At 61.9% G+C, this 117,327-nt stretch overlaps 12 protein-coding genes across 19 annotated transcripts in view; 6 read left to right on the top strand and 6 right to left on the bottom strand.

The window, feature by feature from the left end:
- The first annotated feature begins 1,833 nt into the window (after nucleotides 1-1,833).
- On the top strand, nucleotides 1,834-18,465 carry FER1L5 (fer-1 like family member 5). The gene is made up of 51 exons (XM_074852224.1): nucleotides 1,834-2,226; nucleotides 2,312-2,403; nucleotides 2,485-2,593; nucleotides 2,673-2,825; nucleotides 2,904-3,032; nucleotides 3,110-3,172; nucleotides 3,253-3,303; nucleotides 3,378-3,408; nucleotides 3,488-3,603; nucleotides 3,704-3,815; nucleotides 3,921-4,015; nucleotides 4,108-4,176; nucleotides 4,291-4,334; nucleotides 4,456-4,541; nucleotides 4,639-4,727; nucleotides 4,812-4,925; nucleotides 5,044-5,221; nucleotides 5,303-5,427; nucleotides 5,520-5,611; nucleotides 6,387-6,573; nucleotides 6,669-6,824; nucleotides 7,656-7,769; nucleotides 7,848-8,011; nucleotides 8,089-8,203; nucleotides 8,289-8,391; nucleotides 8,462-8,625; nucleotides 9,009-9,185; nucleotides 9,822-9,930; nucleotides 10,017-10,094; nucleotides 10,177-10,373; nucleotides 10,428-10,586; nucleotides 10,681-10,779; nucleotides 11,462-11,611; nucleotides 11,701-11,899; nucleotides 12,503-12,528; nucleotides 12,641-12,682; nucleotides 12,753-12,875; nucleotides 13,294-13,425; nucleotides 13,502-13,657; nucleotides 13,743-13,834; nucleotides 14,538-14,708; nucleotides 15,536-15,684; nucleotides 15,768-15,907; nucleotides 16,768-16,856; nucleotides 16,960-17,055; nucleotides 17,161-17,302; nucleotides 17,398-17,497; nucleotides 17,634-17,836; nucleotides 17,935-18,044; nucleotides 18,131-18,278; nucleotides 18,376-18,465. Exons 1-51 carry the CDS (start codon nucleotides 1,834-1,836, stop codon nucleotides 18,463-18,465), a joined length of 6,321 nt encoding a protein of 2,106 aa, XP_074708325.1.
- A 251-nt stretch (nucleotides 18,466-18,716) lies between these two features.
- LMAN2L (lectin, mannose binding 2 like) lies at nucleotides 18,717-27,876 on the bottom strand. Of its 4 annotated transcripts, XM_074852477.1 has the most exons (9): nucleotides 27,735-27,876; nucleotides 27,528-27,646; nucleotides 25,883-26,000; nucleotides 25,223-25,305; nucleotides 23,678-23,710; nucleotides 23,188-23,349; nucleotides 23,001-23,115; nucleotides 21,622-21,741; nucleotides 18,717-20,416 (listed from the first exon to the last, which is right to left on the bottom strand). In XM_074852477.1, the coding sequence occupies exons 1-9, from the start codon at nucleotides 27,862-27,864 to the stop codon at nucleotides 20,274-20,276; spliced, it is 1,023 nt and encodes a 340-aa protein (XP_074708578.1). In that variant the 5' UTR covers nucleotides 27,865-27,876; the 3' UTR covers nucleotides 18,717-20,273. The 4 variants fall into 4 exon arrangements, with proteins under 4 accessions (XP_074708578.1, XP_074708579.1, XP_074708581.1 ...); XM_074852478.1 differs by lacking the exon at nucleotides 23,678-23,710; XM_074852480.1 differs by lacking the exon at nucleotides 27,528-27,646 and having other exon boundaries at nucleotides 27,735-27,817.
- Nucleotides 27,877-28,503: 627 nt separating this feature from the next.
- Nucleotides 28,504-38,121, top strand: LOC141935843 (metal transporter CNNM4-like). 2 transcript variants are annotated; one of them, XM_074852472.1, is made up of 7 exons: nucleotides 28,504-29,944; nucleotides 33,382-33,525; nucleotides 33,613-33,750; nucleotides 34,289-34,458; nucleotides 34,596-34,695; nucleotides 36,120-36,301; nucleotides 36,403-38,121. In XM_074852472.1, the coding sequence occupies exons 1-7, from the start codon at nucleotides 28,504-28,506 to the stop codon at nucleotides 36,595-36,597; spliced, it is 2,370 nt and encodes a 789-aa protein (XP_074708573.1). In that variant the 3' UTR covers nucleotides 36,598-38,121. The 2 variants fall into 2 exon arrangements, with proteins under 2 accessions (XP_074708573.1, XP_074708575.1); XM_074852474.1 differs by lacking the exons at nucleotides 36,120-36,301; nucleotides 36,403-38,121 and adding an exon at nucleotides 35,124-35,242 and having other exon boundaries at nucleotides 28,521-29,944.
- A 123-nt stretch (nucleotides 38,122-38,244) lies between these two features.
- LOC141935848 (metal transporter CNNM3-like) lies at nucleotides 38,245-40,939 on the top strand. Of its 3 annotated transcripts, XM_074852486.1 has the most exons (5): nucleotides 38,245-38,948; nucleotides 39,716-39,857; nucleotides 39,962-40,100; nucleotides 40,283-40,363; nucleotides 40,458-40,939. In XM_074852486.1, the coding sequence occupies exons 1-4, from the start codon at nucleotides 38,886-38,888 to the stop codon at nucleotides 40,317-40,319; spliced, it is 381 nt and encodes a 126-aa protein (XP_074708587.1). In that variant the 5' UTR covers nucleotides 38,245-38,885; the 3' UTR covers nucleotides 40,320-40,363; nucleotides 40,458-40,939. The 3 variants fall into 3 exon arrangements, with proteins under 3 accessions (XP_074708587.1, XP_074708586.1, XP_074708585.1); XM_074852485.1 differs by having other exon boundaries at nucleotides 40,283-40,939; XM_074852484.1 differs by having other exon boundaries at nucleotides 39,962-40,939.
- On the bottom strand, nucleotides 40,868-42,072 carry ANKRD39 (ankyrin repeat domain 39). Its single transcript, XM_074852487.1, has 4 exons — nucleotides 41,854-42,072; nucleotides 41,614-41,717; nucleotides 41,324-41,527; nucleotides 40,868-41,252 (listed from the first exon to the last, which is right to left on the bottom strand). The coding sequence occupies exons 1-4, from the start codon at nucleotides 41,951-41,953 to the stop codon at nucleotides 41,115-41,117; spliced, it is 546 nt and encodes a 181-aa protein (XP_074708588.1). The 5' UTR covers nucleotides 41,954-42,072; the 3' UTR covers nucleotides 40,868-41,114.
- Nucleotides 42,073-42,198: 126 nt separating this feature from the next.
- SEMA4C (semaphorin 4C) lies at nucleotides 42,199-51,623 on the bottom strand. The gene is made up of 15 exons (XM_074852471.1): nucleotides 51,561-51,623; nucleotides 49,551-49,696; nucleotides 47,492-47,640; nucleotides 47,342-47,404; nucleotides 47,134-47,232; nucleotides 46,493-46,589; nucleotides 46,287-46,403; nucleotides 46,034-46,185; nucleotides 45,753-45,928; nucleotides 45,527-45,671; nucleotides 45,213-45,435; nucleotides 44,992-45,107; nucleotides 44,746-44,903; nucleotides 44,588-44,658; nucleotides 42,199-44,473 (listed from the first exon to the last, which is right to left on the bottom strand). The coding sequence occupies exons 2-15, from the start codon at nucleotides 49,660-49,662 to the stop codon at nucleotides 43,647-43,649; spliced, it is 2,505 nt and encodes an 834-aa protein (XP_074708572.1). The 5' UTR covers nucleotides 49,663-49,696; nucleotides 51,561-51,623; the 3' UTR covers nucleotides 42,199-43,646.
- A 3,976-nt stretch (nucleotides 51,624-55,599) lies between these two features.
- SNRNP200 (small nuclear ribonucleoprotein U5 subunit 200) lies at nucleotides 55,600-82,584 on the top strand. Its single transcript, XM_074852470.1, has 45 exons — nucleotides 55,600-55,765; nucleotides 56,346-56,509; nucleotides 56,940-57,111; nucleotides 57,376-57,568; nucleotides 57,824-57,879; nucleotides 58,490-58,588; nucleotides 58,899-59,051; nucleotides 59,952-60,051; nucleotides 60,234-60,370; nucleotides 61,259-61,342; nucleotides 62,065-62,238; nucleotides 64,043-64,180; nucleotides 64,303-64,458; nucleotides 65,501-65,671; nucleotides 65,926-66,119; nucleotides 66,711-66,834; nucleotides 67,213-67,362; nucleotides 67,524-67,634; nucleotides 68,634-68,765; nucleotides 69,144-69,332; nucleotides 69,875-70,072; nucleotides 70,573-70,725; nucleotides 70,852-70,932; nucleotides 71,220-71,303; nucleotides 72,309-72,415; nucleotides 72,618-72,736; nucleotides 72,992-73,146; nucleotides 73,289-73,478; nucleotides 73,680-73,853; nucleotides 74,460-74,620; nucleotides 74,876-75,103; nucleotides 75,717-75,908; nucleotides 75,991-76,169; nucleotides 76,355-76,506; nucleotides 77,390-77,498; nucleotides 77,639-77,747; nucleotides 78,109-78,298; nucleotides 78,436-78,600; nucleotides 78,836-78,957; nucleotides 79,092-79,235; nucleotides 80,014-80,190; nucleotides 80,269-80,429; nucleotides 80,519-80,600; nucleotides 80,697-80,789; nucleotides 82,226-82,584. Exons 1-45 carry the CDS (start codon nucleotides 55,721-55,723, stop codon nucleotides 82,367-82,369), a joined length of 6,411 nt encoding a protein of 2,136 aa, XP_074708571.1. The 5' UTR covers nucleotides 55,600-55,720; the 3' UTR covers nucleotides 82,370-82,584.
- Nucleotides 82,585-82,950: 366 nt separating this feature from the next.
- CIAO1 (cytosolic iron-sulfur assembly component 1) lies at nucleotides 82,951-86,508 on the bottom strand. The gene is made up of 7 exons (XM_074852475.1): nucleotides 86,361-86,508; nucleotides 85,717-85,865; nucleotides 85,514-85,625; nucleotides 85,287-85,375; nucleotides 84,930-85,131; nucleotides 83,535-83,622; nucleotides 82,951-83,445 (listed from the first exon to the last, which is right to left on the bottom strand). The coding sequence occupies exons 1-7, from the start codon at nucleotides 86,497-86,499 to the stop codon at nucleotides 83,205-83,207; spliced, it is 1,020 nt and encodes a 339-aa protein (XP_074708576.1). The 5' UTR covers nucleotides 86,500-86,508; the 3' UTR covers nucleotides 82,951-83,204.
- Nucleotides 86,498-91,317, top strand: TMEM127 (transmembrane protein 127). Of its 2 annotated transcripts, none has more exons than XM_074852481.1 (3): nucleotides 86,498-86,867; nucleotides 88,196-88,360; nucleotides 89,108-91,317. In XM_074852481.1, the coding sequence occupies exons 1-3, from the start codon at nucleotides 86,498-86,500 to the stop codon at nucleotides 89,413-89,415; spliced, it is 843 nt and encodes a 280-aa protein (XP_074708582.1). In that variant the 3' UTR covers nucleotides 89,416-91,317. The 2 variants fall into 2 exon arrangements, with proteins under 2 accessions (XP_074708582.1, XP_074708584.1); XM_074852483.1 differs by lacking the exon at nucleotides 86,498-86,867 and adding an exon at nucleotides 86,950-87,314.
- A 1,140-nt stretch (nucleotides 91,318-92,457) lies between these two features.
- On the top strand, nucleotides 92,458-102,925 carry STARD7 (StAR related lipid transfer domain containing 7). The gene is made up of 8 exons (XM_074852476.1): nucleotides 92,458-92,872; nucleotides 97,220-97,425; nucleotides 97,704-97,753; nucleotides 98,170-98,280; nucleotides 98,374-98,456; nucleotides 98,711-98,810; nucleotides 99,432-99,516; nucleotides 101,741-102,925. The coding sequence occupies exons 1-8, from the start codon at nucleotides 92,460-92,462 to the stop codon at nucleotides 101,926-101,928; spliced, it is 1,236 nt and encodes a 411-aa protein (XP_074708577.1). The 5' UTR covers nucleotides 92,458-92,459; the 3' UTR covers nucleotides 101,929-102,925.
- A 544-nt stretch (nucleotides 102,926-103,469) lies between these two features.
- Nucleotides 103,470-113,459, bottom strand: LOC141935729 (uncharacterized; the record flags this gene model as incomplete). The annotated part of the gene is given in 17 exon segments (XM_074852223.1): nucleotides 103,470-103,860; nucleotides 103,862-104,020; nucleotides 105,109-105,167; nucleotides 105,170-105,251; nucleotides 105,346-105,490; nucleotides 105,574-105,704; nucleotides 105,746-105,843; nucleotides 106,771-106,940; nucleotides 107,018-107,061; nucleotides 107,156-107,245; nucleotides 107,366-107,424; nucleotides 107,666-107,778; nucleotides 108,818-108,898; nucleotides 108,983-109,126; nucleotides 110,091-110,534; nucleotides 110,987-111,143; nucleotides 111,251-113,459. Coding segments are annotated over 17 exon segments (4,281 nt in total), but the record flags the coding sequence as incomplete, so codon positions are not given.
- Nucleotides 113,460-115,782: 2,323 nt separating this feature from the next.
- LOC141935728 (interleukin-1 receptor antagonist protein-like) overlaps nucleotides 115,783-117,327 on the bottom strand; it is a 2,912-nt gene continuing 1,367 nt past the window's right edge. The window contains exons 4-6 of the mRNA XM_074852221.1: nucleotides 117,116-117,268; nucleotides 116,922-117,046; nucleotides 115,783-116,103 (exon numbers count right to left, since the gene is read on the bottom strand). Coding sequence (XP_074708322.1) covers nucleotides 115,783-116,103; nucleotides 116,922-117,046; nucleotides 117,116-117,268 — 599 coding nt within the window. The remainder of the gene's footprint in view (nucleotides 116,104-116,921; nucleotides 117,047-117,115; nucleotides 117,269-117,327) is intronic.

Genomic DNA, 117,327 nt, shown 5'->3' with positions numbered 1-117,327 from the left:
TGCAGTGACACGGGGACATGGGGACACACAGATATGGGGATGCAGTGACATGGGGACACATGGACATGGGGACACACGGATATGGGGATGCAGTGACACAGGGATGCAGTGACATGGGGACATGGGACACATGGACATGGGGACACACGGATGTGGGGATGCAGTGACGTGGGGACACAGGGATGCAGTGACATGGGGACACATGGACATGGGGACACGGGGACACACAGATATGGGGATGTGGTGACGTGGGGACATGGGTGCAGTGACATGGGGACATGGGACACATGGACATGGGGATGCAGTGACACAGGGATGCAGTGACACGGGGACATGGGGACACACAGATATGGGGATGCAGTGACACAGGGATGCAGTGACACGGGGACATGGGGACACACGGATATGGGGATGCGGTGACACAGGGATGCAGTGACATGGGGACACATGGACACAGGGACACACGGATATGGGGATGGGGTGATGTGGGGACATGGGTGCAGTGACATGGGGACATGGGACACATGGACATGGGGATGCAGTGACACAGGGTTGCAGTGACACGGGGACATGGGGACACACAGATATGGGGATGCAGTGGCACAGGGGCACAGGGATGCAGTGACGTGGGGACATACAGACATGGGGACACACGGATATGGGGATGCAGTGACACAGGGATGCAGTGACTTGGGGACATGGGGACACATGCATATGGGGATGCGGTGACACAGGGGCACAGGGATGCAGTGACACGGGGACATGGGGACATACAGACACGGGGCACACGGATAGGAGGATGCAGTGACACAGTGACATGGGGACACATGGACATGGGGACACACGGATATGGGGATGCAGTGACACAGGGATGCAGTGACATGGGGACATGGGGACACATGGACATGGGGATGCAGTGACACAGGGATGCAGTGACTTGGGGACATGGGGACACATGCATATGGGGATGCAGTGACACAGGGGCACAGGGATGCAGTGACACGGGGACATGGGGACACATGGATATGGGGATGCAGTGACATGAGGATGCAGTGACATGAGGACAAAGGAGTGCAGTGAATGGGGGGACATATGGACAATGGGACACATGGATGTGGGGATGCGGTGACGTGGGGACACAGGGATGCAGTGACATGGGGACATATGGACATAGGGACACACGAATATGGGGATGCGGAGATGTGGGGACATGGGGACTCATGGATGCAGGAACATGGGGACACACGGATATGGGGATGTAGTGACATGGGGACACAGGGATGCAGTGACATGGGGACATGGGGACACATGGACATGGGGACACATGGATACGGGGATGTAGTGACATGGGGACACAGGGATGCAGTGACACAGGGACATGGGGACACATGGATATGGGGATGTGATGACACAGGGACACAGGGATGCAGTGACACGGGGACATGGGGACACATGGACATGGGGACGCATGGATATGGGGATGTAGTGACATGGGGACACAGGGATGCAGTGACACAGGGACATGGGGACACATGGATATGGGGATGTGATGACACAGGGACACAGGGATGCAGTGACACAGGGACATGGGGACACATGGGCATGGGGACACAGGGACAGCGTGACCCAGGTGCTCACAGACATGGACACACAGTGACACAGGGACATGAGGTCATAGGTACCTGGGGACATGGTGACACCCACCGAGCAGAGCCAACAGCAGTGTCCCTGCCCCATTGCCCCAACGGTGCCATTCTGGAACGTGTCCCTGCGCCATGGTGACAGCACCTCGGTGACAGATCTCCGTGGCACAGTGGCCTTGCGGACACAGCCATGCTACGGGTGCTGGTGGCCAGCGCCCACATCCCCGGGGCCACCGGCTCCGGGCCCGGCGTGCACGTGTCTGCCCGCTTCAGAGGTACGGCTGGCTGCGGGGGGGGGGGACACCGCGGTGGGACGGGATGGCATCGGTCATCGCCGCGTGACGAGATGGCATCGCCCATCCTGGTGCGCCATGGTGGCATCCTCGTGGGACAGGATGGTGCTGGCCACCTGGGGATGGCATTGGCCATCCCCGCGCATGGGGACGGTGCCAGCCATCCCTTTGCACGCAGATGTCCCCACCCTGACGTGCCACCACCTTCTCCCCTGTCACCCACCCCCTTCTCAGGTGTCCCCAGGAGCACCCGCGTGGTGCCGGAGGAGCGCAGCCCCACTTGGAACGAGGTGAGGTGACCCCAGGGTGGCCCGCAGTGGCACAGGGACACTCGGGTCACCCCACTAACCCCTTGTCACCTCCCTTTTGCCCCAGACGCTGGCATGGCCACTGGGCACGTGTCCCCTGCACCCCACGGCCAGCCTGACCCTGCGACTCCGACACTGGGGCCAGCCAGCGCCCCAGGGGTGAGTAGCACCCATGGGTGGGCACCCTGGGGGGGCTACCCCTGGCACGGCCACCCTCACTGTGTCCCCTTGCCCCTGCAGGGACCTAGGTGCCACCACAGTGTCACTGGAATGGTTGGTGGCCAATCCCAGGCTGCCACTGGCCCTCAGCCAAGTCCCGCTGCTGGACCCTCAGGGACAGCCCACGGGGGTGAGCACCCACCTACACACCCAGCAGCACCCCAGGGTGCCACCAGGCACGGGCTGGGGTGCCACCCATCCTTTTCCAGTGCACTGTCACCCTCCGCTGCTCCTACATCCCCCGTGGCACGGCTGGGGACACCACAGTCCCCCTGCGAGGACGGGTGCCACCACCGGTGGTGTCACCGGGGTCACCCCACCACCCTGACAACCCCTCAGCAGGGAGGAAAGAGGATTTCCAGGTATGGCACCCATGCGTGCAGTGGCACCAGGGGGTGACGTCCCATCTGGCAGCCACCGTGTCACGTCCTGTCCCCTAGGTACGGGTGAGGGTCATCGAGGGCCACCAGCTCCAGGGCAACGACATCAAGCCGGTGGTGACAGTCCTCATCGGCCAACACCGCTTCAGGACCAGGATCCGGGTGGGGAACAACCCCTACTACAATGAGGTGACACCGGGGAGGGGACACGGGGACCTGTCGGTGTCCCCTCACCCCGCCCTCACCCTCTTTTGCCCATTTTCTAGGTGTTTTGCCAAAATTTCCACCTGACGCCCGCCCAGTTGGCTGCAGAGCCCATCCACATCCAGGTTGGGGGGCGGATCGGTGGCATTGGTGGGGACGAGGACAGCGGGGTGGCCGCTGATGCCGTGTCCCCATCCTGTCACAGGTGCTGGACTCACGGGCCACTCGCGCCAAAGCCACCATCGGCGTCTTCCAGGTGAGGGCGGTGGCTCGGGGACGCGGCGTCACGCTGCGATTCGGCCACTCTCACCCCCTTTGTCATCCCCACAGCTGGACGTCGGCACCGTCTGCCGTGCGCCGGGTAGGCCAGAGGGTTGGGGTGACACCGTGGTGACACTGGGGTGACATCGGGGTGACACCGGCGTCTCCCACCCTGCCAGGACGCAGCTTGAGCTGGAAGTGGCTGAGCCTGCAGCACCCCCGTGGCCCCGACGCCGGCTCCCGGGGGTACCTCCGCGTCAGCCTGGCTGTCCTCCGCGCCGGCGAGCCGGTGCAGGTGAGTCCCCCCTCATCCTCCCCAACACCCCCCCAAAAAAAAAAAAATCCCCTTGGAACGGGGGGGGGGGGTGTCCCCATTTTTTCACACCCCCCCAAAGGAGCGGGAGGAGCCGCCGGCAAACGAGGACGTGGAGGCCAACCTGCTGCAGCCGCCGCCGTGTGCCGCCACGCTCCAGCTCCGCGTCTACTGCGCCGAGGACCTGCCGCAGGGTGGGCAGCGGGGAGGGGTTTTGGGGGGGTTATGGGGTGTGAATTTGGGGGACACACACCCCCCCCCCCTCCCCATTTACCCACCTCTCCCTGTCCCCGGCGCAGCAGAGCCGGCTCGGCAATGCTTCCCCTCGGTGTTACCGGGTGGCAAGAGGGGCTTCGTGGCGGCGGCGGTGAGGGTCAGCTTTGCCGGCAGGACGGTGGGTGCTGGGGGGGGGGGGGGCGGGGGGAAGGTGTGGGGTGGGGGGGGCCCCGATCTTGGGTGGGGGGCTCACAGCTCTGCCCACTGCAGCTCTGCACCCGGGTGATGCCCCCCGACGCCAACCCGGCATGGAACGAGGTCTTCTTCTTCCCCCTGAGGGTGAGGTGCCCCCCCCTCCAGCCCCAGCACACCCCCCAAAGGAGGGGTACCCCCAAAAAGGGGGGGTACCCCCATTCCAACACCCCCCCCGCTCCGTTTTTTTTCTCTCCACAGCTGCCCCCCATCTGTGATGAGATCCAGCTGGCCATCCTCAGTGGGTAAGTGGGTGACATCCCCCAGGTTTTGGGGGCCTCCCCCGGTTTTGGGGGCCCCCCCGGGGTTTTGGGGACCCCCTATTTTGGGGGGACCCCCCCCATCCCTTTCACTGCCCACCCATAGGTCCCGCAGCAGCAAGGTCCTGGGCACGGCCACCCTCCACCTCTCCCAAATCTCCTCCGCCGGTGCTGAGCTTGAGGGTGAGTGGGGTCCACCCATGGGTGGGGGGTCTCCAGCACCCAGACCCCCCCCCTTCTCCCAGTGAGCCCCTCCGTTCCCCCACTGAACCCCCTCTTTTTCTCCCAGAGGGGACCCCCGGCTTCTTACCCTGCTTCGGACCCAGCTTCCTCCCCTTCTACAGTCCCCGGCCGTATCCTGCCAGGACACCCAGCACCGTGAGTGGTGGCAGGGTGGGGACAGCACCCAGTTTTGGGGGGGGGGGACACACAGCCAGCCACTCCCCCCACCTTATTTTACAGGACACTGGGGTGGCTTATCGGGGCCGGGTGCTGCTGGAGCTCAGCACCCACATGGGGACCCCGGATGGGCGCCAGCAAGACACCATCGCCCCCGAGGACGTCACCCGGGTGCAGGTGGGGGGACACAGGGAGATGGTGTGATGCCACCCCCTGGGGTCTTTTTTTGTTTGGTTTTTTTTAAGTGCCATTTTGGGGGTATTTTAGCCTTTTTTTTTTTTTTTTTTTGCCACAGTGCCACTTGCCCCGCCGCCGCTTCGGCCTGTGCGGGGTTTTTTATTCGGCCACCATGGTGCCAGCTGGCCCCGAGCTCCTGCGCTTCGAGCTCAGTGTCGGCAATTACGGGGACACAGGCGATGTCACCTGCAAACCAGCCGCCTCTGTCACCCCACACGGTTGTCCCCTCTTCGATGGTGAGCAGGATGCTGGGGAGGGGGGGGACACGCACAGAGAAAGGGGTGTCCCATGGGGTGCTGAGTGCCCTCCGGATCCAGGCAACCGCTATCACTACCTGCCGTGGTACGGTGACAAGCCGGTGGCCGCTGTCACCTCGTCCTGGGAGGACGCCAGTCACCGTTGGGACGCCCTAAACCTCCTGCGTGCCATGTGCCAGCGGTTGGTGAGCACCCATGGGTGACGGCGGGGTGGGGTGGGATGTGACACCCCCTTCTCTGGGTTGGGATGGTTTGGGGATGGGGGTTTTTTTTGCAGGAGAGGAACGTGGAGGAGCTGCGGGGCGCCCGTGGGGACACTGGAGGGGACATCGGCAGGAGGCTGCTGCGCCAGCTGGCACAGGACTGCAGGTGAGCGGGTGGTCCCCGGGGTGGGGGGGTCGTGGGTGTCGCAAAGCGGTGGGTGGTGGGATGCTGGGGGGCACCCCTGGGCCTGCCGAGTAGTGTTTGGGGGGGGGAATGGGGTATTTGGGGGGGAAATGGGGTATTTGGGGGGGAAATGGGGCATTTGGGGGGAAAAGGAGGAATTTTAGAGGCCAGTGGGATATTTGGGGTGAAAATGGGACAATTGAAGGGAAAATGGGGTATTTGGCACGGTGGAATGAGGCATCTGGGGGAAATGGGGGCAATGGGGGGGGAAACAGGGTAATTGGGGGGAAAATGGGGTTTTGGGGGGGAAATGGGGTATTTGGGGGGAAAGGGAGGAATTTTAGAGGCCAGTGGGATATTTGGGGTGAAAATGGGACAATTGAAGGGAACATGGGGTATTTGGTGCGGTGGAATGAGGCATCTGGGGGAAATGGGGGCAATGGGGGGGGAAACAGGGTAATTGGGGGGAAAATGGGGTTTTGGGGGGAAATGGGGTATTTGGGGGTGAAAATGGGAAAATTGGGGGGAAAAGAGGAATTTTAGAGGACATTGGGATATTTGGGGGGAAATGGGACAATTGGGGGCAAAATGGGGCATTTGTTGGGGCAACAGGACTTTGGGGGGGGAAATATTTTGTGGGGGAAAGTATTTTGGGGGGGAAATGGGGCATTTAGGGGGGAACAAAGCATTTTGGGAGGAAAAGAGGGCGACCTGGGGGGGGGGCGGAACTGGGGCATTTTGGGGGGGCTGTTTGCAGGCGGACGCTGCCGCAGCTGGAGGCGCAGCCCACCCCCACCCCGCTGGACGCCCACCTCCGGGCCGCCCGACTTCACCTCCTGCGGCGTGTGGCGGCGGCGGCGGCGACGCCACCGAAAGCCGGTTGGGACACGTTGCTGCCGGTGGCCGAGGGCTGGCTGGGACGTGTGGCCGCCCTGGCTGTCGAGGTGGGGGCCGGGGCTGGGAGGGGGGAGTGTGGGGGCATTGCTGTGATGAGTTGTGGCCGGTCTCAGCCCGCCGCTCTGGCTCTCTGTCCCCGCAGCCACAGGCCGGGGTCCCCGACGTGCTGCTGTGGCTGCTGCGGGGCGAGCGGCGGGTGGCCTGTGCCCGTGTCCCCGCGGCCGACATCATGTTCTCCCGGAGCGGCCCCGGCGCCTGCGGCAGGTTCTGCGGCCGGATCCAGACCCTCTTCCTGGTGGTAGGCACCCCGTGTCCCCTCCATGTCCCCTCAGTGTCCCCTCCACCTCCTCTGTGTCCCATCCATGAATCCTTCACATCCCCCCATGTCCCCTCCACATCCCCTGCGTCCCCTCCATGTCCCCTCAGCGTCCCAGCTGTAACTCCTCCATGTCCCCTTTGTGTCCCCTCCACATCCCCTCCATGTCCCCTCCCTGTCCCCTCCATGTTCCCCCATGTCCCCTCTATATCTCCTCCATGTCTGCTCTGTGTCCCCTCCACATCCCCTCCATGTCTCCTTTGTGTCCCCCATGTCCCCTCTCTGTCTCTTCCATGTCCCCTCTGTGTCCCCTCCATGTCTCCTCCATGTCCCCTCCTCGTCCCCTCCATGTCCCCTCCACATCCCCTCCATGTTCCCCCATGTCCCTTCTATATCCCCCCACATCCCCCCTATGTCCCCTTTGTATCCCCCCTGTCCCCTTCATGTCCCATGTCCCCTCCCTGTCCCCTTCCCATCCCCTCCATGTCCCCTCTGTGTCTCCTTTGTGTCCCCCATGTCCCCTCTATATCCCCCCACATCCCCCCTGTGTCCCCTTTGTGTCCCCCACGTCCCCTCCATATCCCGTGTCCCCTCCCTGTCCCCTCCCCATCCCCTCCTTGTCCCCTCTGTCCCCTCCATGTACCCCATGACCCCTCTATATCCCCCCCCATCTCCCCTATGTCCCCTTTGTGTCCCCCATGTCCCCTCTATATCCCCTGTGTCCCCTCTGTGTCCCCTCCATGACCCTCCTGGACCTTCTGCATGTCCGCCCCACGTCCCCCCCAATGTCCCCCGCCACTCTGCTGGGCGCAGGGCTCTGGGGACACCCGTGCCCAGCTGCGGCTCCGGCTGTGGCTGGGGCGCGTGACTGACAGCGGGGACCTGCCACGGCACCTCGAGGGCACCCTGCGCGTCTACGCCGAGATGGTGAGCCCTGGGGGCGAGGGGGGGGGCCACCCCAGGGTGCCCCCACAGCCCCCCTCAACATCTGTGTGTGTGTCCCAGTACGAAAACCAGACCAAGCTGTTGGGCAAGTGGGGTCCCCGGGGGCTCCTGGGGTGCCCCGGTTTCTCCGACAGCGCTGGCAAAGCGGGGCTCCCCCGCCACAGGATTCGGCCCCCCAAGGGCTGGCGCTGGGATGGACCCTGGACCGTGGAGCCCCAGCGGCGGTGAGGCCCGTGGGATGGGTGCTGACACCCTGGGGACCTCGGGGAGGGTGATGCCACCATGGTCCCTTTGTCCCCAGGCTGCTGCTGGACACGGAGACCAACATAGGCGAGGTGCTGGAGGACGTCTACGAGAACGAGAGCCGGCGGCTCAGCGGCGACTGGGGACCCGCCACCGTGGCCAGCACCGATGCTGTGAGCGTGGGGGGCACCGGGGGGGGGCGGGGGGTGTGTGTGTGACATGAGCGCGTCAGGGCTCAGCTCACGCCTGGTTTTGCAGAGCGGGGCAGCGGTGCCACCCAAGGAGGAGGTGGCGTGTCCCCAAGGGTGGCACGTCACCGACGGCTGGCGGGTGGATGTGACGGGGGCCGTGGATGAGGCTGGTGAGTGGGGGTCCCCACTGAGCACCCCCAGGTGGGTGCTGGCAGTGGTGAGGACACCTGGGTGCCGCAGGTTGGGAGTACGGGGTGAGCATGGCCCCCGGTAGCCCCCCGCCGGCGTGGCATGCCACCGAGAAGACATATCACACGCACCGGCGCCGGCGCTGGCTGCGCACCCGCCGCAGGGACCCTGGCGCCCAGGGACGGGAGCAGGATGTGGCCGCCTTCCTCCAGCTGGTCAGGGTGGTGGGGACGGGGATGGGGGGGCGGGGAGGGGGGTGGCAGGGTGGGGGTGGCGGGGTTTGGGGTGGCAGAATGGGGTGGCAGGGATGGGGTGACATGGGTGGGGTGGCAGGGTTGGGGTGGCAGGGTTGGGCTGGCAGGGATGGTGGCAGGGATGGGGTGACAAGATGAGGGTGACAAGATGGGGATGGCAGGGATGGGGTGGCAGGAGAGGGTGGCTGCGACAGCGGTGGCAGGGATGGGGGTGGCAGGAATGGGGGTGGCAGGGACAGGGGTGGCAGGGACAGGCCTCGGCCCACCAGTGCCCTGCTGTGAGCAGCCCTGTCCGTGCCCTTGTACCATGCCGCGCTGTCCCCTGTGTCCCCGTGTCCCCACAGCACAGCCCCGAGGCAGCGGCGGGGGCCGAGGCCTGGGAGTACGGGTCCCTCTGGGGGTCCCGCTTCCACCTCCAGCCCCGGACAGGTGACATGTGCCGGCGACGCTGCTGGCACCGGCGCATGGTGCCCACGCAGCCCCCACCCGTGGCACCCTTCTTCCTCCTGGAGGGCTCCGTGGTAGGAAAGGGGGGGCTGGGGGGGGCACGGGGGGGGGGGGTCCCGGGGTAAAGGGGGCTGGAGGGAGGGCTGGGGGGATGGAGCGCTGCTGGGGCAGTAGGACATGGGACAGCAGGACGCAGGGCTGGGGGACAGGGGGACAAAGGGAGCGAGGGCAGAGGAGGGCAACGAGGTGGGGAAGGGCCTGGAGAATAAATCCTGTGAGGAGCGACTGAAGGAGCTGGGGCTGTTCAGTGTGAGGAGGAGAAGGGGAGGGGAGACCTCATCACTCTCTGCAGCTCCCTGAAAGGACGTTGTGGAGAGGTTGGTGCTGGTCTCTGCTCCCAGGGAATTAGTGACAGAACGAGAGGGAACGGCTTTAAACTGCAACAGGGGAGGGTCAGACTGGACAGGAGGGAAAAATGTTTCCCCGACAGAGTGGTCAGAGAGTGGAATAGGCTGCCCAGGGAGGGGGTGGAGTCCCCACCCCTGGGGGTGTTTAAGGGCCGTTTGGATGAGCTGTGGGGGGATGTGGGGTAGGGGAGAACTTTGTAGAGTCGGGCTGAGGGTTGGACTCGATGATCCCGAGGGGCTTTTCCAACCTGAGTGATTCTGGGATTCTGTGACCCCCCCACCCCACGTCCCGTCCCGCCGCAGAGCACGGAGGACCCGGCCGAGAAGGACGAGGCGTCTGTGACAGAGCGGTGGGGCTCATCCCAGACCCCCCTCCAGCAGCCTGTGCCCCTCATCCTCTGCACCTTCCAACGTGAGCCCCGGGGGACACGGGGAGGGGGACCGGGACAGGTCGGGGCGTGGACCAGGCCCCCCCACCAGCCCCTGCCTCTCCTGCAGGACCCAACTTCTTCCAGCTCCGCTGTTACATCTTCCAGGCGCTGGAGCTGACACCCCGCAGCACCAAGGCCACTGCAGGTGGGACCCCCCCCGGCCCCCAGCACACCCCTCCCCACCCCGGTGGGCACCCCAGGGTGCTGAGGGTGTCACTGTCCCCCAGACCCCGTCGCCCACGTCTCCTTCGTGCACGTCAGCCAGAGCACCCGGGTGCTACCCGGCACCCTGGACCCTCTCTGGGACCAGACGTTGCTTTTTCACCGGGTGCTGCTGTACGGGGACCCCCGGGGTGTCCGGGATGAGCCCCCCGCCGTGGTGGTGGAGATCTTCGACCAGGATGGAGGGGTACGGCACCCATGGGTGAGGGGCACCCCTGGGTGGGGGGAGCACCCATGCCCAAGCGATGCCTTGCAGGGTGCTGGAGCTTTCCTGGGGAGGAGCGTGTGCACCCCAGATGTTTGGCTGGATGTGGGGCACCGGCAGCCCCCCCGGCTTCGGCGTTACCCGCTGGGGGGGCCAGGGGAGGCAGCTGGGGAGCTGCTGGCTGCCTTTGAGCTGCTGCACGATGCTGAGGTGAGGGGCTTGGGGGGGGGGGGGGGGGGAGTGTGGCATGGGGAGCACCCAGGTGATGGGGTCCCATCATCATTGTGTGTGTCCCCCCTGGCAGGATGGGTCCCTGGTGAAGGTCAGCACCCCGCCGTGGAGGCAGGGGGTCTTCAGTGTCCCCCTGGGAATCCGGCCACTCCTGCGGCTGGTGGCACTGGAGGTGACACCCGGGGGACCCTGGGTGGGGACAGGGGTGGGGAGAGGGAGGGGAACAGGCTGGGGACAGGGACAGGGATGAAGAAGGGAGTGGGATGGTGACAAGGACAGGAATGGGAACAGGGATGAAGACAGGAGGGACAAGGTCTGGGATGGGAACAGGCTGGGGACAGGGACAGGGATGGGATGGGGACAAAGATGGGGACAGGGATGAAGATGGGATGGGGACAGGGTTGGGGACAGAATGGGGACAGGGACAGTAATGGGATGGGGACAGGGATGAAGATGGGATGGGGACAGGGTTGGGGACAGGATGGGGACAGGGACAGTAATGGGATGGGGACAGGGATGAAGATGGGATGGGGACAGGATGGGGACAGGGATGGGGACAGGGATGAAGGTGGGATGGGGATGAGGTCCGAGATGGAGACTGGGAGGGGACCAGGCTGGGGACAGGGACAGGGATGAAGAAGGGGATGGAGACAGGACAGGGACAAGGACAGGGATGAAGACGAGGACAGGCCCAGAGGGACAAAGACAAGATGAGGACAGGGTGGGGATGGAGATGGGGACAGGGTCAAGGATGGGGACAGTCACCTTCAGCGTCCCACCAGGTGACTCGAGGTGACCCCTGGACACCCAGGGGACCCCAGGGGGGGTGACAGCTGCTGGGTGCCCCCCTCCAGGTGCTGGCGTGGGGGCTGCGGGGGCTGCGCGGCGGCGTGCGGGCGCCCAGGCTGGAGGTGCAGTGTGGGGGCCAGACCCTGCGGACCCCCACCATCCCCGACCTCGCCACCAACCCCAATTTCCCCATCAACGCCTTCCTGCTGCTGCTGGTGAGGATGGGGGGTGGTTGGGAGGGGGAGAACCCCACCCCTGGGTGCTGCTGCTGGCACCCCGGGGTGACGGCGTGGCTCGGCCCCAGCACTTGCCGGCGGAGGAGGAGTACATGCCCCCCATCCGGCTGCGGGTGCTGGACACGCGGGATTTCGGGTACCGGCCCGAGGTGGGGCAGGCCTGCGTGCGGGGGCTGGGGCAGTACTGCTGCCAGCCCCACGGCCAGGGGCAGCCCCATGGCCCCAGACCCCCCCTGCCTGGCTCCAGTACAGCCCCGGCCAGTCCAGGTACCCCCTGCCCCATCCCTGGGATCCCCTGCCCCATCCCTGCCTTCATCCCACCCCCATCCCTGGCACCCCCTGCCTGTCCCTTCCCATCCCTGCCTCATCCCTGGCACCCCCTGCCCCATCCCCGCCCATCCTTGGCACTCTCTGCCCCATCTCTGCCTGTCCCTTCGCATCCCTGCCCCATCCCTGGCACCCCCTGCCCCATCCCTGCCTGTCCATGCCCCATCCTTGCCCATCCCTGGCATACCCTGCCCCATCTCTGGCACCGCCTGCCCCATCCCTGCCCATCCCTGCCCATCCTTGGCACCCCCTGCCCCATCCCTGCCCAATCCTGCCCATCCCTGCCACCCCCTGCCCCATCCCTGCCTGTCCCTGCCCCATCCCTGGCACCCCCTGCCCATCCCTGCCCATCCTTGGCACACCCTGCCCCATCCCTACCTGTCACTGCCCCATCCCTGCCTCATCCCTGCCCCATCCCTGCCTGTCCCTGCCCATCCCTGCTGCATCCCTGGCACTCCCTGCCCCATCCCTACCCATCCCTGCCCATCCCTGCCCCACACTGCCCACCTCCGGGATGGTTTATTTGCCCCTCTCCCCCCGCAGCCACTCCCTGGGGCAGGATAGCTCAGGTGAGTCCCCCAGGCCCTCCGCTCCCGGCACCCTCGGCCCTGCCGGACACCGGGGTTCCCGGCCCCGTGCCTCCGTTTCCCCGAGTCACTACTCCCCTTTTTCTCCCTGCAGATACTGCCCAGGATCACCGTCGAGAAGGGGGCTACGGGCAAGGTAGGCACAGGAACGGGGCCACCGGGGCCACCTGTGCCACCCATCCCCACCTCACCCTGCTCACCACTAGGCTGCCGAGAAGGAGGAGGAGGAGGATGAAGATGAGGGTGACGATGACTGGTGGAGCAAATTCTACACGGCCATGGGGGACAAGGCCAAGAGCCGTCGGGGGACCAACAGGGACAGGCTGAAGGTGAGGAGAACCTGGGACCTGGAGCAGGGGACAGGGGACAAGGATGGGGATAGGGACAGGAACAGGGATGGAGATGGGATGGGGACAAGAATGAAGCAGGGGATTGGGACAGGGGTGGTTGGGGACAAGGATACAGATGGGGATAGGGTTGAGGTCAGGGATGGGGACAGGGACAGTGATGGAGTTGAGGTGGAGACTGGGACAGGACAGGGATGGAAGTGGGATGGGGACAAGGTCAGGGATGGAGATTGGGAGGGGAACAGGCTGGGGACAGGGACAGGGATGAAGAAGGGGATGGCATGGGGACAAGGATGAAGAAAGGGACAGGGATGGGATGGGGAGAAGGACCAAGATGGAGATGGGGACAGGAAGAGGGATGGGAATGGGGACAAGGGTGAAGACAGGAACCGCTCCCCAGATCTACAGCTGTGAGCTGGAGGCGGTGCCCGAGTTCGAGGGGCTGCAGGATTTCTGCCAGACCTTCCCTCTCTACCAGCCAGGGGGTCACCCCGCGGCAGGGGAGGACCCTGTGCCAGTGGGCGAGTTCAAGGTGGGTGAGAGCCCCCATGGGACCCCCGAGCTGGGGCAGAGGCACCTCGGGGTGCACGGCCGGGCGGCTCTCGCAGGGGCTTTTCTGTATCTACCCCCTGCCCGAGGACCCCCGGGTGCCCCCGCCACCGCGCCACTTCCAGGAGCTGCCCCCCAGCCAACCCCAAAAGTGCCTGGTGCGGGTTTACGTCGTCCGGGCCTTCGACCTGCCCCCCCGTGACAGGAACGGGCTGGTAAGGCCACCCATGGGTGCTGGGCAGGGCTCCCCTGTCCTCTCCCCACCCTGTGCCACCCTGACAGTCCCCTCCCCGCTGCCAGTGTGACCCCTACATCCGCGTCTCGCTGGGGACAAAGACGCTGGGCCAGCGGGACCAGTATGTGCCCAACACCCTGGAGCCTGTTTTTGGCAGGTATGGCCAGGGCAGGGGCCCTGGTGGCACTGTCACCCTTGGGTGGCACCAGGCTGGGGGGGCCTGGCACTGAGAGGAGGTGCCCAGGGGGGCTGGTGGGGCCCCATTCCCCATGTCAGCATGTCCCTGTGCCAACCTGTCCCTGTGCCACCAGGTCCCCACTGCACTGGGTCACCACACCACTGAATCCTCATGCCACCAGGTCCCCATTCCCCACGCTGGCAAGTCCCCGTGCCACCACATCCCCATGATTTCAGGTCCCAGTGCCCCACGCCAGAAGGTTCCTGAGCCTCCAGGTCCCCAATTCCTCTGCCAGCACGTCCCCATGCCAGCAGGTCCCCATTCCCTGTGCTGAGGGTCCCTACGCCACCCTTCCCCACAACAGCAGGTCCCTGTGCCACCAGATGCCCCATTCCCAACATCTGCAGGTCCCCATGCCACCAGGTCCCCATTCCCTGTGCCACCAGGTCCCCATGCTGGAGGGTCCCCGTGCCACCATGTCCCCATTCCCATGCTGGAGGGTCCCCATGCCACCAGATGCCCTGTTTCCCCATGCCAGTGGGTCCCCGTGCCACCAGGTCCTCGTGCCACCAAATCCCCACACCAACAGGTCCCCATGCCCATGGGTCCCCACTCCCCGTGCCAGCGGGTGCCAGCCCCCACGCCGGTGTGTCCCCGGGGCTGATGTCACCCCCGCTGTCAGGCTGTTCGAGATGACGGCCACCATCCCACTGGAGAAGGACCTGCAGGTCTCACTGCTGGACTACGACCTGCTGCCACCCGACCAGGACATCGGCACCACCACCATCGACCTGGAGAACCGCCTGCTCTCCCGCTTCCGCGCCCACTGCGGGCTGCCTGCCCTCTACCGCACGTGGGTGCCCCTGGGGGGGGTGCACCAGGGGGGTGGGGGCAGTGGGTGCACGGGCCTGAGGCCAGGAGTGGGCATGGGGATGGGCACAGGGGGATGGGGACAGGATGGGGACAGGAGTGGGCATGGGGATGGCCACAGCGGGGTGGAGACAAGGTGGTGGGGAGGGAGAGAGCACAGGGGTGGGCACAGGGGGGACGGGGACAGGGGGATGGGGAGGGAGAGGGCACAGGGGTGGGCACAGGGGGGACGGGGACAGGGGGATGGGGAGGGAGAGGGCACAGGGGTGGGCACAGGGGGACAGGGACAGGGGGATGGGGAGGGAGAGGGCACAGGGGTGGACATAGAGGGATGGGGCTAGGAGTGGGCACAAGCGGATGGGGATGGGCATAAGGGGATGGGGAGGGGGAGGGCACAGGGAGATGGGGATGGGGTGGGCACGAGGGCGGGCACAGGGTGATTGGGGTGAGGTGGGGACATGGGAGGGGCACAAGGAGATGGTGAGGGAGCGGCTGGGGACAGGGACGGGCACAGGGAGATGGGGTGGGCACAGAGATGGGGACAGGGTGGGCACGGGCAGATTAGGATGGGGTAGGCACAGAGGGACAGGTGGGGACATGGGGGTGGGGACAGCGACAAGGTGGGCACAGGATGGGGACAGGGTGGCACAGCGGGATGGAGACAGGGTGGGCACAAGAAGCCGAGGATGGGGTGGGCACAGCGAGGTGGCTACAGGTTGGGCACAGCAAAGGGCACAGGGAGATGGTGGCGATGGGGACACCCAGGAGGGGGGACGCCGCAGCCCCCCAGCCCACCCACCGGCCCCGCAGCACCGGCCCCGGGTGCTGGAGGGACCAGCTCTCCCCTAGCCGGGCCCTGGAGCACTTTGCCCACACGCGGGGGCTGCCAGCACCCGAGTTCAGCGCCGAGGACACCGCCGTCACCTTCGGGGACCAAGTCTTCTTCCTCAGCCACTTCGGTGGGTGGGGGTCTGGGTGGGGGCGCAGGGGTGGGGGGGGGTGTCAGATCCTGTCCCGCAGGTGTGACTGTTCGGCCTTGCAGAGCGCAGCCCCCCCACCCACCAGCACGCCGGGGCACCCCGCGAGCGCTTGGCCCTGCACGTGCTCCACGCCTGTCACCTCGTCCCCGAGCACCTCGAGACCCGCACCCTGTATAACAGCACCCAGCCTGGGCTGGAGCAGGTGGGGACGGGGCACCCTGGGGTGAGGGCGGGCGATGAGGACAGGGAGAGGGTGATGGAAACCCTGGGGTGACGGGGACATGGCCAGGGATGGACCCCAGGGTGCTGGGGACCCCAGGATATAGGGGATGCCAGGGGGATGTTGGGGACCTTAGGGTGACAGGGACCCCAGAAGTGGGTGATGGGGACCCCAGGGCAGGGAGGGATGCTGGGGGTGGGGGTGATGGAGACTCCACAGGGACCCTGGGGTGACGGGGACAGTGGGGTAACAGGGACATGGCCAGGGAGGGACCCTGAGGTGATGGGGACCGTGGAGCATGAAGGGGTGTTAGGGCTTGGGGACCCTGGGGTGACAGGGACATGGCCAGGGATGGACCCCAGGCTGATAGGGACCCCGGGATATAGGGGATGCCAGGGGGATGATGGGGACCTTGGGGTGACAGGGACTCCAGAGCAGGGGGGGATGCTGGGGGGGTGATGGGGTGGGGGGATGCCAAGGGGGCGATGGGGACCTCAGTGACGGGGACCCCAGGGCAAGAGAGGGATGCTGGGGTGACAAGGACAGATGCCGGGGGGGGGAGGGGGGGACACAGGGACCCCAGGGGTCTGATGGAGACTCAACAGGGACCCTGGGGTGATGGGGACAGCAGGGTGACGAGGTCACAGCCAGGGAGGGACCCTGGGGTGACGGGGACCGTGGGGCATGAAGGGATTCTAGGGCTTGGGGACCTCGCGGTAACAGGGACCCCAGGGCGAGGGGGGATGCTGGGGGCAGGGGGGCGTGATGGGGACACCCTGGGACAGGGGACAGCGGCGCGGGGACCGAGGGGTGCCGGTTCCAGCTCCCCCCTCCCCGCGCAGGGCAAGGTGCAGATGTGGGTGGACATTTTCCCCGCCAGCCTCGGGCCCCCCGGGCCCCCCGTCGACATCAGCCCCCGCAAGCCCCAGAGGTGAGCACCCAGCCAGGCCCCTGGGGGGTGGTGGGTCGGACGGGGACATCCCTGAGGGGAGAAGGTGACACATCCTTGTCCCCGTGTCCCCCCTGTCCTTGAGGTACGAGCTGCGCTGCGTGGTCTGGAACACGCAGGACGTGGACCTGGGGGACACCAACATGCTGGGGCAGCAGATGAGTGACATCTATGTCACCGGGTGAGCCAAAGCCACCCCTGTGTGTCCCCCCCCACCTCCCCAGGAGGTGACAGCGGGGCTGGGGACCAGGGTGACAGTGTCCCCTCCCCGCGGGTGGCACGGCAGGTGGCTGGACGGGCTGGAGGAGCAGAAGCAGAGGACGGACGTGCATTACCGCTCGCTGCAGGGGGACGGGGCCTTCAACTGGCGTTTCGTCTTCTCCTTCGAGTACCTGGCGGCCGAGCAGCTCTGCGTCCTGCCCCGGAAGGTGAGGGGGGACCCCGGGGCGGGGGGGGGGTGCTGGGGGGGACACACCCAGGGGATGAGCGTGACACCCCCCTTTCCCCCTCCCTGCCCTGGCAGGAGCATTTCTGGAGCCTGGATGAGACGGTGCTGAAGGTGCCCCCCAAGCTCATCCTCCAAGTGTGGGACAACGACAAGTTTTCGGCTGATGATTTTTTGGGTGAGACCCCCCTTTCTCTGCCCCACGTCCCCCAGGACGGTGGGGGACACTCACAGGTGACAGGGAGCACCTAACCATGATGGGGAGCACCCCCAGGTGATGGGGAGCTCCTCCCCACTTCGGCTTTTCCCCGCAGGTGTCCTGGAGCTGGAGCTCACCAAGCTGCCACAGCCAGCCCAGCAGCCCCAGGCCTGCACCCCAACGCCACAGCGGCCCCCCCAAAGCCCCTGGCCCTGGCGGGGGACGCGGGTCCCCTCCCGGTTCTCCCTTTTCCGGCAGAGACGGGCGAGGGGGTGGTGGCCCTGCACGGTGCAGGAGGGCGGCAAGCGGTGCCTCTCGGTAGGTCAGGGACACACACACACACCCCCACCAGGATAGTGGGGGGCAGCGATGATGGGAGGGGGTACACAGATTATGGACACCCCCGCCCACTCCAGGGCAAGCTGGAGCTGAGCCTGGAGGTGCTGACGGCGAAGGAGGCAGAAGAGCGGCCGGTGGGGAAAGGCCGGGAGGATCCCAACATGTACCCGACGCTCCCAGCACCCGTGTGAGTCCCCAGGAGAGAGCAGGGGATGGGAATGGGGTGCGGGGGACACACAGGGGTGTCTCTGAGCTGGGTGTCACCCCCCCCAGGCGCCCGGAGTGGTCGTTCCTGTGGGTGCAGGCGCCGCTGCGCAGCCTGCGCTACAGCCTCTGCCACCAACACCGCGGGCGGCTCAGCCTGGCGCTGGCGCTGCTGCTGCTCCTCGGCCTCCTCCTCACCTTCATCTACGCCACCCCGGTGAGCACGGGGGGGCACGGCTGCCCCCCAACTGCCCCCCTCCCTGCCTGACAAGCCCCCCGTCACTCCCCAAGCTCCCCTTGCTCCCTCCTTGCAGGGTTATTTGGCCATGAAGATGGTTAACCCCCTCCCGACCTTCCACCTCAGCGGTGCGGAGCAGCCCAAAGCCAGCGCGAGCAAGCCCTGAGGGTGTCACCCCTGGGGATGTCACCCATCTGCGTCACCTCTAATAAAGTCACATCCAGGAACAGTCAAAGCATCATCATGCGCTCCGTGGGTTTGGGGGGATGGAACACTGATAAAAGAGCTACTGCATTTTGGGGAGCCCCAGGGCACTGTGACACGGCCCCCCGACATGCTACAGCACTCGAGGGCATCGGTTTGGGGGGGGGAATGTTGCATCCAGGGGACACAGCGGTGACAAGGAGCATGGCCGTGTGACACACACACACCAATGTTTATTCTAAGACACAAGTTACAGCTCCAGGGAGAGGCACACATGATTCAGTCCTGGTTATCAGGCAAAAAAAAAAAGAAAAAAAAAAAGCAAAACACCAGAAAAACTCACGCCACAAGCACCGTTGGGCACTTGGGAAAAAGCTCCCACCTACCCCGGTGACAGCATCCTGCGGAAAAATCACCGGCTGTGCACGGCCCCCCCCCCATCCCCAGCTACCACCAGGACCCCCACGGGGACCCGGCCGGGGTGTGAGTGTCCTGGAAAGCTGGGGGACAAGGACACAGCCCCCCAGGACAGCAGGGAGGAGGGTGCTGGCAAAGATGGGGCTGGCGGGGCGGCAAATGTGCCATTTGATGTCCCCAGAGCCACTAGGACTCCCCTGGGACAAACTGACCTAAAAAAATCTCCCTCTCCCGGGTCCCTCTGGGGACTTTCTGCGCCACCGTGAGCGATCGCCGGGGTCCCCAGGGGTGAAGGCGGCTGTGACCGGCGAGAGAAACGCAGAGAAATCATTGACCCGAGCAGTCACTGAGGTAGGAATAAACCACGACTCCCTGAAAGGCGGCGAGAGCTCTGGCTCTGAGAGGTGGGGGAATCGCCCCCCCCTCACCCCACCCCAAGGCTCGGCTCCTTCTCGGGGCGGAGGGGGGGGGACCCCGGGCTGCAGCGAGCGCCGAGGGAAAAGCTGCCAGAAGCCACGACACGACACGCAAAGAGCAGCGGCGCAGGCATGCTGGGCAACGGCACGAGGGAGCGGGGACAGCCCCGAGAGGCAGCAGCAAATGGTTATTAAAAAGGGGGGGGGGAACCCAGCGTTACACCCCAAAGCGAGGAGGGGGTGAGCCCGGCAGCCAGGCAGGTTCCCAGTTCGCCACTGGGAAAAAAACCATCAGCATTTCCTGCTCCAAAACACCAAAACTGGGCGATTAACAGGGCGAGAGAGGGGCTGCACGGCAGCAGGGGAAGTCGAAGTACCAAGCAAAGCAGGTTGCTCTCCGGAGATGGTTGGACTGGAGGATCTTCAAGGTCTTTTCCAACCGAGATAATTCTGTGAAAACAGCCTAAGGCAGGCGATGGAGCGGGATGAAGAGCTTGGAAAATCCCTCCTGGAAATGAAATCGCTGGAGACAAGGGGTCTGCGAGGGTTCCGGCGCTGCTGCTGGGCAGGAAAGCGGCCGCTCGTTAGCACCCCGCCGGGATTTCACGGTGACTTCGGGGCTCCCCGTGTCCTCCTGCGTCGATCTCGCAGCAAAGCTCCGTCGGCAGAAACGACAGGTCCGGCCCCGCGGCGCTTGACTCCCAGTTTGTTGCGCCGCCACGCTGGGGACCCCCCCGGCTCCCAACTGGGAATGGTGGGGGGAGGTTCTGGAGGCTGGTTAAGGAACAGCAGCTCGTCCCCACTAAGGGTTTTGGGGGGACATGAGGGTCCCCGCCACGAGGGTCGGTCCATCACGCTCTGGCCAGTCTGGGACGGGTGGGAGTCGGGATGTGGCTAGCAAGGCCTAGCAACGGGCCATCCCGGGGGGGTTCCTAAGTCAATAGAAGTGTTTCCTGCTCTGCTCCTGCCACTTGTTGTAGACAATGATTCCGATAACGATGGCGAAAACGATGGCAACGAGGGAGAAGAAGACGATTAAGAAGAGAGCCAGGCCGCTCATGGGCTCCAGTGGTGCCTCCACTGCGTGATTGAGGAAGAAAAACAGCCCTTTGAGCCCCCAACGCCCCAAAAAACAGCTGAGATTTTAACCATCCTGCAACAACGCGCCAGTGACCCCACGCACACCCCGCCAGGCTCACACCACCCCAGGGTTTGGCTGCCCAAAGCTTTTGGGCCCAGCACACAGAATCCCAGAATCATCCGGGTTGGAAAAGCCCTTGAAGCTCCTCCAGCCCAACCATGAACCTCACCCTGACCGTTCCCAACTCCACCAGGTCCCTCAGCGCTGGCTCAACCCGACTCTTCAACCCCTCCAGGGATGGGGACTCCCCCCCTGCCCTGGGCAGCCCATTCCAACGCCCAACAGCCCCTTCTGCAAAGAAATCCTTCCTAAGAGCCAGTCTGACCCTGCCCTGGCGCAGCTTGAGGCCATTCCCTCTTGGCCTGGTGCTGGTTCCTTGGCTCAAGAGACTCCTCCCCCCTCTCTGCACCCTCCTTTCAGGGAGTTGCAGAGGGCCAGGAGGTCTCCCCTCAGCCTCCTCTTCTCCAGACTAAACCCCCCCAGTTCCCTCAGCCGCTCCCCATCAGACCTGTGCTCCAGACCCTGCACCAGCTCCGTTGCCCTTCTCTGGACACGCTCGAGTCATTCAATGGCCTTTTTGGAGTGAGGGGCCCAAAACTGAACCCACTCATCGAGGGGCGGCCTCACCAGTGCCGAGCACAGGGGTCAGATCCCTTCCCTGTCCCTGCTGGCCACGCTAGTGCTGATACAAGCCAGGACACCACTGGTCTTCTTGGCCACCTGGGCACAATCGCAAGGGCCATGAGACCTCAGGGCACCCAAGGGGCTCATGGATGCATCTGCGATGGGATTTCCAGAGGGGAGATGTGCCCATCGAGGTTCAAACCCCCCGTGAGCTTCCAGTGGACCAGCACACCCCATTTTGGGCACTATATAAGTGGACACGCTTAGCCCAGTGGGTCGGGGTCCTCCAAGGAGGCAGCACTTCCCTGAGGGGGAGTACCCTTGGCCGCTACACCTACATCAAACGGAGACGGGCTGTGACACTGGCTGTGTCACACCACGAGCGAGAACAACCTTCAGTGGGAGGAACAGGGCACAGACCTCCCGATTCCAGCTGGAGCTCAGCTGGTTTGCTGGTAAGATAATGGGGTTTCTGCTCCACGAGCCCAAAAGTTCCCGCAAAATCCTGGCTCCTACTCACTTCCCGGCAGCTTCAGGTTGTCCACGACCGGTAGATAAACCTCTCTGTCCCGCTTCTCCTCCTCTGGTGTCCGCTCCACTGTCAGCTGGTAAAGCTTCAGCGAAATGATGTCGTGGTTGTCTGGAAGCAGAGCAGAAACGTGGCCTGAGGTGTCACTGATAAATACAGCTCTGGCCAGGGATTTGAGTGCCACAGGCAGCACCGCGGGATGTTATCACTTGGGGAAAAAGGTGCTGGTTCTCCCCTCCCAAGGGGGGGGGGGGAAAAAAAAAAAAAAACAAAAAAACAAACAACACCCTCACCTCTGCAGGGCAGTGTCTGCGCCTGGCTGAGAGCTGCGCCTCGGCACAGGGCCCTCGGCCAACAGGAACCTTTAAGCTACTTAAACTGAAAAACAACAACTCAGACTGGGAGATCATCTGACCCGAAACTGCTGGGCCACCCGAAGGGAATGTGTTAGCATCGGCCTCACGTGGCCCTACTTCCTTTGCTCGTGGTGGCGGAGCTGTTAGCGGGACAAGGCGAGCGTGGAGCCTGCCAGCTCCCCGGGCTGAGATCTGAGAGAGAAAAGGAACTTTTGTTGGAGCTGACAATGGGCCCAGACACCAGCCATCAATGCTCTTTTGTAGAGGAATAACTCTAATCGGGCTTAAAACCTGTCAAAAGAGGCACAGCGAGGTAATATCAGGACCAGCACCAGGAGAGAAGTATTACACTGAGGAAGGCGGAGAGGTTTAGCTCTTTGTAAAACCTGATTTACATCAGCCCACATCGCAGCACCATTTCCAGGCGCGCCCGGCTGGTCCCTCCCTCAGTAATGGGTGGGCGATAGCTCTCAGGCTACGAAATCCAAAGCAAAATACACCCAGGCGTGTCCCAGAGAGCAGGAACAAGCACGGTGGCTCGGCTGTGACACCTGGGGCATTGACAGCAAAGGCAGTTCTTGCCAGCGCTGCCCTCGGGGCTAACGCAGGCACCTTGGGTTGCAGCAGGAGAGTACATGGGTTTTTTTTTTTTTCAGTGCTCCTTCTGTTTTTACTCCTCCCAAGCCGCATGTTTTGGAGACAGACCCTCCGGCTCAGCGGGTTCAGCCACTTTGCCGTTGCGAGAGGCTGGCTGAGGTCGGGCCGTGGCCCTGCCAGGAGCTCAGGGAAAGTGCTGCCTAAACAAAGCACTCCGGGCTTTGGGCTCCTCAGGAGTCGCTGCAAGCTAAAAACCAAGGCTCCTGCTCACAGTTCGAGGGCGTTCAAAGCATAGAAAGGTCCTTACGTGCTTCTGTAAGCCCCACCAGGGATCAAGCTGCACCTCCAGACACTCAAAGCTGCGCAGGAGCTGTCGGAGCCACTTTGGAAACAAAGCTGGGGACCTCGGGGCAGTACCTGACAGGTCTCCGGTGACAGAAGAAGTCCCAAAGTAGTAGCCACGGGGCAAGCGCACGCCGGGTACGTCGATGCAGTCTCTCCACTCGTGTTTCCCATCGATATCGATCAACACCTGAGAAAGAAGCAGCTCGTTAGCCCCCGCCACGGCCCCGCCGCCCGCTCCGCCCCGGCAGGGAGCACTCACCGTCAGCCGCCTCTTCACGTAGCGGATCACCAGGAAGGTGTCGTGGTTGAGGTTGCGCACCATGGCCGTGCAGCCCCCCAGCTCCGTCGGCCGCCCGTCACGGTCGTGGTCGTAGGTGAGCGAGCCGTTGTTCACCATGGCCGAGATGTAGGGGAAGACGCGCTGCGAGGGGGACAAGGCTGGAGGTGAGTTTCTTCTGCTCTCGATTCACCGCCCACGGCTTGGCTCTACCACCTCCAGGACCCCAAACTCCTTCACCCCCCCCAAGAATCTGCCTCAACAAGACAACAGCATGATGCCACGCCATCCCCCGGCCTTCCTCGGGCTCAGCCTCAGCTCCCAGACATCCGGGATGGAGGACAGCCGGTTTCCATGCAATCTCTCCTGGTTCACACAGGGATTTCGAGAGCTTGGAGGAGGAAATTCCTCAACTGTGAGTCAAGGTGAAACCCAACAGCTTGAGAACGGGTAGGTCAGCAAGAGCCAGTACCTGATTTCCTGGGCTGTACCTCCTCTTCTGAGCCTGCCAGTCCAGGGTTATCGCAAAGCAAGAAAGAGCACAGAAGCAAGATGGTCACAGACCAGAGTTTAGTATTAACCTGCAACCTGGAAACTTCCTCTCTAGAGAGCTCAGTGCATTATCAGCTTAGCAGAGGGGTTTAGGTGTCAGGTGACCAACGCCAGGACACGTGGCAAGGGAATGGTGGGTGAAAGCCACCTCAAGTGTTGCCACCTACGACATTTCTCCTCCTCCCTGCCACGCAGCAGCACAAAATCCAGCGCCCCAACGGGGGACACAACAGCCACGACAGCTCGCCAGGGACCCACAAACCAACCTGCCCCTCTTCCCTCAAGAATAAGACACTTTTTGTCCTTTAAAGGTGAGAGAAAGCAGCCGTGAACCCTCACGCCATTACAGCAACTGGCTGATCAGTATTTCTCCATCTCTCCCCTCAGTGCTTGACCAGAAGAGGGCAGCCCCCTCCAGTTGCGCCAGGAAGCCAGACACCCACATTCCACTAATTATTTCTTTTAAATAAGACCCGTTGTGCATCCATTTACCCCACAAAAGCAGGGCTGCCACCCCACAAATCAACAGGATCCATCCAACACCACGTTCACCCCCGATAATGTGGCACCAGGCGGCTTGGAAAGGCTTTTAGGAGCACAAAGTCCAGCCCTGCGCCAGAGCCGGCTGCTTCGGATGTTTGAACAAAACTGGTAGTTACCCAACGTTTGCTCGGCAGCTCCAAGGTCAGGGCACATCCCAACTGCACCCTTTTGTCTCTCTCCCCGGGATAAAGGGGGTCCTGTGGGGTGGCGGCGCTAGCGCCAAGCTCTTGGGGTAAAATAGCGCCTATTTTTCAGGGGAAACTGGAATTAAGAAAGAGTCCAGCTTTGTTTTTGGAGTGATGAAAGCAATTCCAGCATCAGGGTGGGAAAAGCCCGGTTTTAACTGCACTCCCTTCTCCACAGGAACAGACATCAATAAACCCCCAAACAAACAACAGATGCATCAGGAACACAAAGATCTTTAGACAAGGATCTTTCAACGAGGCAGAGAGCAGCCACACCGCATCCCTGAGAGCAGGGAAAGCTGACTCGCCGCCACGGAACAGCCCCGTCGTGTGGGCAGGCCTGGGCTGGCAGCTCAGGTCCCGCTCTACTCGAGCTCTACAAAGACCATGCTCTTAGTACAGCTTCACCTCAACTACTACTTGCTGGCAGCCTCCAGAAAGCACAGGAGCTCGCAACGCAGAGGTGGTGTCGTCGGCTGGTTTTCTCCTGCCCCAAAAAGTTTTTCTCTGGGTAAAGCTGACCACAAAGCCACCCTGCAGCTCTTCGCATCTCTGAAGTTAGTGCTGCACTAGGAAGAAAAACCAACTACGCAGAGCACGGCGGGGAAAGGCAGCGGAGAGGAAACAGAGTGATACCCGGTCTCTGGTTTAAGAGCTCAAAAAAAAAAAAAAAAGATTGCACCACGCCGATGAAGAGCCATAACCTTGGTGCTGCCTGTTTATCCCTCCTAGCTCACCTCCTGCTGCTTCTCCTCGTTTGGGTAGGTGTCCACGAACACTCCCAGGCCCAGGAAGTTATCCTTGCTTCCAAAGACGGGTCCTAGAAGGAAGGAGAGACTGTGAATAAGGGTGGCAAGGCCAGGCAGGTGTCGCAAAGGGTTTGTTAGCCATCCCTTCACATTTTCTCTGTATCAGCTAACGAGGCAGCTTTGAGCAGTTAATTGAGTATGAAGACAGGGCAGTCAGAGGGCCAGATTAAATCCCCCACCCTTTGCTGGTCAAGGATGGAGCTTCCTCCGCAGTCTGTTTTATTGAGGAGCTGAATGCCAGCGCGGGAGGCCCCACACATCCCGTTACACCACCCATCTCAACATCCGGGCAAAAAAATCCCAAAGAAACTTACCCCTGAGCCAACTCCAGCCTCCCAGGGCCCCATAAACCCCCAACCCAGGGTGCCGAGGCTCAGAGGCAGCCTCACACACGGCCATTACTCCCTCTTCGCCCGCCAGGGCAAAAGAAAAACAGCCCTAAGGCCCCAAAACCCTGCAATTCCCCACTGTGATTTCCTCAACCAAGCCTACGGGCCAACACGTGTCCTCAAGAAGGTGGCACGTGGCCCCCGACACCTTCCCCTCAAGGCACGGCCTCCACCCCGGCAGCTACCGCCGGCGCTTTACCTGGCTGCATGCGATCTTTGGTGTACCAGATGGCAAAGCCGTCTCCATTCAGGTTCTTCTTGCCTTGGCCGTGGATTTTAAAATGCACCTGCATCTCCCAGTCTCGGAGGTAACACGGCTGCAAGAAAAGGAGCAAGGATGTGAAATTCGGGTGTCCCTCATGCCAGCACCCACCACTTCCCTGCTCACGAGGGCGAGGGGCCGGCGGGGACCGACCACTGCAGCCCATCACAACAGCCGGCAGCTCCACACGCCGCTGCTCCCCCATTTCCCTTGCCAACAGACCGTGCTGTCCTATATTTTGGATGTGAGCGAAAATAATTAATCTCAAGGGACATCATTAAGCTGAGGGAATTGTTCGTTACCCAAGGCTATAAAAAAGCCAAGGAAACTATTCTGATCTCACACTATTCTGAGGTAACAGCAACTCCAGCAAAATCAGTAACTCGCACCCGGGAAAAGGAGAACAGAAAAAGCCCGAGGAGCAGCTCCCTAATTGCTGACGAGCCAATTATTTCTTGAGCTACCAACAACTGCCCTGCGCTAACGGGTACACAACACAACGAGCTTGTAACAGATTCGCTCACGCAATGTTGTGAAGCCGGCTGGTTTCGTGGGAGCTGTAAACCCAAGCAAAAAAAAAAGCAACAAACACCTCCCTCGATATTTTATAAAAATCAAAGTTGAGCATAACAGATCGCTTCTGGTCTCGTAGGGCATTTTTCCAAACTACTGTGGAGCAAGCTGGATCCTGGAGCACAAAAATCCCAGTGATTTCAACCCAAAATTGAGATTCAAGGGGAATTATCAAGATATTAAAGGCAGCCTTGCTGTCTGCCACGCAAAAGGCTTGTGGGGGCAGTGAAACACCTCAACAGCACTAACACACCACGTCGAGCTGCCACTCTACGGGCCCCACTCTGAGACATGGGCATGGCAAAGGGGGCAGCGGGCACACTCCAGCCATGGCTGCCCCAAGAGAGTCCCCAAGCTGGACAGCACAGACACCCCAAATTCACATGGGGGAGGGGCTCAGCCCTTGCAGGAATCACCACAACAAAGGCTGGAAGCTGAAGCGTGGCTGGTACCCCCAGCCCCAACCCCCCCAGCCCTCCCCTGCTCCACTCAACACCCCCAGCCAGCTTCCCATGGCCCCCCACCCCAATTCCCCCCACCATCCCCAGTCCAAACACCGTTTGCATCCATAACCCCCCACCCTGTAAACCCCTCACACCTGTCCCTCCCCACTCCCTCATTTGGCCCAGACCTGCCCAGTCACCCTAACACCACCCACCCTGCCAAGATTCACTTCCCAGCTCAAACCCCTTTCCCCAGGATCCCAGCGGCCCCCGCCAAGTCCTAACCATACACCCACCCCCCCAACCCCTTTACTCGGGACCCCCCACCACCCCGGCTCAGTCTCCAACCCCCCCCCCTCCCTTGCCCCCAGCTCCCCCATACTCACCCCAAGCCCCCAAATCCCACTCCCCCTTCCTTAGCTTGGCTTGAGCTCGCTCCTCCAGCCCCCCCCCCACTATCCCACCCGCACGGGTAGCGCCCCACGGCCCCGCCCCGCTCCCCCAACCCATCCCAGTGCTCCCCCCCCGGTCCAGGCCCCCTCCCACCCCGGTCCCCCCGGGCTCACCACTCGGTTCCAGACGGCTCCCTGCTTGCTCTGCACGTCGGGGGTGAGGCGAATGTACTGGGTCATGACCATGGCGTTGCCCAGCAGGTCCCACAGCCCCGAGCTGGCCGAGCCCACACCTGCGGCCCACACGCACCGTCGGTACCCGGTACCGGTCACCGGACACCATCCGCCACCGCCCCCCTCCGCCGCCGCCGCCTCACTCACCCTGGTACGGTTTGGAGAGCGAGTGCTCCCGCTTGAGGTGCTCCTCCGTCTGCTCGGCCCGCGGCCCGCCCAGCCCCAGCGCCACCGCCAGCAGCGCCAGCCCTGCCCGCCACCTGCCCGCCGCCGCCATCTTCCCTCCGCCGCCCGCGCCGCGCCCCGCCTCGCCCGCCCATTGGCTGTCACGCACTGCCACGCTGCACGCTGGTTGGCTAGAGAGCCTGTCTGTCAACCGAGAGGCGGGCGGTGCGCGGGATGTGATGGGTAATGTAGTTCCGGACGCCTTAAAGAGTCCGCGGCGGCCCTCCGGCTCCCCCAGCCTGAGCCCTGCCCCGTCAGGTCCTAATGCCCCCGCACAGTCCTTGTGTCCCCTCCCCAGGTCCTAGTGCCCCCGTCCAGGTCCTAGTGTCCCCCTGCTGTTTCTGCCACCCCCGCCAAGGTCCTAGCGCCCCGTCACCCACCACTCATCCACCTTCCCTCGGGGACATCCCCCATCTAACCGACACCGCCACCCAGGTGACACCCCCGTTCCGCCCCCACCCCTCTCCGTCCCCACCCCCGCTTCCTCGCCGCCACCGCCACGTCCCCTTCAGGTAACGCCGCGCTCTCACCCCCGCACCCCTTGAGGACCCCATCCTTTGAGAACCGCTCTGCCATCGCCCCTTTAAGGCGCCAGCGGAGGGGGGGGCGTGGCGCGGCGCGTGACGCGCGGGGCGGGGGCGTGGCGCGGCGTCTGACGCGGCCGGGAGCGCGGCGGCCGCGAGACACCAACATGGCGCCGGGCGGCGGGCGGCGGCGCAGCGGCGGCGGTGACGGGGGGGGCGGCCCCGGCGGGGCCCGGGGGGGCGGCGGCGGCGGGTCCCCGTCGTCTCCTCCGTTGCTGCCGCCGCTGCTGCTGCTGCTGGCGCTGCCCGGCGGGGCGGTACCGTCGGGGGACAGCGTGATCCTGGGGATGCGGCTGGAGGAGAGCACGAAGCCGGCGGCGGGGGCTCCGGCCCGCGGGCCCATCCGTGTCACGGAGGGCAGCGAGCTGCTGCTCCGCCTCTACGGGCTGGGGCTGGGCCCTCGCACTGGCGAACGGGTGGCCTTCGCCGAGCTGCGACCCGCCGCCAACGCTTCGGTTCCCAACGGCACCTGCCCCGAGCGCTCCCAGGACCTGCTGGTGCAGCCCGGCCCGGCCGAGGCCCGCGACACCTCGGCCCTGCTGCGGGTCCACGTCCAGCCCCTGCGCAAGGACGAGCAGGCCAAGACCTACGTCCTCTGCACCCAGCGCCGCCCCGGCCAGCCCTGGTTGCCCCATCAAGGCCCCGACGGCCGGATCGTGGTGTTGGAGGAGAAGAAGTCGCTGTTGCCCCTCTGGCTGCAGGTGATCCTCATCGCCGGGCTGCTGGTGCTGTCGGGGATGTTCAGCGGGCTCAACCTGGGCCTCATGGCGCTGGATCCCATGGAGCTGCGCATCGTGCAGAACTGCGGCACCGACAAGGAGAAGCGTTACGCCCGGAAGATCGAACCCATCCGCCGTAAAGGGAACTATTTGCTCTGTTCCCTGCTGTTGGGTAACGTGCTGGTTAACACCACCCTCACCATCCTCCTCGATGACCTCATCGGCTCCGGCATCGGCGCCGTCGTCGCCTCCACCATCGGCATCGTCATCTTCGGGGAGATCGTGCCCCAGGCGCTCTGCTCCCGCCACGGCCTGGCCGTGGGCGCCAACACCATCGTGGTCACCAAATTCTTCATGCTGGTGACGTTCCCCCTCTCCTACCCCATCAGCAAGCTCCTCGACTGCATCCTGGGCCAGGAGATCGGCACCGTCTACAACCGGGAGAAGCTGGTGGAGATGTTGAAGGTGACGGAACCCTACAACGACCTGGTGAGGGAAGAGCTCAACATGATCCAGGGAGCCCTGGAGCTGCGCACCAAGACGGTGGAGGACGTGATGACTCCGCTGCAGAACTGCTTCATGATGAACAGCGACGCCATCCTGGACTTCAACACCATGTCGGAGATCATGGCGAGCGGCTACACCCGCATCCCAGTCTACGAGGACGAGCGTTCCAACATCATGGATATCCTCCACGTCAAGGACCTGGCTTTTGTCGACCCTGACGACTGCACCCCCCTCAAAACCATCACCAAATTCTACAACCACCCCGTCCACGTCGTCTTTCACGACACCAAGCTGGATGCCATGCTGGAGGAGTTCAAAAAGGGTGAGGAGCTCAGGGGGGTGCCGCTTCTCCGGGGTGCTACTTCCTTCTCCTCGGAGGAGGCCGGTGGTTGCCGGAAGCAAAACTCCAGGGAGTTTTCCCCTCTGGGGCTGGAGCTGCCCACGCCGGGGCTGCCTGAGGTCCCCGCCGTTTGGGTGGTCGCGATCCGGGGGACATGCCGCCGTGGTGTTGGGGACGGGCAGCGCGGCACCAAACCGGGGGCAGCTGCTCGGTGCCCGCAACCACCCAGGCTTCCGGGGTGTAACGGCGCTGTGTGGGGAGGGAGAGCCTCTGCGTTAGCGGCGGAGCAGCCCGTGCTCGGCGCCAGCCTCCAGAAACACTTTGGGAGTGTTTACTTGCTCCTTGTTTTTAATTATCGGCCCCGGAGGCCTTTGAATAGCTGCTGGAAAATTGCTCGTCTCCCTGATTTGGGCTTGGCTTCTTCCTCTGGGCCTTTCCCCGCTGCGGGGAACGGTGAGCGTTGCTCGGTGCCGGCCCCGCTCTGCTTCCCGCTCACGGCATCGGGGCACCTAAAAGAAAGAGCGGCCGGAGGGCTGGGAGGAGGAGCAGGACCCGGGCTCGCCGGAGGCTGAGCCCTTCCGGGAGCAGGAAAGGCCGCGTGAGCTCTGAGGCAGGATTTGACCTGCCCGGGGTCCCCACTCAGGGCTTTGCCAAAGCAGGCAGGGGACCCTCCTGCGCTCCCCAGCGCAGGGGACCAGCTGCCTGCGTCCGGGCGGGATGAAATAAAGAGCAGCTGTGCTGGGTGATGCCAGGCCAACCCTCAGCCATGCGTGACCCCGCTCTCTCCTCTGGCTCCCGTTACACTCGCCCGGGGATGGTTTGGGCTCATCGCGAGAGCTGGGCGGTTTGTTTGTCGGGACATTTTGGGGAGGGGGGGTCATGCTGAGATTTAGGGGATCTAATAATTCTTCCTGCAGCAAGAGCTTGGCTTGAGCTTGGGCGAGGGTTTGGGAGCTGGTAGGTCTGAACCTGGCTGACTTTTGAGGGTGAGTAGGAGACAGCAGCTCTGCTCCGGCCTCTCTTTGCGACCGTGCTTCCCTGGCACCCAAAAATATCAGCACGGGAGCAACGCCCCTCAGTCATGGCTCGGCGTCGCTTGTGGTTGTGGTAATGACGACGGGATCTCATTGTCTTGGAGCTGCCCTGATTAGCGAAAAACCTTCTTGGCAAGTGCTTTTCCTTCAGTTCATCTCGTGCTGGTTTGAGAACGGCCGTAGGAACGCGCAGCCGTCCCGCTCCACCCCGTTTCCCAAACCCAGCAGTATAGAAGCAGAACCCTGTTGCTGCCGGATCTGGAGTTATCCCGGCTGCTGGCACCGGCTTTCCCTCTGATGAATCCTTATTAAAGGATTTAAAGCACACTCATTCCGGTTACAAAGCTGCCCGTGTCCTGTATTGTTATTTTTTCATCGCTGCCTCTCTGGGTCATGAGCAGGTAATTTGTGGGGCCGCTGCCGGGGCTGGTTTTGAGGCCCCTCTCTGAACCCAACTCCCCTGAAGGCAGCACCACAGAGAGTCTCTGCCCTCATCCCACTGATGGGGACCCGGGTCAGAAGCAGGAGATGCACCCAGCAGAAGGGTAAAGAGGGAAAAATCAACTGGCCACACTTCCAATCGTCCTAATCGTGACACTTGGCCGCCGGACCTCTTCCCCCCGGTGCCACAGAGGTGTCCCAGACACTGGTGACAGCTCCCGCAGCGACGTCCAGCGCTTGGCTCGGCGCCTCTTCCCGATCTTTTCCTTCTCTGGGGAAGGAACAACCAACCCTGTGGGGAGCTTGGGGTGTTGCTCTCCCCCCTCGTGCAGGAACCATCGCAGCAAAGGGGGTCCCCGGGTGGCGCGCGGGGCCCGTCGCGCCGCGCTGGCGATGCTGCAGCAGCCGGCCCCGTGCCCTTTGCTCCGGCGGTTTGGGCTCCCCGTGGCGTGTTTGCTTTGCCACCGGCCGCTCCCCGCCGAGCTCAGCCTTGGCAGCTCGTCCAGGAGAGGAGCCGCTGCCTGACTCATCGGGGCTGGCCCCATAGCCCTGATCCTTTCACCTCTCCCCACCTGGCACACGGTGAGCGGAGGAGCCACCGTGCCTCACCGAGGGGGTGAGACAGGTGGGTGAGAAGTTTTCACTGCTCAAGCGACAATTTTAGGGTCTTTTCGCCCCTCTATGCGTCGCCTTTTTGCAGTGGGGTTGCCTGAACTGCATGAGCTTAGCCGAAGAAGGAGAAAAAGGGGAGCTGCGTGGTGCCCATCCCTAAAATTAGCTTTTCCCTGAGCGACAAGGGGCCTGCAGCCGCCAGCTCTAAAATTAAATAGCAGATAGTGTTGGGGAGGGTAGATTGGTGCTGGAGCCGGAGCAGGATGGTGAGCAGGGCACCTTGCTGCTGGCCTGGGCAGGAGCGTGGTGCTCGAGGAGGTAGAAGTGATTTTATTTCAGGCTCTGCTGAGGTCAGGGAGGGAACGTCGCCTTCCTCCGTGCCTCGGTTTCCCCAGGCTAAGGATACCGGTCCTGCAGGTGCATTGGCCTGGCCTGGGCGCACTGCGGTTTTCCCCGCGGCCGCTCAGCCCTCCCCAGAGCGGATGTTCCTCGTCGAGGGGTTTTTTTTCCCAACGGCTCTGCGTGATTTTGGGTCAAAGCAGGAGAAACGTCAGTTTGCGGAGAAGCTCAGCGAGCGGCCGGCAGTGGGGGCAGGAGCTTCGACGCGAGCCGGCGGTTTGGATTTAGCTAGAATAAGGCAAACTGCGTCCTGCCTGTGTGGGGTAAGGCTGGCAGAGCGAGGGGAATTGTTAATTCAGGGCTGGAGAGGTCTTCCTGCCAGCAAGGACCTGCCTGCTCGTGGCCAGGGCCGGCCGGGCAGCGGCTGCCTGCCCTTGGCTCTCTTCCCCCGGATGTTTTGGCTCTGGGATCGGAGCGGCCGCTGCAGCACCAGGTGTCCGGAGCGTTTCCTCTGGGATGGGACAGCCCTGGGTCAGCTTGGCAGAGCCACCGAGGAAATTCAGAGAGGTTGGGACTCAGAAAAACCTGACTCGTGGTGGTGGCGGCGGCGTTGCCACCGTGCCAGGGTGCCCTCAGCCCGCGGGCACTCACCCAGCACCGTGCCACGCTCCGGTGACATGGGACAGGCTCCTCCAGGGACACATCCCGTCTCCTGTGAACCCCTTGGTCAAGTCCACACCCCACGGCAGCACCGAGGTGCCTGGAGCCTCGCAGGCGCCGCTGTCCTGGGCTTAATTACTGTCATTACACCTGGAATTAATGCCCAGCCCAGGGGCTCGTTTAGATTTTAACTGGTTTATTGTTTCCTGTCCAGGAGGGTGGTGGGGAGGGAAGAGCTGGTCCCGGTGACATCCCTGGGTGCTGGCACCCAGCGGTGAGGCTGGGGGTGCCCCGGGGCAGTCTCCCTTCCAATGTCTGTGTGTCTGTCCGCAGGGAAATCCCACCTGGCCATCGTGCAGAAGGTGAATAACGAGGGCGAGGGAGATCCCTTCTATGAGGTGCTGGGGCTGGTGACGCTGGAGGACGTCATCGAGGAGATCATCAAGTCGGAGATCCTGGACGAGTCGGATACGTGCAGTAGGTTTTGGGCTCGGCCCTTTCCCCCCCCCACCTCGCCATGTGCCGGGGTCCCGCCTGCCCCCCCTGACACCCCGCTCCCCACAGCCGACAATGGCAGGAAGAAGCGGGTGGGCAACCAGAAGAACAAGAGGGACTTCTCGGCCTTCAAAGACCCCGTCAACGAGCTGAAGGTGAAGGTCTCCCCGCAGCTGCTGCTGGCAGCTCACCGCTTCCTCTCCACGGGTGAGTTTTTTGGGGGGGATGGAGAAGCCCCCCACTGCTCCAGGCACCCCTGGGCTCAGTCTGGCTGTGGAACACCGGCACCGATGGTTTCCCGGCATCGAGCTGGTTGGGCTCGGGGCGCTGTCGTGTCCCTGGCAGCCACGTGGGCTCCATCCCCGCACCGAGAAAAAGTTGCTCCAACCATCTCGTTCAGAAATTACGGAGGGGAGAGTCTTGTCCCACTCTCCTCCCCTCTGTGCCCCCCAAAACGAGAAGGGACAGGGCTCAGGGGTGCTAGCCCCACCTCTGATGCTCGGCAAGTCCCTGTCCCTCCAGGATGGTCCTGTTCCCCAACTGGCATGTGTGTCCCCAAGGCTGGGGCTGGCCTTGCTGGGGACCTGGAGCTGGTGTTGGGGCCAAACCTGTGGGTTTCTGCCCCAGGGAGGTGTCGATGGGGCCCAGCCCGATCCAGGCACCACCCTAAGGGACAGGGGGGACGCACCTTCATCTGGAGAGACAAGGACCACGGCTCTGACCCCCCCTTCGCCTCTCACTTTAGAGGTGACACTCTTCACCCCCAACTTAATCTCGGAGAAGATCCTGCTGCGGCTCCTCAAATACTCCAACGTCATCCAGGAGCTGAAGTTTGACGAGGAGAACAAGAAATCCCCGCACCACTTCCTCTACTGCAAGAACAAGGCAGCCGACTACTTCATCCTCATCCTGCAGGTACCCAGGCGTGAGGGGACGTTGCCTGCCACACGTAGGTCCCCTGGGTGAACTGTCACACCCCAGGAGGGCTGCGATGGGGACGGTCTCATCCAGCCCAGCGCTGCGGGATGTGGCTCACGGACTCTCTCTTTCAGGGCAAGGTGGAGGTGGAGGCCGGCAAGGAATGCATGAAGTTTGAAATGGGAGCTTTCTCCTATTACGGGGTGATGGCCCTCAGCCCTCCTCCGGTATCCGGTAAGCACCCCCCATCGCCTGGGTGCCAGCGTGGGCAGAGCTCTCCCACCCTGTTTTAGAGCTGCCGGTGGGAATAGGAGATGCTGGAGGCTCCGAGCCTCTGCTGGTGCCCCCCAAGCCATCCTGGGGGGCTGCGTGGCTGGCACTTGGCCCCAGGGAGACACCTGAGCGTGTCTGGCAGCGGGTGCAGGGTCTGTGCCCGAGCTGGAGGCTGAAAACCCGCTGCCCTGATTCCGGGCTGCCCACCCGTCGCCGCCAGGCTCCACAAGCGGCCAGGCCCCAACCCTCACGGTTCAGCTTGGTGTCGCAGGGTCCCCAGCGCCCCACGAGGGGCCGAGATACCCTCAGCCACCCCCTCCTTTGCCCCAGAGGCTTCTCTTGACCTTGTCCTCTGCATGTGTGTTGTGTTGTCCGTCTCTCTGCCCTAGCCCTCCCAGCCCAGCCCCGACGCCCATCCACAAAGCGAGGGTCATTATTTGCCAGGTTGACAGGTAAACGGTGCGGCTGCATGGCGTGCCAAACCCCGCTGTGACCGCATTAACCCGCCATAGTGGGCGTCCCCACCCCATTAATGCAGCAACCGGGTATTTTGTCCCCCCTACCGGGCTGGCCACTCACCGTTTTGTCTGGCTCTGTGTGCCAGGAGGCCGTTCTGGTTGCCACACCGTGCCGTTGGCTTTCTAGCCACGCATCCAGAGGAGGACAGGCGGCTCCTTGGCCCGGCGTGGGGCTGGAGCGGGGCACGCCGCTGCCCGGTGTCACCCAGCCGCACTCGCGGTGGCATTGGGGTCCTGCACGCCCCGTAACCCCCCTGATTTCTCCCAGCTGCCTTCGCCGTGGCTACGGCAGAGGAGCAGGGGAATGGCACCGGGTGTGGTGGCTGTCCCCGGAGGTGCCACTGTCCCTGCTGCTGCATGTGGTTCCTGTGTCACCCCAGCTTCCCGAGCACATCACCAGGCCCTCCTTGTCCCTGTAACCCCCACCTCATCCCTAACCCCACGCAGGGTGACCGATCCAGCGGTTCGGGGAGTCACTGGCGTCCTTGGGCTGGGACTGTCCCCTGGGCAGCACCTGGCCTGGAGCAGGGGTCCAGCGTGGCTCCAGACTCCCTGGCCGTGATCGGTGGCCGTTGGGCAGGCGACAGGCAGGGATCAAATCCGGCGCCCGCGCGACAGAGCTGGGGGACGGCAGCGCTCGGCCTGGGCGCTGCACTCAGGGGGACGCGCGTCCCGTCGCTCCCTGTCACCACTGGGCTCCGTGTCCCCGGAGCCTGTGGGATGGGGACAGGGCTGGCGTCACCAGGGGCTCAGCACCCCATAACCAGCAGGCAGAGAGTTGCCAGGCCTCATCCTGCCGTGGCGTAAAACCCTCCCCGGGGTAGAGGGTCGGCGGCACAACTAACCCCGTCCCTCCCATCCCTGCAGAGGTCCGCTCCCCGTCCCACGTCAGCAGCCTGAACCGCTCAGCCTCCCTCAGCTACCACGAACGCTCCGACTCCGTCTCCTCCCCCACCAGCGGCAGCAACAACCAGCTCAACGCCGGCACCGGCGCCCAGTACGTGGCCGACTTCAGCGTCCGCGCTCTCACCGACCTCCAGTTTGTCAAGGTGAGGCGGGTGCTCACCGGGACGGGGACAGGGACGCCGCTGGCAGGGTCCAGCACCGCTCCTCACCCCCCCCACTCCCTTATTTTTTTTCCCCGGCGCAGATCACGCGGCAGGAATACCAGAACGGCCTGATGGCCTCCCGCATGGACAGTTGTCCCCAATCCCCTGACAGCAACGCCCCCAAACCGGAGAAACCGGAACCTTCCACCACTGCCGACGAGACCACCAGTCTCCTGAACGAGAGGAACTGCCTGAGCCGCCGGAGCAACCACAGCCCCCTGGAAAACTCCATCTGACCCCGGCCCCGCCGGCACGCGCCGGGAGGGACCTCGCGTGCCCGTTTTAGGGACCCTTTCCCAGGTAGGAAACGCTCGGCGTCTCCTCGGTGAGGCCGTGCCCGGGTGCCACGCTCGGTCGCCGGAGAAGCCCGGTTGAGCTGGAGGAAGCAGCGGCAGCAGCGCAGTGGGAAACGGAGCTGGGATTTGCTGCTGCTTTCCAGACTGGCTTCTTTTTTTTAATTAATTTAAACGGATGGCGGTGGAGACGGCGCAACTCTCCTCCGGCCGCCCCGCCGACGGCGCTCGTTCAGCTCAGGGAGCTTCAGGTCTCGTACGCCGCTTTGGGATGGGGGGGGGGGGGAGGGCTCCACCGTGGCCCCCCCAGATGTGCATCCCGGCCCCTCTCCGGTGTTTTCGGGGCGTGATGGTGGACGGGGACGCCTGGGGGGCAGCGTGACGGCGGCGTCTCGTCCTTCTCCCGGAGCGATGCCGTGACCCTTCTCCGTGCCCGTTCCCCTTTCCCGCTGGCCCGGGGCGCCGGGGGCGATGTGACGGTGGACTGCTCGGCGGCAGGCCTGAGGCCGGGGGGATGGGCTCAGCATCTCCGGAGACCCTCCGCCATCCCGGGAGACCCTTCCCCAGCCCCTCCGCCACCCACCGGTGTCACGAGTGTGTTGAGGACGGCAGGGACAGCCCCCACCACTCCCAACCCCCGCCCCCCACCCCCCCGGCACTTTCGGTGCCTTCCCCCCCTGCCATGGGGCGTCTCAGGGTATCCGTGCCAGGGGGACGGGGATCAGCGCGGGGGGACGGGGCGGGGGGGCAGGATCCGGCTTTTCGGGGTGGCACAAAGCTAGTGACCAAAGTTGTACAGGCAGGAGGGGGCCAGCGCCGTCTCTCCCCCCCCCCCCCCCCCCCTTTTCCTAGCACCACAGGGGGACCCCCAAATCCCCCAGTGACCTCCTCAGGGCAGGACGTGGGACCCCCGGTAAGCACCAGCTGGACCCCCCCTCCCGGTCCCCGGAGCTTCGTGCCCGGTGGGGAGGGGGGGGGAGGGAGACACACACACACACAAACAACCCCCCCACCACCCCCAAAAAAAGCACAAGTTCCCTGGGTGAACTCTGTAAGTTATTGGGAGAAGGTTAATTATTTTTGTTAATCATGTCTTGACGATCAGGTCCTAGGTCCTTCCGCGGGGAGATACTAGAAATAATAATAATGATAATAATAATTATTAATAATAATAAACCAAGACAAAAAAGGCCCTTTTTTTTATTAAATCTTCCTCTATGCAAACATATCCCCCCCCCCTACCCCCACCCCCTCCGGGAATTTGTATTTATTTTTCGCATCAGGTTTGATTTGTATATTTGGGGGAGGCCAGGCCCGGGGGGTGGGGGGGGCCGGGCCTCCCCTTCCCGCTTGTGATCCCCCCCCTCCCGCCGCCCCCTCCCGGTTGTGAAACCGACCGTGGAATTCTATTTGATGGGGTTTTGGGGCGTTTTTTTGCCAATTAGGTAATAAATATCTATATCTGTACGTCGGTCTCCTCCGTGCTTCGCGGCGGGGTGGGGGGAGATGCGGAGGGCGCGTCCCGGTTAACCGGGGGGGGCTCCCGGGGCCGCCGCCGCCGTGGGACGCGGGCCCTTTAAATTCCTCTCCGGGGTTGTTTACAGCGTGGCGGTGAAGCACCGCCCCCAGAGCGGGTAGCGGTCGGCGATTGGCTGCAGTGCGTGAGGTGGGACGGCCGGCGATTGGCCGCGAGGAGGAACGGCGGCGGGGCGGGGCGCGCGGCGGTCGGCGATTGGCTGTGGGGAGGGGGCGGTCGCGGAGAGGCGGGGCGATAGGGGGAAAGGCGACCGCTGATTGGCTCTCCGGAGGGTAGTGGGCGGGGCGATGCTGTGGGGGAGGCCCGAGGCGCTCCCCGGGGGCGTCACCACGGGCCTCGGCACCGAGCCAGGGCGGGAGTCGGGGGTCGGCGGCCGTGGTCCCGCAGGCCAGGCCGGCCGAGGAGGCGCTGCGGCCGCTGGAGAAGGGGTCGCAGCTGGAGGCCGGCGCTGTGCCCAACTTGGCCACTATGGCCGCCATCGTGGGCAGTGGCTGGGCCCAGATGCGAACGCCCTGACCTGGTAGAGGTGCTCCACATCGGTGGGTGCCCTCACCCGCTTCTGCCAGTGTCCTGTCTGCGGCGTCCTCAATGACACCGCGCTTGACGCTGTCCTCGAGAAGCTCAGGAGAGCTGAGCGCTCCCGGGGCCGCCAGCTCCTCTGCTCCCACCTGAGGGGAGGTCCCAGCTGGCCGCCATGCATAAGGCGAACGAGGGCGAAGGAGAATCCTTCTTCTGGAGGAAGCATCAAGATCGTCAGGTTGAAGATCTTGGATGAGTCAGATGAGAAGAGATGCCGGCCAACCCTTAGCGTGTCAGAGAGGGACCTGGGGGAGTTGGTTGCCAGCCGGCTGAACAGGAGCCAGCAGTGTGCCCAGGTGGCCAAGAAGGCCAATAGCATCCTGGCTTGTATCAGCACTAGCGTGGCCAGCAGGGACAGGGAAGGGATCTGACCCCTGTGCTCGGCGCTGGGGAGGCCGCCCCTCGGTGAGTGGGTTCAGTTTTGGGCCCCTCACTCCAAAAAGGCCCTTGAATGACTCGAGCGTGTCCAGAGAAGGGCAACGGAGCTGGTGCAGGGTCTGGAGCACAGGTCTGATGGGGGGCGGCTGAGGGAACTGGGGGGGTTTAGTCTGGAGAAGAGGAGGCTGAGGGGAGACCTCCTGGCCCTCTACAACTCCCTGAAAGGAGGGTGCAGAGAGGGGGGAGGAGTCTCTTGAGCCAAGGAACCAGCGCCAGGCCAAGAGGGAATGGCCTCAAGCTGCGCCAGGGCAGGGTCAGACTGGCTCTTAGGAAGGATTTCTTTGCAGAAGGGGCTGTTGGGCGTTGGAATGGGCTGCCCAGGGCAGGGGGGGAGTCCCCATCCCTGGAGGGGTTGAAGAGTCGGGTTGAGCCAGCGCTGAGGGATCTGGTGGAGTTGGGAACGGTCAGGGGGAGGTTCATGGTGGGGCTGGAGGAGCTTCAAGGGCTTTTCCAACCCAGATGATTCTGGGATTCTTTGTGCTCCTGCCCCTTTGTCTCCCACCACAGGTGGGATTCGGATGTGCTGGCAGCCGGCCCCTGCCACAGCACTTCAGGGAGGATTTCTCCTTGTTGAGGAGAGCTGATGGCATTGCCATGGCAAAGCTCTCCCCGCAGCAACTGCTGACCGCACAGCGCTTCCTGGTGCAAGGTGAGTGCGGGCAGAAGTGGGCTGCCTTCACCCTGCCTGCTGCACTGCTCGGAGGGTCCCTGGGTTTGGTGATAGGGGGCTGACACTGCCTGTTCTCCCCACAGAGCTGGAGTTCTTCAGCCCAGCCTACGTCTCTGCTGGCATCATTCAGGAGCTGAAGTTTGACAAGAACAACCCTGTCCCCCGGGGCAGTACCTGTACCACTGCCACCATCCCCTCTGCCACTTCATCCTCATGCTGCAGGTACGGCACCACCAGCGCGGGGACAGCACCACGTACCATCAGGTGTGCAGGGGGTCCTGCCACCATGTCTCCACCTGTAACATGTTGAGGGGTGGCTCTGCTGGTGCCACAGGCCCTCCCCTACCACTCAGACTACAGGCAGCGCTCCCTTCTGCCTGCCCCAAGCTGCCCGCTCTCCGCAGGGCTGCGTGGAGACGGAGATCAGGGACTGAAATTTGAAAGTGGAGCCTTCACCTACTACGGCGTCTTGCTCTGACACCACAGTGAGCGCAGCCGCCAGCGCCGGTCTCGCCCGCGGGGCAGCACCAGACCCACCCGGCTGGTTTTTGGGGTGCAAAGGGAGATGCTCTTTGGCAGGTCCTGGCTCTCCGACACCATCCCTGGTGTCTGCCCAGTGCCTCAGCTACCGGGATCGGCAACTGGGCTGTGCTGGCCGCACGAGCTGCTCCTCGTCCTGCCCCATCCCTCGGGGTCCTGCGGGGACCCTGCCTCTGCCTCGCCCGGCTTTTTGGGAGCGCCATGCCCCGTGCCGAGCTGCCCACAGGTCTCCCGCCCATCCCCGGCACCGCTGCTGGACTGTGGTCGTTGCCGCGTGGCTCTGACCCGCTCTCCGCCCGGGTGCCGTGGCCTCCGGGACCCCGAATGTGGCAAGCTCAGCAGCTGCCATTTCCTCCGCCACAGGCAACGCCAAACCACCCCACGGGGAAGCGCAGAGCCAGGGCAGCCTCCTTGGGAGCCCTGCCGTGTTTCCTGCTGCAACAAAACACTGTTTTCCACATTTTTAGTGGGTTTTTTTGAGGAAATAAAAGCCACTGGAGGGGTGGCAACTGAAAAATGGTGCTGTGGCCACCGCACTGCTGCCAGGCGCCTGCTGAGGGGTGACCCCCAGCACCCAGTGCAGGGGACAGAGAGGCAGAGTTGGCATTGGGGGCCGGGGACTTTGTTTGTCCATCGGTGACGGGCTCCAGTGGCACCATCTGTCCCTCGGCGCGGTGGCCCAGCTGTGTTTCCCCCTCAGGTGTCCAGCAGGTCCCGCACCGCCGGGTCGGCCACATCGTGCGGCCGCCGGCCCTTGGCGTCGCGGATGCCGGCCAGCGCCGGGCTGTGCCGCAGCAGCAGGGTGCAGAGCTCCCGGTGCCCTCGCTCAGCCGCCTGCAGACGACACACACAACCCGTCACCGCCGGCACGGGCGGCGCCGGGCCACCGTGGCCCCGCCACCCACCTTGTGCAGGCTGGTGCGGCCGTCCTCGTCGGCGGTGGCCGGATCGGCGCCGTGGGCCAACAGTAGCCGGGCGATGGCGAGGTGGCCGCAGTAGCTGGCGCGGTGCAGGGGGGTGGCACCCCCAGGCGTGCGGGCGTCGCAGCGGGCGCCCCGCTGCAGCAGCAGCCGGCAGACCCCCAGGTGGCCGTTGCGGCTGGCGTAGTGCTGGGGGGGGGGCGGGCAGGGGGGTGGGCAGGGGGCTGGTGACCCCCAAGCGCACCCCCGCACCCCCCCACTCTGTCTCCCCGTACCAGCGCCGTGTACCCCGCCAGGTCGGGCCGGCTGGGCTCCCCCCGCCGCTCCAGCAGCTGCAGCACCCGCGGCTCGTCCCCGTCCCGCGCCGCCGACCAGATCCCTGCGGGAACGGGGCGGGGACGCGTCAGGCAGGAGCGAGCCCCCCGCCCTGCCCGTACCCAGCCCCTGCCCGCGGCGTCCCCCTTGTCCCCGGCACCCGAACCCCCAACCCCCGGCCCCGGTTCCCCCGGCCCGACCCCGCTCGAAGTCCATCTCGGGGAGGCTCTGGTGCACGCTGGGCACCGCTACCCGCGACGGGCAGCAGGGACCGGGCGGCGAACGGCGGCCCGCCGCCATGGCCCCGGCCGGGAAGGGCCGAGCGGGCGCCGAGGGGAGCCGGGAAGGGCCGGAAAGAGCCGGAAAGAGCCGAGCGAGAGCCGAGGGGATCCGGGAAGGGCCGGAAAGAGCCGGAAAGAGCCGAGCGAGAGCCGAGGGAATCCGGGAAGGGCCGAGCGGGAGCCGAGGGAATCCGGGAAGGGCCGAAAGGGGCCGGGAAGGCCCGAGGGAAGCCGGGAATTGCCGAGCGGGGCCGACGGGAGCCGAGCGGAGCCGAAGGGCTCCCCAGCCCGAGCGTTAGGGCGCATGCGCGCTCCGCCCGCCAGCAGGGCCCCGGCGGCGCCGCCAGGGGGCGCCCCCACCTCTCAGTGCTGAGCGCTGTCTGGGCTGTGCCCCCCTCCCTCCCCGTCCAGTTATGGGGGGGTTCGGGGCTCACGGCCGCACCCCACCGCCTTGGGGGGGCCCAGGGGCTCACCCCCCTGCTATGGGGTGCCTAGAGATCACCCACACTTACGGGAGGCCGCCTTCCCCCCACCTCTAGCTGTGGGGTCCCCAAGCTTCAGCACCCCCAACAGCTCTGGGGGGGCCCAGGGCTCACAGCCCCCACTCAGGGGCTCAGGGTCCCCCCCCCGTTCTGCTTCCCACGGCCCGGGCAGCCCCTGGCCCTGCTCCCAGGTCCCCCCCCACCGGGACCCCGGGTGCTGCTTCCGCCAGGCTTCCCGGCAGGGCCCCCCCCAACCCGCCCCACGCTGACCCCCGGCATCCGGGGGGGGGGCACGGGCATGGGGCCAGGCCTCAGCAGTCTCAGGCCCCGGGGGGGGCGGCCGGGCCCCCCCTGCCCTGGGAACGGCGCCGCGATGCCCTTTTATAGCCCCAAGCGCGGCCTTTTTCCATGAGCTCAGCGGCGGGGGGGCCCCAGCACCCTCCCCACACCCCCCCAGCCAGCATCGGACACGGCCCCCGCAGGCTTCGCTTTGAATATATAAATTTTTTTTTTTTTACTCCTTTTTATTATTAATATAAAAATACTCACGTATTTACAGCAAATAAATATATTTCAGTAACAAATAAATTACACTGGGGGGGGGGGTATACAAAAGGGGCCCGGGTGGGCGGCGTGCAGGGGGGGTGGCAGGCAGGTGGGGGGTATTTACAACCAGGGCCGAGGGGGTACGAAGCCCTGGGGGGGGGGCATTAGAAAAGTTCTCAGGAAGAAAAACCCGATCGGTTCTTAAATCGTCCCAAAAAAACATCCTGTGGCCACTGCCTGGGGCAGGACGCGGTGCCTGGAGCGGGGTGTGGGGGGGGAACTCGGTGGTGCCCGGGGTGAGGGGGGGGGGGGCTCAGTGGTCCCCAAGGCCGGTGGCAAGTCCCCGAGGTCGGTCCCTTGCCCGGGACATGGTACCGAAGGCGGACGCGGTGCCCAAGAGCAGCTGCGGTGCCCAAGACGGGCGCCGGTGTCCCCAAACGTGTGACGTGGTGCCGGAGTGCCGGCCGCTGGGGTGGCAGTCCCGTCCCCAAGATGGGTGCCGGTGCAGCAGTCCCCAAAATGGGTGCCGGCACCCACGCTGCAGCCCCCCCCAAAGTCGGGCTGTGCCGGTGCCGGGGTGATGGTCCCCGCGGCGGGTGCCGGCACCGGGGTCCCCGCGGCGGGTGCCGGGGCCCTGAGGTAGGTTCGGCTGCTCGGCGGCGGGGAAGCCGCCCCGGCGGCGGCTCAAACTGACGACTCCTCGGGGTTGGAGTCAGGCAGGGGCTGACGCTGCTGCAGTTTACGCCGCAACTCCTCGGCTAAATCGGCGCAGGGCGGCCGCTCTTCGGCACCCAGCGCCAGGCGGATGTAGCCGTTGGAGGAAGAACCGCGCAGGGGACCCAGGTGGATGCGGGTGGGCGAGTGAAGGGGTTGGCCGGGAATGGCGTTGGGCGGCGAAGCGGCGCCGGGGGGGCCGCCGTTACGGCAAGTGGCGTGACCCGGCACGATTTTAAGCGAGCCGTCCGAGTAGTAGTAGCTAGCCGGGTCCCAGAGCTTCTCATCCGAGTCGGAGGCGGCGCTGGGCACGAAACGGGGACTGGGGGGCTCCTTGGGCAGCTCGATGGGGTACACCAGGGTGCTCTCGATGGCTTTGGCGCCTTTGCCGAGCTCTTCCCGCAACCGCCGCCAAAGCGAGAGCACCACCAGCACCAGCACCAGGCACAGGGCGCCCAGGCACACGGCCACCACCCACACCAGCCCCAGGCTCTCCAGCGGCGCCCGCGTTTCCAGCGGCACCCCGGCGCCGGCCAACACCGCCACGCGATACACCTCCCCGCCCAAACGGGCGCCCTGTTCCTCCGAAAAGCAACGGTACGTGCCGCTGTGCTGCGCCCCGGCACCCGGCACCACCAGAGCTCTCAGGCGAGCGTCGCGCAGCACCAGCGCCTGCTCGGCCGCCAGCGCCCGCCCCTCGAAGGTCCACAGCGCCTGCGCCAGGTTGGAACCCAAACGGCACGTCAGCACCAGGTCGGTGCCCGCCACCACCGTCACGTTTTTAGGGGTGATGGGCCCTGCGGGAGAGTCAGGATGAGCCTCTGCTGAGTCAGGAGGGAGGGAGAAATTGGGGTGGTTGGGGGGTGATATGCCCCCTTCTCCCAGCTCGCACTGTTTGGGGGGGGTCTCACCTTGCTTGGCCACCTGCGGCAGGGTGCAGGCGCGGGTGTCGGAGCTCAGCACGTCCTGGACCAGCTGGGACCTGCGGGAGGAGGTGGCGGAGGTGAGGGGGGAGCCCCCTGTGCCGCAGCGGGGTGTCCCCCCCCCTTTCCCTGGGGAACCCCCTTACCCGTTGAGGCCGTCGGTGCGGACGCAGAGGCTGGCGTTGTGGCTCCAGGCGCAGTAGGGATCCCGGGCGAGGACACAGTCTGTGCACGACTGGTAGCGGCCGCAGTCAGCCAGGGGCAACTGGGCCACTTGGAAACGGGAGCCGGCAAAGAGCAGCTTCTGTGAGAGAACAGGCAAGGTGACACCGGGAGGTGCCACCACGAGGTGACACCCCGGGTGCCAGCCCCTTCCCCAGGGCACCGCTCACCTTCCGCCCGGCCAGGACCAGGCTCTCCACGGGCTGCGCCGGCTCAAAAACCTGCAGCTCCTCGACCAGATGGACACGAGCACCCAGGTTCAGTGCCTTGTGCACCCAGCCGTCACCTGCGGGTCACGGCGGGTGGTGAGGGACGTCCCCACGTCAGGAACCGCCCCCCCCCCCCCCCGCCGCAGTCCCCTCCCCGGCGTCCCCACAACCCCGGCGGGTACCTGTGCCGATGAAAAGCACCTCGTAGACGGCGCCATCCAGCCCAGGCACTCGATCTACCACCAGCTGGGTGAAGTTGGCGTCTTTTTTGAGGAGAAGCGGGCGCCCGCGGTGAGGCAGGATGGGCTCGTCCATCAGCGGGTGCTTCTTGGCGAAGTTGAGGGTGTTGTCGGGCAGCTCGAGGGAGCTGGCGAAGCCGTTCTGACGGTGCCAGTCGGTGATGCACTGGGGACGGAGGGCACCGTCACCCGCACGGCCGGATCCCGCACCCTTTTCTTGTCTCCTACCCCCGCAATCCGCGGTGCCGGTAACTCACCGCGCCGGGACGGGGGCTCGGCACCTCATCCGAGTACCGGCCCCACTTCTGCGCCTGCTCCCGGTATTCCTTGTAGGGTCCCTCAAACGCTTTCTTCACCTCCAGGATGTGGTAGCGGCAAATCGCCGAGACATCCACGTCCCCCCTGCAAGGGACAGGGTGGGTTTTTAGGGGGAGTCACCGCTCACGGGGGAACCCCAGGGCTACCGCATCCCCGCGCCCTCACCAGCGGGCCTGGAAGACGCCGAAAAAAGTGGTGTCCTGCCAATCGGCCCCCGGCAGGGTGAAGACAGCCTGGAGGCGGTTGAAATGGAGCTGCTGCTCAGGCGCCGAACACACCAAACGAGCCTTCAGGAAGGTCGTCCACTTCTTCTGCAGCGTCCGGGCACCGCCGACGTCCCCCTGGGCAACCAGTCGGCATCAAGACAGGGGCCACCACTGCGCTCACCGGTGGAGCAAAGCCACGCCGAGATGGTGTCCCCAGGATGGGTTGTCCCCTCCCCGTACCTTGCAGACCCGTGCCACGCGGGCCACCACTTGCTCCGCGTAGCAGTCGTACTCCACCGCCCGCTCGCTGAAGAAGAAGTAAACCTTGTCGTCATCCCCGGTGCTGCTGGCCGCGCTCTCCTGCACGTAAGCCGAAGCCACGAAGTGGGGCTCTGTGGAGGAGGAGGTGGGGGAGCGGAAAGAGGAGGGTAACGCCGTGCCAGGGAGAGGGGGGCACCCCCACTGTCTCCCCCAGCGTCCCCCCCGACCCTACCGTTCAGCCAGGAGGTGAGATACTCCGTCTTCATGGAGTAGTGGGGGCCCAGGTTGCGGAGGATGACGGGCTCCGTGCCCAGGAAGTTGTTGAAGGTGGCCGAGTACAGCTCCCCGTCTGTGAGGCCAGGGTTTAGGGAGGGAGACGGGGGGGGGCACGGTGGGCCCCCCTCCCGACCCCAGCGGGTGCCCAGTGGTGCCACCTACCCACGATGAGGCCGGTGTGTCCCTTGGTGGGGTCGTACGGACACTTCCCCTTGCCGTCCTCAAAAGCCACTTGGTCCAGGGTGAAGCCAGACAGTTCCTGCAGGGCACAGGAGTGGGTGGGGGTCCCAATCCCCTCCCAATTCATGTCCCCCCCCGCACCCAGACTGGCCCCGGGCACAGGGACACCCTCCCAGATGACCCTCCTAGGGACAGGGACACCCCCCCAGATGACCCTTCTGGGACAGGGACACCCCCCCAGATGACCCATTATGGGGACAGCGACACCCCTAAATGATGCTTCCAGGGACAGGGACACCCTTGGACAATCCTCCTGGGCACAGGGACACTCCCCAGTGATGCCCCCCCAGGCACAATGGCACCCCTGGATGACCCTTCTGTGGACAGGGACAGCCCCCCATAATGATCCCACAGGACACAGGAACACCCCAACAATGCTCCAAGAGGACAGGGGACACCCTCACGGGAACAAGGCCACCTCTGCACGTCCCTCCTGCGCACAGGGACACCCCTGAACATCCCTTAGGGACAGGGACACCCCTAGATGATACTCCTGAGGCTGGGGGGAGGCTCTTCCCCAGGGGCAGGGGGGAACCTCGCAGGTTTTGGGGGGCTGCACTCACGATGTAGGTGCACTTGGGCTGGAAGGCATAGGTGCCGCAGGCGTAGAGGTGAGAGCTGTTGTAGCTCTGCAGGAAGCGCACGTAGTTGAAGCAGTCGGTCTTGGGGGGGCGGAAAACAGCCGGTTAAGGGGGTGACAGCAGCAGGGGGGGGCACCCCGGGGTGCCCTGTAACCCCCCCCGCCACCTCCACAGCACCCGTGCCCCCCACCTGGTTGTTCTTGCCCTTCTGGATGCACTCAGCTTTCTTATCCACAGGGGCTTCCCAGGAGATCTGGGAACAAAAAAAAAGGGGTTGGGGGTTGAAAATAACACACACCTCTAAAATCCTCCCCCCTCCGGGGGTCCCCCAGGGCCTCACCGCCGCCTTGAGCTCCACGGTGCCGGTGGCCAGGGCGAAAACGGCCTCGCGGGCGCCCACGTAGAGCAGCGCCTCGGCCTCGTCCAGCGTCAGCGTCAGGTAGTGCGAGACCCCCCCCTGCGAGAAGCGCTTGGCCGCGTCCTTCAGCTCTGGGGAGGTGGCGGTAGCGGGGTGGGGAGGGAACATGGGGACATCAGGACGAGGTCACTGCTGTCCCTGCAGCTGTCCTCTCACCCGGTGGGCACCGCTGGCACCCCCAGGGCACGCGAAGCCCCCCTTGGCCCGCCCCCCCCCACCCACCACCACCGCTGCCGGAAGCCCCCCGGCCCCGGCGCCGCACAAAGGGCTCTTTGTCACCCGAGCAGGCGCTGGCGGCGCCGGGCGAACACAGCGGCCTTTGGCGAGACCCCGCGCCCCCCCCCCGCCCACCCCCAGGCCCCGCAGAAAGGCCCCATTGACGGGGAGGTGCCAGGGCCCCCCGGCAGGGACAGGGACACAGGGCTGGCACGGCATGGGGACAGCACGGGGACGGCACGGGGACACGGGGCGCTGGCACGGCAAAGGGATGGGAGTCTCGGGTGTGGGGACAGCACAGGGACCAGGGACATGGCACAGGGACGGTGGCACAGCAAAGGGACAGGGGATGTGGCATGGGGACAATGCAGGGACAAGGGACGTGGCATGGGAACGCTGGCACAGCACAGGGATAGAGGATGTGGCATGGGGACAATACAGGGACAAGGGACACGGCATGGGAACACTGGCACAGCACAGGCACAGAGGATGTGGCATGGGGACAATACAGGGACAGGGGACATGGCACGGGGATGCTGGCACAGCACAGGATCAGGGGATGTGGCATGGGGACAATACAGGGATAGAGAACATGGCACAGGGACACTGGCACAGCACAGGGACAGGGGATGTGGCATGGGGACGCTGGCACGGCACAGGGACAGGGGTCTTGGGTGTGGGCATGGCACAGGGACGGGACATGGCACGGGGACAATACAGGGACAGGGGACATGGCACAGGGATGCTGGCACAGCACAGGGACAGGGGATGTGGCATGGGGATAATACAGAGACAGGAGATGTGGCATGGGGACGTTGGCACGGTGCAGGGATAGAGGACACGGGGCACCACCATCACACAGGGACAGGAGAATGGTGCAAGGGATGGGGCCACAGGGCATGGCAAAGGGACAGGGGCACCGGTGCTGGCATGGCACAGGGATAGGGACACAGCCCATGGCACAGATGGGGACACACGGTGCTGGCACAGGATGGGGACAGGGACACAGAGGGTGCTGGCACAGCAGAAGGATGGCATCTCGGGGTGCTGGCATGGCAGAACGCTGGGGACAGGGGACACGGCAGAGGGCTGGGGACAGGGGGCGATGGCAGGGCACAGGGACAAGGGACACGGCAGAGGGCTGGGGACAGGGGGCGATGGCAGGGCACAGGGACAGGGGACACGGCAGAGGGCTGGAGACAGGGGGCGATGGCAGGGCACGGGGACAGGGGACACGGCAGAGGGCTGGGGACAGGGGGCGATGGCAGGGCACAGGGACAAGGGACACGGCAGAGGGCTGGGGACAGGGGGCGATGGCAGGGCACAGGGACAGGGGACACGGCAGAGGGCTGGAGACAGGGGGCGATGGCAGGGCACGGGGACAGGGGACACGGCAGAGGGCTGGGGACAGGGGGCGATGGCAGGGCACAGGGACAAGGGACACGGCAGAGGGCTGGGGACAGGGGACACGGCAGAGGACTGGGGACAGGGGGTGATGGCAGGGCACGGGGACACAGGGCAGCGTCCCTGCGTGTCCCCTCTCTGCTCTCACAGCCCCCCAGTTTTGAGGCCACCACCCTGGGGGGGTCCCCGCAATGCTGACAAGCTTGGGCGGGGGGGGGGGGGGGGGGACAGAAGCTGCCCGAGGTGGGGACAACCACAGCCCCAGGGTGTCACCCCGCTGTCGGCGAGGGCTGTGCCTCAGTTTCCCCAACCTGCTCCCCTCTCCCTAGGGACCCCCGGGGGGGGGACACACGGTACTCACCCGCGTAGGGGACAGTTTTTCGGGGCACGGCGCTCCACGAGGACCCCGGGGTGGTGGCGGCGGTGGCGAGGGCCAGCAGCGAGGCGAGGGCCAGCAGCCGGTGGGGGGCCATGACGCTGGGGACTAGGGGGGGGGACACACAAGGCCTGGGGGGGGACACACACACACAGACACACCCGGCCCCCCGTTAGGGTTACGGGGCATCGACACCGGCGGTGTCACGCGGGCGGCGTGGGGACAAGGCGGGCATTGAGGGCTGCGCGTCACGAGGCCGGGGGCACCCCACGCAGCGGGGGGGAAGGGGGGGATGTGGAGGGGGGGGGGGGGGGGGACGACACAGACACACACATGCGGGTCCCCAACTTGTTGCCCACCACGGTCCCTCCTCCGGCCGTGACGAGTCACAGGGTGGGGGGGTCCCCAGAGGAGGAAACGGGCCTTTCCGCTTCCCACCCCACCCGGGCGGCCCCACCTCGCCCACGTCCTGCCCCGGGACCCCCCGGTATCCTGGGGGTGTCCCCCGCTGTCCATGTGTGTCCCCCCCCTCGCCCAGTCCCCAAGGCTGGGCAGGATGCGGCCGGGCGAGCGGGCGGCCGGGAATTGTTCTGCCCTGCCCGGCGGGAAGCAGGAAGCCGGGGGGGTCCGGGGGGGGCCCCCGCGCCAGCTGGGGAAGGATTTCCGGGAGGGTGGGGGGGCCGGGAATGGGCCCCCCGCGGGCGTGGGAATGGGGGACGCCCCGGCCAGGCCGCCTGTGGCGAGGGTGGGGGGTGCTGCCGGTGCCACGGTCATGGCCAGGGTGCCATGGGCACGGCTGGGGGGGCCACGGGCAAAACTGGGGGGCTACGGGCAAAGCTGGGGGGCTACGGGCACAGCCGGAGTGCCATGGTCATGGTCAGGGTGCCATGGGCACAGCCAGGGTGCCATGGTCATCGTCAGGGTGCCATGGGCAAAGCTAGGGTGCCACGGGCATGGTTGGGGTGCCACAGGCAAAGCTGGGGGGCTACAGGCACAACCAGGGTGCCACGGTCATCATCAGGGTGCCATGGGCAAGGCCAGGGTGCCATGGTCATGGTCAGGGTGCCATGGGCACAGCCAGGGTGCTACAGGCACAACCAGGGTGCCAGTGTCATCGTCAGGGTGCCACAGGCAAATCTGGGGTGCCACGGGCATGGCCCCGGGGGACAAAAGCATGAACAGGGTGTCACAGGCCACGGCCAGATTGTCATGGTCATGGCGAGGGTGCCACGGGCATGATTGGGGGGGTGCCACGGGCACAATTGGGGTGCCACGGGCACGGCCAGAATGTCACGGGCACGGCTGGGGTGCCGTGGGCATGGTTGGGGGGTCCCATGGGCACAGCCGGGGTGCCACGGGCACAGTTGGGGTCCCCCGGGCACGGCCGCGGTGTCACGGGCAGGACAGGGTCCCCCGGGTCCCCAGTTCTGGAGCTGGACGCCCGGGGGTCCCACGGGGGCGAGCGGGGTGCCACGGCCCCGCGGCGGTGCCATCCCGGGTGGGGTCGCCACGACGGTGCCGTGGCGGGAGGGGCGGGGTGTCCCCACGGGGGTGCCATCCCCGGTGAGGGGGGGGGGCCCACGGCGACGCGCAGCCCCGCGGGACGAACCCACCCGGCATCCGCGGGTGGGGGCGCCCGGCGCGCCCCGCTGCCCCCCGCGTGGGGGCCGGCACCGGCGGCAACGGCTGCCGGTACCGACGCGGCGGGGGCTGCGGGGGGAGCGGTGCACCGACGGATCGCCGCGGGGGGAGGGGGGGGGCTCCCCCTTACCGGAGGGGGGGTCCGGCCCCCACGGCAGCGCGGGGGCGGGAGGGGGGGGGGCGATGCCGCCGGGGGTGCCGGTCCCGATCCCCGGTACCGGGAGGAACAAAGCGCCTCCCCCTCCTCCCCCCCCCCCGCCCCCGCGGCTCCGCCACAACAATACCGGGGCGGGGCGGGGCGGGGGGGGGCCGGGCCGGGCCCGGCGGGGGCGGGAGGGGGGGGCCCGCACTCACCTCGGGGCGCGGCGGCGGCGGCGCGGGGCGGGCGGCCCGGCCGGGGCGGCGGGAGGCGGCGGCGGCGGCGGGTCGGGGCGGCGGTGGGTGCGCGCCGCGCGGCTCCGCTCGGCCCCGCCCCGCCCTGACGTCACGGCCGCCCCGCGGGGAGGGGGCTCGGCTCGGCTTAACTGGACCCGGCTCGACCCGGCTCGGCCCAACCGGGCTCGGCTCAGGCCGGTTCAGCTCAGTTTAACCAGGTTTGGCTCGGCCCCGTTCGGCTCGACCAGGCTTGGCTCAATCTGGTTTGGCTCAGCCCAGCCCAGCTCAACCCAGTTCAACTCAGCCCAGTCTGGCTCAGTCCAGCTTGACTAAATCTGGTTTGGCTCAGCCCAATTCAGCTCAGCCCAGTTCAGTTCAGCCTAGCTTGGCTCAACCTGGTTTAGCTCAGTTCAACTCAACCCAGTTCAGCTCCGCCCAGTTCAGCTCAGCTCAGCTTGGTTTAATTCAGTTCAGCTCAGCCCAGCCTGGCTCAACCTGGTTCAGCTCAGTGTGGTTTCACTCAATCTGGTTTGGTTTGGCTCGGTCCAGCTCAGCCCAGTGCAGCCCAATTCAGCTCAGCCTAGCTTGCTTTAACCCAGTTCAGTCCAGCCCAGTTTGGCTCAACCTGGTTTGGCTCAATCTGGTTTGGTTCAGCCCAGTTCAGCTCATCCCAGTCCAGCTCAGCCTAGCTTGTTTTAACCCAGTTCAGTCCAGCCCAGCTTGGCTCAACCTGCTTTGGCTCAGCCCAGCTTGACGCAATCTGGTTTGGTTCAGTCCAGTTCAGCTCAGCCCATCTCAACCCAGTTTGGCTCAGCCCAGCTTGGCTCAACCACGCTTGGCTCAGCCCATTTCAGCTCAGCTCAGCCCAGTTTGACCCAGTCCAATTCAGCACAGCTTGACCAGTCTCAGCTGGCCCAACGCCATTCAACCCAGCCCAGCCTGGCTCAGCTCAGCCTGGGCTCAGCCTAGCAGAGGTAGAAACCCCAACACCCTTTTGGGGTGCCCGTGGCCACCAACACTGGCCACCCCAACACACCCGCGGGCGCAGGAGGGTGTTTATTGGGTAGGGGGGTGCCCAGGCACCCATTTCCCGGAGCGGGGAGCGCCCCCCTCCTGGCCAGCGTCTGCCGGCTCCTCCGGGCCCCCCGCGAGCACCAGCCATTATGGGGTGTCCGGCTGCGCCAGCGCCTGCGGGGAGAGTGGGGGTGTCAGGGCACCCGCACCCCATCCCTGAGCCCGCGGTGGGTGCCGGAGCTCTCGGTTGCACCCACCTCCGCGTGTGCCCCGGGGGGTGACACGGTGCCCCCGCGGCTCCCTCAGCAGCCGGGCCGTTGGCGTGAAGGTTTCGGTGCTGGCGAAGCTCCCTGGGGAGGGGGGAGAGAGCGTGAGGGAGGGTCCGGCGTGTGCCCACACGCCCACCCCCACCTCTGCGCCCGTCCCCGCCATCCCCCGGTGCCACCCGGACCCCCGCGGTGAGGGGCGGCAGAGCCGGCAGCCGGACCCTGCCCGCTTTGTGCCTGCGCAACCAGCTGGAATAAAGGAATTAGAGGCAGACGCGTCCCGGCCCGCCCGGCCCTGGCACGGTGCCACGGGGCTGTGACAGCTCCCACCGGGGCTCTCCGTCACCGACCCGCGGGGCGCACGTGGCACGGGACACTTGGCAGGTCATCGCTGCCAGCTCGGCCTGGTCCGGCGCCCGGTTGAGGGAGAGGAGGGTGACGGGCACCAGACGGGCACTGCCGGCGTGGTGACACGGCTGGGTGACCACGCGCGGTGCCAGCAACTGGAGGGGAAAGGCGGGGTGTCATCGAGGAACCCCCAAAACCTGCCGTGGGGACGTCCCCACCGGGGCAGGGACAGGCTGGCACGGCCCCAGCGGGCGCCCCTCCAGGAGCTGGCATCAAACGCCGCCCGCCCAATTAGCAGGGCAGAGATAACGAAGGCGCAGCGTCCCCGGTGTGGGCAGCGGACTCCCACCTTGCAGATGTCACCGAGCTGCGTCACCAGGGCCAGCATGCTGGTGGCATCATGGAGCGGGGGGGGCAGGATGGCTCCCTGGAAGGAGCAGAAGGGGTTGGCGCGGGGGGCTCAGGGTGGGCAGCACCCTCCTGCCCGCCGTGCTGGGGTGACTGGGGTGGGGAGGGGACACCCTGCTGTGACAGTGGCTTCCCTGGAAGAGCCAGCGCGGGGCGGGCGGGGGGGGGGCGCAGAGGTAGAGCAGGCCGAGCCCCCCCGTTTGCAGACAAAATCTGCCTGACAGGCAGGCAAATCGCTGGGGGAGGGACAGGGGGGGTGAGCGGGGCTCTGCCCGTGTCCCCCTTCTCCATCACCCCAAAATATCCCGCCCACCCCTCCAACGTGGTGTCCAGGGTGGGCGCAGGGCGGGGATGAACCGAGCCAGGAAGGTGGTGTTGGGTGGGGAGGGGGCACCGCGCGCACCCCCTTAGCCCCCTGCCCGGTCCCGGTGCTCCTCGGCAGCCGGGGGGGCTGCGTGCAGGGACCCCCAGGGACTGGCATCGCCCACGTGGGCCGGCAGCGCCCGGCTCTGGGGGTAGGGGAGGGCAGGGCGAGGGCACCCCAGGTCGCCTGGCACAGCCCCACGCCCACTCCCATGCCCGGGGGGTGCCCTGGACTAGTAAATCCCAGCTGTTGGCAAGCAGATCCAGCCGTGGGCACGCACCCCGGGCAGCAGAGCAAGGGAAGGGTGACACCGGAGCTGGTACCACAACACCCGGCAGGTGCCGGGATGTCTCCAGGGCACCCCCGAGACCTGGGCACCCACCCTCGGGCAGGGACTTCCCTGCTGGTGGTCCACAGGGCTCGGGGGGCTCGTCCCCCGCCAGCAGGTGGTCCGCAGGGCTCGGGGGGCTCGTCCCCCGCCAGCAGCACGTCCTTCAGCAGGACCAGGTCATCGTCCTCGCTGTCTGGGGGGGACACCCGCCCCCTCGCCCTGCCTGCTGGGTGCTCCCCAATGCTCCTGCCTGCTGCCGTACCGTCCTGGCTGGGCTGTGCTGCCCACGCTTGGTGTCACCTCCCCCCCCAGGGACCCCACAGCCACCTCCGGCAGCACCGAGACATGCCCGGAAGTGGCCAGTTGCCACCTGGCATGGTGGCGAGTCCCGGCTGGCCACATCCCCCCTGTTGGCATGGGGCTGAGCGGGGCCAGGAGGCTGCCGCCCTCTGCTCAACCATTTCCTGGTGTCAGGGGACTCCTCGGGGTGCCGGGGAGCTGTGGGGACAGCGCAGGGGTCACAGGAAGGGCTGTGGGGACAACATGGGGGTGACCACGGCCCCCCTTGGGGCGTGGGGACTGTGGGGACAACATGGGGGTGACCACGGCCCCCCTTGGGGCGTGGGGACTGTGGGGACAATGTGGGGGTGACCAGGACCCCCCCTGGGGCACCGGCAGGTTCAACAGGAGGGTGACAGCTCCCCTCACACCCGTCCCCAGGGCAGGGTGGCCCCCCCGGGGTGCTTGAGGGTGCGGAGCTGCTGGTGGTGCTGGCGGCCATCGTGGGAGAGCCCCGAGCGGGAGCGCGGGCAGAGGGGAGGGGCAGCACCAGCCCGGGGCGGGGGGGGGGCCACGGCAGGGCCCGCACCGGGCCCCTCAGGGGAGACCCCAAAATGGCGTCCAAGGCCTCGCAGTGGGGACAGGGGCGGGGCTGTGAGAAAAGGGCGGGGCTTACGCTGGGGAGAGCCAATAGGAGGCGGGCGTGCCGCGAGGTGACCCCGCCTCCCCGCCGCGCCCCGGCGCTTTCAAAGCCTCAACCGTCAACTGTCCGCCTCGACCAATCGGAGCGCGCAAGGGGGGCGGAGCTTGGAGGCTGAGCCAATCACGACCCACCCTTTGGACTGCCAGCCAATCAGAATGGGATCCCGGCGGAGCGTCACCGCCCCCTCACCGGGCGCAGCGATGCATGCTGGGAGGTGTAGTCCGAGGGGGGGCCGCGGGGCATGCTGGGAGGGGCACTCCGGGCCGCCTAGCGAGGACGGACACCACCACCCCCCCCCCCGGAAGCGCTTCCGGGTCACGCGCGCGCGGCGGGGACGGGACCCGCTTCCGGTTGTCCCGGAAGTTCCGTTCCGCGGCCTGATCCGGTGCGCGGCGGCGGCGGCGCGGCCTTCAGCGCGGCGGGGCCATGGCGGACGTGACCGCGCGGAGCCTGCAGTACGAGTACAAGGCGGTGAGTGCGGCCTCGCAGGCCCCTGCGCCGCCCTCGCCTCGCCGGGCCTGTACCGGGCCCTCCCCGGTGCCGTTAACCCAGGGGGTGCCTTAAACACACCCCCAGCCCCGCGGCGGCCCCGGTTCTCCTCGCGAAAGCCGCCTGCCGGAGGAGAGCTCCGCGTAGCGGCCCTTTACCGGGCCCGGGGAGGTGTTTGTGAGGACTGAAACCCTCTTTTGAGTTTTATTCGCGGACTTTTCCCCGTTAAAGCGGGACGTTCCAGGCACCGAGAGCTAACGGAGCACCGGGGCGAGGAGTGTGCCGGTTCTCCCGGCTGAAACAAGCCCCGAGGTGGTGCCGAGTGGCTCAGGCCCAGCTTAAAGTCTAAACCCGCGCTTGGTGGGGTGGGTTAAAATAACACCGCGGTTAATTAAAATGCAAATTATTTGTCCCTCGACCCACATGGAGAGCGATATATTAAAGGAAATCGTGCGGGTGTGGTGGTTCGCAGACTTGTGGGTCCTGGCTGGGGCTGCCCCACGGCGAGGGCTGCGGGGGCTCCTCCCCAGCCCCCATCACCCCTTGATCTTGCTTCTCCCAGAACTCCAACCTCGTCCTCCAAGCCGATCGCTCGCTGATCGACCGGACCCGGCGGGATGAGCCGACGGGGGAAGTCCTGTCCTTGGTGGGCAAACTGGAGGGGACCCGCATGGGGGACAAGGCCCAGAGAACCAAACCCCAGATGCAGGAGGAGAGACGAGCCAAGTGAGTGGGAGCTCAGAGCCGGGGGGGTGCAGAGCCCTGACTGAGAACTCTACTTGCGTGAAAAATACGCTGGGCAATTAATTTCTCATTCCTGTCTTTGCCTAACGCGGCCTTGGTTTGTTTTAGTGCTGCGAACGGGGTCGAATTCAGCGGTGCTGGGAATATTTTGTAGTGGAAAATGTTTTGGTGGCGTGAGCACGGGGCTGCAGACTAAAAACTGCCAACTTGGAGGATGCACAGCTGTTATTTTCTTAATTTGGGAGTTGCTTGCCCCATGTCAAGAAACTAAAATTGAAGTGAAAAATCAAAAAATATCTATTTTTCCTCTTTGATTTTTCAAATAAAAGAGACGAGCCGTAGGTGAAGGAGCAGAGCAGGGCTCTGCCGTGGGGCTGACCCAGGCGCTCTCCTCCCTGCCCCCTTTTTCCAGGAGAAGGAAGCGTGACGAGGACAGGCACGACATCAACAAGATGAAGGGTTACACCCTGCTCTCCGAGGGCATCGACGAGATGGTGGGCATCATCTACAAACCCAAAACCAAGGAGACCCGCGAGACCTACGAGGTGTTGCTGAGCTTCATTCAGGCGGCTCTTGGGGACCAGGTGAGGATGGGGACGCCTCAGGACGGGTTGTCCCTGCTCTGGCAGAGGATTCAAAGCCTCTAAGATCTGGCCCTTGGCTGTTTTAGTCGTTCCCTTTAATCCTGTGGGATGGCTTCGCTCTGTCAGTGCTGGTTTTTGGTGGTGCCTTTGTAGCAGGGGTGGCGTTTTGGTGCCTGTGTGAGGGTGCAGAAATAGGAGGGACCAACCCCGTACCCTTCACATAGCAAATTTTTTCACCTTTCTGACACATTATTCCTTTCGCAGCCGCGTGACATCCTCTGTGGAGCTGCCGACGAGGTCCTGGCGGTGCTGAAGAACGAGAAACTGCGCGATAAGGAGAGGAGGAAGGAGATCGATCTGCTGCTGGGACAGACCGATGATACCCGCTACCATGTGCTGGTGAACCTGGGGAAGAAGATCACAGATTACGGTGGAGACAAGGAAATCCAGAACATGGGTATGGGAGGGTGTTGTCGTGGGCTGTGGCTTCAGGGACTGGCAGAAAGTTGGGTTAGTGGTGCCAAACCCAGCCTTACTCCGGGGTGTGTTTGCATACAGAGAAGCCAGAAAAATGTTTGGACAGTTTTCAAGCTCCCAAACCACGTTCTTTACATCTTTTGGCTGCGCAGAGGTGTGGGCGGGCGTGTGGATCTGTGAACCTTGCATGTGGTGCCCAGATTTTCCCAGGAATTAACTCCGCTCTCTCTTGTAGATGACAATATTGATGAGACGTACGGGGTGAACGTGCAGTTCGAGTCTGATGAGGAGGTATGAGCTGAGAGGCTGCAGCGTGGCAGCGGAGTCCCTGCCCTGTCCCCTCGCTGCTCCACAGGGACCGTGTTTGTCGCATTTTACTTGGCCACGTTGGGAAATGGGCATTGGCTGGGGCTGGGGTGTCTCTGCCAGGAAGGAGAAGCTGGATTATTTTAGATGCCGTTTCCTGGCTTGGGGAGGATTTGTTGATTATCCTGCTAATCCAAGGCTTATCATGAGTCAGTACGATGGAAAACAGATGGTGATATTTAGATCTCGTGGTGAGACTTGACAGATTGGGAGGAAGAGAGAAATTCAAATGCGCTGGTTGGAAGTGTTTCATCGAAACACTCCCTGGAATTGTTTTTTTGGAAGAGGCTGAGAGGACGATAAGAGAGACAAATACAAGATTGTTGGGGGAGTTGCTGGCAAAACCTCTCTGTAGAGAGTAGAAATAATCTTATCACATGGCCCTTTACCTGGACGACAGCATTATGTTCCTGTTAAAAGCACAAGGCGGGCTGTTTCCCCTCAGGAATGAGCTGCCAGATTATTCATTTCTGTCGAGGAAAAGCTTCTCTTTGATGTTTGCAAAAGCCGCTTACTGGAACTTTCCTTCCCGCAGGAAGGCGATGAGGACATTTATGGCGAAGTGCGTGACGAGGCGTCTGATGATGACATGGAGGGAGATGAAGCCGTTGTCCGTTGCACCCTCTCGGCCAACGTGAGTCACCGAGGAACATGTGAAATGTGATTTTTGGGGTGCTCTGGAGGAGGGTCGGGGATCCTGTTGGTCTGCAGATGGAGTTAAGGTCGTTTGTGGGTGGAGAGGAGCCTTAAAGCTGTTGTCTGAGAGAGACCAAAATGAATGTTAATGAAATTAACAGCTCTGGCAGCTGCACAGTTGCATCTGCTGGTTCTCCGCTCCTCTGCCAGGGTAGAGAGAGGCCCCAGACCTTCCCTCCACACCACAAAGGTCGCGTGCCTGCTATCCTCTCGCAGGAAGATAACGTTTTTGGTGGGGTTTTCTTAAGCTTGTGGCATCGGGGGAGCTGATGAGTTCAAAGAAGAAGGATCTGCATCCTCGAGACATCGACGCCTTCTGGCTCCAGCGGCAGCTGAGCCGCTTCTATGATGATGCCATTGTTTCCCAGAAGAAGGCGGATGAAGTGCTGGAGATCTTGAAGGTTGGTGACCACCTGATCTGCAGGATTGTGGTGCTCTCAGAATACCTCTCTGTCTGGAAGGCAGGAATATTCTTAAACTGCAACAGGGGAGGTTCAGACTGGACAGGAGGAAAAAATGTTTCCCCGACAGAGTGGTCAGAGAGTGGAGTAGGCTGCCCAGGGAGGGGGTGGAGTCCCCACCCCTGGGGGTGTTTAAGGGCCGTTTGGATGAGCTGTGGGGGGATGTGGGGTAGGGGAGAACTTTGTAGAGTTGGGCTGAGGGTTGGACTCGATGATCCCGAGGGTCTTCTCCAACCTGAGTGATTCTGGGATTCTGTGAATTTGCCCCAACAACTCATTACCTGTGTCAGAGTAAATGCCGCTGGGGATGTGCTGCATTTGCCAGCAATCTAGATAAGCACTGGACTAGGTTGGGGTTTAGACTAGATATTAAGAAGTATTTCTTCACAGAACAGGTAGTCAGGCGTTGGAATGGGCTGCTCAGGGAGGTGGTGGAGTCCCCATCCCTGGAGATGTTCAAGAGGTGGGTTGACATAGCACTGAGGGATCTGGTGGAGTTGGGAACTGTCAGTGCTGGGTTAATGGTTGGACTGGATGATCTTCAAGGTCCTTTCCAACCGAGATGATTCTGTGAAGATGATTGGGTTTTTGTCAGCGTTTACTGGGAGATCATTGTAAGTTGGATCTGTTTCCCTGCTAATTTTGGTGCTGATGCTCGTGTGCGCTGGGCGTCGTGACTCAGTGTGGCAGAAGGGGAGTCGGAGAGGTTTAGGATTGGGCACTTAGTCCTGTGTATAGCTGCTCTTAAGCTCCACTTGAGCTCAGTTCTGTGCGAAGCAGGGATTCTTGTTCTGTGGGGCACAGAGGTAACCGGTTGTTCCTCGTTTCTTCTCCTCCCAGACTGCAAGCGACGACCGGGAATGTGAGAACCAGCTTGTTCTGCTCCTGGGCTTTAACACCTTTGACTTCATTAAAGTCCTGCGGCAGCACCGCATGATGAGTGAGTGGCGTTCACTTTAACTGTCCCACCTTGTTTCCCTGCTGTTCTGACGTGATTCTAGCATGACCCGAGGCTTTTTAGCAGCCATCGGTGTTGCTTTGTGAAGCTTGGGCCCTTGTTATTTGCTCCCTTTTGGTTCAACCCTTAACCCCACCTGCCATCCCTTAATTTTCTTTCGTCAGTCCTGTACTGCACTTTGCTGGCCAGTGCACAAAGTGAAGCTGAAAAAGAAAGAATAATGGGGAAGATGGAAGCGGATCCTGAGCTGTCGAAGTTCTTGTATCAGCTGCACGAGACAGAGAAGGAGGATCTCATCCGGGTAAGGCTAGAGGGAACCTCGGGCAGGATGAGGGAGGAATCGTGGGATCCTTGCCGCTGTCTGCGGTCATCGTTGGGCTGTGTTTTGTTTGCTGTTCGTGAGAGAGGAGCCTGCTGACTCAGCTGGGATCTTGAAACCATAGGAAACGTTGCTTAGGTGATGGTTAAGACTCAGCTGAGAGGGCGATATATTTACCACTTCTTAGTTTTGAGTCACTCAGATGTCTGCTTTTTCAGGGAAATGTCAATATCTGCAGGTTTCACGTTTTTAGGCTGGTGTTAACTGTCTTGTGCTGGCACTGTTTCACCTCTGGGCCTCCTCGATGTGCGACTCACCGCAATAAAACACCCTGATCACCTCTGATCAGCTCCTAATTACCTGGGGTTGGCATGTGACACTCAGCAGGTTTATTGGCATGCAGCATCAGTTCTGCTTGGCCTTTGGATGATAGCAGTTCCATGACTGATTTGGGGGTTATTTTGAGGGGGATTAATCCCATATTCCTGCTTTGTTGGAAAAAAAAACCCTGGTTATGTTGATGTGAGGGGTCACTTTGGTGTCTCTGTGTTTGAGGAGCGCTGCTGGCACGCAGCAGGCTGGGCTTTTGCTGGGGCACTGCAGGGTTGTGTGTTTTCACTCCCCGTTGTCTTCCAGGAGAGCAGATGAAAGGAAAGTTTACGTCCTGGTCTTGGGGACGCTGGTTCCTACTGCCAAAAATCATTGGCTCTGGTTACCTGAATGCTTATAATTGGAAGAAATGGTGGCACATGGCGCTCTGGTTGCGCGGGCTCGCAGGGTGCGCAGCCGTGCGTGACAGGAGAGTCTGGCAGTTCAGGGAGGAGGCTCAGCAGCTCTTCACCGGGGCTGAATTCTCATCTCTTCACACAGGAGGAACGCTCTCGCCGGGAGCGTGTTCGCCAATCCCGGATGGACACTGACTTGGAGACCATGGATCTGGACCAAGGAGGAGAGGTAAAACTCTTTGAAGTCATCTGTTCCTTGCCCTTCTGACAACCGTCCTCAGTAGGCACTTAGTTGGGCCCCTCACTCCAAAAAGGCCATTGAATGACTCGAGCGTGTCCAGAGAAGGGCAACGGAGCTGGTGCAGGGTCTGGAGCACAGGTCTGATGGGGAGCGGCTGAGGGAACTGGGGGGGTTTAGTCTGGAGAAGAGGAGGCTGAGGGGAGACCTCATGGCCCTCTCCAACTCCCTGAAAGGAGGGTGCAGAGAGGGGGGAGGAGTCTCTTGAGCCAAGGAACCAGCGGCAGGCCAAGAGGGAATGGCCTCAAGCTGCGCCAGGGCAGGGTCAGACTGGCTCTTAGGAAGGATTTCTTTGCAGAAGGGGCTGTTGGGCATTGGAATGGGCTGCCCAGGGCAGGGGGAGAGTCCCCATCCCTGGAGGGGTTGAAGAGTCGGGTTGACCCAGCGCTGAGGGATCTGGTGGAGTTGGGAACGGTCAGGGTGAGGTTCATGGTTGGACTGGAGGAGCTTCAAGGGCTTTTCCAACCCAGATGATTCTGGGATTCTGTGAAAAAGACTGAAGTGGCATGGGCGGGAAGATACAAGAATAAGCCCCTGATGTGCTACAGAGGCACTTGCCAGTTGGATGTGTTGCTTTTCCTTCAGTGCCAGGGTGAAAATGGCAGGAGAGGGTTGTTCTCTAATCCTCGCCCCTTTCCCGTTGCTGTTTCCAGGCACTGGCTCCCCGGCAGGTGCTGGACTTGGAGGATCTGGTGTTTGCCCAAGGTAGTCACTTCATGGCCAACAAGCGATGCCAGCTCCCCGACGGCTCCTTCCGCAGACAGCGCAAGGGCTACGAGGAGGTGCATGTGCCTGCCCTGAAGCCAAAGCCTTTTGGCTCCGAAGAGGTGGGTGACCTGCTTTGTTCTCCCTTATTTAGCACTGGGTGTGTTGAGTGACTGATGTCATCTGTCTGGACGTCTGTAAGGCCTTTGTCACGGTCCCCCACAACGTCCTTCTCTCTGATTTAGAGAGAGATGGATTTGATGGATGGATTGTTCGGTGGATCCGGAGGGTGGTGGTCAACAGCTTGATGTCTGGATGGAGATCAGTGAGGAGTGGTGTCCCTCAGGGGTCCAAACTGGGACCAGTACTGTTTAATATCTTCACCAGTGACATAGACAGTGGGGTCGAGGCACCCTCAGCAAGTTTGGAGATGACACCCAGCTGTGTGGTGCAGCCGACATGCCTGAGGGATGGGATCCATCCAGAGGGACCTGGATAAGCTCGATAAGGGCCCGTGTGAACCTCATGAGGTTCAACAAGGCCAAGTGCAAGGTCCTGCACATGGGTCAGGGCAGCCCCCAGTATCGATACAGGCTTGGGGGTGAAAGGATTGGGAGCAACCCTGTGGAGAAGGGCTTGGGGGTACTGGTGGATGAAAAGCTGGGCATGAGCCAGCAACGTGCGCTCACAGCCCACAAAGCCACCCGTGTGCTGGGCTGCACCCAGAGCAGTGTGGACAGCAGGGCGAGGGGGGGATTCTCCCCCTCTGCTCCGCTCTCGTCAGACCCCCCTGCAGTGCTGGGTCCAGCTCTGGGAGCACCAACACCAGAAGGACACGGACCTGCTCGAGTGGGGCCAGAGGAGGCCATGGAGATGCTCGGGGGGCTGGAGCACCCCCCTGTGAGGACAGGCTGAGAGAGTTGGGGGGTTCAGCTGGAGGAGAGAAGGCTCAGGGGAGACCTTAGAGCGGCCTCCCAGGGCTTAAAGGGGCTACAGGAAAGGGGGGAGGGACTCTTGATCAGGGGGGTAGGGATAGGACGAGGGGTAACGGGTTTAAACTGACAGAGGGGAGATTTAGATGAGATCTAAGGAAGAAATTCTTCCCTGTGAGGGTGGTGAAGCCCTGGCACAGGTTGCCCAGAGAAGCTGTGGCTGCCCCCTCCCTGGAAGGGTTCAAGGCCAGGTTGGACGGGGCTTTGGGCAACCTGATGTAGTTGAAGACATCCCTGCTTATGGCAGGGGGGTTGGACTAGGTGACCTTTAAGTGTCCCTTCCAACTCAAACCGTTCTATGACTCGATGAGTTGTTGCTAATATCGTGACAGATACTTCCTGGGACTCAGCAGGCTTTGATGTGGCTGTGACGCCCTCTCAGATATCTTGAAGAACTGCTATTTTAAGCTAAGAGATTTCACATGTCTGAAGAGAGTTCCTGATTTCTAGTTTCTCACTTCTGGAGTGTGTATCCTGTGCTGGTGCTTTCTGTCTCGGGGCTCCCGTGCCCTGTTTAGCTGCTTCGCTGAGCCCTTGGCTCTGCTTTTGCTCCCTCCTTGCTGCGATGCGCAGTGTGGGCTGGAGATCTGGCTGATTCATGGCATGCCTTGTGATAAATTCCATCTTTTGATCAGTGCTGGCAGCGGAAATGTGGTCTGATCTGTCCCATCATGAGAACATGGTGGGGATTTGCTTTTCTGATGGCGTAGCCAGCTATAACTTGTACTTGCTGCAGTGCCTGAGCCAGCTAACGAGCCTCGTTTGATCTCTTCCTAACCTGCTCCATGATCCGTGGGTGCAGGGCCTCTCTCCTGGCCATCTGGAGACAATGTGACCCTGCTACTCCCCAGGGTGTCTCTGAGGTCTCACATATGCCCTGCAGCCTGCAAGGTGCTCCAACAAACTCATTGAGCTTGATATTTTCCCTTTCCAGCAATTGGTTTCTGTGGAAAAGTTGCCCAAATACGCCCAGGCTGGATTTGAGGGGTTTAAAACACTGAATCGTATTCAGAGCAAACTCTACCGCGCTGCACTGGAGTCGGATGAGAACTTGCTGCTGTGTGCGCCCACGGTAAGGATCCTGCTGTTTGGGTGCTCTGTGGTGGGGAATCCAGAAAGGCTGGTCACTGTGGGCAAACCTTCACTCTGGAGAGGACACAAGTTTGATGGGACTGGTTCTTCTTGCCTTTCTAGGGTGCTGGGAAGACGAACGTGGCCCTCATGTGTATGTTACGAGAAATAGGGAAACACATTAATATCGATGGAACCATCAATGTGGACGATTTCAAGATTATCTACATCGCCCCCATGAGGTCCTTGGTGCAGGAGATGGTGGGCAGCTTCGGGAAGGTGAGGAGAGGTTTGGTCCTGCCCCTGCTTGAACTGTAGGTTGGGGAAGATGAGCTTTATCACACCGAATCCCAGAATCATTCAGGTTGGAGAAGCCCCTCGGGATCATCGAGTCCAACCCTCAGCCCGACTCTACAAAGTTCTCCCCTACCCCACATCCCCCCACAGCTCATCCAAACGGCCCTTAAACACACCCAGGGATGGGGACTCCACCCCCTCCCTGGGCAGCCTATTCCACTCTCTGACCACTCTGTCGGGGAAACATTTTTCCCTCCTGTCCAGTCTGAACCTCCCCTGTTGCAGTTTAAAGCCGTTCCCTCTCGTTCTGTCACTAATTCCCTGGGAGCAGAGACCAGCACCAACCTCTCCACAACGTCCTTTCAGGGAGCTGTAGAGAGTGATGAGGTCTCCCCTCCCCTTCTCCTCCTCACACTGAACAGTCCCAGCTCCTTCAGTCGCTCCTCACAGGATTTATTCTCCAGGCCCTTCCCCACCTCGTTGCCCTCCTCTGCCCTCGCTCCAGCCCCTCGAGATCTCTCTGGGATTGAGGTGCCCAAAACTGGACACAACCCTCCAGGTGTGGCCTCACCAGTGCAGAGCACAGGGGGACTGTCACCTCCCTGCTTCTGCTGGTCACACTAGTGCTGATACAAGCCAGGATGCCGTCGGCTTTCTTGGCCACCCGGGCACACTGCTGGCTCATGGTCAGCTGCTTGTCAATGAGAACCCCCAGATCCTTCTCTTCCAGAAGGAATTGTGGTGGCTTCCTTATGTTTATAGAAGGATATAAGCTGTGACAGAAGCTTGTCACAAGAGGATGAGTTTGGGTTGTGCCTTTAATCTCTGCTCACGTAGCTGCCATTCACCGGGCTCCGGTACGGGCTTTGGATGTCAGTGTGGGCTGTGAAACCCACGTGTTTCTCCCAGTTCTATACTGGGATGAGCATGAAGCTGTCTGTGAGCGTTTCGGGGCTGCGCTGCTCCGACGCTGCCCCGGGGAACGTGCATTTACCCAGCGTAACCCCCTGTGGGCTTCCTCCAGCGTCTGGCGACTTACGGCATCAACGTGGCTGAGCTGACGGGGGATCACCAGCTCTGCAAGGAGGAAATCAGCGCTACCCAGATCATCGTCTGCACCCCGGAGAAGTGGGACATCATCACCCGCAAGGGAGGAGAACGCACCTACACCCAGCTGGTGCGGCTGGTCATCCTGGTGAGCAGCGCCGGTGCCTGGCACGGAGGAGGGGGACGATGACGGGCGCTGGGTCTGTCGGCGTCGCGGTTTCTGAATGTGCGTTAACGCTTGAAGACGTCCCTGGTGCTTGGTTGTGGAGAGACTCGGGCTTTGAGCTGTGGGATGAGTGCGCTTCAGGCCCCGCAAGCGGGTCTGCTAAGAAACTAAACCAAAAAATGGGTCAATATCGCCGGTTTGGAGCGGGGATAACTGTTCCTGTTCCCTCTCTTTAGGATGAGATACACCTACTGCATGATGACCGAGGACCCGTCCTGGAGTCTCTGGTAGCCAGAGCCATCCGCAACATCGAGATGACTCAGGAGGACGTGAGGCTCGTTGGCTTGAGTGCCACCCTCCCCAACTACGAGGACGTGGCTACATTCCTGAGAGTGGACCCGGCCAAAGGCTTGTTCTATTTTGATAACAGGTACCCTGGGAAGCCGGGAGAGATCTTTACGATCGGCTGGTGGGTGGCTGTTGGGAGCTGGGAAAGACCTGTCTCCTGTGGAGGCAGTTGAGTGTGTATCTGTCAGATGGTGCCAGGGTCTCACCGGGCCTTCAGCCTACTCTCAACATGCATTTATTTGCTCTTAGATGTGCCGGTAAATGCACGTTCAGGACTAGAGCAGCTAAATACAGCCTCAAAACGTGTGCCAAGGTTTCTGCGTTGTCATACTTGCGAGAAGATGCTTTAGAGAAGGCAGATAAACTCTGCTGTACCTGTGTGCTGCGTAAGGTCTTTGAAGGAAGCCTGAAATAGGATTATGGTGGTTCCTGAAACACCGGTTTTGCTCCCTGAGTGCGTGCGTAGCAAATGGATTCTAGGAAATAGGAATACATGTAACTGTTTAATCTCACCAGGCAGAACTGCAGCCCTCAAAACTCTGAGTAAATGGAGGCACAAAGGAATTGTATTGAACTCGGTAGCACGGAATACAGGATGCCTTTGGACAGAACCTTTGTAGCAGGGTTTCTCCATTCTTCTGCTCTTTTATGGACTTATTTTTTTTCCTTACAGCTTCCGACCGGTGCCCCTAGAGCAGACCTATGTGGGCATTACCGAGAAGAAAGCGATCAAACGCTTCCAGATAATGAATGAGATCGTTTATGAGAAGATTATGGAGCATGCTGGAAAGAACCAGGTTTGATACTTTATTGTTCCTGGCCCACTGAATCCTGGCTCTTGTCTGTTCCTGGTGAGACTCTTTCGAGTTGCTGTCACTGCAGTGGAGAAGAGGGAGGTTTGGCTGGTTGGTGGCAGCTGAGGGAGGAAGGAACAGAGGTTTCCTCTCTGTGCCAGCTGTCTGATGAACGTACGACCGCTCCTTTTAGGATGAGGGCGTTTTTGTGATGCTGCCCTATTAAATCAGGAGCTGTGTGCGTGGTTCGCAGGGCGTCTGGACTAATTCTAGATCAATTCCCACCCTGAACACCAGGAGTGGGTTGGCTCAAGCATCTTTTCCAGCTGCAGCTGCAAGCGATTCCTCTCTCAGCGATGGTACCGTCTGCTTGTTTAACAGGTGCTGGTGTTCGTTCACTCCAGGAAGGAGACCGGGAAGACTGCCCGGGCCATCAGGGACATGTGCCTGGAGAAAGATACCCTGGGCCTCTTCCTGCGGGAGGGCTCGGCCTCCACCGAGGTGCTGAGGACTGAAGCTGAGCAGTGCAAGGTAACTGCCCAACCAGGGCTGTTCTGACCCAGTGATAGCAGGAGGGCAGCTACAAAGATGCTGCCAGTTTGGTGCAGTTTCACAGCCTTTCCGCTAGGATATGTTTATTTTCTCCCTGGTGTTAACTCGAAAAGCTAAAGCTGGTTGTGTTTCTGCTGCAGAACCTGGAGCTGAAGGACCTCCTTCCTTACGGCTTCGCCATTCACCACGCCGGGATGACGCGAGTGGACCGGACACTGGTGGAGGATCTGTTTGCTGACAAGCACATTCAGGTGAGCCCCCCTTCCCAGGAGGAGCTGCACGTTTGTTCGGGGTAGGCACCTCACAAGAAACGCTTGAGCCAGGTTTTCCAACAGCCCTGTGGGCAAAATCAAGAGGATCAGGCGTCGCCAGCTGCCATGCCGCTGCGCTGAAGCTGGTGCCTGGTGAAGGCAGTCTTGATTTTTATGTAAAGATTAGAAACTAAAATTGGCCGGGAGCGGAGAGGGCAAGAACTTCTCCCCTAGGCCTAGCTGAGTGTTTAAAGCTAGAGGTCTGTCCCAGAGCAGGCTGCCACTTTGGCCAAAGCTCATCCAAGCAATTTCGTGGCTGTGTTATAAATGGAAGGCAGAGGATTTTCATGCAGTGAGCTGGGAAATTTGGGCAAAGATCTTGCTGTTCATCTGCTGAGCTGTCGAGACAGAATCCCAGAATCACCTGGGTTGGAAAAGCCCTTGAAGCTCCTCCAGTCCCACCATGAACCTCACCCTGACCGTTCCCAACTCCACCAGATCCCTCAGCGCTGGCTCAACCCGACTCTTCAACCCCTCCAGGGATGGGGACTCCCCCCCTGCCCTGGGCAGCCCATTCCAACGCCCAACAGCCCCTTCTGCAAAGAAATCCTTCCTAAGAGCCAGTCTGACTCTGCCCTGGCGCAGCTTGAGGCCATTCCCTCTTGGCCTGCCGCTGGGTCCTTGGCTCAAGAGACTCCTCCCCCCTCTCTGCACCCTCCTTTCAGGGAGTTGCAGAGGGCCAGGAGGTCTCCCCTCAGCCTCCTCTTCTCCAGATTAAACCCCCCCAGTTCCCTCAGCCGCTCCCCATCAGACCTGTGCTCCAGACCCTGCACCAGCTCCGTTGCCCTTCTCTGGACACGCTCGAATAATCAACAGTCACAGTTCTCGGGCTTTGTCCCTTTTGTGCGTGTCTTTAATGTCAAGACCAGCATTTTAGATCCTTCTTTTCCCTAGGAAGAGGCTTCTACCTGGCTTTGATCGCTGGTTTTTCTCCTGCAGGTGTTGGTCTCCACAGCCACGCTGGCCTGGGGTGTGAACCTCCCTGCTCACACCGTCATCATCAAGGGGACGCAGGTGTACAGCCCTGAGAAGGGACGCTGGACCGAGCTGGGTGCCCTGGACATCCTACAGGTGAAGTTCTGCTAACAAAGATGCTGCCGAGACCTGGGGCAGGATTTTTCCTTTCCCGCTGAGGCCCATTTGAGGTCTGCTTTCATATTTTCTTAGTGCAGTTGCTCCCTGTTGTCTACTGTCAAACTGTCTCAGCGTTCTGGGAACAGCCCTGCGGTGAGGGCAGAGGAGAAGCGGATCAGTAGGAAAAGAGGACAAATGATTCCTCTCCTAATATCTTGCCCAGACACATCTGAGATATTTCTACTTCTAGCTGGCAGGAGACACCTAACAGCAGACTGAGCAATCTGGCAGTAAAGCCCCAGGACACGGCAGCGAGGAGAAATTGCCAAGCTAAAAGCTTTTAGGTTTTGCTGATCTCACCTTCTTATTTCTTAGATGCTGGGGCGTGCCGGGAGGCCTCAGTACGATACCAAAGGAGAGGGGATCCTCATCACATCCCACGGCGAGCTGCAGTATTACCTGTCCCTGCTCAACCAGCAGCTCCCCATTGAAAGTCAGATGGTGTCGAAGCTCCCGGACATGCTGAATGCGGAGACGGTGCTCGGCAACGTCCAGAACGCAAAGGTGAGGGCGAATCTTTGCTTTCCCCATGTGTGTGTGTGCCCTTTGTTTCCCCCAGAGAGCTGGTGGGAATTGCAGGGGCCAAGGGATGATCAGGGTTGGGGAAAAATGCTGTCATTGTATGGGAGCAAAGGAACTTTGGTGCTTGGGGAGCAGATTTTTAAAAGCTCTGGAAGCGCAGCCACAAGAACTACCAGCCTGTAATGCTGGCTGATGTGTCAGGCAAGTGGGTAGATGCTTCTGTAATTCAGAGCAGAGCAAGTTCTCCACACGGAGGAGGACACTGGGGAAAAGCCTGCACACAGCGAGTGGGGTTTTTTTGGTTTTTAATTCCTTAATATTTTTCTGATACCAGAGGAGAGTTGTGTATGGCACTGCTGGCCTTCCAGGCTCTGGTTTAATGTTGATGCAGCAGGGTTCAGCTGGGCTCAGCCTGCTGCGTCCTACGCTAGTGCTGGGAGCACGGGGCTCCGAGGCAGAGCCTCGCCCTCGCTCGCTGTGAGGTGTGTTCGCTGGCTCTTACACCACGTTGGTGTTTCCTCAAGGATGCAGTGAATTGGCTGGGCTACACCTACCTGTACATCCGAATGCTGCGCTCCCCCACTCTCTACGGGATATCCCACGATGATCTGAAGGGGGATCCGCTGCTGGACCAGCGCCGCCTGGATCTGGTTCACACCGCAGCCCTCATGTTGGACAAGAACAACCTGGTGAAGTACGACAAGAAAACGGGGAACTTCCAGGTGAGACAGGACCTGGGAAAGGCTCCGTGACGGAGCAGAGCTGGGCGGGAGCATCCTCTGGCTGAGAGAAAGGATGCAAGAGGCACCTTATTGATTAAATACGGATCCCAGGACACGCTGCTGCGTTGTTCAGACCTGCTGTTGTGCACGTCTGCGATTCCAGGGAGCTGGTTGCCAGCATGGAGAGTGCTGGTGTAAAACCTGACCCTCAGTCTGTCACTGTTGTGGGTTTGCTGCTGCCTCCTAAGCAAATGCATGTTCGCGTTGCATTTTCGTTGCTTTGGAGGCAGCGAGATGAGAAAGGGGAGGCTGTGGTGTATGGAATTGCATGCCAGGTAAAGCAGCTTTCCGGGGTGACTTGTAGCCTGAGGGTTTGTGCTTAGTTTGTCTGGAGATGTCCCCGCTGCTGCAGCCTAGTTCCTGTTCAGCATCTCCTGTCTGTGCCGTGAACAGTCAGGGGTTGTTCTGCTGCTTCATGCTGGCTCTTGTCCTTGTGGCAGGTGACAGAGCTGGGCCGCATCGCCAGCCACTACTACATCACCAACGAGACGATGCAAACTTACAATCAGCTCCTCAAACCCACCCTGAGTGAAATCGAGTTGTTTCGGGTTTTCTCGCTCTCCTCGGAGTTCAGGAACATCACCGTGAGGGAGGTACGGAGCTAGACACCCGTCCCGAGGGAGACAGCCCCGAGGCATCAGTTGTGATGCTGTGGGGGAAGATGCAGAGCCTGCCCTGTGAGGGACTGTTCTCATCCCTCCTGCCTTGCTTTTCTGCAGGAGGAGAAGCTCGAGCTTCAGAAGTTGCTGGAGCGAGTTCCCATCCCGGTGAAGGAGAGCATAGAGGAGCCCAGTGCCAAGGTGAGCCCTGCCTGCGCCTTGAAGGGGACTCCTCTGCCCGTCTTGAGGAGAGCAGCGATCCTTGGGGGAAAATGCCACTTGGCGGGGGGCGGGCATTTCTATTCTCTTCCCTCTGTGGGACATCCTGGACAGGGTCAGAGATGCTCAAAGAGCTGCAGGTGTTGCTTGTCTCTGAGCGTGGGAAGTCAGTCCCCGTTGATCGCTTCTGTCCTGCCCCGCGTCAGAGCCCACAGGGATCGGGCGCTGGTGTGGAGGGTGCTGAGAGCCTCTTTGTTCTGCTTCCCCAGATCAATGTGCTCCTCCAGGCCTTCATCTCCCAGCTGAAGCTGGAAGGATTTGCTCTCATGGCAGACATGGTCTACGTTACCCAGGTGAGTGAGGAAACGTGGCTGGGGCCTCTGTTTCCACTTCGGTGTGTCCAGTCCAGCCACGTCTCAGTCTCACACAACTACTTACACCTTGGAAATTTAGTTTGTGGTTATAAATTACTTTGAAAATAACTAGAGCTGAGTGTGGTGAGAAGGTCTAACCCCTGTGAGGATGGGAATGAGATCTTCATCGGAGTCTCCTGTTAGTAATCAGAATAATTCAGCGCTAGAGGACCACAGTGTAGCTTCTACCACGAAGGCCAAGTTCCCAGGGCTGGGAATTAAGTAGTTGCTCCACCTGTAGGTGTTTAGGATGAGGGACCTTTAAGTAGAATTCACTACTAAAAGAAATTTAGTTTGTGGTTATAAATGGCTTTAAAAATAACCAGAGCTGTGTGTGGTGAGAAGGTTTAACCGCTGTGAGGATGGGAATGAGATCTTCATTGGAATCCCCTGTTTGTAATCAAAATAATCCAGCACTAGAGGACTACAGTGCAGCTGTGGTCTTCTACCACGAAGGCCAAGTTCCCAGGGCTGGGAATCAAGTAGTTGCTCCACCCATAGGTGTTTGGGGTGAAGGACTTTTAAATATAATTCAGTACTTAAAGGGAGCTTATAAGAAGGATGGGGAAAGACATTTTACCAGGATCTGTAGTGACAGGACAAGGGGTAATGGTTTTAAAATGAAAGAGGGTAGATTTAGGTTGGATATAATGAAGAATTTTTTTATGATGAGTGTGGTGAGGCACAGGTTGCCCAGAGAAGCTGTGGCTGCCCCCTCCCTGGAAGGGTTCAAGGCCAAGCTGGACGGGGCTTTGGGCAACCTGGGCTAGTGGAAGGTGTCCCTGCCCATGGCAGGGGGGTGGGACTGGATGATCTTTAAAAGGTCCCTTCCAACCCAAACCAGTCTGTTACCACGTGGCTGGGCCGGAAAATGGGTAGAAAGGAAGGAAATGTTAAATGTGATGATGGCAGCCAAGCTCTGAGAGCTGCTCTCTGCTCCCCCAGTCTGCTGGGCGGCTGATGCGAGCCATCTTCGAGATCGTCCTGAACCGTGGCTGGGCCCAGCTCACCGACAAGACCCTTAACCTCTGCAAGATGATTGACAAACGGATGTAAGTGAGATCTCGGAGGTATTTTCTGATTGCGGGCTGGGTGAGGCTCTTCAGCGTAGCAGGAGAGTGCTTGTGCCCGTCGGGGTGTAAAGGAGCTGCTGTGTGTTTCTGGCCAAGGGCTGGTGTTTGGCAGCGTGGGGAAGGTCCTTGAAGGCTTCGTCTCTTGTTTTTTTGCTTGTCTCACCCCGTGGTGTCCTCGCAGGTGGCAGTCCATGTGCCCTTTGCGCCAGTTCAAGAAACTGCCTGAAGAAGTGGTGAAGAAAATCGAGAAGAAGAATTTCCCCTTTGAACGGCTCTATGACTTGAACCACAACGAAATAGGTACGGAGACGGGCAGATGCGGCAGGGAGGGGTGTCTGCCTGTTTTCCTCTGCCGTGTTTTAACCCAGAAATAAGGGAGCTTGTTCCTCTCTGACTGAAGGAGCAGAGCTGGTGAGGGTCATGGTACAGCCTGAGGAACGCAGAGGCTTTTCCCTGGCACCTTCCAGCTGCTTGGATAATAAATACTGTTCAGTTTGGGATCTGTTGGTCACCTTGTGGTCCCTCTGTCCTCACAGCAGCACCTTTCTGTTGCAGGGGAACTGATCCGAATGCCCAAGATGGGGAAGACAATCCACAAATACGTTCATCTGTTTCCAAAACTCGAGCTTTCGGTCCACTTGCAGCCTATTACCCGCTCCACCCTGAAAGTAGAGCTCACCATTGCCCCCGACTTCCAGTGGGATGAAAAGGTGAGCTGTGCAGCTAAAGATCACCAGGCTAAATACCCTGCTAGGGCAGAATTGCAGGGGGAGGGCTGGTGTTCAGCTCCTGGAGATCTGGAAGGGGGAAATCTGGACTCTTGATACAAAGGTAACAGCTGCCCTTGCTCAGGTACACGGTTCATCCGAAGCTTTCTGGATCCTGGTGGAAGATGTGGACAGCGAAGTGATCCTGCACCACGAGTACTTCCTGCTGAAAGCCAAGTACGCGCAGGACGAGCACCTCGTCACCTTCTTCGTGCCCGTGTTTGAGCCGCTGCCCCCGCAGTACTTCATCCGGGTGGTCTCCGACCGCTGGCTCTGTAAGTCTCTGGTTATACAGCAGCGGTTCCCTGGGGTCTGAGGGGGTAGTTCAGCCCCTCTCCTAGTGCTGTGCTGGGGGGGAAAAGACTTCTGACATCCAAGTGACAGCAGGGCTGGGGATCCCCTTGGCAGAGGGAGCTCAGAGATGAAACTGTTGGAGTGTTTTCGGAGATGAAGATGTTTTTTCATGTGTCTGACAGCCTGTGAGACCCAGCTGCCCGTTTCCTTCCGCCACCTGATCCTCCCTGAGAAGTACCCTCCTCCGACCGAGCTGCTGGATCTGCAGCCGCTGCCCGTGTCGGCTCTGCGGAACAGCGCCTTCGAGAGCCTCTACCAGGACAAGTTCCCTTTCTTCAACCCTATCCAGACCCAGGGTGTGTTTTGCCTCTGCTCCCCTCCTCCAAAATCCACCTCTCGGCGAGCCCTGGCCCTTTTGGTATTCACAGTCCTCTAGCCTTGATTTTGTGGGGAATTCACGTAACGCGAGGAACTTTTTGTAGCAAATTTATATCCCCTCTACCTCCTGGAGCCTTAGGGGTTTGATGGCTTGAAATCTTTCTCTGTGGGCCAGAGTATCTTTGATATATTCCTCAAGGCCTGGGGTGTCTGACAGCAGCAGGTTTGCTCCTGGAAGCCGTGGCTGCGCTCACACCGCGGCTCAGCTTCACGGAGCCCGCTGGCCCCAAACTTCCCCGTCCGTGCTGCTTGTGGGGATGGACCTGCGAGCAAACCAAAGCTGCCCTGTCCGTGTTTCTCCGCCTGGGCTTAGCCAGAGTTGGGAATTCACACTTAGGAGCTGTTACAACAGACTAGAGCCTGTTTTGCTCAGTGGATCCTGGGCTAAAACAGCCTTTTCTGTAGCCCCTCCTTGTGTGGGCTGGGTCCGGGCGGTGTTTTCCCTGCCTGTTTCTAGAACTTTGATAGAAATCCATGGAGATTTTGCTAAACTGCTCTCTTCCGTGTTGTCTGTCTGTCCCCAGTGTTTAACACTGTTTATAACAGTGACGACAATGTGTTTGTGGGTGCCCCCACGGGAAGCGGAAAGACCATTTGTGCTGAATTTGCCATCCTGAGGATGTTGCTGCAGAACTCGGAGGGTCGCTGCGTGTACATCACTCCCATGGAGGCCCTGGCAGAGCAGGTAAGCCCGGCATCCTGCGGAGAACTGGAGCCTCAGATTTTCTTCCTCATCCCCTGTTTCACTTTCCTCATCCCTTCTTTACTATCACATCCCTCAGGATGACTCCAGAATCTTTTAATTGTGGTCTCTGCGATGGAGCAAAGAGTCACCACCCCGCTGCTGACCTGTCGGTGTGCGCACGTGTGTGTCTCCAGAGATTTGGTAGGATTTGGTCTAATTTGAAGTTAACATCAGCAACCCTTATATTTTTGGCAGGTCTTCTTGGACTGGTACGAAAAGTTCCAGGAGCGTCTCAATAAGAAGGTCGTTTTGCTGACGGGGGAGACCAGCACCGACCTGAAGTTACTGGGCAAAGGCAACATCATCATCAGCACCCCCGAGAAATGGGACATCCTCTCGCGACGCTGGAAGCAGCGCAAGAATGTCCAGAACGTCAACCTGTTCATCGTGGATGAAGTGCATCTCATTGGGGGCGAAAATGGGGTGCGTCTGGGAGGGGAGGAGGGTGCTACTCATCCGAGGGACGCTCATCATCGTGTTGGTCCTGGTAGCAGAGCTGCTGTGGGGTGGATGGTTGCTCGTTTGTAATATCTGGTTTGAGGTCAGCTTTTCCTGAGAGGGGGGATGAGTCTCTTGAGCCAAGGAACCAGCGCCAGGCCAAGAGGGAATGGCCTCAAGCTGCGCCAGGGCAGGGTCAGACTGGCTCTTAGGAAGGATTTCTTTGCAGAAGGGGCTGTTGGGCGTTGGAATGGGCTGCCCAGGGCAGGGGGGGAGTCCCCATCCCTGGAGGGGTTGAAGAGTCGGGTTGACCCAGCGCTGAGGGATCTGGTGGAGTTGGGAACGGTCAGGGGGAGGTTCATGGTTGGACTGGAGGAGCCTCAAGGGCTTTTCCAACCCAGATGATTCTAGGATTCTGTTTCCCCAGGCTGCAGGATGGGCTGGGATAAAAGGGCTGTATCTGTTGGGAAGCTCAGGAGTGGCATCCCCCGTGGGTTGGGAGTGTTTGGCCTGAAGTAGCCAGAGCTCAGCCAGGAGACGTGGCCGCAGTGCGCAGAGCTCGGCCTTCCTGCTCCAACCCCTCCTCTCCTTCCCACAGCCGGTGCTGGAGGTCATCTGCTCCCGCATGCGCTACATCTCCTCCCAAATCGAGCGCCCCATCCGCATCGTGGCCCTGAGCTCATCCCTGTCCAATGCCAAGGACGTGGCTCACTGGCTGGGCTGCAGTGCCACCTCCACCTTCAACTTCCACCCCAACGTCCGCCCCGTGCCGCTGGAGCTGCACATCCAGGTAGGGTTTAGGACTCCTCATCTCCTTCCCCTTCTGCCCACTTTCCAGATGGGCGTCACTGCCTGCTCCTCTTCCTCTGCAGGGCTTCAACATCAGCCACACGCAGACTCGCCTGCTCTCCATGGCCAAGCCCGTCTACCACGCCATCATGAAGCACTCACCCAAAAAGCCGGTCATCGTCTTTGTCCCGTCCCGCAAGCAGACGCGACTCACGGCCATCAACATCCTCACCACGTGCGCTTCGGATGTCCAGAGGCAAAGGTAACGGTGCCGTGGCCTCTGTCCTTCCTCTGACCGAGGCAGGAGCAGCTTTTTGGGCTGTTCTGCTGGGCTGAGGGACAACTAGTGATGGGAAATGGTCTTGTTAAACGTCACTAATCTGCTGTGACATCAGGGACAGGCTTGCTGGGCCTGGCAGCGGTGTCTTTACTCCCCCTCTCCGGCAGGTTCCTGCACTGCGCAGAGAAGGATCTGGTACCGTACCTGGACAAGCTGAACGACAACACTCTCAAGGAGACGCTGGTGAACGGGGTGGGCTACCTGCACGAGGGGCTGACCGCCATGGAACGGCGTGTGGTGGAGCAGCTTTTCAGCTCTGGTGAGCAGGGTGGGATGGGGACACACTGCTTCTACCCATAAACCCTTTGGTTTAAACACTTGGCAATGCCCACGGTCTTCAGAGATAAAAACACGCCCAAGCCTCGTGTAACTTCTCTGCCCCCCGGGTCCAAAACCGCCGCGTCCTTAAACTTCACCCTTTCCTCCTGGCTTGGATTAGAAATAGTGTGACCAGCAGAAGCAGGGAGGTGACAGTCCCCCTGTGCTCTGCACTGGTGAGGCCACACCTGGAGTGTTGTGTCCAGTTTTGGGCACCTCAATCCCAGAGAGATCTCGAGGGGCTGGAGCGAGGGCAGAGGAGGGCAACGAGGTGGGGAAGGGCCTGGAGAATAAATCCTGTGAGGAGCAACTGAAGGAGCTGGGACTGTTCAGTGTGAGGAGGAGAAGGGGAGGGGAGACCTCATCACTCTCTGCAGCTCCCTGAAAGGACGTTGTGGAGAGGTTGGTGCTGGTCTCTGCTCCCAGGGAATTAGTGACAGAACAAGAGGGAACGGCTTTAAACTGCAACAGGGGAGGGTCAGACTGGACAGGAGGGAAAAATGTTTCCCCGCCAGAGTGGTCAGAGAGTGGAATAGGCTGCCCAGGGAGGGGGTGGAGTCCCCACCCCTGGGGGTGTTTAAGGGCCGTTTGGATGAGCTGTGGGGGGATGTGGGGTAGGGGAGAACTTTGTAAGTTGGGCTGAGGGTTGAACTCGATGATCCCGAGGGGCTTCTCCAACCTGAATGATTCTGTCATTCCTGAGCCTCCCTGTACGCTGAGACACGTCTCCCTGAGCGCAGAACCCCCCGGATCTTTCTCCCCATGATTTCTGCCCCCCAGCGAGGTGCTCTGCCCGCTGACTGCTCTCCCCATGCACCTTTCAGGTGCCGTTCAGGTGATGGTCGCCTCCCGCAGCCTCTGCTGGGGTATGAACATCGCCGCTCACCTGGTGATCATCATGGACACGCAGTATTACAACGGCAAGATCCACGCGTGAGTGTGCTGCGCTGAGCGTGAGGGAGATGCCTTCATCCCAAAGGGCTTCACCCCTCTCCACAGGCAGAGGTTGGGAATTGCGGGAGAGCAGCGGTACCTTCCCGTGGAGCTTCGTTAACTCTCTTTCCGTCTCCCAGGTACGTGGATTACCCCATCTACGACGTGCTGCAGATGGTGGGCCACGCTAATCGCCCGCTGCAGGACGACGAGGGCCGTTGTGTCATCATGTGCCAGGGATCCAAGAAGGTGGGTGAGGAGCAGGGTACCATTTCTGGTCTGCGAACATCTTGTCTCCTGCTTGGGGCCTGGATTTCTCCTCCCAGCTTTGGGCAGGCTGATGTCTAACCCTCACTTGGAGCCCTGCTGCCAGGGAGGTGCTCCAGGCTGCCCAGGGAGGGGGTGGAGTCCCCACCCCTGGGGGTGTTTAAGGGCCGTTTGGATGAGCTGTGGGGGGATGTGGGGTAGGGGAGAACTTTGTAGAGTCGGGCTGAGGGTTGGACTCGATGATCCCGAGGGGCTTTTCCAGCCTGAGTGATTCTGTGAGTCTGATTCTGTGATTTTGGAGGTGCTGAGGTTTATTTACCCCTTCCTTCCTCTCCTGCTGTAGGACTTCTTCAAGAAATTCCTCTACGAGCCTCTGCCGGTGGAGTCACACTTGGACCACTGCATGCACGATCACTTCAACGCTGAGATTGTCACCAAGACCATCGAGAACAAGCAGGATGCGGTGGACTACCTCACTTGGACGTTCCTGTATCGCAGGATGACGCAGAATCCAAACTACTACAACCTGCAAGGTGAGTAGAGGGGTCTGTGCTGGTGGATACGGGCTTGGAGGATATGGGGGACCCTCTCCCTGTGGGCTCTGCGTTCACAAGAGCAGCTTTGCTCTGTCCTGGGGAGTTTCTGAGCCGCGATGCTGCCGTACCCGCAGGTGTGTCCCACAGGCATCTCTCAGATCACCTCTCCGAGCTGGTGGAACAGACCCTCAGTGACCTGGAGCAGTCCAAGTGCATCAGCATCGAGGACGAGATGGACGTGGCTCCTCTGAACCTGGGGATGATTGCTGCCTACTACTACATCAACTACACCACCATCGGTGAGGGCTCTGAGGGACGGGGGCCGCACACGAGCGCTCCTGCTCTCTGTCCCCGCTCTGTGTCGCTCCCTGTGCCGCGGGCGATGGGGAGAAGGTGCCGTGTGTGTGGTTGGATGCGTAAAACTCCGTCCTTTAGCCCAAGGCTGCGTGTTGTCTGCCTGAAGGCACCTCCTGCGCCGGGGGGTTTCACGCTGTCTGCTCTTCCCTGACCCCTCTACCTCTCTGGCTTCCACAGAGCTCTTCAGCATGTCCCTCAATGCCAAGACCAAGGTGCGAGGGCTGATTGAAATCATCTCCAACGCTGCTGAGTACGAGAACATCCCCATCAGGCACCACGAGGACAATCTCCTGCGGCAGGTGAGCAGCAGCACGTCAGATCTGGGGCCAGAGGGGCCAGATGTGGATTCCTGCAGGGTCAGGGGAAGGAAGCTGCCCACATTTTCAGCTCTGTAGGGCTAAAGCACTGATGGGTTTATCATTTCTCTCCATAGCTGGCCCAAAAAGTTCCCCACAAGCTGACCAACCCCAAATTCAACGATCCCCACGTCAAGACCAACCTCCTGCTGCAGGCTCACTTGTCACGCATGCAGCTGAGCGCCGAGCTGCAGTCGGACACCGAGGAAATCCTCAGCAAGGTACTGACTGGAGAGCTGCCAGCCAGAGAGGGACTGGGGGGGTTTGGTGAACAGCTGGCTGAACAGGAGCCAGCGGTGTGCCCAGGTGGCCAAGAAGGCCAATGGCATCCTGGCTTGTATCAGCACCAGCGTGGCCAGCAGGGACAGGGAAGGGATCTGACCCCTGTGCTCGGCACTGGTGAGGCCGCCCCTCGATGAGTGGGTTCAGTTTTGGGCCCCTCACTCCAAAAAGGCCATTGAATGACTCGAGCGTGTCCAGAGAAGGGCAACGGAGCTGGTGCAGGGTCTGGAGCACAGGTCTGATGGGGAGCGGCTGAGGGAACTGGGGGGGTTTAGTCTGGAGAAGAGGAGGCTGAGGGGAGAGCTCATGGCCCTCTGCAACTCCCTGAAAGGAGGGTGCAGAGAGGGGGGATGAGTCTCTTGAGCCAAGGAACCAGCACCAGGCCAAGAGGGAATGGCCTCAAGCTGCGCCAGGGCAGGGTCAGACTGGCTCTTAGGAAGGATTTCTTTGCAGAAGGGGCTGTTGGGTGTTGGAATGGGCTGCCCAGGGCAGGGGGGGAGTCCCCATCCCTGGTGGGGTTGAAGAGTCGGGTTGACCCAGCGCTGAGGGATCTGGTGGGGTTGGGAACGGTCAGGGTGAGGTTCATGGTTGGACTGGAGGAGCTTCAAGGCTTTTCCAACCCAGATGATTCTGGGATTCTGTGTGATGGGTGGGAACCTGCCTGTGTCTCTGCCTCTGTCACTGCCTTCTGACCTGTCCCTGTCCCCTCATGTCCAGGCGATCCGGCTGATCCAGGCCTGTGTGGACGTGCTGTCCAGCAACGGCTGGCTCAGCCCCGCGCTGGCCGCCATGGAGCTGGCGCAGATGGTGACCCAGGCCATGTGGTCCAAGGATTCCTACCTCAAGCAGCTGCCTCACTTCACCTCTGAGCACATCAAGCGCTGCACGGACAAGGTAAAGCTTGGGGGGGAAGGACCCTCACCCACCGAGGAGCCCTGGGGAAACGTGGGGCTGAAAACATCTTCCTTGCAGGGGGTGGAGAGCGTCTTCGACATCATGGAGATGGAGGACGAGGACCGAAACGCTCTGCTGCAGCTCTCGGACGCCCAGATCGCCGACGTCGCTCGCTTCTGTAACCGGTACCCCAACATCGAGCTCTCCTACGAGGTGGTGGAGAAGGAGAGTATCCGCAGGTGAGGCAGGGAGGGGCAGTGCGGTCCCCTTGAGGGGGAGGACACGCACACACACGCCCTGACCCTCGGTCTCGGTTCTCTGGGCGCAGTGGGGGACCCGTGGTGGTGCTGGTGCAGCTGGAGCGTGAGGAGGAGGTCACCGGGCCTGTCATCGCTCCCCTTTTCCCACAGGTAGGTGCTAAACCTCTGTTAAACCAGAAATTTGGGGTTGGGGGGGGGATTGTCCCCCTGCAGCCCCCAACCTGTTAACTCTTACCTCCCCGGCAGAAACGCGAGGAGGGTTGGTGGGTGGTGATCGGCGACTCCAAATCCAACAGCCTCATCTCCATCAAGCGCCTGACGCTGCAGCAGAAAGCCAAGGTGAGGGGGACTGGGCAAGGGGGGTGGCCAGCACCCAAACGGCCACGTTTGGGGTGTGCTGGGCGGGTGCCTGGTTTGCTGATTAAGGATATTAATTAAACTCGGACACCGGGGTGACAAGAGGAGGTGTGTTTTACTGGGGATAACGGAATAATGTAACAGTCATACAGAAAAGACGCAGTAAGGAAAGGTGGAATCACGCACTTAAATAGGGAAATACAGGGGCTGCATCAAATCACCACTGGGAGAGAGGGAATTAAGGCAGATCCATCCCCGCTCGCACCCGTTCCCACCATCCAGCCCCGCAGGCGCTGGGCAGCCCCGGGTGCAGCGAGGGTTTGTTGAGCCTGTCCCGGCGAGTGGGAAATCCTACGCGGGGCGTCCACCCGTAGCTGAGGCACCCAAAGGCGCTGTGAGCGGGTCCGGCCTTAGGGACCAAAAATCAGCCACCCAGAATAACCAGCACTTTTGTTTTGAGTGGAAACGTCTGGTTTCAGTCTCACATTAGATTCCCCCAGAGCCTGGCCAGGGCTCAAGGAGGACGCCAGGGGAGTTTCCCTGTTTATCCAATTTTGACCATGTTCTTTTCGGAACAAGGCCACACGTCTGGTCCCAAGGCTGGACGACTGGTTCCATGGCCTTGTTAACTTGCTCCTACACAAGGAAGGAAGAAGATATATTCAGGATGGACATGCTTTATGATGTCTAAGCTACATCTTTCATTAATGAGCGTACATTCAAAGGGCAACGGAGCTGGTGCAGGGTCTGGAGCACAGGTCTGATGGGGAGCGGCTGAGGGACCTGGGGGGGTTTAGTCTGGAGAAGAGGAGGCTGAGGGGAGACCTCCTGGCCCTCTGCAACTCCCTGAAAGGAGGGTGCAGAGAGGGGGGATGAGTCTCTTGAGCCTAGGAACCAGCGCAGAGGGAATGGCCTCAAGCTGCGCCAGGGCAGGGTCAGACTGGCTCTTAGGAAGGATTTCTTTGCAGAAGGGGCTGTTGGGCGTTGGAATGGGCTGCCCAGGGCAGGGGGGGAGTCCCCATCCCTGGAGGGGTTGAAGAGTCGGGTTGACCCAGCGCTGAGGGATCTGGTGGAGTTGGGAACGGTCAGGGTGAGGTTCATGGTTGGACTGGAGGAGCTTCAAGGGCTTTTCCAACCCGGATGATTCTGGGATACGTACTTCATTAATGATTACATACTGAGTTAGCAGCTTCGGCTCGGGGCCTGTTGTTCAGGCTTCAACACTTCAGCACTTTTTCCATCAGCGTAGGTGGTTTGTTATAACCCAGCACAACACCTGCTAGCACGATGGTTATCACTTATAAAATATACAGGATTCATCTAGAGGTCAGCTCTGGCTTGGGCCTGTTGCCCAATCCTTAGCCCTTCAGTGCTCGGTCCCTGCCGTCACCCCAACGCCGACTCTTCTCTCCGCGTAGGTGAAACTGGATTTCGTGGCCCCGGCTACGGGGACTCACAACTACACGTTGTATTTCATGAGCGACGCCTACATGGGCTGCGACCAGGAGTACAAGTTCAGCGTCGACGTGAAGGAGGCGGAAAGCGACAGCGACTCCGACTAACGCGGGGCCGCGACGGTCCCGGCGAGGATCCCCCCGTAGTTCAGCCACCGAACCCCAGCCGCGGTAGCGCTTGTGTCACCTCCCGTTGTGTGGCTTCTGTGTATTTTCCTGTTGGTTTTTTTTTTTTTAAGGCGTTGATGCTTTGTACAGTGTTTTTGTAACAGGAGCTGCGTGCAGACGCGTGACTGCAGCAGCTGAATAAATATCGAGACCCATCTCTGCACTCTTGGGTCTGGGGCGGGGACCGCCTGCGCTTTGACCCCCAGTTGTCCCCCAGCTCACTGAGTAGCTCTGTGCCTTCCCTGTGGGGCTTAAAAAAGTTCATTAGCGGAACTAATTAAGGCAGGGTTGGCTTGGTAGCGGTTTTGAGGAGCGCTGTGCTGGCCCCAACCTGCAGGAGTTGGACCTAAACGCTTCCCCTCGGGCTGCGCTTCAACGAGAGGCACAAAATCAGCTCCCCGGGGGGGTCTTTCCTGCTGTGACACCTCATCCAGCTCCCAGGGGAGCACCTACCCCCCGTTTTGCTCACCCTGAGGTGGCCAGGTCCATCCGTGACGGCACCGGAAGGAAAAGCTGGAGCCTTTGGCCAGGACAGCACAGATTTATTGAGCGTGGGGCAGAAGGAGCGGGGAGCAAGGCCTGGCAGGATCCTGGCAAAGGCGCCGCCGCGCTCCCGCAGGCATCCCCGGGGAGGTTGGTGGGTCGCCCACGCTCCTGGGCACGTGAAAGCCCCAACCCGTGAGGCAGAGGAGGTCGGGATCCCTCTTCCCGGCTGCGCTCTCCGTGCCGGCGGCAGCGCCGAAGCGTCCGGGAGACGGAACAGGATTTAAATCTCTCAGCAAACTTCAGGGCGCTGATATTTCCAGAAGGCGATCTCGCCGTCGTCGCTGCAGGAAGCCAGCAAGCCCGGCTCCTTCGGGTTCCAGGCCACGCAGTTGACGTCCTGCGAGTGCGCCCGGGGGACGTGGGCGGCGAGGCTGAAGGTGGGCTGCTGCGGGTCGGAGGATGCGCTCTCCTCGAAAACGCGGATGGCGTCGTCGCCGCAGGCCGTGGCCAGCGCCCCGGTGAGGTGGCACCTGGGAGCGGGGAGCGGGTCACCCCACGCTGCCGCCGGGAGGAAACGGAGCCCTGGGGCGAGGGGTAGAATCCGCCTCTGTCTACTCACCACGCCACGTCGTAGATGGTCCTGCTGTGGTAGCCAGAGAGGTTGCAGACGCACTTCCAGGTGGGGTCTGTGCCGCTGCAGGCCACGCCTGGAAGGCAAGAGAATATACCCGTGTAAGAGTCAGTCAGAAGCTCAGCGTTGTCTCCACACTGTCACCAGGGACGTGGACAGGAAGGTACCCGACAGCGGGGCCTGTTTGGAACAGTCACCAATCACAAGAGGGGAACGAGGTGAAAAGGCTCCTGAATGCAGAACTGTGTGGTACAAAGAGTGCAGTGCTATTGTTCAATATAACCCTCACCTTAACCCCTAACCCCTCACCTTAATCCCTACCTGCTAACCTTAACCCCCAACCCTCACCCTAACCCCTAACCACTAACCTTAACCCCCAACCCTCACCCTAACCCCTAACCCCCCACCCTCACCCCTAACCCCTCACCTTAATCCCTAACCACTAACCTTAACCCATAACCCCTCACCCCTCACCTTAACCCCTAACCACTAACCTTAATCCCTACCTGCTAACCTTAACCCCCAACCCTCACCCTAACCCCTAACCTTAGCCCCTCACCCCTCACCCTAACTCCTAACCACTAATCTTAACCCCTAACCCTCACACCTCACCCTAACCCCTAACCTTAACCCCTCACCCTCACCCTCACCCCTAACTCCTGTTAACCTTAACCCCTAACCCCTCACCCTAACCACTAACCTTAACCCCTAACCCCTCACCCTCACCCTCCCCCCTAACTCTCACCCTAGCCACTGTCAAAAAAGATGGATCGTAACTGTTGCCGTAACATCGATGAAAAAATCATGAACTTTAGACGAACTTGGCTTTCTTACAATCCCAACACACCCCTCCCGGTTGAGGGCTCCCGCCTCTACCCCCGACCACGCCTCCGCCCCACCCCGCCCCGTGGCCTGGCTCGAGAAGGGCAGAGATCCCTGAGGCAGAGGAGGAGCAAGGTGTGTCACTAAGCATCAAAAATGACTTCTGGGCATGAAAATTCGAAGCTTCCCCACCAAGGATTACAACAACGATCGATGTCGGAGCATTAGCTGGACCTGGGACCGTTGGGACGTCTTGAGATCAGCGGTGGCAGCTATAACCTCTCCTCCTCTTCTCTCTAAACTTTACTTTTCCCCTTTTTTTCACCCATCTCTATCACGTGCCGCTTCACGGGCAACACAATGAAGTTTCACTGTTTGATTGATGTTCCCCTTTGGTGTTGGTCGCCTTATTTTGCACTTTTGAGATCGTAGTAAATGAACCATCGTGAGTCCCCCGAGCGGCCCGTGACGCCTCGGCTCCTCGCCCGCCCTTTTCCCCCGCCATCTCTTTCCCCCAGCAGGTCCCGAGCGGCTCGGAGCCCCGTGGGCTGGCAGCCTCACCTTCCTCGTTGCCCGGTTTGTACCGGCGCCAGATGCGCACCGTCTTGTCGTCGCTGCAGGAAGCCAAGCGCTCGCCGCTGCGGTCGAAGGCCACGCTCCACACCGTCGACTCGTGGCCCTCCAGCGTGGCGCAGCACACCCAGTCGTCCTCCTCTTCGTGGTACAGCTTCACCGTGTCGTCGTAGCTGGCCGAGGCCAACAGCTGAGCAACGAAACGGCAACGAAACTGCCCTTCACCACAGTCTGAGGGCGGTGGAGCTGGCGCAGGAGCAGGTCGTGGCTCTTCAGGCCCGTTCCCGGGGTAAGGTCTGGGGTGGAAATTGGGGTGTCCCCTGCTCCGCCAGGCCCAGCTCTTACCTCCTGGTTGGGGTGCCAAACCACGTGCTTGACGTCCTGCGTGTGGGAATTGAGGACGCTGACACACTCGTACTCCTCCTCCTCATCCACTGCCGAGAGAAAACCGTGAGAAGGGGGGAGGCCGGGGCTGGGCCGGGGGCAGCTTTGGCTCCATCGTCCCCCTGCTTCTCTCTGTTCCAGCCCTGGGGAGTGGGCTGCTCCCCCCTGCCCCCCAGCTCCCCCCTCACCTTCCCAGACCCAGACGCTCTTGTCTCGGCTGCAGGTGGCGAGCAGGGTGCCGGAGGGAGCCCAGGCCACCGACTTCACCTCGTTCTCGTGCCCCTCCAGCGTGGTGACGCACTGGGGAGGGAGAGGAGAGGGGAGGAGCGGGGTGGGGGGTGGCGTGGGGGGGGCTGGGGGGTGGCAGGGGGGTGTGGGGGTTGTGTCTCACCTCGAAGCCATCCTCTTGCTTCTTCCAGATGCAGGTGGTGGCGTCGAAGCTGGCGGAGGCCAGGTAGGAGCCGCAGGGGGACCAGGCCACTCTGCGCACTGTGCGCTGGTGCCCCTCGCCCAGCACCGCCCGGCAGGACCAGCCCGGCCCTGGGGACAGGGGGATGGCGGCCACCCCCAGGGACAGGCCCCGCCCACACCGACCCTGGGGACACGCCCCTCCATCTAACCCCGCCCCCTCCTCTAGCCCTGCCCACCTTCCCCATAGCCCCGCCCCAATGCACCTCTAGCACTGCCCCCTTCCCATAGCCCCGCCCTCAATGCCACTATAGCCCCACCCCCTCCCCATGGCCCTGCCCTCAATGTACCTCTAGCCCCGCCCACTCCCCATAGTGCCGCCCCAATGCCCACCTAACCCCGCCCCTTCCTATAGCCCCGCCCTCAATGCCCCTATAGCCCTGCCTGCTCACAATAGCCCCGCCCTCTCCCATAGCCCCACACCCAATGCCCCCATAGCCCCGCCCAATCCCCCATAGCCCCGCCCAATCCCCCATAGCCCCGCCCTCAATACCCCTCTAGCCCCGCCTGCTCCCCACAGCCCCTCCCCAATGCCCCTCTAGCCCCGCCCCCTCCCCCGCCGCCCACCTTCCCGTCCCCAGAGGCGGACCAGCCGGTCCCCGCCGCAGGACGCCAGGAGGCCTCCGCCGGGGCTCCAGGCCAGGAACCAGCACCGGGAATCGGGATGCGCCGGTACGCGGCACACCAGCTCCAACGCCTCCTTCATGGCGGCGGCGCGCCGTGACGTCAGCGCGCCGGAAGCGGAAGTGGCACCGACCGGAAGCGGGGCGGTGGCGGAGGGGGGCTCCGAGGCGGCGCCGCTGTCGGTGGGCCCGGAGCGCGGCGGCATGTACACCCCGGGCGGGCCGGGGCTGCCCGGCGGGCGGCGGCGGCGGGGGGGAGCGGCGGGGAGCGGCCTGCCCAAGCAGCCGGAGCGCAGCCTGGCCTCGGCGCTGCCCGGGGCTCTCTCCATCACGGCGCTCTGCACGGCGCTGGCCGAGCCCGCCTGGCTCCGCATCCACGGCGGCACCTGCGCCCGCCAGGAGCTGGGCGTCGCCGATGTCCTCGGCTACGTCGACCCTGAGCTGCTGCGAGGTGAGGCCAGGCCGGGCCGGGGTGGGGGGGTGGGTGGCCCGGCCCCGCGTCACCCCCGTCACCCCCCCCCCCCCCTCCGGTGCGCGGGGGGACGGGCGAGGCCCCGCCACAACGCCCTCCCGCTCCCTCAAACCCTCCAACCTCAGAGCTGAGCCTCAGCCACCCCCCCTGCGCCTCTTCACAACGGTTTTTCATAAAGCTTTCTGCTTTTCACCAAAATGAGGTGGTTTACCCCCGTTTTAGCGCTGAGACTATTCAGACGTGGACACCTGCAGCCCCGCCGCACACACTCAGCTCCAAACATCAGCAATAAATGTGTGTGTTCGCGGTTACCGGCAGCGAAACGGGCCTCCCCGCGTGCCTGAGCAGCTCCGCTGCGATTCAATCCCTCAGGAAGGAGAGGAGCCCCAAAAAACCTGCTTTCCAACTTATTTTTTGAGCTACCAGGCGGCTGCGTCCCTCCAGCGGGACTCGTGCGTCGTTGGGGTGGATTTTTAGGAGTTAAAACGAGAAGTTGACGCGGATCGAGCTTTCAAACGCATAATTCTGATGGCAAAACGCGGTGGGCGGCTGTGTTACACCTTTGTTTTCCTGCCTCCCTCCTGTCAGCTGCGTTTTGTCGTGTGTGTGTCTGTGTGTGTCCCTGGCACGGATGGAGTTAGAGCTGCTCTCTGCGACCCGTTTCCAGCCGTGCCTCAAGCCGGCGGGTTAATTAGCGCTTTTTAACGCCTGGCTTTGCTTTACTAAAATCTTTCCCAGCGGGGAGGCGATCGCAGCCCCTTGCCCTCCTTCCTTTCCCCGCCGCCTCGCTGGAGGGTCCTGGTGGAAGCTGAGGGGGTGACTTTGAACTTCCAGATACCCCCAGCGCCGGCTGCGGACGTGGTGATGGACGGGCAGCGCTTTAATTTGGGGTTACATCCTCTTGTTCACGGGTGGAACGCAGCGTTAATCAAAAGGCTTTTTAGTAACGCCCCCAGCTTCGCTTTAAATAAGGAAGCCGTGCAGCTTGCTTTGTTATTTCAGCCACTCTGGTGTCTCAGTGTTTCTTTAGCTTTAATTGCCATGGCGATAACAGTTTATAAAGTGAAATACATGACCAGGCCGACCGCTGCTGTACGAAGGAGGTTCGTTTTCTAGAAGCTAATTAAAAGCACCTCGCTGTGCTCCCGTTTCTGTCGAGAGCCGCGTTGTTAAACCTCAAAGGAAAACGCTGGGCGGGATCGGAGCAGGGGGTGTCGTGATACCGGTTGCTCTGTCTGGTGAGCGATTTGGGTGGAAAAGAGGAGTTTTCTGGTGCTCAGCGCCTGCCTCTTTTCCTCCCCTCGCAGATTACTGCATGAACCCACAGACGGTGCTGCTGCTCCGGGTCATCGCTGCCTTCTGCTTCCTGGGAATCATCTGCAGCCTCTCGGCTTTTCTCCTCGATGTCTTCGGACCCAAGCACCCGGCGTTAAAGATCACCCGCCGCTACGCTTTCGCTCACATCCTCACAGGTAAATCCCTTCCGGCGCTGGAGTTTCTTATTTTTTCATCTCCAACCTTCAAGGGGGCAGAAAAAAAAACCCCAAAACCCTGAAGGCTTTTTTTCAGCCTTTAGTTCGGAGCTGCGGCGCCCATCCTACCCGCAGAGCTTCCCCTTTGTGGTGTTTTGGGTCTGAAGGGGGACAGAAGCCTCACAAAGCTAAAACTGGAGTTAAATCTTGGGGGGAAGAGGTTGAGGGTGAACGTTAAGTGTCTACTCATGGGTTTGGAACAGGCCGAGGATAAACATTGTCTACTAATGGGTCTTATTTTTCAAAGAGGTCCCGTAGTGCCTTTCTGAGGAAGAAGGCTGTTTTTCCTGGCTCGTGAGGTCGAAGGAGCTTTAATATCCCTCATTCCTGGCAGAATTACACCCGTCAGACCTTGAGCAGCTCAGGGCAAGCCCTTGCTGTCAGCCTGCCCCAAACACTAAGCGCCAATTTTGTCCCTGCCGCTCCTTCAGGTCGCAAAAAAAATCCCTTCCGAGCCTTTCAGCTTTGGTTTGTGCTGCTGGTGGCCTCACTCAGCCAGGTTTATTCTGAGCCTGCGATCCTCCACCGTGTTTTCCCCTCTCTTGGGCTGGATTTCAGGCATCTGCAGGCTCTCACGCTCTGCCTGCTTCAACCTGCTCAGCGTCCCTTTACCAGCTCAGCCGTGAAACAAATCGCCGATTTATTTTTTCTCTGGCCGCTCAGCGTCTCTCCCGCTCTCTCTCTCAGTCCTGCAGTGTGCCACCGTCATCGGATTCTGCTACTGGGCCTCAGAGCTGATCCTCGCCCAACAACAGCAGCACAAAAAATACCACGGCTCCCAAGTTTACGTCACCTTCGCCGTCAGCTTCTACCTGGTAGCGGGCGCCGGGGGAGCCTCCATCCTCGCCACCGCCGCCAACCTGCTGCGTCACTACCCCACCGAGGAAGAGGAGCAAGCCCTGGAGCTCCTGTCCGAGATGGAGGAGAACGAACCTTACCCGGCCGAGTACGAAGTGATCAACCAATTCCAGCCGCCGCCGGCGTACACCCCCTGATGCGATTATCGCTTTCTCCCCCCCCCCCCCCCCGAACTTCACTTTCTCAGCACCTCCTTCGCTCTTCTGATCTCTCCCACGCAGAGGAACGGACTTTTCGGGTCAGATGATTGGCCTTTTCTTCCCATCCCTTATTTTATTAACTTTACAGCGTGATTTTTAACCCCGTGCCAGCTCGGCTGGCCGAAATAATGACGGCGTCATCCCCCGGGCGGCTTCTCCCTGGCACGAGGGGCGCTGGGATTCACTCTCCCCCCGCCCCACCCTGTCAGAGATCTCATCCCCACCCTGCGCTGGGAAAACGGGGGGGGGAAATGGCACCGGATTCCCGGCCCGGCACACGGTGAACTCGTGTCCCTCCTCTGTTGAGGCGTTACGTACACCTGGAGAAAGGTGTGACGCACGCGTGTGTGTATATATTTATATATATATATATATATATAGGGAAATCACCCGCCCTGGCGTGCTGGTGGGAGAGGAACAGCCCTTTAGAGCGGCTGTACAGCAGGAGGAAGGTAGAGCAACCCCCCCCCACCGCTCTACCAGCTCCTCTTTTCTGACTGGCGCTGACCACACGAGCATTTTGCACTTTATTTAGGCTCGGGAGAGGACAGGGACAATTTCAGAGCCAGCTGCCGGGGACTGTCACGCTGTAAAACCCCGTTTGCGAGCGGGTGGCACAGCGTGGGCTGATTTTAAAGAAGCTTTTCTGCCGACGGTGGTGGTTTTGGGGGAGCTCTGTCCCCCCCAACACAAGCTCCGGCTCCTGTTGGCACCTCACCAAGCAAATCTTGGGGGTTTTTTAGCCAAGATAAAACCAGACTTTGGTACAGCGACAGCTCCCGGGAAGCAGGTTGAGCCTGCGCTGGAAAACCAGCGTCTCTGCCTGTAGCTTTTATGCAAGTTCCTGACCTCTGCGCCAATCTGCCTCTCCTGCTTTTTGCCCCCAACTTTTAATCTTGGTGTTTTTCTGTCCTGCTCTTAGTTTATTACCCTGTTTCCCTCCGCAAGCCCTGAGAGACATCAGACCTCGAGGAGCAAATGCTTCCCCAGACAGTGCCGGAGAGCCCGTCCGACACGTCCAGACCAGCAGCCAAACCCGGCAGGGACAGAGCCGGGTTTTTTGGGCTGTTTAAAGCAAATAGGAGAAAAAAAAAACAAAACAAACCCACAGGGATGCATCGACCCCAGAGCACCGCAGCACTGAAAAGCTCAAGTCTGGCTCCGTGGAGGGTGCGGTGGTTTAGGGAAGGAGTTTTAGGACAGGAATACCGCTCCTTGTAGGTTCTCAACCATCCCTCGAACGCTTTTATTACCTGTTTTCTTGCTGCCAGCTGTCTTGCCCAGCTCATCCCTTTTTTCCCCTGTCCTGCACCCGCAGCAGCACTGGCTATGCAAGAGCTTCGGCCGCTCGCCGGGGCTCAGGCTGTGGCACAAAATGGGAAAACTCGGCCCGGGCAGAGCACTGCCTGCACCCGGCAGGACTCGAAGGAGGAAAATCAGCCCCTTAAAACCCTCGAGGGTTTTGCCGGAAGAGCGTGGAGAGTGGAGAGAAAGCAGCAGGGTGGTGGGCAGGGGGTTTAGCAGCCCCCGGGTGGCTCCTCTTCCTCCTTCATCCCACCTCCGGGCCAAAGAAAACATCCCGGCGTCCGGCCGGGGCTGGAAACCAGTTTGGGTTTTCCCCACCGGTGACTTATATGCAAGAGAGGGGCTCGAGTGTAAATAGTCTGTGCATAAACACACTGTATTTCTGTAAAAAAAGCCACCCCGAAAGAGACAAATGATGTCATTTCCCTCCCCTCCGCTGATCCGCGTAGCTCGGTGGAATCCAGGGGCGCGGGTGCCGCGGGGTTTGGGGCTCCCCCCTGCCCTTCTCTAGAGGAAATAAAGGGGGTGCAAAGAGCCGTGTGTGGGAGCTCACGCTTTGTTCTGGAAAAGGGGGGGGGCGCTGCGGCCCGATAAACAGCGCTGTGTTGTACCTGCTGTGCTCTGCCCTGCACCCCAATAAACCCCCTGCCTTGTCCCCCGCTGCCCTGCACCCCAATAACCATCCTGACCTGCACCTCCCTGCCCTGCACCCCAATAACCAGCTCTGCACCCCAATAACCACCACTGCCTGCACCCACTGCTCCCCAATAACCAGCCCACTGCCCTGCACCCCAATAAACATCCCTGCCTACACCCCAATATTCACCCCTGCCTCACACCTACAGCCCTGCACCCCAATAAACCCCCCTGCCTTGTCCCCCAGTGTCCTGCACCCCAATAACCATCTCTCCCTTCACCCACAGCCCCCCAATAACCACCCCACTGCACTGCCCCCCAATAACTGGACTTGCCTACACCCCCTGCCCCCCAGTAACCACCCCTTGCCCCACACTTACACCCCTGCCCCCCAGGAACCACCCAGCCTGCACCCCCCTGCCCTGCACCCCACTGGCCCCTGATAACCACTTCTCCCTGCACCCACAGCCCCCCAATAACCACCCCACCCTGCTTCTCCCCAATAACTGGACTTGCCGGTGCCCGCTGCCCCCCAGGAACCCCCCTGCCTGCACCCCACTGCCCTGCACCCCACTGCCCCCCGATAACCACCCCTGTGTGCACTCACAGCCCCCCAATAACCACCCCACCCCGCTTCTCCCCAATAACTGGACTTGCCTGCGCCCGCTGCCCCCCAGGAACCCCCCTGCCTGCACCCCACTGCCCTGCACCCCACTGCCCCCGATAACCACCCCTGTGTGCCCCCGCTGCCCCCCAGGAACCACCCTCCCCGCCCCTCCCCTGCCCCGCACGCCGCTGCTGGGGGCGTGTCCCCGCGCTAAGCCCCGCCCCTCCCGCCCCAGGCCCCGCCCCCCGAGCCCTCCGCGCCCCGCGCGCCCTTGCCCTCCCTCCCCCTGGCGTCCGCCGGCGCGCAGGGGCGGGCTCTCCCCGCCACCGCCCAATGAACGCGCGACGTGGCGAGGCGGCGGCCAATGGCGGCGCGGCGCGGCGTGATGACGCACGGAGCGCGACGCGGGGCGGCCCGCTGAGGGAGCGGCGGCATGTTGCAGCCGCGGCGGCCGCTCGTCGGCCTCGTCGCCCGCTGCGCCCGCGCCGCCCGCCTGGGCCCCCGCCCGCCCGGGCCCGCCGAGGCCCCCCCCGCTGCCGGCGGCCAGGCGGGGGGCGGCACGGCGCGGCGGGGCCTGCTGGGCCTGTTGGCGCGGCAGTGCAGCTGCGTGACGGGGCAGCGGGCGCGGCGGGCCCGGCGGGCCTGGTACCGCGGCGGCGGGAGCGGCGGGGACGGGACGGCCGAGCGGGCGAGGCGCGGCGGCGGCGGCGGCGGGTGGTGGTGGTGGTGGTGGCGGGGGCTGCACCGAGGCCGCCCCGCCTTCGCCGCTACCGGCCGCCTCATGGCGACCCTGGCCGGTGTCTTCGTCTGGGATGGGCAACGCATCGAGGAGGAGGAGCTGCAGCGGTGGGTGTCCGCCGCGGGGCCCCCCGGGACCGCCACACCCCCCCGGGACCGCCACACCCCCCCCGCCCCCATCCTCAGGGGTCCGGGGACGCCCCAAATCCTTGAGGTCCGGGGTTCGCGGCGCATGGGGGGCCTCCAGATCCCCCAAACCCCTTGGTCCCACCCTGTTCCTTAGGGCCTGGGGTGCCCCCCCCTTGCTAGATGCACTAGGGCTCGGGGTGCCCCCGCCCCCCAAGTCCCTCATCACTAGGAGTGCAACCTCAAGTTTTGAAAGCTTGAGAGTCCCCAAATCCTTGAGGGTGTCCCCTAGATTTTCTTGGGTGGGGGGGGTGCCCTCACAAACCTTTCCGGGCCCAGGAATGACACCCACTGTAGGTTCTGCCACAAATTTGCCCCAGGGGGTTGCACCCCTCGAGTCCTCCCCCCACAGGGTGCCCCCTAAATCTACTGGGGTGCTCCCCAAAATCTTTCCCTGGCTCCTGTTCTGGGAGGGTGACCCCCAGCCCTTTTTATCTGGGGTGCTGGGGGGGGGGTGCACCCTTTGTTCCTTAAATCCTGTCACTGCTTGGTGCTGCCCCCCCCCCCCCCCAACCACCTCCTTGTCCCCTGCGGGTGCACCCTCCTCCCCCAAATCCTGCCTCAACAGGGTGCCTCCCCCAAACCCTCCCCGCAGTGGCTTTGGGGTGGCTGCCTACACCCACACCCCCAGGGGTGCTGCAGAAATGGGTGCCCCCCCCTCCACTCTAGTACTGGGTGCCCCCATCGTGCAGCTGCGCCGAGCATTTACACCTGGGGGAAAGCGCTCGCGTGGCAGGGGGGGACCCGGTGCCTTCTGATCCGATGATAGAAGGACCCTCCGACCTTTTCGGTTGCTTTTTCAGTGGCCGTGGAAGCGTGCGGCTTCGTTTAGGCGTAATTATCCAGCGTAGCCTGTGATAAAGTGGGGGTGAGTCAGGAGAGGTTAATTAAAACTTAATGAGAAGCTCGAGGTGCGATGGGGCATCGCCAGGTTTCCCATCTCTTAAATTCTGCGTCCGGGTGCCTCGTCCAGACCGTCCTGTGGGAGTTAAATACCCCGTATTTGCTTAAGTAGCTTACCTAAGGCTTAATTAAATCTTGGAGCTAATGAGAAACAACCCTCACGCCCTGATTTATGACACCTTCAAACATTTTAGAGAGATCCCCAGCCTTTACGCGTGGCCAGCGCTGAAAAAAGACCAAATCCCGGTTTTATTCCCCAACAGAAAGCGCCACCGCTCTGTGTCGCGTGGCCTGTCGGGTCCCAGCGCCGGGGGTAAACCCTGCCTGATGTTTTCCAGCAAGCTCAGCAGGGCTCGGCTTAGGCCTGGGATTAAAAGCAGCATCAGTCTTTTCTTGTTCAAGGTTACTCTTTGCAGGCTTGAGCCTCCTCACCTTAATTTAAGGACTCCTCAGCCTAGTCCTCTTCCTTCACTTTACCAGGCCAGAGCGAGTTCACTGTTAATATTCCTCTTTATTATTTACTTTCTCCTTATTCCTTTAATCATTTACTCTCCCTCGTGGCTCTCTAGGCTTCAGTCTAGTTGTGCGAACGATAAAATCCTCAGCAAAGTCTTTGCTCATTGTTATAACGAGTTGGAGTCGTGGCAGGTGTCGGCAGGAGAGCTTTGCTCTCCTCCACGACCGATGTATTTTTTACAAGACAGGTGGGAATACGCCACACACGGGCTCAGAACGACAGTGGAAATAAATAGGATAAAACTGCACGGTGAAACTTCTGGTTTAGCTCTCCCCTCCCGGTTAGCTCGCTGGTGGCTTTGTGTCAGCCAGGGAGCTGTGTCTCCTCCCGGGGTTTAAAATAGCTCTGTGCTTCGGTATCGTCTTTCTCCTCCCCTCCCAGCTCTCCTGCCCCTGTCTCATATAACTTCGGGGGCAGATTTTTGTTTTTTTTCTTGGTAAAACCCATAATCCCACCGTCTGGTTCGTAGCTGTCAGGAGAGTACAATGGCACAGGAGAGCTGTGCCCGTGGCCGGTGTCACCTCCAGCCTGCCCCCCGTCCCTTGCGGTGACACCCCGCCCGGTGCTGGTGCACAAACACCGACGCAGCCCCCCCCGGTGAAGCACGGCCGGGGCTGGACGCCGGCCAGGGAAGCGGCTCAGACGGCTTTTGGCGTCCGGCCGTCCTTTAGCCGCCGGCTAACGAAGGCGCCTCGTCCTCCGTGGCGCCGGTGGGAGCGAGCTGTGCCGGGCGATGGAAGCGCTGCTGAGGTGAGAGCTGTGCTGCCGGGCTGGGAACCGCCTCCTCCGGCAGTTTGCTTCGTTTGGAAATGAAAACGAGCGGGTTTAGGGTGCGGGGCTGGGCTTGCGCTGCGAAGCCCCTTCGCTGTTCAGGTGCTGGTGACGATGGTTTGGTTTTCAGGCGTTGCAGGGCTGTACCCCTTCCTCAGGGAGAGGGAATGGTGGATTCTGTTTCTTACGCTGCGAGACGGGCGCTTGTTTGCAGAGGGCCAGCAGCAGCCTTGTGCCTCGACGCGGATAAATCCTGCGGCTGTTACTTTTCTAGCTCATCTCCGATGAGGATGGAGGTGGCGAAGCAGGAGCAGGGCGGCTTTGCTCCCTGCCCTGATTTGATCACATCCCATCCCGCTGCACGGAGTGATCCAGCTCGGAAAGGTCTCCTGGTCCCAATTCCCCAGCTCGCCGCCGCTCCCGCAGGCTCCGTGTCCTCTCCCACCCCATCTCGTTTGCTAACCCAGCCCGGTCAGGTTTTGCCAAGCCAGTGAGGAGTCAGCTCACGGAGGGACGCAGCGAAGGCCGTGATAAATAAACCAGCGGTGGGAAGCAGGGGATGGAGGGAGCGGGGCTCTCCCTGCCCCGTGAAGGTAGTGGTAGGGCAGTGTGGGGGTGCAGAGGAGCCTTCAGGGGGGCTCACGCCGGAGCTGTGCCCTCCAAACCTGGCAGAAGGTGGGTTTGTGGATCAAATTCATCCCGTGAAGCTTTCGGAGGAGTCCAGGGGAGGCTGGGAGCTTGGTTATTTCCAGGGACTGTGAACATTAATTCAGCCAGACCAGTGAGACCTGCCTTGCAGGTTGCAAATTGGTGCTTTAGTTCTGGCTGATGCTAATTACTTTAATATAATTAATGTCTTCAGGCACCACCGGGAGGGTTGAAAGCACTGAGTGATCCTCCTTCCTTGAGGCTGAGGACTCCAGGTGTAGAGAAACCAGCCGTTCCTCTCTGTTTTATTTTGGGGGGGCTGGAGCCGCAGCTCGGAGGGATTTATCCTGGCGGTGGGAGGTTTTCCCAGCCTCTTCTCTTCCCTCAGTATTTTTGAGACTTGAGATCTTCATCCAGTTTCTGTAGGTGAAGAGCGCTGAAACTTCAGGGGTTGATGGTCCATGGAGCCACGTTTGTGAGAAGCTCCCCCCTCTTGTAGGAGAAGCTGCTGTTCCCCTTCCTGCCCTGCAGCCTCTGGCTGCCGTCGGCGATTCGCTTCTTGTCGTTTTTCAGACCGAGACGGGCTCTCACGAGCCAACCCACCCCCTGAAACAACGGGGAGACCCCTCTCCTTCCCTCTGCACCTCCTCTTGCACCCCAAATCTCAATCCTGTGAACAACTTCCTACCTTGGTGCCTTCAATCCAAAAATCCTCCTTTTCCTAAACCCACCTTACTTTCTGTTTCATCCCACACAGCTCCTACTCGATTCAGCCAGAAAAACAAACTTTGGTTTGCGAGCATCTGACTGTGACCGCCGTGGGGTTTTTTTTTTTTTTCTTCCTGGAAAGGCTGATATTTGCCGAGGATGGAGGGTGGTTTATCTGCTCGATCTCGCTGGGGCAGGGGAGAAACACTTCCCATCCCTACGAGGAACAAGCCCCTGCACGCTTCCCCTAAAAAACAGCCAGCACAACGCCACTGCTGCTATCCCGCGGGGTTTGTTTTTTTTTTTCCCTTCCTCTCCTTGAAGAGCGAGCCCTGCAGCTGCGGGTGACATTTTGTGGTGTTGCAAGGGCTGCCTGGCTTAGGGACTCCCCAGCAGCTTCGTTCAACCCCAGGCTAGATTTCCACCCTGCTAGAGGATGTGGGAAGCCCCCCCTGAACACAACGTGGTGTGATTTTTTTCAGTGCTGTGTAATATATATCAGCACAAGACCTTTAGGATGAAAGAAAAAAGGCTGCAGGGGTGGTTTTTCCGAAGCAGGAGGGGAGAGCCCAGGCTGCTTTTCCCACACCAAAAACCCCCTGGATGAAGCTTGGACCATGCTGGGAAGGTTTCTGCTGGTCTTGGAGGGCTCAGTCTGTAGCAGAAAGGCTCCAGCGAGGCTTTGGTTACTAACCAGCGTTTTGGTTTTCACCTTCCCCCAGGTCTGCGCAGGAGATGAAGCACATGGAGAACATTTCCAGCCTCTTACAGGGCAGCAGCCCGGGCGAGTATCAGCGGCTGGATCCCAAATTGGAGCGAGAGGCGGTCGCTGCTCCCGGGGAGCAGCCCTGGGAGATGATCATGGACAAGAAGCACTTTAAGCTCTGGCGGCGGCCGATCGAGGGCACCCACTTATACCAGTACCGAGGTAACGGTGCTCCCAGTACCCGGTTTCCCTGCGCTGAGTCCCCCGGGGGGGGTGTGTGCTTCTTGCTTCCCGCCTGGGCTGTATTTATAGGAAACCGAAAAAAAAAAAAAAGGGAATTTTCATCCTTTCCATCCCTCTCTGCAGATTCTGTCCCCCCTTTAGCCCTTCAGAGGGGTCCCTGCCACCTGCCCTAAAAAAAAATGCCTTTTCCTTTTAATCCTGCTGCACTGAGATCGACTCACTTGTGCCCGGGACTAAAAACTTTCTCTTTACCGCAGTGTTTGGGTCGTACACAGATGTGACTCCCAGGCAGTTCTTCAACGTCCAGGTGAGCGCCTGTGAAATCTGGGCTGTGTGGCGTGTTAGAACAGATATTCCCTTCTCTTTATGCCATTTACGTGAGCTGGAGCCAATCCCAGTATAGACCAGAAGCAGGGCGAGTTATCCCATGCCCCGATGGGGTTTTGCTGCTCGTCCCTGCTGGAAATGAAGGATCAGCACGTGTGGGCTGCGATGGGCCGTGGGAGCTCAGCGGGTTTCTGTCCTCGCTCGCTCTCTGCCTGCCCTGCCAGCTCCTGCGCTTCCTCTTTTGGTGACTTTCAAAGAGTGTTTAATAAATTCCTGGTGGGTAAAACGCCTGACCGTGACGCAGCTTGTTTCCACAGGATGAGGAAAAGGGCCGGTTACCTTCCTTTAACGATGCTGTTGGACTTTGTTGTGACTCAGCCTCTCTTTTCTCGCCAGCTGGACACTGAATATAGGAAGAAGTGGGACTCGCTGGTCATCAAATTAGACGTAATCGAGAGAGACCTGGCCACTGGATCAGAAGTGATTCACTGGGTCACTCATTTCCCGGTGAGTGGCTGCTCCTTTCCTGCTCCGCTCACCCTCCTTACCCCGGGCAAGCGGCCAGCAGTGGGGCTGACGCCTCTTCTTTCTCTTCCCCAGTACCCCATGTACTCGCGAGACTACGTGTACGTTCGGCGGTACAGCGTGGACAAAGAGAACAACCTGATGGTGCTGGTCTCACGGTGGGTATTGCCAGGCCAACCTCCTGATGGCTTTGTAAAACAAAGTTGAGAGCTGGGTATAAATTTCATGAGCTTTGTTGTTTTTTGGGTTTTTTTTTTAAACCACGTTGAAAACTCAGGGATCTGTCTTGAAAATCCTTCTCTGGGGTGAAAACTTTGTTCTCTTAGTACCCACCTCCAAAATATCAGCCGATGCTCAGTGTAGCCACACCTGGAGCTCATCATCTGCTGCTCCCCCCTCTTCTTCCCTCCAGGGCAGTGGAGCATCCGAGCGTCCCCGAAGACCCTGAGTACGTTCGGGTCAGAACCTATGAATCTCAAATGGTCATCCGTCCCCACAAAACCTTTGACGAGGTACGTTTTGGGGGTGGGCTGGGAAACAGAGCGGAAAGCCTGTCACAAGACAGCTCCCTCCTGCTCACACCACTGCTCCGAGGGGAACTGTCCCTTCTCTGGCCCTTATCTGTAGCACTAAGCTGCCGTCAGTAGTCCCGAATTGGAAAAAGAGGGATGAATTATTTTCCCAGAAGTGAGGGAAGCCCATCCATGCACAGCTCTGGAAAGATTTGAAGCCTCTATCCCAGTAGCTTGAGACTTTCTGCAGCAGCGTGGTGCTCCTGGAGAGCCAAACACGCCGCTTCAGAGCACCAGGCTCCTTTTAAAAAGCCTTGAGCTTTGCAAATCTCATTCCTAGCAATTAATTCTCTCAGAAAAAGCATCGCTGGGTCTTTGTAGGGTAACCAGAGCCTGAAGAGAGTGTGCTGGGAGAACCAGGGGAATGACACCTTCCACCTTCTCCAAAAAAAAACCTCCCCGTGGGCTTTCACTGGGTCTCTATGGGTCTGGGTCACCCCCTTAACGCTTCGATCGATGCCCCGGTAGCGCTTGAGCGGCCCTAAAGGGATTTTAAGTGAGGGTGCAAAACCCAGCAGAGTTTCTCTGCCAGCTCAGGCTCACTCCTTTCTCCTTTCCCAGAACGGTTTCGACTATTTGCTGACCTACAGCGACAACCCGCAGACCGTGTTCCCCCGTTACTGCGTCAGCTGGATGGTCTCGAGCGGTGAGTGAGCTTTGGTGGGGAGAATTCACCCCTTGGCGAGAAATTCCTCTGGCTCCTCGCTCAGGAGCGGGCCCGTGTGCTTCTGCCTTCCCCTTCCTGCACCTGCGTGGGGCAGAAAATAGACAGAGAATGTCAAAACAGAGATCTGGAGGATTTGGGGGTATTTTGGGTGCCTTGGGCTGCTCTTCCTTTCTCACGGGGAGGGAGTCCTGCCTGGATTCGTGGCCGCAAGGAGGAAAGGGGTCCATGTGCAGGGATGCTGCTTCTCTCCAGTCCACCCCAGGCAGAAGGAAAAAACAGTAGGATCCCTTTTTTTTTTTTTAATCTAAATAAAATGAACTGATTTTTCCTTACTTTAGAGCAGCGTTGGCTCTGAAGTATTTCTGCAGTCGAGTTCTTCCCCTTTACAGCAAACAGCTTAGAGGTACAGTGCCTGTGCCGAGCCTCCCACAAAGGAGCTTGGCTTTACGTGGCGGGGGGGGGAAAACCAGCATTTAAAGGATCTGGCCGAGCCAACGGCTGTCCCGTAAATAAACCTGGAAGAGCCCGAGGCGCGCGTGGCCGTGCAATATCCGCTGGTTCAACGCTCCCCTCCGAGCAGGGGAAAGATGGAGAGCATTGCTGCTTTCTTGGGGGAGGAGGAGAAAAAGGGGCTGTCACCACTTTTAACTCTCACTTTATTCATCGGGCAGCGGAATAAAACCAGAAGTCTTGCCTGCGGTGAATTTTTTTTCCTCCTTTTGCCGTCACGTGGCTCGTGGTAGAGACTGATGTGAGAAAGCGTTGAACTATGTTCATTCAACACACTCGAGCACCAGGCCAACCTTTTTTTTTTCTTGCACCTTCCTGCTTTGCCAACCACTGAAACCTCTTTTCTTCCGGAGTGCGCTCTAATGCATCTGAAAAGGCAGCTAAAGCTCGGGGGGGGGGCTGGTGTCACCCACACACCCCCGTGCCTGCCTGGTGCAGGGGCCTCCTCTGTGCACTTAATGCTTGTTTTTTAGAATAAAAATGATGAGTGGTGGGGAAAACAGCATCTCCAGGTGCAACCGCATGGAGCTGGTGCAGCCGCAATCATTTTAAACGTTAATTAATGTGTCACAGACTCGCTCCCAGGTCACTCATAACGCAGCCAGGAGGTGGTGAGGTTCCCCAGGGCTCGCAGGAGGGGCTGCCTGGCTCCAAGGCCCTCACACCCGTCTTCCAGGATCTTAGTGAATCAAATAAGAGCAGATTTATTGTTTTAATTAAAAAAGCCCACTGTAAAGTACCCTAACGGCGAGGGTATAACTGAGCAGGGGGATGGGAAGTGGTGGAAACCCCTTAATGCCAGCGAGGCTGCGGGATCCCACTTGAATCCCACAGAGCTGTCTGGAAGAGAAGGATCTGGGGGTTCTCATTGACAAGCAGCTGACCATGAGCCAGCAGTGTGCCCAGGTGGCCAAGAAAGCCCACGGCCTCCTGGCTTGTATCAGCACTAGTGTGACCAGCAGAAGCAGGGAGGTGACAGTCCCCCTGTGCTCTGCACTGGTGAGGCCACACCTGGAGTGTTGTGTCCAGTTTTGGGCACCTCAATCCCAGAGAGATCTCGAGGGGCTGGAGCGAGGGCAGAGGAGGGCAACGAGGTGGGGAAGGGCCTGGAGAATAAATCCTGTGAGGAGCGACTGAAGGAGCTGGGGCTGTTCAGTGTGAGGAGGAGAAGGGGAGGGGAGACCTCATCACTCTCTACAGCTCCCTGAAAGGACGTTGTGGAGAGGTTGGTGCTGGTCTCTGCTCCCAGGGAATTAGTGACAGAACGAGAGGGAACGGCTTTAAACTGCAACAGGGGAGGGTCAGACTGGACAGGAGGGAAAAATGTTTCCCCGCCAGAGTGGTCAGAGAGTGGAATAGGCTGCCCAGGGAGGGGGTGGAGTCCCCACCCCTGGGTGTGTTTAAGGGTCGTTTGGATGAGCTGTGGGGGATGTGGGGTAGGGGAGAACTTTGTAGAGTCGGGCTGAGGGTTGGACTCGATGATCCCGAGGGGCTTTTCCAGCCTGAAGGATTCTGTGAATAAAGTGGCAGAGCTGCGTTATTAGGAGGGGAAGGAAAAATTAGGAGGGGAAAAGAAGAATGGGGGGAGAAGGGACTGGAGCTGGAGAAGGGGGTGAGACAGGAGGGTCTTCTCTCCGTGGATGCCCGTCCCTCTCCCACTTCGCTCACCGTCTCTCACCTCTCCCCCCACCAGGTATGCCGGATTTCCTGGAGAAGCTGCACACAGCAGCCCTGAAAGCCAAAAAGATGGAGATCGAAGTGCGGGACTATATGTCTGCCAAACCCCTCGAGAGCGGCGGCAGCGAGGGGAAGGCGACTATGGCAGCCGCCGAGCACAAGAGCGATGGGACCCGCAGCCCTGCCCAGCTGGAATACGCCTGAGGAGCTGAACCTCCGCTCCTCCGGGGGCTCTGCAGAGGGACCTGGGCCGCTGCCGCCGGAGCTTAGGTCAGTTTTTTCCCTCCCCGTCTCGTCTCCAAAGCTCCGCTCCCTCTCGAGGACGGGGATCCTGTCCCCCGCGCCGTGTGTGTTCGTGGCCAGGCCGATGAAATTTCATGTCGTGTAATCATTTTTCTGTACTGGTAAATATTTCCCCTCCCCAACAGGAAAAAAATACCCTAAAAAAAACCATTTTATGGCGGCATGGACAGCCTCTCCCCACCTTGCCCCCCCCCCCAGCCTCCCGCCGCTCCTTTTCTCATCCATTTTCGGACTCTGCACCCCAAATATTTTTGGGGTCTTGCTTTTGTACCGCGGCGGCTGGATGAGGATGCTCCACGGCGTGTTTTTTTCCCCCCCAAAAAGACCCTTCAACCTCCTCAGCTCACGAGGCGCGGGGCGGGGGTGGTTGGCATTACTGGTGTGGGCGGTCTGAACTGGGGAAACTGGGGAAAAATGTTATTTTGGGGTGATTTTTCGCTGTTTGTTGTAGGGGAGGGTAGAGCTTGTGGGATGGAGGGGGGGCACCTTTCTGCCGGTGCTAACCCAGCTCACCGTGACCCCCCCCCCGCCGCCGCTGTTTGCTGATCCTGCCAGGTTGTGGCACAATGGGGGGGGGTCAGCGTTGGCCCCCGGGATTGGGGGAAGCTGTAGGAGCAGCAAAATATTAATAAATCTGTCCCAGCCACAGCCGTGGTGGGGGGGTGCCCGTGTGCCCCCCGGGATCCTAATTAGCTTCCCCCATTAACGAACCCCTCTGGGGGTCTCACAGACGGGTCCCTCCCCATCGCCAGGTTGGGGGTTTGTCCCCTCCAGCAGCGTTAACTGGGGGTCGTGTCCCCCCCCCCATTAATCCCCACCTTAGAATAAAATTATCGTAAATATTAAAATATAAATATTAATTCCCATCTTACAATAAATTTATCATAAATGCGTCACACCCTGATCTCACAGCCCCTATTAACAGCATTAATTAGCCCTTTAATGAGGAGGAACTTCAGGAGAGGGACCCACCTGCCCCAGCTCAAGAATTTTTGGGGGGTTTTCCCCCAGTTTTGGGTTTCTTGGTGCTGTGGCTCCGGGTCAGCACGTGCAGCTGCTCCTTTGGCTGCTGCCGGGGGGGCAGGGGGGAGGGAAGGGCCCCCCTGTGGTGTGGGGACTTTTGGGGGGGGCAGGGGGGGAACCTTGTCCCCATATGGGGTGTTTTGGGGTTCAAGTCAGCCCCAAGGGGGGGGGTTATGGCCCCAAAATGTCCCCACTGAGGTTTTGGGGACACGGGTGGGGTGGGGGTCGGTGGCCGCTGCGATGGAGGGGAGTCTGGATGCACTTGGGGGGGGGGGGGCTGAGGGCTGGATCCATCCCGGCCCCCCCAGGACCCCTCCCCAGCCTTCCCCCCACCACCGCTGTGTGTCCCTCCACCCCCCCATAGTGCCTGACCCCCCCCCACCCCGGGTGTTTTTGGGGACACGGAGGGGGGGCAGCGGTGGGACACACACCTTTATTGCACAATGGAGAGCAGCAGGCAGCAGGCGCGGGGAGGGGGCGCAGCGGCGACGCTTGGGGGGGGCTGAGGGGGGGGGCTGCGACCCCCCCCATCCCCCATATCCCTTTTTGGGGGGGGTGGGGCATCTCCCTGAGTTTCCCCAGCCTTAATCCCAAGCCCTGTGTCCCCCCCCAGGTTGGCTCAATACTGGCGGTGCCCGAAGGAACCTCGTACCGGGGTAGGGGGGGGTGCCCCCCCCCCCAATCCCCCTGTCCCCCCCCCCCCCTCCATGTCCATCACAGCAGGTTCTTGTTGCGTTTGGGGACGATCTTCCTCACCGTCCGGCGCTCGGAGATGTTCCTCTTGACGCGGACGGTGGGGGGTGATGGGGGGCTCAGGGGCCAGCGAGGGGCTGGAGTGGGCTTTGGTCAAGGTGGGGGGATCTGGGGGGGCCACCACTGGCCCCGCTTGGGCTTCCCACCCCTCCAGGTCCTCGCCACCGGCGTTGATCCACGTCTCCAGCACCTGCACGTAGGTCTCATAGCGGCGTCTCTGCCGTGGGAAGATGGGGATGGGGGTGAGCCACCACCATGGGGATATCCCAGTGTCCCCCATGTCCCATAATGGCATCTCTTCCATGGGGAAGACAAGGATGGAGATGGGCCACCACCATGGGGATGTCCCAGTATCCCATAACAGCATCTCTCCCATCAGGAAGATAAGGATGGAGATGAACCACAACCACGGGGACATTCCAGTATCCCCCGTGTCCCCTGTGGTGCATAATGGCATCTCTGCCATGGGGAAGATAGGGATGGAGATGAGCCACCACCATGGGGATGTCCCAGTGTCCCCCATGCCCCATAATGGCGTCTCTTCCATGGGGAAGACAAGGATGGAGATGGGCCACCACCATGGAGACATCCCAGTGTCCCCCTGTGCCCCATAATGGCGTCTCTTCCATGGGGAAGACAAGGATGGAGATGAGCCACCACCACGGGGATGTCCCAGTGTCCCCCATGCCCCATAGTGGCATCTCTGCCATGGGGAAGATAAGGATGGGGGTGAGCCACCACCATGGGAATGTCCCAGTGTCCCATAACAGTGTCTCTTCCATGGGAAGACAAGGATGGGGGTGAGCCACCACATGGGGACATCCCTGGTGTCCTTTATGTCCCCAGTGTCCCATAACAGTGTCTCTGCCATGGGGAAGGTAAGGATGGAGATGAGCCACCACCATGGGGACATCCCAGTGTCCTCTGTGCCCCATAGAGGCATCTCTGCCATGGGGCAGATAAGGATGGGGGTGAGCTACCACCAAGGGCACATCTCAGTGTCCCCCATGTCCCATAGTGGTGTCTCTGCCATGGGGACGACAAGGATGGAGATGAGCCACCACCATGAGGACATCCCTGGTGTCCCCTGCATCCCATAGTGGCATCTCTGCCATGGGAAGACAAGGATGGGGGTGAGCCACCACCATGGGGACATCCCTGGTGTCCTTTATGTCCCCAGGTGTCCCATAACAGCGTCTCTGCCATGGGGAAGGTAAGGATGGAGATGAGCCACCCCCATGGGGGACATCCCCATGTTCCTGCTGTCCCATTAATTAAATTAACGAGGAATTAAGCAGACCCCACCTCGTAGAGGAGATACTCCTTCTTCAGGCGGTACTCGTCCAGGTCGCGGGCTCGTCCCGCTTCTCGGGGAGGTTGCGTTGGTGCTCAAAGAGCTCGTCGGCCACCCGCTCCATCCACGCCTCGTGGGAGCGGTGCTGCTCCTCCTGCCCATGGGGCGAAGGGTGTGGGGGGGTGATTGGACACCCATGGGTGGCACCCACCCCCCCTCCAACCTGATCCCGGCAGCGGGGGGCTCACCGGGGGGCTGCGGCTGGGGGCGGCGGGGAGGATGGGGCGGACGAAGCGGCGTTGGGAACCGACGGCGGCGGGGAAAGGGGGCGAGGAGAAGAGGGCGGCCACCAAGTTGATGCGGGAGATCCAGGAGAACATCTCCTCCGGCGTCCTGCCGGGAGCGAGGAGGTCATGGGTGACATCATCACCCGTGGGGACATCTCTGTGTGTCCCCCACTCCCTGCGGTCACTCACGGGGCTTGGAAGAGGAAGACGCGCCAGTCGGCCGTCTGCAGGCGGAAAACGTTGGGGCGCTTGGTGTATTTGCTGGCGCGCTCGGCCAAGGCGTGGTGGACCCCCAAAGGCTCCTCGACCTCGGGTCCCTCCTCTTCCTGGGGGGCCGGGAAGGGTCCCGGTTCAGGGGGACGGCGGGGGTCCCCGTTCGCCCCCCCGGTTTGAGGAAGTAGAGGACTGTCCCCTTTAGCACAGCCTGGAAGGGTTTCCAGCCTCGTCTGCCCCATGGCGCTGCGGGAGAAGTTGGGGGGTGGGGTTGGACCCCAAAGTTGGACCCCAAAACACACCCACCCCCCCAAAGATGAGACACCCCCCCCCTCATGGCTCCAATAGACCCTGGCGTTGCGCCCCTCCCCACCAATGAACCCCAAATCTGTCCATGCCCCCCCCGTCTCCGTAGACCCAGCGGACCCCAGAATTACCCTCCTGAACCCCAAGAGAGGCTGAGAGCCCCCAAATCTGCCTCCCTGGATCCCAAACCAGCACAGATCTGTCCCCCACCCCCCACCAGGCCCCAAGAGACCCCAAATCATCTCCCAGACTCCACCCCAAATTTGCCCCTCCTGGCCCAAAATATGCCAAATCTGCCCCCCCCCCCCCCCCGGCCCCAAAACACCCCAAATTTGCCTCCCCTGGCCCTGAAACACCCCAAATGTGCCTCCCTGGATCCCAAAACACCCCAAATCTGTCCCCAGCGGACCCCAAAACACCCCAACCCTACCACCCCCCCCAACCCTAAACAAATCTGCTCCCAGACCCCAAATCTGCCCCCTCGGACCCCAGCTCTGCCCCCCTGGATCCCCCATCACCCCAAATCTGCCCCCCAGGCCCTGAAACACCCCAAATGCGCCTCCCTGGATCCCAAAACACCCCAAATCTGTTCCCAACAGACCCCCCAAACCTACTCCCCCAACCCTAAACCACCCCAAATCTGCTCCCAGACCCCAAAATACCCCAAATCTGCCCCCCCCCGGGCCCCAACAGCCCCAAATCTGCTTCTGTGGATCCCAAACCACCCCAAATCCCCTCCAGGGATCCTCCAAAACCCCCAAATCCCCCCACAGGACCCCCCAAAATCCCCTAATCTGACCTCAAACCACCCTAAATCTGCCCCCCCTGAACCCCAAATCCCCCCCCCCGAGCCCCCCCCACACTCACTTTTCTTGCCATCAGCCTCAGCCAGCACCTTCCTGGCCAGCCAGCCCCGGCGGTAGATGACAGCCCCGGCCCCCCCCGGCAGGTCCAGGAAGGGGTTACTCTTCTTACGGCCGGGGGGGGCCAGGCTGGCCCCCCCACCCGCCTCTTCCTCCTCCTCCTCCTCCTCATCCCTACGGGGTGCTCAGCATCACGGGGTGCCCCCCCCACACCCCATATTCCACCCCCCCCCTCATAACCCCATACTCACACTGCCCACGCCAGCTTCTCGCTGCGGATGGAGCCGTATAGAGCCTGCAGGGGGGAAAAAATGGGGGGTTGGGGGGGTCCAGGGGGTGCCCCCCCCCCCATTTTCCAGCCTCGCAGACCCCCCCCCCCCCCCAAATACCTTTAGCTGCTCCCTGGGGAAATCCTGCCCGTCCATCATCCCGCTCAGGTTGGCCACGAATTCGGCGCTGGTCATGGCACGGCCGAGGCGCTGCGGGAGCGGGGTGGGTGTGTGGGTGCCCCCCCCCCATAATTTTGCACCCCCCCCCCCCAAAAATGCCGGGTGTGGATTTTAGGGTGGGGTGGGGGGATGTCTCCCCCTTTTCCTCACCTGCCCATGGAGGTCGGTGTTCAGCAGCATGATGGCACACGTCAGGGAGTGCACGGCGTCTGGGGGGGGGGGGGGGCGGGGGGGGGGGTGTCAGAATTGGGGTGTCCCCCCCCCCACAGGTGAGGACACCCATCCCCGTGAACCCCAACGGGTGAAGCTGGGAGTGCCCCACAGCGCTGGGAGGGGAGGGGAGATGGGTGGGGAAACTGAGGCGTGGTGTGGGGTTGGGAAGGGGGGGGGTCTGGGGGTGTATGGGGGGGGTCTGGGGGGGCCCCTCCCCGGTCCCTCGCAGGGTCTCACCCGGGGAGGGGAAGGTGCCGGGGTTGCAGCGATGGTAACGCCGGGAGAAGTGGCCGAGGATGCGCTCGCGCTCCTGTGTCTCCCCCGTCAGCACCAGCGCCTGCAGGAAGGACCTGGGGGGGCCCCCCCCGTGATGGCAGCGGGACCCCCAAAACACTGAGCCCCCCCCCCGACCCCCTGCTGGTTGCACCTCTGCCCCCAGAATCTGCTCCACGCCCCCCCCCCCCCAGACCCCAAATCACCCCAACAGCCCTAAAACTGCTCCCCCGACTCCAACAGACCCCAGTGTTGTGCCCCCCCTCCTGCCCTGGGACCCTAAATGGTCCCACATCGCCCCCCCCCTGCCCAGGCAGCCCCCCAAATTCTCTCTGTAGACCCCGACAGACCCCAAAATTACCCTTCTGGGCCCCAAGAGAGGCTGAGAGCCCCCAAATCTGCCCCAAAACACCCCAAATCTGCCTCCCTGGATCCCAAACCAGCACAAATCTTCACACCCCCCCCCCCCCCGGCCGCAAGAGACCCCCAAATCATCTCCCAGACTCCAAAACACCCCAAATTTGCCCCTCCTGGCCCCAAATATGCCAAATCTGCCCCCCCCGGCCCCAAAACATCCCAAATTTGCCTCCCCTGGCCTGAAACACCCCAAATGTGCCCCCCTGGATCCCAAAACACTCCAAACCTGCCCTCCCTGACCCTAAACCACCCCAAATCTGCTCCCAGACCCCAAGAGACCCCAAATCTGCCCCCCTGGATCCCTCATCACCCCAAATCTGCCCCCATCACCCCAAATCTGCCCCCCTGGATCCCCCATCACCCCAGATCTACCCCCATCACCCAAATCTGCCCCCCTGGATCCCCCATCACCACAAATCTACCCCCATCACCCCAAGTCTGCCCCCCCTGGATCCCCCATCACCCCAAATCTACCCCCCTGGACCACAAATCTGCCCCCCTGAACCCCAAATCTGCCCCCCCAGGTGCCAATTCTCCCCCCCCTGGACTCCAACACCCCCCAAATCACCCCAAATCTCTCCTCCTCCCAGCTCCAACAGCCTCATCTCCCGTCCCCCCAGATCTCAGCCACACTATCAATTTGGGGGGGTACCTTTGCCCCCCCTGCCGCCCCCCCCCCAATCCCCCTCCCATCACTACCTGAGCGCCTGGTCCAGTGTCTGGCCCCCAAATTGGAAGAAGTCCAGATACTCCTGGGCCACCATCCCACTGAAATCATTGCTGGGGGGGGGGACACGAGCTTGAGAGGGGGTCCCCAACCCCAGGGGACCCCCCCAAAAGGTGGGTGTGTCCCCCCCTCCTTACTTCTTGCGGAGGAACGAGGCCACCTGGGACCTCTTGAAGCCATCGAGGTGGAAGAGGCGGGTGGCCAAACGCTGCGCCTCCCCCCGCCGTCCCTGTCCCCCGTTTGCCAGCGCTGGTGTCACCGCTGACCCCCCCGGAGGGCACCTGGGGGGAAGGGGGGGTAAGGAAGGGGGGGTCAGGCAGTGCTGGGGGTGGGGGGGGGTCCCCTTAACTTTGCCCCGGTGGCTGGTACGACTGGGGGTGAGGGATGGGGGGAGGAATGGAGGGGAGGGAGGGGGTCTGGGGGGGTAGAGGGGGTGGGGGGGGTGGGGGGACACAGGAGTCGGGGGGGTGGAGGGGGTCTGGGGGGGGTGGTTGGGGGACAGAGGGACGGAGCAGACGGGGTTTTGAGGGGGGGGAGTGTCAGCCAGCACTAGAGGGGGATCCCCTTAACTCTGCCCCACTGGCTGGTATGGCTGGGGGGGGGGGGGTGTGGGGTGGATCTGGGGGGGAATGGGGGTTGTGGGGGGCTGGAGAGGGGCTGGGAGGTGGGGGGGGGACAGACAAAGCAGATGGGGGGTTTGGGGGTGTCAGCCAGTGCTGGGGGGGGATCCCCTTAACTCTGCCCTGCTGGCTGGTGTGGCTGGGGGAGGGGTTGGAGGGGGCTCGGGGGGGGGCTGGAGGGGGGACAGGGGAGCTGGGGGGGGTCTTGGGGGGATGGACAGACAGATGGAAGTCGGGGGGGGGGACAGGCAGGATCTGGGGGCTGGGGGGGGGGTTGGGGAGCACACAGGGGGCTGGGGGGGTGGATGGGGAATTGGGGGGCGGGGGGGGGTGGGGGGGGCAGACAGAGGCCTGGGGGATCAGTGGGTGCCAGGGGGGGACAGACAGACAGACAGAGGGGACAGGTGTTGGGGGGGTCAGATGCAGAGGGTCTGGGACAGGGTGTTGGGGGGCAGAGGGACAGAGGGGGGGGTCTGGGGGGGGCCGACAGACAGACGGGGGGGTCTGAGGGGGACTGAGAGGGCTTTGGGATGGGATTGGGGGGGGAGAGAGGGAAGGGGGGGGGACGCCCACGTGGGACTGGGGGTGCTGGGGTGGCCACGTGGCCGGCGCCGGCGTCCCTCACCCATGGGTGCTGGCGGGGGGGTCCGGCGGGGGCTCCTCGCCCGTCGCGGGGGGCAGCTCCTCCATGGCGGGGTGCGGTGGCGGGGTGGCGGGGGGGGGGGCCCTGCGCCACTTCCCCCCCCGGGCAGGAAGCACCCGGGGACGCCGGCAGCCAGGCACAGCCGTGTCCCGGCATGGGGGGGCCCCCCTGGGACACCCCGATAACCCCCGATCCCGGGGGACCCCGCGGTGGCAGAGAGGAGAGTGGGGAGGGGGGCTGGGGGTGAGCCAGGGGGGGCAGGGGGCTGGGGGGGGGCTGGTACCCCCCTCCCAGGGGCTGATACAGGGGGCTGGGGGGAGGCTGGGGGTGAGCCAGGGGGAGCTGGAGGCTGGGGCGGGGCTGGAACCCCCCTGCCATGGGCTGATATGGGGGGGTTGGGGGTTTCTGGTACCCCCCTCCCTGGGTCAAATCTGGGGGGGCCAAAGGCTTGGTGGGGGGCTGGTACCCCCCTTTTTGGGGCAAATCGGGGGGGGTTGGGGGTTTCTGGTACCCCCCTCCCTGGGTCAAATCTGGGGGGGCCAAAGGCTTGGTGGGGGGCTGGTACCCCCCTTTTTGGGGCAAATCGGGGGGGGTTGGGGGTTTCTGGTACCCCCCTCCCTGGGTCAAATCTGGGGGAGCCAAAGGCTTGGTGGGGGGTTGGTACCTCCCTTTTTGGGGCAAATCAGGGGGGGTTGGGGGGGTCTGGTACCCCCCTCCCTGAGGAAAACCTGGAGGGGATGGGGGCCTGGCGGGGGGCTGGTACCCCCCTCCCAGGGGTGGCTTTGGGGGGGTCGGGGGCCTGGGAAGGGACAGATCCTGGTCTCCCCCTCCTGGGGCCACACTGAGGGGGGAACTGGGGCTGGGGGGGTCCCATTCACCCCCCCTTGGGGTAAGGTCCTCTAGAGGGGTTGGGGGTCGGGGGGGGTCCTGGTACCCCCATTCTGGCTGAAGCTGTAGGGGGCTGGGGGGGGTCCCCAGATCCCGGGGGCAGATCCGGGGGGTCGCAGAGCGCCAGGCCTGGGGGTCGGGGGGGTCCTGGGGGGGGAGAAGACACAGCACGGGGTGGGGGGGTCCCCATCAGCATCAATTTCCCCCCCACCCCCCCCAAAAGAACCCCAGTGCTGGGGGGTCCCCACACTCACCCTGCTCCGGGGCGCTGCCGATGTCCCCTCCTGCCGGGTCACACCCAAGGGGTGGGGGGGTGTGGGTGGGGGGGGGACACCCCCATCCCTCCTCGGTGCCCCCTGGGGTGTCGTCTCCCTCGGTGATGAGCAGTGGCTGCAGGGCGGCACCGTGGGGCCGGTAGAGAGGCACCCGCTGGGCACCCATGAGTGCCAGCACCCGGCTCTGGAAGAGGGGGTTGGTGTGGAAGTGGGGCTCCTCCTCCTCCAGATCCTCCTCTTCCTCGGCGTCTTCCTCCCGGGAGGAGCAGCCATCATCCTCTTCATCATCATCCTCCTCTTCCTCCTCACTGCATTCAGGGTCCTGGTTCTTGGGCGAGATGGTCCCATCTGTGGTCATGGACTTGGGCGAGATGGTCCCATCCATGGTCATGGACTTGGGTGAGATGGTTCCATCCGTGGTCATGAACTTGGGCGAGATGGTCCCATCCATGGTCATGGACTTGAGTGAGATGGTCCCATCCGTGGTCATGGACTTGAGTGAGATGGTTCTGTCTATGGTCATGGACTTGTATGAAATGGTCCCATCCTTTGGCACATGCTCATGTGAGATGTTCCCATCTGAGGACATGAACTTGGCTGAGTTGGTCTCATGGGTGGGCGTGGACTTGGGCGAGATGGTGCCATCTACTGGCACATGCTCCTGCGAGATGGTCTCATCCATGGGCACAGGCATGGGGGAGATGCTCCCATCCACGGCCATGGACCAGGGCAAGATGCTCCCATCAGTAGGCACATGGACGCGAGGCTCGTTTGGAATGTTCCCACCCATGGCCACGTGCGAGATGCTCTCATAGGCGAATCCATGGCCTTGGTGCTCAGGGAAGATGCTCCCATCCACAGGCATGAACTTGGGTGAGATGGTCCCATCTGTAGACAGGTGGAAGGTGCTCTCGTACGTGGATCCGTGGCCCTGGTGCTCGTGGAAGATGGTCTCATCCATGGCCATGGACTTGGGTGAGATGTTCTTATCCACGGGCATGAACCTGGGTGAGATGGTCCCATCTGTAGACACATGGAAGGTGCTCTCGTACGTGGATCCGTGGCCCTGGTGCTCGTGGAAGATGGTCTCATCCATGGCCATGGACTTCGGTGAGATGTTCTTATCCATGGGCATGAACCTGGGCGAGATGGTCCCATCTGTAGACAGGTGGAAGGTGCTCTCATACGTGGATCCGTGGCCTTGGTGCTTGGGCGAGATGGTCCCATCCGTGGCCATGGACTTGGGTGGGATGCTCCCACCCGTAGGCACGTGGAAGATGCTCTCACATGTGGCTCCGTGGCTTTGGCGCTCACTCAAGACGCTCCCACCCGTGGGCACGAACGTGGGCGAGACGTTCTCCTCCGTAGACCCAGGGCCACGCCGCTGGGCTGAGACGCCCCACGCCGTGGCCGCGCTCCCAGCCGTGGCCCCGTGGCCGCGGTGCCAGATGTCCTGGGGTGGGGGGTGTCGGTCGCCGCCGTCCGTCTGTCCCTCGATGGCTCCCTCCAGCTCCCAGACACACAACTGGGCTTGCGCCAGGCTGGCCCAGAAGACGTCGGCGCCGGCGGGTGCCACGGCGGGTGCCACGGCGGGGGGGGTCACCCCTTTGGCACCCACCCCCGAGAAGACGATGGCGTCCTGCGCCGCCAGGACCCCGGCAGGGGTGGGGGGTGGCAGGGGTGGGGGGGCCCGCCGGCTCCATGGCGCCGTGCCCGCCGTTACGGCTGCCCACCCACCGCCGCGTGCAGGCAGCTGCCCGTCCTGCCCGGTGTCACCGTGCCCGGTGTCATGGCCATGGGTCAGCCCTGGGGGGGGGAGCAGGAGGAGAGGTGGTGGGTGGGGGGTGCCTGAATTGGGGGAGGGAGAAGGGAGGGAGGGAGGGAGGGAGGAGAAGGGAGGGAGCGAGGAGAGAGGGAAGGATGGAGGAGGGAGAAGGGAGGGAAGGAGAATGGAGGAAGAGGAGGGGAGGGAGGGAGGGAGGAAGGAGGAAGAGGAAGGGAAGGAGGGAGGGAGGAAGGAGGAAGAGGAAGGAAGGGAAGGAGGGAGGGAGGAAGGAGGGAGAGGGAGAAGGGAGAGAGGGAGGGAAAAAGCAAGGAAGGGAGGGAGGGAGGGGAAAGGGAGGGAGGAGGAAGAAGGAGGGAGGAAGAGAGGGAGGGAAGGAGGGAGGGATGAAGGAAGGAGGGAGGGAGGGAGGGAGGGAGGGAGGGAGGTGGGAGGGAGAAGGGATGAAGGGAGGGAGGCGGGAGAGAGGGAAGGAGGGAGGGAGGGAGGAGGGATCAGAGGAGGAAGGAGGGATGGAAGGAGGAAGGAGGAAGGAGGAGGAGGAGGAGGAGGAGGAAGGAGGAGGAGGAGGAGGAGGAGGAGCAGGGAGAGCCTGGACGGGGGAGGGGGTCACGGTGGGCACCTCCGGGCAGGGGTGGGGGCCGAGCACCCGCACCCCAGCACCCGCACCCCGTCCCCGTCCCCCGCGTCACCCCACGGCCCCCACGTCACGGCCCCCACGTCACCCGCGTCACCGCCACCGCCGGCGGCTTCCGGCCCTGCCGGGGCAGGAAAGGGGGATGGGAGCGGGGGGGGGGGGGGCGGGGGGGGGGAGATACCCAACCGACCCCCCCACTTGCGGGGGGGCTGCACCCCACAGCGCACCCCACGCCCTCACCCCCGCGCGGGCCGCGGCGGAGCACAACCCCATAGCAGCCATCAGAGAAGCCACCACCATCGCGGGGGTGGGGGGGGGGGCACGGCTCAGCCACCCGTGTGTCCCCCCCCCCCACGCCAGCACCCCTGTCCCGAGCACGGGGGGCACCCAGGGGCTTCCTGCAGCATTTGGGTGGGGGGGGTCCCCAAATCACGAGGGGGGGGTTCGCACCCAGCAGCGGGTGCTGCCTGTATTTGGGGGGGGGGGGGGCCCTGCCGGGGGGGGGGGTGTCACCCCAAAGTGGGTGCTGCGTGCGCACTGAGGTGGCCACCTCCGTGGGGCCCCCCCCCAAATTTGTGACACCCCCCTCCCCGGGTCAGGGGGCACCCCAAGGGGTAGGGGGGTACCCAAAGGGTTATGGGGGGGCTTTAGGGGGTCCCAAGGGGTGGGGGGGAACTTAAAGGCTTCTAAGGGAGCTCTGGGGGGGGGGACCCCAAGGTCGGGGGGGGGGGGGGGTGTTTGGGGATGGGGACACCAAAGTGGGGAGGGGACCCCGAGGGGTTATAAGTGGGCTCTAGGGGGTGGGGAGGGACCCCAAAGGGTGTAGGGGAACGCAAAAGCTGGGAGGGCCCTGAGGGGGGGGGCGAAGAGTGTGGGGAGACCCCAAAAGTTTACAAGGAGGCTCTGGGGGGGGACCCCAAAGGGTGTAAGGGGCACCCCAAGACCTATGGGGGAACTGCTAAGCTTATGGGGGCTTTGGGGGACGGGGGGGTCCCCAAAGGGGTGGGGGGACCCCAAGGGGTGGGAGGGACCCCAAAGGGGTGGGGGGGACTCAAAGCTCTGTGGGGGCTCCAGAGAAGCCGTGGGAGACCCTCAGGGGACATGGGGGACCCCAAGAGTTCTGAGGGGCCCCCAGGGGTGGGGGGAGGCCCCTCAGGTTTTTGGGGGGATTCTCAAAGCTTGGGGCGCCCTCCAGGGCCGGGAAGGGGGGGCCGGGGGAGTGCTGAGGGCTACGGGGGGCCCCCAGGGGACACCGCGACCCCCCCCCCGAGCCATGGGGACCCCCCGGCCACCCCGGGGGTCCCGCCTGCACCCCCCCCCCCCCCGCTCCCCTCCCCTTACCGGCACTGCCGGCGCGCGGCGCGGGGCGGGTCCAACGCTGGCCACGCCCCCTACGGCCGGGGGCGGGGCAAGGGAGCGAGAACGCGCCCGTTTGACCACGCCCCCTCCCGTGAGGCCACGCCCCCCTCGGCGGGGCGGCCCCTGGTCCGGCCCCTCCATGGGCCCGATCCTGCCCCACGGGGCCCGATTCTGCCCCACAGGGCCCAATCCTGACCCTCTATGGGCCCGATCCTGCCCCACGGGCCCCGATTCTGCCCCCCACCGGGCCCGATTCTGACCCTATACGGGCCCGATCCTGCCCCACGGGCCCCGATTCTGCCCCACCGGGCCCAATCCTGACTCTCTATAGGCCCGATTCTGCCCCACGGGGCCCGATCTTGCCCCTCCATGGGCCCGATTCTACCCCACAGGGCCCGATCCTGCCCCACGGAGCCCGATTCTGCTCCACAGGGCCCAATTCTGCCCCACGGGGCCCAATCCTGCCTCTCCATGGGCCCGATCCTGCCCCACGGGGTCCGATTCTGCCCCCCGGAGCCAATCCTGACCCTCCATGGGTCCGATTCTGCCCCCCGGGGCCCCATCTTGCCCCCCGGGGCCCGATCCTGGCCCCCCCAGGTTGATCTTCCCCCATGGGGCCTGATCTTGCCCCTGGCCATGGGCCCGATCCTGCCCCCCCCATTTGTGCCCCATATAAGCCTGATCCTGCCCCACCGTGGCCCCATCCTGCCCCCCGCCCCCCCCCCCCCGCCCTCAATCACACACCACAAGCTGAGACAAACTCCATCGCTTTATTCCCCCACCCGAGGGACTGACAGTGGGGAGGACATCCCCACCCATGGGTGCTCCCCCTGCACCCATGGGTGCTGCAGTCACTTGCGGTGCAGGTAGAAGGCAGTGACGGCGGGGGGGGGGGGCCAGGTCCAGCGCCTCCCCCTGCCCCGCAGCGGTGCTGAGGAAGTGCCCAGGGAAGGCGGCCGCCTCGAAGGTGTGTGTGGAGCCACCATAGGTCTTGTAGAAGGTGTAGGGGGTGGCCTCGGCCCCCCGCGAGAACAGGTCCAGCAGGCCCACCTCCTGTGACAAGGGGGGGACACACCGCTGGGACACCACCCTGGGGCGGCACCGTTCCAGGGAACCCCCATCTCCAGTTGCCACCATGTCCAGGAACCCCCACTGCCACGTGACACCACCTCAAGGTGGCACTATCATGGGGTGACACCATCATGGGGAGCCCCCACCTTCAGGTGACACCACCTCAGGGTGACCCCACATTGGCTTGCTCACCTTGGGTTGCCTCACTTCTGGGTGACCCACCCCAGGGTGCTCCCACCTTGGGTTGACCCACTGTTGGGTCCCCACCACCCCAGGGTGCTCTCCCACCTTGAGTTGACCCACTGTTGGGTCCCCACCACCCCAGGGTGCTCTCCCACCTTGAGTTGACCCACTGTTGGGTCCCCACCACCCCAGGGTGCTTCCCCACCTTGGGTTGACCCACCGTTGGGTCCCCACCACCCCAGGGTGCTCTCCCACCTTGAGTTGACCCACCGTTGGGTCCCCACCACCCCAGGGTGCTTCCCCACCTTGGGTTGACCCACCGTTGGGTCCCCACCACCCCAGGGTGCTTCCCCACCTTGGGTTGACCCACCGTTGGGTCCCCACCACCCCAGGGTGCTTCCCCACCTTGGGTTGACCCACCGTTGGGTCCCCACCACCCCAGGGTGCTCTCCCACCTTGGGTTGACCCACCGTTGGGTCCCCACCACCCCACGGTGCCCCCACCTTGGATTGCCCACCTTAAGTTGCCCCACCTAGGGTTGCCCCACCGCTGGGTGCTCCACCCCAGGGTGCCCCCCACCCTGAGCCACCCCCCACCGTGACACGCCCTGTGCTCACCTCCAGCTTCAGCTGGGGCTCGGGGCCGGTGCCACAGGAGAGGGCCTGGGTGCCCCCCCGGATGCCCACGATGAGGGGACAGCGCTGGCGCTCCAGGTGCAGGTTGGGCACCACGCTGATGGGTTCTGTGAGGAGATGGGGTGGTAGGAGCACCCATGGGTGGGGGGTACCCCTTCCCCAACCAAGGCACCCACCTTCCTGGGCAGCGTTGACACCCTGCAGGCTGGTAGCCACCAGGTAGCCATTGTGCAGGCAGAGTCCCTTCTGCTCTGTGTCCCGCAACAGGTAGTGGTAGGGCTGGGCCAGCGGCCGCGCCTCCGCCGAGGATATTGTTACGTCCCCGGTGTCTGCCGGGTGACACGGGGACATGGGGACACGGGGAGGGGGCACAGGGGCCTCAGGGGCG

The sequence above is a fragment of the Strix uralensis genome, chromosome 28 (genome assembly GCF_047716275.1).
Source record: "Strix uralensis isolate ZFMK-TIS-50842 chromosome 28, bStrUra1, whole genome shotgun sequence".
NCBI lineage: Eukaryota > Metazoa > Chordata > Aves > Strigiformes > Strigidae > Strix > Strix uralensis.
Note: the sequence above shows the minus strand (reverse complement) of the source record. Positions and strands in the feature narration are given on the sequence as shown.

What these genes read in the sequence shown, in the direction of transcription:
- FER1L5 (XM_074852224.1), top strand. Translation starts at nt 1,834, where the DNA reads ATGCTACGGGTGCTGGTGGCCAGCGCCCACATCCCCGGGGCCACCGGC. An exon ending in TCAGCTTTGCCGGCAGGACG is followed by an intron (nt 4,016 to 4,107) that starts GTGGGTGCTGGG and finishes TGCCCACTGCAG; the next exon opens with CTCTGCACCCGGGTGATGCC. An exon ending in CCCGTGACAGGAACGGGCTG is followed by an intron (nt 13,658 to 13,742) that starts GTAAGGCCACCC and finishes CCCCGCTGCCAG; the next exon opens with TGTGACCCCTACATCCGCGT.
- LMAN2L (XM_074852477.1), bottom strand. Translation starts at nt 27,864, where the DNA reads ATGGCGGCGGCGGGCAGGTGGCGGGCAGGGCTGGCGCTGCTGGCGGTG. An exon ending in ACGTGAAGAGGCGGCTGACG is followed by an intron (nt 23,116 to 23,187) that starts GTGAGTGCTCCC and finishes CTTCTTTCTCAG; the next exon opens with GTGTTGATCGATATCGATGG. An exon ending in CAACCTGAAGCTGCCGGGAA is followed by an intron (nt 20,417 to 21,621) that starts GTGAGTAGGAGC and finishes TCAATCACGCAG; the next exon opens with TGGAGGCACCACTGGAGCCC.
- LOC141935843 (XM_074852472.1), top strand. Translation starts at nt 28,504, where the DNA reads ATGGCGCCGGGCGGCGGGCGGCGGCGCAGCGGCGGCGGTGACGGGGGG. An exon ending in GCTGGAGGAGTTCAAAAAGG is followed by an intron (nt 29,945 to 33,381) that starts GTGAGGAGCTCA and finishes GTCTGTCCGCAG; the next exon opens with GGAAATCCCACCTGGCCATC. An exon ending in CCGACCTCCAGTTTGTCAAG is followed by an intron (nt 36,302 to 36,402) that starts GTGAGGCGGGTG and finishes TCCCCGGCGCAG; the next exon opens with ATCACGCGGCAGGAATACCA.
- LOC141935848 (XM_074852484.1), top strand. Translation starts at nt 38,886, where the DNA reads ATGCATAAGGCGAACGAGGGCGAAGGAGAATCCTTCTTCTGGAGGAAG. An exon ending in GGAAGCATCAAGATCGTCAG is followed by an intron (nt 38,949 to 39,715) that starts GTTGAAGATCTT and finishes CTCCCACCACAG; the next exon opens with GTGGGATTCGGATGTGCTGG. An exon ending in ACAGCGCTTCCTGGTGCAAG is followed by an intron (nt 39,858 to 39,961) that starts GTGAGTGCGGGC and finishes TTCTCCCCACAG; the next exon opens with AGCTGGAGTTCTTCAGCCCA.
- ANKRD39 (XM_074852487.1), bottom strand. Translation starts at nt 41,953, where the DNA reads ATGGCGGCGGGCCGCCGTTCGCCGCCCGGTCCCTGCTGCCCGTCGCGG. An exon ending in CGAGATGGACTTCGAGCGGG is followed by an intron (nt 41,718 to 41,853) that starts GTCGGGCCGGGG and finishes CCGTTCCCGCAG; the next exon opens with GGATCTGGTCGGCGGCGCGG. An exon ending in GCCGCACCAGCCTGCACAAG is followed by an intron (nt 41,253 to 41,323) that starts GTGGGTGGCGGG and finishes TGTCGTCTGCAG; the next exon opens with GCGGCTGAGCGAGGGCACCG.
- SEMA4C (XM_074852471.1), bottom strand. Translation starts at nt 49,662, where the DNA reads ATGGCCCCCCACCGGCTGCTGGCCCTCGCCTCGCTGCTGGCCCTCGCC. An exon ending in ACACACCGGCCTCATCGTGG is followed by an intron (nt 46,404 to 46,492) that starts GTAGGTGGCACC and finishes CTGGCCTCACAG; the next exon opens with ACGGGGAGCTGTACTCGGCC. An exon ending in GGTGCTTTTCATCGGCACAG is followed by an intron (nt 45,108 to 45,212) that starts GTACCCGCCGGG and finishes CGTGACCCGCAG; the next exon opens with GTGACGGCTGGGTGCACAAG.
- SNRNP200 (XM_074852470.1), top strand. Translation starts at nt 55,721, where the DNA reads ATGGCGGACGTGACCGCGCGGAGCCTGCAGTACGAGTACAAGGCG. An exon ending in CAAGGAAATCCAGAACATGG is followed by an intron (nt 57,569 to 57,823) that starts GTATGGGAGGGT and finishes TCTCTCTTGTAG; the next exon opens with ATGACAATATTGATGAGACG. An exon ending in AGAAGGAGGATCTCATCCGG is followed by an intron (nt 60,371 to 61,258) that starts GTAAGGCTAGAG and finishes CTCTTCACACAG; the next exon opens with GAGGAACGCTCTCGCCGGGA.
- TMEM127 (XM_074852481.1), top strand. Translation starts at nt 86,498, where the DNA reads ATGGCGGCGGCGCGCCGTGACGTCAGCGCGCCGGAAGCGGAAGTGGCA. An exon ending in CGACCCTGAGCTGCTGCGAG is followed by an intron (nt 86,868 to 88,195) that starts GTGAGGCCAGGC and finishes CTCCCCTCGCAG; the next exon opens with ATTACTGCATGAACCCACAG. An exon ending in TTTCGCTCACATCCTCACAG is followed by an intron (nt 88,361 to 89,107) that starts GTAAATCCCTTC and finishes TCTCTCTCTCAG; the next exon opens with TCCTGCAGTGTGCCACCGTC.
- CIAO1 (XM_074852475.1), bottom strand. Translation starts at nt 86,499, where the DNA reads ATGAAGGAGGCGTTGGAGCTGGTGTGCCGCGTACCGGCGCATCCCGAT. An exon ending in CCGCCTCTGGGGACGGGAAG is followed by an intron (nt 85,866 to 86,360) that starts GTGGGCGGCGGG and finishes CCCTGTCCCCAG; the next exon opens with GGCCGGGCTGGTCCTGCCGG. An exon ending in TTTGGCACCCCAACCAGGAG is followed by an intron (nt 85,132 to 85,286) that starts GTAAGAGCTGGG and finishes TTCGTTGCTCAG; the next exon opens with CTGTTGGCCTCGGCCAGCTA.
- STARD7 (XM_074852476.1), top strand. Translation starts at nt 92,460, where the DNA reads ATGTTGCAGCCGCGGCGGCCGCTCGTCGGCCTCGTCGCCCGCTGCGCC. An exon ending in GAGGAGGAGGAGCTGCAGCG is followed by an intron (nt 92,873 to 97,219) that starts GTGGGTGTCCGC and finishes ACCTTCCCCCAG; the next exon opens with GTCTGCGCAGGAGATGAAGC. An exon ending in CTGATGGTGCTGGTCTCACG is followed by an intron (nt 98,457 to 98,710) that starts GTGGGTATTGCC and finishes TCTTCCCTCCAG; the next exon opens with GGCAGTGGAGCATCCGAGCG.